Source organism: Dendropsophus ebraccatus, chromosome 11 (genome assembly GCF_027789765.1).
Source record: "Dendropsophus ebraccatus isolate aDenEbr1 chromosome 11, aDenEbr1.pat, whole genome shotgun sequence".
NCBI classification, from domain to species: Eukaryota; Metazoa; Chordata; class Amphibia; order Anura; family Hylidae; genus Dendropsophus; species Dendropsophus ebraccatus.
Window position 1 is genome coordinate 42132553 of NC_091464.1, and position 111411 is coordinate 42243963.

General features: G+C 44.8%; 2 protein-coding genes across 2 annotated transcripts; one reads left to right on the plus strand and one right to left on the minus strand.

The window, feature by feature from the left end:
* Positions 1 to 27106: 27106 nt before the first annotated feature.
* On the plus strand, positions 27107 to 51020 carry LOC138767803 (myeloperoxidase-like). Its single transcript, XM_069945580.1, has 13 exons — positions 27107 to 27192; positions 30649 to 30739; positions 32573 to 32748; positions 33059 to 33179; positions 34817 to 34946; positions 35366 to 35572; positions 37661 to 37976; positions 40537 to 40697; positions 41072 to 41324; positions 41775 to 41945; positions 43512 to 43749; positions 47747 to 47955; positions 50158 to 51020. Exons 1-13 carry the CDS (start codon positions 27117 to 27119, stop codon positions 50187 to 50189), a joined length of 2181 nt encoding a protein of 726 aa, XP_069801681.1. The 5' UTR covers positions 27107 to 27116; the 3' UTR covers positions 50190 to 51020.
* A 7007-nt stretch (positions 51021 to 58027) lies between these two features.
* Positions 58028 to 60050, minus strand: LOC138767386 (uncharacterized). The gene is made up of 5 exons (XM_069944887.1): positions 59909 to 60050; positions 59775 to 59822; positions 59591 to 59651; positions 58998 to 59077; positions 58028 to 58434 (listed from the first exon to the last, which is right to left on the minus strand). Exons 1-5 carry the CDS (start codon positions 59988 to 59990, stop codon positions 58028 to 58030), a joined length of 678 nt encoding a protein of 225 aa, XP_069800988.1. The 5' UTR covers positions 59991 to 60050.
* Between the last annotated feature and the right edge of the window lie 51361 nt (positions 60051 to 111411).

Here is a 111411-nt window from a genome sequence, read left to right on the forward strand (position 1 = left end):
GATGCCAAAAAGGGTGGTGGTGGTGGTGGGGGGGTGATTCTTTGTACGGACAAAATTTCCTTATAATTTCTATTTCATTTTGTGGTTCATTATTTCTGGAGAGGCATTCATTTTAAAATTTACTGTACTGGGGATAAAAAAACACCCAGAAGGTTGGGAGGGAGGGCTTCTTTCAGGGAGTCAATTTCTTTATAATTTCTGTTTTATTTAGTGGTTTATAATTTATGGAGAGGTATTATATTTTTATTGCGAATTGTAAAAAAAAAAATCTATCCACTTCTACTAGACTACAAGTGCTGTCCACACAATCCTTGTACTTTAATCAGTAATCTGATCCCACACTTTTTTTTTCTTTTTTAATGTACTTTAGTAATAGCTCATAGGGACCCCCAAAAAGTGACCCTGGCTATGATTGCCTACATAAATGAAACCATTGATCACGCTCTTAAATTCCTTAATTCTTACACCCCTAATGTCAGTGCACCTTTTTCATGGCCCAGCCAATTGTGCATATTTTATTTTTAAAATTAAAGGCAACATTACTTTTGAAAAAGTAGCATTTGTGATCATTTGATCATCTTTCAACTGTTCTTATGACTATGTCCACCCACAGAAGTCTGTTATTTCCATTTATAATACTGTATTCTCATGAGGGCATATTTTTTTTTTCTTTTTTTGAAGGATATCTAATAATAAAGCTGTTCAATATCAATACACTATAGGCTTAAATATAAATTCTTCACTATGGGGACTAGTGATACTTTACTGTTCAGACGAATGGTAATGGACACGGTCTCTATATATTTTGAAGGTGATTGGTTGTTTTGTGCGCCTAACGGTTCCTACTTTCCCGGGCAGGGACCTGTTATGGTGTACCGCATCGCTTACCACATTCGTTCCTCATATAGGGATTGAAGTGGCTACAGAGGTGTTGTATGACCAGTCGCTATAAAATAATAAACTTGTCTTCATAGCCGTACAAGTGTTCTTTCATATTTAAAAAAAAGTCCAGTTTTCCACACAGTTGGATCTTCCTCAATTTTTTTTTAATATTGCCCTTCACTACAGAACTTTTTTTTCCTGCTACATTTCAGACCAGAATGTTGTTCTTGATGTCATCAAAGTGACACAAATGCGAGATATCTGCTTCAGTGGCAAGACATAGTCATATTTACAGGTAGTTACTGTTTTAGGAACATGCCCCCTTAGGGGTACTCTGCTTTAATTCTCTACTTTTTGTTGCCAATAGGGATTTCACAATTTTTACACCTGTTGATTTTTAAAATTTGTTTGTTAATTTGCCTGCTGTGCATTGATTTTGTCCAAAATATATTGTTTATGTATATGTTTTTTTTTCCAAAATGGGTGATTTTTGGAGATTTCCTATTGTTCTGACAGCTCTATACCCCTCCAAGTGAACAATAGGGGCCTAATGGGGCCTAATAGATTTTTTTGAAGAAAATGGGTGCTCTAAAATCATTGGATCCCGCTGTGTGTCCATACATTGAGTTAGGGCCACAATAGTTATATTTTTGAACTCAGAAGAAATGGGATGATAAATTAGGGGGTGCCTTTTCTCATTGTTATGTGTGAAAGACGGATAACATGTCTTTAAAATGACACGTTGAAAAAAAGAAGAGAACATTTTGCCACTTTCATCTGCTTTGAATTAATTCTGTCCAAACACTGTGGGGGTAAAATACTCACTCTACCCCTAGATGAATTCCTTAGGGGATCTAGTTTCCAAAATGTGGTGATTTGTGGGGGTTTTCTATTGTTTTGGCAGTTCTTAACCCCTCCAAGTGAACAGTGGGGCCTAATAGATTTTTTAAAGCAAAATGGGTGCTCTAAAATCATTGGATCCCGCTGTGTGTCCAAACATTAAGTTAGGGGCACAATAGTCATATTTCTGAACTCAGAAGAAATGGGGCAATAAATTAGGGGGTGCATTTTCTCCTTATCATGCATATAGAAAGGATAACATGTTTTTAAAATGACACGAAGAAAAAAAAAAAGAACATTTTGTCACTTTCACCTGCTTTGTGTTCATTTTTTTCAATACACTGTGGGGTTAAAATACTCACTGTACCCCTAGATGAATTCCTTATGGGGTCTAGTTTCCAAAATGGGGTCATTTGTGGGGGTTTTCTATTGCTCTGGCAGCTCTATACCCCTCCAAGTGAACAGTGAGGCCTAATAGATTTTCAAGAAATTTTGACACTTTCACCTGCTTTGAAATAATTCTGTCCAAACACTGTGGGGTTAAAATACTCACTGTACCCCTAGATGAATTCCTTAGGGGGTCAAGTTTCCAAAATGGGGTCATTTGTGGGGGTTTTCTATTGCTCTGGCAGCTCTATACCCCTCCAAGTGAACAGTGAGGCCTAATAGATTTTCAAGAAATTTTGACACTTTCACCTGCTTTGAAATAATTCTGTCCAAACACTGTGGGGTTAAAATACTCACTGTACCCCTAGATGAATTCCTTAGGGGGTCAAGTTTCCAAAATGGGGTCATTTGTGGGGGTTTTCTATTGTTCTGGCAGCTGAATACCTCTCCATAAGGACAATGGGGCCTAATAGATTTTCAAGCTAATTTGGTGCTCTGAAAACCACTAGGTGCTCCCTTCATTTGGAGCCCTGCTGTTTGCCTAGACATTGAGTAAGGGGCAGAATGGTCATATGTCTGAACTCAGAAGAAATGGGGCAATAAATTAGGGGGTGCCTTTTCTCCTTATCATGTATTTAGAAAGGATACAATTTTTTTAAAATGACATGAAGAAAAAAAAAATTGACACTTTCACCTGCTTTGAAATAATTCTGTCCAAACACTGTGGGGTTAAAATACTCACTGTACACCTAGATGAATTCCTTAGCGGGTCTAGTTTCCAAAATGGGGTCATTTGTGGGTTTTTTTTTTTATTGTTCTGGCAGCTGAATACCCTTCCAAGTGAACAGTGGGGCCTAATAGATTTTCAAGCTAAATTGGTGCTCTGAAAACCACTAGGTGCTTCCTTCATTTGGAGCCCTACCATGTGCCTAGACATTGAGTTAGGGGCACAATGGTCATATGTCTGAACTCAGAAGAAATGGGGCAATAAATTAGGGGGTGCATTTTCTCCTTATCATGCATTTAGAAAGGATAACATGTCTTTAAAATGACACAAAGAAAAAAAAAGAAACTTTTGTCACTTTCACCTGCTTTGTGTTCATTTTTTTCAATACACTGTGGGGTTAAAATACTTACTCTACCCCTACATGAATTCCTTATGGGGTCTAGTTTCCAAAATGGGGTCATTTGTGGGGGTTTTCTATTGTTCTGAAACGTATGAGCCTCTGAAACTTGGCTTGATGCAGGGAATAAAATGCAATTCACAATTTTTAAAAAGTATGGTTAATTTGTATGTTCTCAAATTTGAGTATTTTTTATTTTTTTCCCCAAAACTAATGCCAAAACAAGGGAAACAGATGGAAATATATGTATGATAAAAAAATTCTACAGAAATTACATATATAAGTGGAATATTATAGTTAAAAGTGGAAAAAAAAAATAATTCTAAATTTCTCAAATTTTTTGCTTTTTTAATCTATTTAAGAAAATTATATCAAAGTTTTTTTTACTGCTGGGATAAAGTACAAGATGTGACAAAAAAAACAATCTTAAAACCGCTTTGATATATGAAACCGTTATAGAGTTATAAGCAGATTAAGTGAACCATACCAGGTTTCCAAAATTTGGTCTGGTCATTAAGGCCCAAATAGGCTTGGTCCCTAAGGGGTTAAGGATCGTGCACTTTCCATAACATTAAAGTGCAAGGTGAAGCTGCTAGTGATGATGAGAAAGGAGAAAGCAGCAAGAAATTTTCCTAAAGCACTGGCTCAGATAATTGCGGAGGGGGATAACTGTGCTCAACAAGTGTTCAATGTGGATGAGACAGGCTTGTTCTGGAAACGTTTGCCTAACCGCACCAGGTCATAAAGTTAGCAAGGAGAGACTGACTTTGCTTCTTGGGGGCAATGCTGCTGGTGACTACAAACTGAAGTCCATGCTGGTGTATCAGACTGAGAAGGGCATTTCTAAGGCTCAACTACCAGTCATCTGGAAGTCTAACAGGAAGGCATGGGTGACACTTGCAGTGTTTGAGGACTGGTTCAACAACCATTTTGTGCAGGTGTGAAGCGGTACTGTACCTCAAAGGATATCCCCTTTAAGGTGTTGCTAATTCTGGACAATGCCCCTGGACACCCTGCCCATATGGATGACTTTCACTAATGTCAAGGTGGTTTACCTTCCACCTAATACCACTGCTCTAATACAGCCTATGGACCAAGAAGTCATTGCTACATTCAAAGGCCTACTATCCCCAAAGGGTCATTCGCAATGCTTTACAAGCAACTGAAAAGAATAAGGACTTGACCCTAAAGGACTTTTGGAAAAAATACAACATCCTTGATGCTGTGAAGAACATTGCTGATTCCTGGGATGAGGTTAAGCAGACCAGTATGAATGGTGTGTGGAAAAAAATGTGTCCCCAGTTTGTGACTGATGTCACAGGGGTTCAAGAGTCAGTGACTAGTGTCATACAGAACGTTGTTGCTATGAGTAAGACAATGAATCTGGAGGTGGAGGAGGAGGAGGATGTCACAGAGCTACTGGCATCTCATGGAGATAAGTTATCTGCTGAGGACCTTATACAGCTGGAGAAGCAAATCATAGAGGAAGAGGAAGACATACCAAACCCAGAACCCAAGAGATTCACAAGGCAGGGCTTGGCAAGAGGTTTTGTCCTGATAGAAGAAGGGTTGTCAAGGGTTGTGGCCAGAGGAGTGGTCATGGATTCCCTTAGATGTTACAAGGAGATTAGAGGAAAAGAGGATGGTCTCCTTCCAGACTAACCTGCAGCAGTACTTCAAGACGGTCGGGAGGCCTGCAACAGATCCTGTACCTGTACCCTCTACCTCAGCTGCCCCTCCTGACTTACCTGTCCCAGTATTTCCAGCACCTTCTGCAGCTTCCACCCAATAAGCCTCTTCTCTCTTTGGACATTTTTTTTTTATTACAGTACAGTACATGGTTTATTACACTGCACTGTTTATTACAGTACTGTTAAAGTACAGTACATTTACCTACAGTACTGTTCTCTTTGTTACAGTACAGTCACAGTTTTCTTTCTCATTACAGTACAGTACACTGCACTGTTTATTACTGTTAAAGTACAGTACATGTACTTACAGTACTGTTCTCTTTGTTACAGTACAGTCACAGTTTTTTTTCTCATTACAGTACAGTACACTGCACTGTTTATTACTGTTAAAGTACAGTACATACATACTGTTTTTTTATTGCTGTACTGTACACTATTACTGGTACAGTACTGTATTTCATTATTAAACATACTGCACAATATTTTACTGTATCTATGTGTTTATTGATAATTATGTAGGGTACTGTGTTAGCATAGGTGTTAGGATAGGCTAAGTGTTTACAGTACAGTACTGTTATTATGGTACAGTACTGTATAAATGTATAATCCGACTTACGTCGAAATTCAACTGGGCTGATTGGTTCCCTTTTAATAGTAATAATGAGGGGGTCTGGCACAGAGAAACCTCCCTCACCCTCAAACTGTAACCATATTTCATACTTTATTATAACTTTCTTTCTTCCCCATATCAAAAAATTAAACAACACAATTATTCTCTTAAACCAGCTGTTAGTAATCTAGATTGGGGAGGCACACAAAAATAAATGACTTGTGAAAGTCATTTTAATAAGACCCATTCTTAGTCCACATTTCAATTTTCACTTGAACTCTTTTTAATAAAGGGAGCAAATTAGTTTTCATATATTTATCTACTGATGGGGAAATTTGTACCCCTAAGTATTCAAGAGTCTCCCCCAATTTCAATACCCTAACCAGCGGATAAACCATCTCACCGGGTTATTCAACTAAAGATACTGTATGGTTTTTATTTTTCTCATGTAAGGCTATGTAACATGTGACCTTGCTTGTTTGACTATCCTCAGTGGCGGCCTTTGGCACCAAGCACCCCAAGCGATCGCTTGGGGCCCCCAACATCCAGGGGGGCCCCCACGCCCTGCTCTTGTGCTCAAGACCGCTGGACAGGGCTGCTGCCCCCTCACTGCTGCCATCTGAACTGTAACTATGAGCACTCGTAATGAGCGCTCATAGTTACATGCAGCAGCACTGACAGGGCGGGAGACATTGGCTCCCTTCCTGTCAGTCACTCTTGTGGCCGCAGAAAGGGTTTTCTCTGTGGTCACAAGTGGCAGCTTTGTCCTTGTGGTGTCGGCGCTCCAGTGACATCACTTGAGCTCTGGGCCAGGACAAGGGGATTGCGGCCTCTTGTGATTGCAGGGAAAACCCTTCCTGCGGCCACAAGAGTGAAGAGAAGAGGAGACACCCGGACCCAGGTGAGTATAAGTGTTTGTTTTATTGTGTTATATACTATATGGGAGGGGGAGCACACAGGGGTCTGTTTAACTGGGGGAGCGCACATCGGGGGTCTATATAAATGGAGGGAGCACACAGGGGGGCTATATAACAGGGGGAGCACACAGGGGGGCTATAGACTACTGGAGCTTCACAAGAGGGGTCTATATACTACTGGGGGCAGCACACAGGGGGTCTATATACTACTTGGGGCAGCAGAATGGGGTCTATATACAACTTGGAGAGCACACAGGAGGTCTATATCCAAGTGGGAGAGCACACAGGGGGGCTATATACTACTGGGGGACACACAGGGGTCTATATACTACTGGTGGGGCACACAGGGGGTCTATATACTACTGGGGAAACATACAGGGGGTCTATATATTACTTGTGAGGCACACAGGTGGCCTATATATAACTGGGGGAGCACACAGGGGGGCTATATAACAGGGGGAGCACACAGGGGGGCTATAGACTACTGGAGCTTCACAAAAGGGGTCTATATACTACTGGGGGCAGTACACATGGGGTCTATATACTACTTGGGGCAGCAGAATGGGGTCTATATACAACTTGGAGAGCACACAGGAGGTCTATATCTAAGTGGGAGAGCACACAGGGGGGCTATATACTACTGGGGGAGCACACAGGGGTCTATATACTACTCGTGGGGCACACAGGGGGTCTATATACTACTGGGGAAACATACAGGGGGTCTATATATTACTTGTGAGGCACACAGGTGGCCTATATATAACTGGGGGAGCACACAGGGGTCTGTATACAACTGGGGCAGCACACAAGGGGTCTATATAATACTGGTAGGGCACACAGGGGGTCTATATACTACTGGGGGAACCACACAGGGGGTTTATTTACTACTGGAGGAGCAAACAGGGGTCTATATCCAAGTGGGAGAGCACACAGGAGGTCTATATCCAAGTGGGGGAGCACACAGGGGGGCTAAATACCCCTGAGAGAGCACACAGGGGGCCTATATACAGTGGGGGAGCACACAGGGGGTATATACAACTGGGGCAGCACACAGGGGGTCTATATACAACTGGGGGCAGCACACAGGGGGTCTATATACAACTGGGGCAGCACACAGGAGGTCTATATACTTCTGGGGGAGCAAATGGGGGGGGCTATATATAACTGGGGGAACACACAAGCAAACAAGGGGTATATACTACTGGGGGCAGGACACAAGGGGTATATACTATTGGGGGCAGCACACAAGGAGTATATATTACCGGCAGTAGCACACAAGGGGTATATACTACTGGGGGGCAAAACACAGCGGTCTACTGTTTTGGAACGCGTGTCGAGGGGGGGGGCCCAGACATAACTTCGCTTGGGGCCCCAGAAATGCCAAGACCGCCCCTGACTATCCTATATTGTGTTTGTTTATCTTTCTTGTATGTATCCAGTACAGGGAACGTCTTTGTGGCTGCCTAGGGCCATTTGAGGCAAGTAGGTAGGGACAGTTGGTGGGTTCATTATTAGGGCTCACTGTCGTGTCTTGTCCCTACCTCCCCGTCCTGACAAGTTGATTATGCCACCTGATATCAAGAAGCTATAGTACTGTCTTTCTTACAAGCAGATAAGGTTGCAGATGCACTGCTGAATGTATTTTCATGTATTAAGTTTCCCCAAGGGATGTTGACTGATCAAGGAACCCAATTCATGTCCAACCTAATGGACAACCTCTGCCAGAAAACACAGGTGCAGCATCTCGTATCTAGCCCCTATCTTCCGCAGACTAATGGGATATGTAAGCGTTTTCTGTGTCCATTATGCCCTATGGAGAGGGGAGGGGCTGAGAGGAGTGATTGAGCATGGAGCAAGCCTGCACAGCAAAACACCCTGTAATCTTCTCTCAGCATGTTCCTAGATAAGCACTGACCTTTCAGACCCCTGAATCCAGCTTTTTAGGTGCCCAAACAGTCTCCAAACAGCTGACCTTCATGTCTCCTCTTCCTGCTCATTCATCTCCCTCGGCCCCTCCCCCCTCTATAGGATATAACGGACACAGCAAAACCCGTCTTCACTGGCTTCTCTGTAATGAAGACGGATTTGCCTGATAATGAACAGATAAGAAGTGAGGGGGGAGGCTGGGAGATTGCTTTTTGAGTACAGAGACTTTTTTGCCTGATAAAACCGATTATAGAGTTTATTAAAATCGCTTATACTACTGATTTCTGCAAAAAATAAAAAATAAACAAATAGGACAGTTACACTTTAAAGCCTGTCACAAAAGGGAGCCGTGTGTCCTGCCTGTCTGCAGTATGACTGAGCAGGGGGAGAGGGATGTCTTGGTAGAGTTAGTGGCTTAAGCACAGGAAAAAGATACACTTAAAGGTGCAGAAATTAACCCTCAGCTAACCTACAACCAGAGGTCTGAGCTACTCAAAGTGTTAATGGCCTCCAAAGATACGTTAACAGGAAGGCCTGGGAGAACTCAAGTTAGCTATCCACAATGCTGACACTGGCACCCATCATCCTATTAGGCAGACTGCTTATCGGGTCTCTGCAGAAGTGAAAGGGAATATGATGGGACAAATAGAAGAAATGTTAGTCTTGGGCTTAATACAGAAATCTCAGAGTGCAGGGGCCTCACCTTTGGTGCAGGTTCTGTGTGGACTATAGAAAGTTAAAATCTATCACAACCTTTGAGGCCTATCCCATACCAAGGATAGATGAGCTACTAGATCAGTTGGCTAGCACATCCTACCTAACCATTATGGACCTAAGCAGGGTATATTAGCATATTACCTTAAAAAAAAGGCCCAGGAAAGATCTGCCTTTATAACTGTATGAGTTCCTAGCTCTGCCATAAAGAAAATTCCCCTGCCACTTTTTTACCACCTGGTCAATCAACTACTAAAGGGGCTTAATGGGTTTGCAATCGCATATGTTAAGGTCCCTTTACACGGAGTGATTATCATTCAAATTTTCGCGATAACGATCCCATTTGAGCGATAATCGGCTAGTGTAAACACTGCATACGATCAAGCAATGAGCGATAAATCTTTCAACATGTTCTAATGTTCTAATGTAATGTCTTTTCTAGGTACAGTTGGCTACTACCGCAAGTTACAGTGCCCTGGCAAAGCCCCTTACAGACTTTACCTAAAAAAAAAGTCTTCTCTTAACTGTCACTTAGACCCCGCAATGTGAGGAATCCTTTGCACCACTGACTGATGCCAGCACTTAGGTGCTAGGTGCCGTTCTCAGTTTGGTAAATCAGAAAGGAAAACACCCAGTTCTTTATTTAAGCAGGAAATTTCTGCCAAGAGAAGTTTCCTATGCAACTATTGAAAAAGAGTGTTTGGCGATTGTGTGGTCCCTACAGAAACTACAACCCTATCTTCATGGGCGAAACTTCACAGTGGTCACTGACCACAACCTGCTTAGCTGACCTAACAGAGTAGCTGCACACAATGGAAAACTTCTCTGATGGAGCTTGGTGTTACAGCCGTATGACTTTACAATATAACATAAGAAGGGCAGTGAACATGGTGCAGATGGTTTATCTCGCCGTGGGGAGAGTTGTAGGTGGGCTTGGGAGATGGCAGGTAAGCCAGTCCCCCATGCCCATTCCTAAAGGGGGGGGGGGGGGGGGGGGGGGTAAGAAAGTGTATTGTGTATACTGTATGTCAATAACTGCAGACTGTTATGGGTATTCCACTCACTACACATTGGCTTATGCACTCATCATAAACTCAGGAAGCCTGGCTTATTGAGGGTCTCTGGTCAGGAAACACTAGGCCTGATTTATTAAGGGTGCGGGTACCAGGTTATCTCTGAGTGTGATTTATGACATGGTGCCTGGAGTTTTGTCCACTTCAAAGTAGGGATAGATGAGAGTCTGTCCATCCAACCACAATATCTCCCAATGAAAGAACAATGATTCAATCAAGGAACATATACAATGTCCCTGCCCCATTATCACCTAATCGGCCAATCACGGACAACTATTTCCCCTAGTGAACTGATGGGCAACTTGGAAATCTGAAGTTTTTGAGACTATAAAATTTAGATTCTTTAAAATATGGCTGTAAGAGAAAAAACTTGTCACAGTGCAGGGGGTCTGAGTGAGCTGCAATCCATGATTTCTCCCACCCCCATGGAGAGCTTTAATTTTTGTAAGCACTGTACCTTTTGTATATTAAGGCTATGTTCACACTGCGTATGAGTCCGGCTGCATTTCATACGCCGCCGTACATGTGCGGCTGAAACTACGGGCGTGGGAAAAATCGACATGCGGCCGGATGCATATGAACCGCGAACATACGCCTGTAGTAGAGTAATGCTTCCCTAGCTTGTTTTGAAGCGATCTGAAACAGGTCATTTACTTGGAAATCTTCGCCCAGCCCAATAAAACACACGGAACCTTTTGGATCGAAAAATCTAGTTAAATTTGGGTGAAATAAGTATTCCGTACGGGACCGCATGGAAATCAAGGGCCGTGAGTTTCAACATTTCCGTCCTCAAACAATGGTCGTGTTCATTTTTCACGGCGCCGTATACAATCCGACCGTAAGCTCATACGTAGTGTGCATTGTGCGGGCGTATATCGTATACTTTCAAGCGAACGCATCAACCTCAAAACTATGTGCGTATATTCGCGGTTCGCACTACGGCCGGAATCATACGCAGTGTGAACATAGCCTAAAGCTTAAAACTTTAATAAGTTTGGTCCTTGTATGCTTCAAGAATCCATAGCCTTTGGATGTAGTGTTTTAACCCTGTGAGTGCTGGTGATCCGTGTTTGGGGGTGACAGTGACCTCTCTATTTGAAAGGTGGTTGCAGCGTGTGTGTTGAGGTGCCTAGACTGTGTTGGGGTGTGATTTTTTTCTCAATTTGCCACCTGAGTGGAAGGTGAGTGCAAGATTAACCCTAGAGATGAGCGAACCTCGAGCATGCTCGAGTCCATCCGAACCCGAACTTTCAGCATTTGATTAGCGGGGGCTGCTGAACTTGGATAAAGCCCTAAGGCTATGTGGAAAACATGGATATGGTCATTGGCTATATTCATGTTTTTCAGACATCCTTAGAGCTTTATCCAAGTTCAGCAGCCGCCACTAATCAAATGCCGATCAATCGGGTTCGGATGGACTCGAACCCGAACCTGGTTCGCTCATCTCTAATTAACCCCTTTCAGTGGCATTCACGTCACATGCTGGGAAATGTGTACGTGACAGTAATTACGCCACTGCCTGTTGCCCTTGGTTATGACCTCCCTTTGGGCATCCACTAAGTTGGGACACTCATGCTCAGTTCAAATGCAGTCTTCTTATCTGTCCCATTTGTACTTGCAGTTGATTTTAACTTTGCATGAAAGCAAGGGAGAGTGTGCGCTTTTTTGCACGGCAACAGTAGGATTAGAGTTCAGAAAGGAAACCAGGTAGTGATTTGATAACATTGGGGAGAAAAAGAGCACAGGGATGAAAGTTATTGTTTTTAGAAGTTGAAGGGGAGAAACACTGAATGATAGACAAAACCAGAGACACAATGTAAACAATCTATTTCCTTATTTCAGTAAATATTGATAGGCTTCTCTTTCCAATATCCTTCCATAGACATGAATCATTTCATATCACACAGTTTCTAACCTGTTAGAGCCAGAATATTATGAATGATAGCTGTGTACACAAAAAATGGACCAGGGGTTTGTATAAACAGATCACATTGCAAGTTTATATCCTATGATGTTATAAATGATAGTAATCTTTGACAAGCCTGTGAAAATTTCCAGGAAATAAATATCACAAGATTTAAGTTAACATTGAATTTGTTTAGTTGGCACGATACAAAGACTCAGTGTTTATAGAGCTCTTTACTGATTATAACTTGGCCTTTGTCACACTTTATATTGTATTTAATATTGTTTCACTGATGTAATCCTTGGTGAGTAATCATGGGAAGTTTATACGAAATTATGTAACAGCGGGAAATGTGATGAAATGAGAAACAACCATAGGTCCTTTGTTAAATCCCCTTCTGCTCTAGCATTAGCCCACTAGTGATCTCTACCAGGTCTCTCCCGGCCGCTGCAGCCAGTGCAGCAGCTTCAACAGTGATGCTTGGGTCTATTGTACAAGACTACTGAGGCCAATCACTGGATACTTTGGTCATATGGATGTACGTAATGTCATCAAAATAAGGCAAAAGGCACAAAGACTGGTAGGATGAGCGCAGCATTTGTACTGGCAATTATGTGTTTTGAAATGAGTTTTTTTTTCCTTCACATTTTCTGCTCTTGTAGAAATTAAAACTTTTCTTGTAATGTTGGTCATACGCCTAATGATAACTTACAGAGTACCTGTCATTTGACAAAACTTTTTTTTTTTTTACATGCCATAGAGAAATGTCAAAAGTTTTTATCGTGTCTGATTGTTCACTAAGCGTGGTCCTCTCCTGGCTCTGTGTCACTACAGTCAGTCTCCTAATGTAAGTCTGTGGAGCCAGATAAAACAAACTCACCAACTCAATTTTTTAAACAACATATTCTGTATTGCTGGGAGGAGAATTGTCCGAACTATTAATTATTTACATTCCTGATCCCATGTAATTTACGGTGTAAATGCAAATGCAAAATAATTTCTTTTCACATCACATTGCAGAAAAAAAGAAGAATAAAAAGTGATCAAAAACAAAAAACTACAGATCACAGGGCAAACAAAATTAGCCCTCATACAGCTCCATAGATGAAAAATTGTTAAAAAAGTTATGGAAGTTAGAATAGAGTCATTTTACGGCTATGTTTCCATACTGTATTTTTGCTCAGTATTTTAGTCAGTATTTTGCAACCAAAACCAGGAGTAGATTGAAAACATAGAAATGCTATGTTCGCACACTGTTGAAATTGAGTGGATGGCCGTCATTTAATGGCAAATAATTTCCATTATTTTAAAACCACAGCCGTTCAAGATTAGAAAAAGCACAGCTACTTTCTTGCAAAAACAGCACCACACCTGTCCACAGGTTGTGCATGGTATTGCAGTTGAACTCCAATTCACTTCAACTTAACTGAGCTACCAAACCACACCCAAAGTAGAGTAAAGAGTGGTGCTGTTTCTGGAAGTTCCCATGTTTTTCTTAAGTTGGATTACCCCTTTAAGTGAATTATTCTTTCAAAAAAAGAAGTCAAAGAAAAGAATTATTGTAGTCTTACTGACCTATGGAATACAGACAACACAAAAAAGGGAAAACTGATTTGTTAATTACTACTAGGAATAAGGGAGATCTCAATGCCCCGAAGGAGATGGCACGCTGCTTATATGCACATTAAATTGTTACATTCTATTATATTATCTGGTCTTGCCAACTAATGTCAGTATAAATTCTGATAATGAAAAACATCCAAACTGGCAGTCACATTCTGTACATGTCACAACCAATTAAGATCTAGTAGTTCATCACTTGTTCAAAACTTGTTAAACCAGTGTGGAAACAATGGCAGCCTGTGACGATCTATGGAAGAAAACCTTGCATTGCTTACAATACTCTAACATGACCTATATTACTCATGTTAATGTAAACATTTAATTAGTACATTTCCTTATATTGAGCCAACTGCTTTACTTGGATTCCCGATCTCCCCTGGGTCTAAACCTTAAAAATGATTTGGCTTTTATATATACATTGATGAACTATATTAATCACTAGCTTTTGTATGGTAATGTAACTTTTTTCTATTTTTTGTAGAATTTTTGTTATTTTTCTTGTATCTTTATGCATTAATAATGTAAGAACATGTATATTGTAGGTTTTTCCAAGGGAACGTGATCCGCCAGACATGGGCAGGGGGCATGCAGGCATGTTCACACATGTGGCTGCATTTTGCTATTATTGTACTATTACTATGTATGTATATATGGAACACACTGTGGTTCATGTCTTATGTCATGATTAACGAGTTATGCTCTGAAACTAATTGGCGTCTGGACAGGTTGATGTATTATTTTTAATGGTTTGAATAAAGCAAGAAGTTTTAATATATTGGAGCTGGAGACATCTCTATTTACCGCTGTAAACTGCTATGAAAACCTATCTCTGACACATTACTAAGGATTATTTTTTAGATTGTAGTTTACACTTGATCAATCGCTAGTAAATTAAATTTTTTCATCTATGCAGAAATTAGTTAAACTAGATAGGGAACAGAATCAAGTAAGTTGTTAAGATTTATCTCTTCAGTGTTTCCAATCCTTTTCCACCTCAGGATACCCCTTGGGAAAAAAAAAGAACCTCAGGGCACCCCTAACAAATGACGTCCTATAAAATACAAAAACATCATTCGGTGACTCTCAGGTCACGTCTTCTTTAATTTGTCTTCAGTTTCTTGTTTCTTCTCTATCTCACCCAGACCACCATGATGAGCTCTTCCAGCTTTAGAACCTGTCAGGCAAAAATCTTAGACTCTGGACTTTTGCAGCAACTTTCTTTTCTTTATTTCCACATATAGGGTCCCACACAGTAGTAATTCCACTGTTAGGTGTCATGTGGGATAAAGTGAGTAGGAATGTGGGTTGCTCCCCCTGTATGTAGGATATCCTGCTGAGCCCCCATACAGTAATACTGCGCCCTGCTGTGCCTCTATATAGTAATAATGCCCTTTGTTATGCCCTCCATATAAGTATGCTTCCTCTCCACATTTGTCTTTTGTCAGTAGTGGTCTCTCCTCCTTCGGGACAGCACCATCACTCCACTGCCTTCCTGGATTCTGAGTAACCAGACAACTTCATCAACGCCTCCCTTGTTCAAAAGTGGCAACTCCTCATGGTCCTACTTGCAAGAACTGTGACCATCACCTCCATCACAGGTGAATCCCTGAGGGAAGTTGCCCAGTCCTGTAATGAACCATTGACCCTTCAGGTGGGTGCACTACATAAAGAGGAGATCGCAGACCAGCAGAAAGGCTTCATTTTTAAGACTTACTCTTCAGCTGGCGGCAGGTTTTTCTTTGTCCAGATGAAGGATGGGTTTCTCCGTCCGTGTATCGACTCCTGGGTCTTAACAAATTTACTGTGAAGAACCATTATCCCCTGCCCTTAATCTCATAACTCTTCGGCTGTCTTTTTGGCACCCAGATCTTTACATAGCTAGACCTTTGGGGTGCATACACCCTGATTCAACACCAGATATGGGCACTTCGAGTACCTGGTGATGCCCTTTAGCTTATGCAACGTTCCGGCCATCAACCAAGGATCAGTCAGTGACATCTTCTGAGACATCCTCTACTCTTGCATCATTTGTACCTTGATTATATTGTGATTTATTCACCAGATCTGCAGACCTATGTGGGTCATGTATGTCAAGTGCTGAGATGCTTAAGAGCCAATGGCCTCTATACCAGATTCAAGCGGTGTATGTTCCATCAGTCCAGCCTTCCTTTACTTGAGTACTGTACATTTCTCTTCACTATGTTCTGCAGATGGGTCCAGCTAAGTTGTCAGCAGTTCCTCAGTGGTTCCTGGGTTTCGTCAAGTCAGTCTATCTAGAGTGGGTAGAGCTGTATTTTTCCTCAGTTATACCCAGTAATCAATCGTGCATAGGATTAGTATACTGTAATCTATCCAGAGTAAGTAGAGCTGTATTTTTCTTCAGTTAAAAAAATTTGATCACATCTTTTATACCCAGTAATTAATCATGCATAGTATTTCTGAACTATTATTTATTTAGAGTGGATAGAGCTGTATTTTTCTTCAGTTAAAAAAATTGTTTGTACCTGTTATACCCAGTAATCAATCGTACATAGGTTTTGTGTACTGTAATCTATCCAGAGTGGGTAGAGCTGTATTTTTTGTTATATGTTATATCATAGCTATCTTATTTAGCCTTTTGAACATGGTAAGAACTAGAGGTGGTAAGCGAGCAATGACAGGCGTAGGAAGGGGAGAAAGAGGTACAAGACAAGGCAGTACAGCTCCCACAGTAGACAGTGCTCCAGCCAACATACAACCGAGAAAATCGCTAGTCACAGGACCGTCAGACCTGTCATCTCTTGCTCGGTTCTGTGCGCCTTATTACTGGACAGCGTCACCAATCTGTTCTTAAGTGGTTATCACACCCTGAATCAAGCGCTTTCATCTCCTCTTCCTCTCAGTCACGGCCTTAAATATCATCATCATCATCGTCGTCAGTCCAACTGTAAGCAAACATGGGTAGAATGTCCCTTCCCAATATACAGGCCACTTGAAATAATCCAGATTCTGAAGAGCTCTTTGACCACACAATGCAGTTCGGGTCAGAAGGCGGTTTAAAAGATCAAGAGGCCAAAGAGGATGATTTAATCTGCTCTTTGGCCCAATTGCTGATGCCCTCAGAGGATGATCAGGAAGCTGGTCTGTGGTCAGAGATACCGAGCGGTAAGCCATGCCTGAAAGTGCCTGTGGCTTCTAGCCCGCAGCTTGATTATGTACACTGCCAAGTAGAGGACTTCACCTATGATGATGATGACATTGCGGATCCAACGTGGTCTTTGGAGCAACAGCTGGCAAGGGCATCATCTTTGGAGGATGAGGAGGATGGGGTAGTTACAGTGCGGGTCCGAACTAAGAAAGGGAGAAGTCCACTGATATTACTGTGCCAGCTGTGGTCAGTGGTGACAGCGGGGAGACTGGTACTAAATTTTTACCATCTAAGAGATCCCGAACCTGTAAAGCCTGGGCCTTTTTTGATCAAGTCTCTGATTCTCCGACTGCATCTGTGTCCTTGGCTGCATCTGTGTCCTCCAAAGTCCATCTGACTAAAGACACATGGACCAGTAAGCACAGTCAAGGTTGTTATATATCCCTGACTGCTCACTGGGTGACTATGGTGGCTGACACTGCCTCTGGTGCCTCTTGGTTTCCGTCATCAGTCTTCAAAACTGCTGGGATGGTGCACAGCGAGGATCTCCAACCTCAACAGGTAGCATCACATGCTAAAAGAAACCAGGCGTTCTTAAATTAAATTGTCTTGGAGACTGTCAACACACAGGTCGAGAACAGTAGAGGGCTATGCGCACTCAGACCGACCACAGGCTGGGTGCTAATAACCTGGCACCAGGTAACGTGGTGTGCGACAATGGGAGCAATCTCCTTGCTTCCCTTAAGATCGGCAGATGTACGCACTTGCCTTGTCTGGCACACGTTATGATACTAGTTGTGCAGAAATTTCTTAACTGCTACCTGGGTGTTGACGGCTTGAGGTCTTAGCTCCCACTTCCGGTATTTGCACCCTGCTTCAGCGTGACTGGCATAATTGCAATGGGATCTGGGCCTTCCCATCAACCATCTCATCTGGGATCTGGCAACATGCTGGAATTCCACGCTCCACATTCTGCAGCGATTGTGGCAGCAGCGTAATGCCATTATGCAGTACGAAATGTCACATGGCCTGACTAGCAGTGGTGCGGACCTCGGGGTATTCACTCATAAGATCTGTGCACCATCCTTGTCAGTTTTGAAGAGGCCACCAAAATGGTCAGTCAAGACGATGCCCTTGTCAGCATCACTGTTCTGGTGATATTTTTACTGGACCAAGCTTTAGGCACTCTGCAGCAGCAGTTTTCAGCAGATGGAGGAGGGGGAGGAGGGGGAAGAGGAGGAATAGGAGAAGGCAGACACGGAACCTTACTCACCAGGGGATGTAGAGGACCCAACTGTTTCACAGTTGCATAGGTCTCTTTTAGGCACTGGTTCTAGGTCGAGGATGGCAGTACAGCTCCCATGGTAGAGCACATGAGGCTAGCCAGGCCTCTGGTGACGGTCAGGAGGAAGAAGTGGAGGAGGATGAGGAGGCCGTGGACACCACCGGTACTGATTACCCTTTACTGGTAAGAGGTTGGCACAGATTACAGGGAAAAGAGGAGGAGGAGGAGGAAGATCCTGTTAGTGCCCCTCGGTGATAACTGACAAACCTATCCGTCTATGCACTGACAATGTGGATCGTTTGACATTTATAAAAAAGAATCAAGCGTGGATCTCTGACCATTTTGTTGCTCCGGTTGCCGATGTCACTGACTAGTAAACTGTAGCATGTCTTTTTAAAAATGTGAAATACACATTTCCACTACAATACATCTCACGTCTGTAGTTCCTATGCCTGCTGCTTCTAAAAATTGGATTCTACTGCTGCCCACAGATAACGTTCAAAGTGTTACAGATTATTTTATTTTTGAAAAATACACCTGTATGAATTTGATGCACACTGCATACACCTCTTTCTCCTCATCCTCTTTGTAGGCTTCCAAATGGTTATTTTTTAAATGCCTAGACTTCCTGCTGTGATCGCGCCTGCTGTTCTTCCTACATGTCTCCAGCTGCACCTCACCTGTCACTGCTAACAAGCCAAGCCAGGGGTAAGCTACCTGAGGGTCGCCTGCCACATCAAATCCATCCCGCTGGGATGCGGTAGGCTTTGGTGTAGACTAGCGGCCCCTTAGACTCCACTCCCTAATGCGCCATGGCTAGTGGAGGTTCAGTGGACCACGCCTCCAGTCATTACAGTAATAATGTCCCCCAATGTGTTCTCCATATATTAATAATGCCCCCTGCTGTACCCTTCCTATAGTAATAATGCCCCCAGTGGTGTCTCAGAAGTTATAATGTCCCCTGTTGTGCCCTCTGTATAGTAATAATGCCCCCTGCTTGGCCTCCATATAGTAATAATGCCCCCTGCTTTGCCTCCATATAGTAATAATGCCCCCTATTGTGCCCTCCATGTAGTAATAATGTCCCCTGCTTGGCCTCTGTATAGTAATAATGCCCCCTATTGTGCCCTCCATATAGTATTAATGCCCCCGTAGTGCACTCCATATAGTAATAATGTCCCCTGCTGTGCCCTCCATATAGTAATAATGCCCCTGCTGTGCACCCATATAGTAATAATTCCCTGTTTTGCCTCCATATAGTAATAATGTCTCCTGCTGTGCCCCCATATAGTAATAATGCCCCCTGCTGTGCCCTCCATTTAGTAACAATGCCCCCATTGTGCCCTCCATATAGTAATAATGCATTTTGCTCTGCTATCCATATATTTAAAATGCCCCTGCTGTGCCCACATATTAAAAATGCCTCCTGCTGTTCCCTCCCACATAGTAAAAATCCCCCCCCTGCTGTGCTACCATATAGTAATAATGTCCCCAATGTGCCCCTTATAGTAATAATAGCCCCTGCTATACACCCCACATAGTAAAATTCCCCTTGCTGTGCCCCCATAGTAATAATGCTTTTTGCTATGCACCCCCACAGTAAAATGCCCCCTGCATTGCCCTAATAGCAATAATGCCTCATGCTGTTCACACATAGTAATATTGCCCTCTGCTAAGTATGAGTGGCCCAACCTATTGGATGCCTGGTGGGCCTTAAAGGGGTTATCCAGTGCTACAGAAACATTGCCACTTCCTTCCAAAGACAGCATCACTCTTGTCTCCAGTTCAAGTGTGGTTTGCAATTAAGCTCCATTGACTTCAATAGAACTGAGTTACAAAACCTGCACCCAAACTGGAGACGAGAGAGGTGCTGTCTCTGGAAGAAAGTGGCCATGTTTCTGTAGCACTGGATAAGCCCTTTAACTAAGGGAAACAGGTTATCAAATACACATGGGGGATTAGTTAATCTATATTTCTAAAACTATACATTTTTAGAATTGCTTGTAAATTTGAAATAGGTTTCGTTTAACATAATGCTAAAGTATAGATCTAGTTTTCTTCCCGATACCACCCCTTTAAGTATCTGAAGCAAGCTTTTGGGAATGCCAGGTGCACAAATGCTACTCCAGACTCTGCAGCAGGTTAATTCAAATGTACAGAAGGTTGTCCAGCACACTGTTAAAACCAATACTTTATTGATTTAAAAGATTAAAAATCATGATGCGGTCATAGTATCCTAACGGGTGTGCTTCTCCTCTCCTAGGCGCTTAGTCATAGTTTGGAAAAATAGTAAAATAAAAAACTATTTGTAACAAAAAAATTACAAATATAATAGTTTTCAACTCAAGAATCCAACTGTAATGGAGATATACATTTATTGTTGTGAAGCTGTCCTCTTTGCAAGCTCTCATCTTCCTATAGTCTATAGCATGAACCTACTCCCCAAGCAGGGGCGTAGCTAATGTCTCCTGGGCCCTGGTGCGAGAGGCCAACTTGGGCCCCCCCCCCTCCTTTCACGACCAAGTGATGCTATTGTTGTGTGTGTGTGTGTGTATATATATATATATATATATATATATATATATACCAAAAGAAAGAGCAAAGGACAGCATCTCCTCATAAGGTGCTTATAATTTTATTGTGCCAGTTTGCAAAAAGAAAGTGCAACGTTTCAGCTCTATGAGCCTTTGTCAAGCATATAACATGATGATACTCATCGCCATTTTATATTACACATGCCCAATCACCCAAGGGTTACAATTAAAAAACGACCAATCAACACAGAGTAGGCGGTACTTGAAAGTATACAAACAGTGTCATAAGTCCATATCCACGGGAAATACTTCTAAAAGTTACTGTCATCTACCGTAATTCATAACATTAATATGACTCACTATTGCGCCTTTCATATATCGCCCGATCCATCCGGCTACAGGACTGCACATCATCATGATGTCTCACGCTGTCTCCGGCACCCGGTTTGTAAACAACTTCACTGCGGTTGCGCACACTCAGCCACATCACTGGGGGATTCCCGACGTCATCAAGATCACATGGGGCTTCACTACCAATGTCAGCTTCGTCAGTATGGAACTCCCCCTCGTTGTCATGGTTTTCGTAAACATTCCTCGGTCTCCATATAATAGCTCACGGGCTCTGCATCCATCATCGCGGCAGCGTATTACATTCAATGTCCATTGATTGATATTAAAGGAATGTAAAACAGTGTATTCGCCCATAACACGCAGTAAACATTGCGGGGCGTATTCTCCACAAGTTCTCACTCCATCCGGAGTTAAAAGAGCGCCCCGCTGTATTCAGCTTTATATTTAGTAGTGCCGTACACCAACCCTTAAAAAAGGAAAAAAACGCAACGATGCCGCAAGTAAATGCCGCAAGGATATAGTGGTGAACATCTCCTCATGTGAACTGACACCTCTACAACTAAAGGTATTAAGGAAAGGACTATCTTTTAGTCCTACAATGGACATTGATTGGTTTAATTTTGATGTGGATATGAATTTATTTTTTAGGCGCATCAGGTTAAAAGGATTTTTTTGTGATATGGTTAAAAATGTTAATCAATGTGATGAGGGCACACATAGTCTGTTTCAGTTTGATGCATTAAATTTAACAGCAAAGAGTACGTTCCAACCCCCTAGAACTAATAACGTAATTGAGGGATATATAGAGGTGGTTACAAAGAAAATAGAGGATCTAAAAAAACAAAGAGTAATGGGACATAATAATTTAACTAAGGAGGAGAGGGACTGTCTAATAGAATTGAGTAAGAGGAAGGATATCACCTTTAAACCCGCGGACAAGGGGGGAGCCCTTGTAGTTATGAACACTAGCGATTATAAAGGTGAGATCCTTCGGCAATTACAAGATACTAATGTATATATGAAAATTGACCATGACCCTAAACTAAAATTAATTAAGATGTTGGACAACATTGTGCGACAGGCTAAGGAAGAACAGCTTATTGATGACAGGTTAGCATCATATTTAGTGGTCGATCACCCAAGGACACCTGTGATATATGTGTTGCCGAAGATTCACAAATGTTTGCAGTCCCCCCCTGGAAGGCCTATAATTTCTGGATGTGGTTCCCTTTTTAATAATGTCTCTATTTTTCTGGACAGGGTACTGACTGATATTGTAACTAACATGCGCTCATATATCAAAGATACGACGAATTTTTTGATGAAACTGGAGGGATTGTCGGGTTTGGATTTGAAGGACGTTACATTGGTATCATTTGACGTTTGTTCTTTGTATACATCTATAGAACATGACAGAGGATTACGGGCCATAAAGTGTGCCCTCACCAACATCGGATGTGACCCTGGCGGGATCCATTTTGTGCTCCAGCTGCTGGAGTTCGTTCTCTATAACAATTATTTTTTGTTTGGGGACGAATTCTATGTACAGCGCCGAGGGACGGCCATGGGGTCCAATGTGGCCCCTGCGTATGCAAATCTATACATGGCCGCCCTCGAGGAGGAGCACATATATGGCTCCCAGCACATGGTACACATCCGATGTTGGTGGCGGTATATAGACGACATATTTGTAATTTGGGAGGGCTCGGACGAGTCATTGACTTCCTTTCTGACGTACATTAACCAGTTACATGATAGCCTAAAATTTACTATGGTCAAATCTAAAAGCGAATTGCAATTTTTGGATACATTAGTTTATGTTTCAGACAATAAATTGCAGACAAACCTTTTTGTAAAGGAAACAGACCGGAATAACCTTCTGCACTATACTAGTAATCATCCACAATCAATGGTAAAATCCCTTCCATGGAGTCAGTTATTAAGAGTACGAAGGATAACTAGTGAAGTTGCTTGTCTGTCGGATAATGTTGACTCAATGTGTCTTAAATTTGAGGAGAGGGGATATCCCAGTAGGGTGTTGGATGGACATAAAAAACGATTGGAGGTTACTACAAGAGCCCAGACGTTGTTGCCCAGGGATAAATCCAGAGTTGCTAAGAGGATTCCTTTTGTGTCCGTCTATAGTGCATATAGTGGTAGAATATCACAGATATTGCGCTCTAACTGGTCTGTCCTAAGGGATGGTCTAGGGGATAGAATAGCAGAGTTTAAGCAACCACCTATCATGGCATACAAGAAGAGTAAAAACATTAGAGATTATCTGGTACATTCAGATATTGGCACTAACAAGAGGGACACACAGCAAGTATTGGCCAGAGTCCGTGATGGCAATTACCCTTGTCTACATTGCAGCAATTGTGCAAATTTAGTAAAGGGTAATAGCTTCCAGCATCCACATACAGGCAAAACAATGATGATCAGAGGTCGGTATACTTGTAATTCTAAATATGTTGTCTACATGATACAGTGCCCATGTGGCCTGTGCTATGTGGGCGAGACCATAACTGAGGTGAAAACTAGAATGAATAACCATAAGAGTACCATTCGGTTGAGAAAGACAGAACATCCCGTGGCTAAGCATTTTATTGAGGCAGGGCACTCTGTGAGCCAATTCAGGTTTCGGGTCATTGATAGTGTCCCTCCGTTGCGAAGGGGAGGAGATAGAGAAAGATTATTGAAACAAAAGGAGGCGAGATGGATAAGCACATTGAACTGTATGTGGCCTAGGGGTATGAATCTAGAATTAAACCTAAATGTGTTCGAATAAGTACATACCCAATTTGTTCCCTTGTATATATGTCCTATCATCTTTTATGATTTTAATTACATGTCATTTTATGTATTTTTTACAGAGGTTATTCACGTATATCATCTGATTTTCAGACCTGCCAGGCTGCATATTCTGAAGTGACAAGAAACGCTGTATCTCCGTTATGCACTCGAATTTGGCACTCACAGGGTTGCTGAAGACCATGTTAATGGACCACAATCGGTGTTACTTTCTCCATCTTGCTCCCTCACTGACTGTTGCATAGAAGAAGAGGTTTTACGGGTCTCGAGTGATATTACCATTTACTTGCGGCATCGTTGCGTTTTTTTCCTTTTTTAAGGGTTGGTGTACGGCACTACTAAATATAAAGCTGAATACAGCGGGGCGCTCTTTTAACTCCGGATGGAGTGAGAACTTGTGGAGAATACGCCCCGCAATGTTTACTGCGTGTTATGGGCGAATACACTGTTTTACATTCCTTTAATATCAATCAATGGACATTGAATGTAATACGCTGCCGCGATGATGGATGCAGAGCCCGTGAGCTATTATATGGAGACCGAGGAATGTTTACGAAAACCATGACAACGAGGGGGAGTTCCATACTGACGAAGCTGACATTGGTAGTGAAGCCCCATGTGATCTTGATGACGTCGGGAATCCCCCAGTGATGTGGCTGAGTGTGCGCAACCGCAGTGAAGTTGTTTACAAACCGGGTGCCGGAGACAGCGTGAGACATCATGATGATGTGCAGTCCTGTAGCCGGATGGATCGGGCGATATATGAAAGGCGCAATAGTGAGTCATATTAATGTTATGAATTACGGTAGATGACAGTAACTTTTAGAAGTATTTCCCGTGGATATGGACTTATGACACTGTTTGTATACTTTCAAGTACCGCCTACTCTGTGTTGATTGGTCGTTTTTTAATTGTAACCCTTGGGTGATTGGGCATGTGTAATATAAAATGGCGATGAGTATCATCATGTTATATGCTTGACAAAGGCTCATAGAGCTGAAACGTTGCACTTTCTTTTTGCAAACTGGCACAATAAAATTATAAGCACCTTATGAGGAGATGCTGTCCTTTGCTCTTTCTTTTGGAATACGATTGGGGTGAGGGTCGAACCCCGTGAGGACTGTGCATCCCGCACTGCGTTACCGCGGATCCAACTTGTACTATATATATATATATATATATATATATATATATACACAGTGGTGCCTTGGATTATGAGCATAATTCATTCCAGGACCGTGCTTGTAATCCAAATCCATTCTTAAACCAAAGCAAATTTTCCTATAAGAAATCATGTAAATGCAGACAATTGGTTCCACACCCCAAATATATTTATTATTCTGTACTGTACAGTAATGAAGAGGATGGGAAACACAAGGGCTGACAGAGACTGCAGGGAGCATGAAGGAATGAGCAGTACAGATGTGGGCACATACATGCAGCACTCTCTGTCCGGGGAGAGAGGGGTTACAGCTATGGAGAGATTATCCCCACAGTCCTGTCCCCTGATGTAAGCCCCACCCTGAAGGGGATCTGCTATGATTTGGAAGGTGTTTAGAGTACAGTGCTGTAGACCCCGCTATGCAGGCCATGCCCCTTCTCCACTCGCGCTCCCACCCAATACAGGAAGTTCTTAAACCAAAGCAATGCTCTTAAACCAAGTCACAATTTTGAAAAACTGTGAGCTCTTAAACCAAAACGCTCTTAAACGAAGTTACTCTTAAACCAAGGTACCACTGTATGTGTATATATATATATATATATATATATATATATATATATATATATATATATATACACACACACACACACACACCAAGACAGATATTACCTATTACCGCCATACTGTTACCGACCAAATCCTGTATACTGAGACCAATATTACCAGTAATACCAGTATATAGGGAGGAAACATTACCGCCACACCACAACCACTACCATCACCACCATATTGTTACTGACCAAATCCAGTATACTAAATCACCTCATCCAGTCATATAGAGGTGGTCCCAGCTCTACACAGGCTCTATACACCATATACATTACAGTGCAGTTATATCAGGTGACTCACAGGGGACGTCTTCTCTGATCGGAGTTCTTTCCTTTTCATCATCTTCTCCATCCGTCCTGGGCCATTATGAGAACTTCTCCGAGCCACGAATCCACAGAATCTGCCAGACAGACATATTAGGCTCCTCACTCTGGCATCATCTCCATCTCTCTACACACTGCACATCTGTACTGTCCCCTTTACACCCTCATTTAGTGGGTAGCCCTGACTCTATGTGACCTCCTAATAATATATGCCCCCCTCTGTGTATTCCCTCTCCCCTCATAGATGCCCCCCTCCTTTCCCCCCACCCTCATAAATGCCCCCCTCCTTCCCCCCCACCCTCATAAATGCCCCCCTCCTTCCCCCCCACCCTCATAGATGCCCCCCTCCTTTCCCCCCACCCTCATAGATGGCCCCCTCCTTTCCCCCCACCCGCACAGGCTGATAAAAAAACAAAACTTAACTCACCTGACATCGCGCTCCCACGTTGATCCTCACTCCTTCGATCTGTCCTCGGCTGCTGCGCGGCTGCCGCGTCTTATCCCCGGCAGCGCGCGCATCCCAGAACCCCCTGCGCGCCGGAAACCGGAAGTCAGGGCCCAAGGCGCGCAGGGAGTTCTGGGATGCGCGCGCTGCCGGGGGTAAGACGCGACACCCCCGGCAGCCGCGCAGCAGCCGTGAGAAAGACGGAGCCAGACTCTTGTGACCGCAAGCAAAACAATGCTTGCGGTCACAAGAGTGACTGATCGGGGGGCCCCGCGGGCCCCCCTTGTGGCGGGCCCGGTCGCGGCGGTGACCCCCGTGACCACGGTGGCTACGCCACTGTCCCCAAGTGCATCTCGGAAGGAAGAAAACAGAATGCACTTAGATGTGGTAAGCTATTTGAACAGACTCCTGTGACACAACTCCTGTTTTTCCCTCTGACATTTTAATTATCAAATCTATTCTGAGGGATATGGGTATTTGTTCTCTCTTCTTCCTCTATTTTTTTTTATTCTGATGTTGACATAGGAGTCTGTCATCACATAATATTAACCAAGAGCTGCCAGATCAGTGTGTATGGCTGGCACAGTTCTGCATGTAAGTACCTGCCCCTGGGGTGTATCACTATCTACTCCTGTATCTATAAATCACAATGGGAATGGAGTATTTGTTACAATAGAACTAGGGAGGTGAGTGATAATCAGTAGCTGCTATACTGATCGGCAATGATTGATAATTGTATCTATACTTATATTTTGTATCTTTCCAGGTGTCTCACAATGGGGTTTCTGCATGTTTGTGTTGTGTTATCGCTAGCAAGTGTATTGATACAGATAAATGCTACTGCCTACCAAGGTAATCTTTTTCTTCTTATTATTGTTAGAATAACAATAGTTTTACAATTGTGTTGCTCACATAGGGCTATTGTATAATACTACAAGTCAAGGTCTGCAGGCTGGTTGTAAAATGTATTATTCTTACAGCCTGGTGTTGTGATAAAGTAAAAACAAAAATCTATACTACCTGTTTTATCCTTTTTTAAACAATGTTTAGATAATTCAGACACTCCCTGTTGTGGGTGAAGAGATGCTATTAAAGGGGAACTACGGCAGTTTTTTTTTCTTCCAAATTAACTGGTTTCAGAAATTTATTCAGATTTGGAATTTACTTCTATTTAAAAATCTCAACTCTTCCAGCACTTATGAGCTGCTGTATGTCCTGCAGGATGGAGTGTTTGGTTTCCAGTCTGACACAGTGCTCCCTGCTGCCACCTCTTTCCCTGATAGGAACTGTCTAAAGTAGTAGCAAAATTTACTTGTTTGGCCAGTTCCCGTCATGGACAGGGATTGCAGCAGGGAGCATTGTGTTAGGGTATGTGCAGACTACAGAAATTATGCAGATAACTTGCAGCAGATTCCACTCGTTTCCTAAGCTCCATTCTATGCTTAGGCAGATTTCACTGTCCACCCGAAGAATTGACATTGCAATTCTATGTGCGGATGACGAAATCTGCCTGTGCATAGAATGGAGCCTATGGGACCAGCGGAACTTCTAGTGGGAGTGCTGTTGGGGGGGGGGGGGGGGGGGATTCATGCGTTGGAATCTGCTGGAAGTTATCCATCTGATTTCTGTAGCGTGCACATACCCTTAGACTGGAAAGAATACACGACTTCCTGTAGGACATAAAGCAGTTGATAAGTACTGGAAGTCTTTTTTTTTTTAATAATTTTTTTAAAGAGCTGTACTACATTTGGTGTACTGTTTATATCTTTTTATAGCTTTCACATTGTATAATCATTCTTGGGAACATATAAGAGATGTGTTGGCCAAAGGCTGCCCCCTGCAGTCCTTGGGGAGCACTGCCTGAGGCAAGAGGGCTAACTCTCCACATGGACAATGCACCCCTCCATATATTTAAATGTACAAATGAGTAGTGGCTTTTACAGCAGTAAAGATACAGATTGTTTGTATTAACATCTGTAGTAGTGAAAATGATGGAAACTCTTCTAAAAAAGAAGATAATGGATCACCTAAGAATCAACAATTTGATGGATCCAAACCAGCATGGCTTTACTGAGAGCCGATCATGTCAGATTAATCTCATTGATTTCTTTGATTATGCCACAAAAGTGCTGGATGAAGGTGGTGCTGTGGATATCGCCTATCTGGACTTCAGCAAAGCCGCAGATACAGTTCCCCATAAAGAGCTGGTACAGAAGTTGGAGAAAATTGGACTTAATCCCTGGATAGTTCAGTGGATTTGTGGTTGGCTGAAGGAAAGATATCAGAGGGTTGTCATTAATGGTGTATATTCTGAGCAGAGACTGGTTACAAGTGGTGTGCCACAAGGGTCTGTTCTGGGTCCTATTCTTTTTAATATGTTTGTAAGTGACATAGGAGAAGGGTTGGTAGGTAAAGTTTGTCTGTTTGCTGACGACACAAAAGTGTGCAATAGGGTTGATATTCCTGGAGGTGTCAGTAATATGGAAAACGATTTAGCTTTGCTAGATAAGTGGTCCAAACAGTGGAAATTGAAGTTCAATGTTTCCAAATGTAAAATAATGCACTTGGGGAGGAGGAATCCTCTATCCGAGTATCACATCGGCAGTACTGTGTTGAAGAAAAAGACTTCAGAAGAGAAGGATTTAGGGGTAGTGATATCTGACAGCCTTAAAATGAGTCACCAGTGCAACCAGGCGGTGGGGAAAGCAAATCATTTGCTGGGCTGTATAGCTAGAGGTATAACCAGTAGGAAGAGAGAGATTGTGATCCCGCTGTATAGAGCTCTGGTGAGGCCACATCTGGAATACTGTGTCCAGGTCTGGAGACCTCACCTAAAAAAAGGACATTGATAAAATAGAACGGGTCCAAAGACGGGCCACAAAAATGGTGGAGGGTGTGAGGCATAAACCATATCAGGAAAGACTTAAGGATTTGAATCTGTATAGTCTGGAGGAAAGAAGGGAAAGGGGGGACATGATTGAAACCTTTAAGTATGTTAAGGGACTAAATAAGGTTCAAGAGGGGAGTGTTTTTAGTAAAAAACTGAGCTCAAGAACAAGAGGACACAGTGAGAGGTTAGTTGGGGGAAAGATCAGAAGCAACGTGAGAAAATATTATTTTACTGAAAGAGTAGTAGATACCTGGAACAAACTTCCAGCAGAGGTGGTTGGTAAATCTACAATAACAGAATTTAAACACGCCTGGGATAAACATATATCTATCCTTAGATAATAAGAAAGAAAATACTAAAAGGGCAGACTAGATGGACCTAGTGGTCTTTTTCTGCCGACAATCTTCTATGTTTCTGTGTTTCTATTAACGCGAATATTGTAAATCTATAAATATCACACCTTTTTTGTATCAGATTAATAAATCTGGGGCTATGCCTTTATTTAGGTTTATGTCAACCAATCTAGGAATGAATGATTGTGTGGTCAACAGTCCACCATGTCTACACTTAAAGTAAATGTACCATCAGGCCTGGGCATTGGGTTTCCTCCCACTGTGGGTGGGTTGGCCTGCCTCCAGTGCTTCAGCCCGGGCCTGATGGTACATTCACTTTAAAAGGCTCTTAAAAATAACCAAATGTAATTTCAAATTAAAGTGAAGGTACCACTAGTACAATTTTTTTTTTTACATCAAAAGACAGGCGCTGGTGCAGTCCTTTTTTTTTTAAACCATCGCCCGATACCCGCACATTTTGCCGGTGTATTACCAAGCACTGGCCAGGCATGATGCACTGGAGGCAGGTGCACTGGCCCCCAATGTGACGATCTCCACTCTGTGATGGCTTCACTGATTCTAATAGAGCCGCGTCACAGAGGGTAGGGGTCTTGTCACACTGAGGGTGGCAGGCCCAGCTCCAGTGCTTTATGCCCAGCAGGTGCTTGGTAATAGACCGGTGCCATGCAGGGGAAATGGGCAGCGGTTCAAAAGAAGGACTGTGGCACCGGCATCTCTGCAGCGGTCTGTTCATGTAAAAAAAACAAAAAAACGATATACCAGTGGTAAATTAGTTTTAAGCCAAATACTCCTGTCCAAGTAAATACAAATAGTAACACAGACTTATGACTAGTCCTATAGCTCTAGCCTTTATAACTTTAGTCATACTGTACAGTAGTCCTCTTACTGAGGATCCCCAATATATACAGTTTTTGTACTGTTGGATATCTCTTGACCATTGCTGTGAATTGTATACTTTGCTGCATATTGCATAGTACAATTAAATAAATTATATTGTACACTTTGCATTGTATATTTGAGTGTTGTAAATTGTATGGGACTGACATTTTTTTTGTTGTTGTTCAGATGAGGAAATTGTACAGAATGATGTTATTCTGGATTCTGTGAATGAAGCCAGGAAGCTGGTGGACACGGCATATGTGAAGACCAGGACTAGGTAAGATCAACAGAGAAATAAATTACTAATGGCACCGAAGCATAGGCCATCAATACCTTCAATATAAAAGTCTTGCAAAACACATTTAATAGACTAGTAATATAGTGCATATAGGTGTGAAAACCAATTAAAGTAAACGCCAGTCAATAATGCAGTCAATAATTAATCTCACTTTCATGGGAAAATTATAAAAAAAACACACACACGGGAAAGGGTGTATGTGTGTGTATGTGTGTGTCTCTGTGTGTAGGGGGCCACAACAACAGTAAAGCCTCAATATTGTTTGTAATAAACAGAAAAGAGGATCCTGTACATTTGCTCAACATAAAAATAGCTTTCAATGGGATAGTAATTTTTTTTTTTAACCTAGCCTTAAAGGAAAAGTCCAGTGTAGGCCATTTTTTTTCCAAAAGAAGCGGGGAGGAGGTGGCTGTTCCGTGGCCCAGGGTCGCTGCAAAGTGGTGTTGCAGTTAGGTGGGATGGGGAAAAGTTGGCGATCGCAGGGGGGGGGGGGGGGGGGGATGGGGGGTTGTCTGAGCCCTGAACTCCCTGGCGATCTCCATATTAGACCCCCGCCGGCTATGTTATGAATAGAGCCCTGAATTGCGGCGATCTCCATATTAGACCCCCGCCGGCTATGTTATGAATAGAGCCCCGACCTGCGGCTTTATTCAGTCTAATGGAGCAACGGAAAGAGCCGAGTACACCGTACTGTGCATAGACTTTGAATTTACTGTGAATACAGAACATCACAGGCTCTAGTGACACCTAGTGGTAGAAAAGTAGTAGTGCAGACTTTGGTTCCCAACATCAAAATACATACAAATATAACTGACAGAGGTATTTTATCCAGATGGTATAAAGCTTAGTAGACTACCCGTCACAGGACACTACAGCTGAACATAACAACATGAACTGGGGTCCGCAATGGCCGCTGACTGGCTGAGTAGGGCTGATATGTCATGCCCCGGGGCCCTGCTCTGACCAGGAAGTGTCTGGGGGGCTAGGAACCAGTGCAGGGGACAGTGGACCCCAGCGCTGGAGCAGGGGAGGTAGGTGTATATTGTCATGTTCACCCACCTCTATCCCGGCTCTTTTGAAAAAAATGGCCAACGCTGGACTTCCTCTTTAAAGTGGTATCCTGAATAATAATCTTTATACATTTCGTTTGTAAAGTTATATAATTTTGTAATATAACTTGATTTTAGAACAATGTTTTTGTGTTATATACTTTTAAAGCTTGTCTGACAGTAGTAAAAGCTGACATAGGAATCTCTGTTGCCACCAACATTTGTCTGGAACTGCAGGACTGTTCCTGCCCTGGTCCCCACTCATTTACTCACTTTATAAAAAAAAAAAAAAAAAAACTATAAAAAAAGAGACAAACTTTATTTTTTTAAAAAATCTTTGTTTTTGAGTCAATGGGGGACATTTATCAGGTATGGCGTTTTCTGCGCTGGGCTAAAAATTTTCCCAGCAGCGCAGACAGTACTCTGATTTATGTAGAGCTGCACTGCCTCTTCATAAATCCCATGCGCACCAGTGTGCGCGCCGAGGAAACCTATGCCAGTTCAGAGATGGCGTAGGTTTCCTTATGATTTTTCGACGAGAAAAATAATAAATTAAGCAGACCCAGAGTGTGCGCCCCCCTGTTGCACCCCCTACACACCCACTCCCCGCCCCCTTGCGCAGGGGGGCTGAAAATGGCCAGATGCAAATATTTATTAAACGGCCATTTGTGAATATATTTTGTGAATCTGGCCATTTTCCACCGAAAAATACCCCTTTTTGGGATGATAAATGTCCCTCTTAATGTTTTCAACATAATTTTAGTTTGAAGGCACGAGTGAGAACGGAAACGGCAAGATTTCAAGACAAGATGGCAATCACCAGGCAGCCTAAAGGAACAACTAGAAACTGCGTCCGAGCTGCTGATTATATGGATGTTACCCTCCAGGTCTTAACCAAGAGGGTGAAAATGATCCATGACGAACCCTTCAATGTCTCAGGTACCAGGTTATTCTTTTAATTTTTATGTTAAGTACTACAAAAATTATTATTATTATTATTATTATTATTATTATTATTATTATTATTATTATGTTCACTTAGCAACCAATGCATATAAAATAAAAAAGCAAATAGTCATAATAAAAATATAAAAATATTATGTAAGAGACATGTGGATAGGACTTGGACTACCTGCATACACTATTGTTTATCTGCGTTAGTGATGAGCGAATTTACAGTAACAACAAAGTGAAAAATGTATTTATAGAAATAAGAAGCAATTGTCAATGTACCCATTTTACTCCATAGATGTACTAACAGCGGAACAAACTGGTATTATTTATCAACTGAGTGGATGTGCCTTCCAGAACCTGCCAAAAAAGTGTGATTATTCACCCTACCGCACCATCACCGGAGAGTGTAATAATAGGTAATGAAGTGTGAAGTGGCTGTCAATATAATTCATAATGTAAATACACATATACCAGTCTACAACACCTCAATAGCCACAACAAGAGCCCCATTCACAACAGGCTTCTGATCTTTGCCATCAGAATACCTCAGAATACAGTAATTAGTCATGTTACATTTGTCTATTAGTACATTTTGTTTAAGGGGCCTATGGAAGGGTTGTCCTCACGAGACAACCCCTGTAATATATGAAAAAGTCATACAAATCATGAAGTCCAGATTTAGGCATGGGCACAAAGGGTAATTGCCACAGGGACTCCCTTACACTACACCCAACATGGTTAAAATAAATTAGTATTTAGTAAGGACAACCAACTCAAGAGGTCGGAACCCAAGCATGCAGCATTTGATTAGGGATGGCTGAAGTTGGATGCAGCCATAGACTAAGGGCCCTATTCCACAGTAACGATAATCGGCTGGATCAGCCCCATTTGGCCCGATTCGGCCGATTATCGTTTGGTGAAATAGAGAGAACGATTAGCCGATGATCGTGTCATCAGCTGATCGTTCATTTAGGGCCAGACCTAAAATCATCGTTCCCCCACCGCGCATCTCTACAGTTGAATAGCGGTGCGCGGCGGGCGACCGACGATTTGACAAGCAGCAGTATCATACATTACCTGTCAGCTCTTCTCCACGCTGTCTTTATCCTCGGGTCCTGTGCGCTCTATCTTCAGAATGGTTAGTCAGCTGACGGAGTGTGGCCTGTCAGCTGACCGGCCATTCTGAAGATAGAGCGCGGGACCCGGGGATGAAGACAGCGCGGAGAAGAGCTGACAGGTAATGTATGATGCTGCAAGGGCTGCAAGGACATCGGTAACGATGTCCTTGCAGCCCTCGCTCAACGATCATCGGGCCGTGGAATAGGCCCAGTAAACGAGCGGCGATCTAGCAGATCGCCGCTCATTTACATCGTTGATCGGGCCCTCCTCGGCCCGTGGAATAGGACCCTTAGCCTTAGGGCTGCATCCAACTTCTTCAGCCCCCAGTATTCAAATTCCACACGTTTAGGTCTCTAGTATTTAGGAATTTCCCTCATTCCATGTGTCTTGTCCAACAGATTTTTGTCCTAACATCACTTACTTGCATTATAACATTGATAAATTATAGTTGCGTTTAGAACTGTTTTATGATACAATTTCCATTACATATAACTGATTCCCTTTTATAGGCAATCTAATGTTTAAAGATAACAGAAGACAGAAATACTCTGTATTCATAGACTGCCGTAAAGAATATAAAATGTACGTGTCGGTGTAGTGAATCGTCTTCTTAGGTGCCCAGAGTGCTGTGTATTGAGAGTGTTCATGACTTTCTTCTCAGGCTGATAGCTCAAACTGTTTCCCGATTGGATGTGCAAGCTATCAGTCATAGCTGACAGAAGTTTTTGGCACCTAATATGACCCTGCCCCTTTGGCACTTGTGGCAGTAGCAACAATTATTTATATCGTCATGAAAGTTTTATAGAGGTATTTAGGAACACCCCTCCATGATCTCTGTATGGGCCTACCAGTAAGTGTTTGCTAACAGGTCTACTTTTAGACTATATTGCAGTTCTGTACTAGAATGAAGGTTTTTTTTTTTTTCATTTTCCAGGAAGAACCCTATTCTTGGCGCATCCAACACTGGTTTTAAACGTCATCTCAAGCCTGAATATGAGGATGGACTAACACTACCACGAGGCTGGACTCCTAGCCGTCCCATCAATGGGCATACTCTACCCTTGGTAAAAACAACATAACAAGTAGCAGTAGGTTTATGGTGCCCTATCTGAAGAGTAGCATAAACTAGTCACTGAGAAGCTGAACAGAATGATGGATCAGATTCTGGAATATCAGTGTTTAATTATTGCAGCCGACACTGGGAGTTGCTGCTTTAAGTGGGAGTCCTGATACCGGCCACAATTATTGGGAAATATTGAGTACTAAAGTCTGTTCCCTGATCATTGTGGCTGGCACCTACCGGCAACTCCTGGTGTCAGCAGCGATGAGTGAATATGGGCAGCAGCTGCAGGAAAGGTACTGCCACGTGTAAGGCTGTGTTCACACATTGCAGTTTTATTGAGTTACTGCATCATTTAATTACATAATGACTTGAGCTGACAGATTCCCATGATTTACCCTGAACTGAAACGTTTTTCAACAGGCTCGTAACGTGTCAAATTATATTGTGAAATTCCCCACCGAATCACTCATCTTGGATGATAATAGATCGCTGATGTTCATGCAGTGGGGTCAGTGGCTGGATCACGATACCAGCCTCTCTCCTGACGTTCCCTCAAGAACAACATTCTTTGAAGGGGTTGATTGCGAAACCAGCTGCGTGCAGGCACACCCCTGTTTCCCATTAATGGTATGAACCTTTTTAATATCACATATGAATTTATCAAATAGGATTGTGAATGTTTGAAATTGCCATATGGGTGTACACTTAGATTTGAATCAAAAGCAGACAAAAGTTGATAATTATTTTTCTTTTCCTTTAAACAAATGTTTTTCCTTTTAGCTGTGGTGATCCCGTGACCAAATTGGTTACTGATACTGCCTCAGATACACACTGATCATTTTTTAAGATGCAAATTTAAAGGCGCTGTCCAGTGTTTTTGTCCACAAAAAAATTGCTCAACTGCCCAATTTCCCTCAGCTGCCACATACTTGCTGACCACCACTTCATGGTCCCATGTCAACACAGAGGACATGGCTGGAAGAGCTGATCACCCACTGCAGCCAATGATTGCCAGAGTGGGCATTCCCTCTGTATCGATATGGGGATCAAGTATTGGAATGGTCAGGGAATTGGCACCTGTGAATCCCCATAGAAACCTCTCCTGCTCTGGAAAGTTCCTGTCTCGGCCGGAGATGTCAGCAGAGAGCACTGTGTCAGACCGAAAATAAAACATTTCCTGCATGACATACAGCAGCTGATAAGTATGGAAAAACTTGAGATTTTTTAATAGAAGTAAATTACAAATCTATATAACTTTCTGACACCAGTTGATTTGAAAGAAAATGATTTTCGCTGGACAACCCCTTTAAACATGTCCCTCCTATTGTACACTGCCTTTATTTTAGTCAAGTTGCTGAAAGAATGCCCGCTTTAAGAATTGTTAATAATAAGATATAGCTACTGATTGTTACTAAAAGAACACACTATTAGGGTGCGTTCACACGTACAGGATCCGCCGCAGATTTGATGGCGCAGATTTGAACATGCAGATTTGCTTTGAATCTGCAACTTCAAATCTGCTGTGTGAACAAACCCCAATACAGTATGAGGCTGGGTTCACACTATTTCAGTCAGTATTGTGGTCCTCATATTGCAACCAAAACAAGGAGTGGATTAAAAACACAGAAAGGCTCTGTTCACACAATGTTGAAATTGAGTGGATGGCCGCCATATAACAGTAAATAACGGCCATTATTTCAATATAACAGCCGTTGTTTTAAAATAACAGCAAATATTTGCCATTAAATGGCGGCCATCCACTCAATTTCAACATTGTGTGAACAGATCCTTTCAGTGTTTTTAATCCACTCCTGGTTTTGGTTGCAATATGAGGACCACAATACTGACTGAAATATACGTAGTGTGAACCCAGCCTAACGGTGGTATTACACGAAGCGATTATCGTTCGAATAATCGTTCAATCGGTCGTATTTGAACGATTATCTTTAAGTGTAATAGTAGACAACGATTAAACGACGAACGATTGGTCGTTGGTCGTTTAATAGGTTTTGAATCTATTTTTATCGTTTGTCTTTTACACATCGTTCGCACATCGTTCGTTTGAATAAGATGTCGTTAGCCGTTCCCTGTTCATTCGCAAATTGAAAGGGGAGTGTTCTTGAATTTTGTTGCTCCAATATAACCGATAATCTTTCCGTGTAGTAAAACGAACGATTATTAGGCAACCGCTATTGCGATCGTTGGAGATCGTTTATCGTTAATCGTTAATTGAAAAAAATCGCTTCGTGTAATACCACCCTTAGGCTATGTTCACAAAACGTAAGTTGTGATGAAGGCTGAGGGAATCCCGGCCAGAGTGTATACACATGGTATACACTCTGTCCGGGATCCCAACTGGCGCAGCAAGAAAAATGTCAGTTCAGAAAACCCTGTCAGTGCTCACAATGGAGCGTGCGGCTCCGGCCACACGCTCCACTGTGAGCAGCGGGGAATTCGGATGCATGCACGCATGGATGCGCCCGCATCCGAATTCAGCGGTGCTAAAGATCATCAGGCCGGTTCTGCAGTACCTGCCAGGATGATCTTTTCATACAAAGTGTAAAAATAGGCTAACATTGCATCTCATGATTAAATTACTTATACTATTATATCAACTGGTTTTCATCATTGTTATAATATTGTATTATACACAATGGCAGCATACACATTATTACATGGGGCTTAACAATGATAATGATTTTTGTTGTGTTTTAGATTCCACCAAATGATCCTCGATATGTTAATGGCTCTGAGTGTATCCCAATGTTTCGTCATGCCCCTGCCTGCAGTTTAGTAAATCCAGTTCGTGAACAGATCAATGTTGTGACGGCATATACTGATGCAAGCCAGGTCTATGGTAGTGACATCAAAGTGGCCACATTGCTTCGTAACAACACAAATGATCTTGGTCTGTTGGCCGTAAATCAGCAGTTCACCGACAATGATTTCTCCTACCTGCCGTTTAGTGGAGATCCAAACGACCTGTGTACCACCACAAACAAAACATTAAAACTTCAATGCTTTTTTGGAGGTGAGGTTTAGCTATATGGAATTCGGTATGTAACCATGTCAATAGGCAGAAAGGGTGTGAAGGTTTAGGATAATGTTTAGGGATTGCTGCTGCATTTTGTTGCATGGCTTCTTTACTTCCTCTTGTAGGCTGGTGGGCAGACCAATTGTCTTAAATAAGTTTAAAGGGAACCTGTCACCCCCCGTGCCGGGGTGACAGGCTCCCGACCCCCCGTTAGAGCCCCCTATACTCACCTAATCCCGCCGGGTCCCGCTTCTGGAGGTGGTCGGGTGATGAAGATCTCAGCCGCTGCAGCCCGGCGCGCGCGCTGAGAGATGAGTCCAACACCCATAGAGAATGACGGAGCGCTGGACTCTCCTGTCATTCTCTATGAGCGTTGGACTCATCTCTCAGCGCACGCGCCGGGCTGCAGCGGCTGAGATCTCCGTCACCCGACCACCTCCAGAAGCGGGACCCGGCGGGATTAGGTGAGTATAGGGGGCTCTAACGGGGGGTGACAGGTTCCCTTTAAAGGGAACCTGTCACCCCCGGTGCCGGGGTGACAGGCTCCCGACCCCCCGTTAGAGCCCCATATACTTACCTAATCCCGCCGGGTCCCGCTTCTGGAGATGGTCGGGTGACGGAGATCTCAGCCGCTGCAGCCCGGCGCGCGCGCTGAGAGATGAGTCCAACGCTCATAGAGAATGACGGAGCGCTGGACTCTCCTGTCATTCTCTATGGGTGTTGGACTCATCTCTCAGCGCACGGGGGGTGACAGGTTCCCTTTAAGGTTACAATGTGTAGTACACATTCACATATCACAAGTGGGCCCAATTTCACTAGGGCTTTATGGGAAATCCTGGTAACACGGTCAGGAACCACCATGTTGCGTTGCCTGGTTCCATAACTCTGACACAGTAAATAGCTGTGGCCCACAAGTGGTCTTAAAGGAAAGCTCCAGCCACAATATATATTTTTTATATTTTATTACATAAGTGTTGGTTCCTGGTTGTAACTATGAATCTCTGTGTAGCTTGAGGTTTCTGTCAGACACAAATTTTGCATGGAGTTTTTAAAACACCACAAAAAAAAAACACCCAAACCCTACCAGCTGTTTTTCTGCCTTTTAGCTGATCTTCCTGCATTGTAGAAACATCATCAGCAAAAAAGCCCACTTGGTCCATCTAGTCTGCCCTTTTAGTATTTCCTGTTCTCATTGTGTTGTAAATTAGTATAAGTGAGTTTTTATATCTGTCATTTTCTTTCTAGGCTTCCTCTTCAGCTTGTTCTGATTGCCATTACTCTTCTTGCTGCCATTTTTTTGTTTCTAAGTGAATGGCAGAGATTTATTAATCAAAATGTGTCTGATTTTCGTCTATGGCAGATAGCAACCAATCACAGCTCAGCTTTTGTTTCTCAAAATGAGTTTGAATTAGTTGCAATTTGTCAGGCACATTGATTGTTAATTCCAGGCCGATGTCTCTATTTTTTTTTTCCAGCCTCTAGAGTTTTTTTAAATCTCTTTTTACAGTTGATGTACCATCTCTCTTACTTCTGCTTTTCTTAGGCTGGCTTCACACTGCCTTAACATTTGGGGAAAATGCTAACAAAAGCACAATGGCATTTTTTTTCTTTTTGTAAAAAAAAAAATTGTGGCCAAATGTTGGCTGGAAGTCAATGGAAGTTTATGATATGCCCTTACACACATAGCGTTTTTTGGTGTGACATTTTTCTCCCCTCTTTGGAGTATTGAGGCTCTGTGGCATTTTTCTCTCATAGATTTAAATGGTAATGTTCTGGTCATCTTAAAAAACGCCATTGCTGTGTGTTTGGTGTTTTTGTACCTTTTTGGTCCAGCAACTATGTCATGTGATGGCAGAGCAAATGAAAGTTCAGCCATCTTGGTGCATACAAAAACGCCTAAACCACAAAAAAAAATATTCACACATAAAGTCAAAAACGATATACACAAATGTTATTAGAGAGTTGTGTAAATTTAGTAGATCTAAATGATTACTAACTAGAGATGAGCGAACCGGGTTTGGGTTCGAGTTCATCCGAACCTGATAGTTCGGCATTTGATCAGCGGGGGCTGCAGAACTTGGATAAAGCTCTAAGGTTGTCTGGAAAACATGGATATAGCCAATGACTATATCCATGATTTCCACATAGCCTTATGGCTTTATCCAAGTTCAGCAGCCACCGCTAATCAAATGCCGAAAGTTCGGGTTCGGATGGACTCGAGCATGATCCAGGTTCGCTCATCTCTATTACTAAATGATCCTGATGTTTTCAGGTAAACTGGGTAAAAATTTGATGGAGATCTTATTGAATGTCATCTTAAAGGGGTTATCCAGCGCTACAAAAACATGGCCACTTTTGCCCCGCTCTTGTCTCCAGATTGGGTTGGGTGTGTAACTCAGTTGCATTGAAGTAAATGGAGCTTAACTGTAAACCGCACCTGAACCAGAGACAAGAGTGAGGCAAAAGTGGCCATGTTTTTGTAGTGCTCGATAATCCCTTTAATGTTTTTGAGACTACAATCTTGATGCAGCTTGATGATGGCTTAAATTTGTTGCAGGTGACGTCCGAGCTAGTGAACAACCTGGGTTGACATCGTTCCATACTGTCTTCTTGCGAGAACACAACCGTATCGCTACAGAGCTGCATAAAATAAATCCGCATTGGTCAGGGGAGGAAATATATCAACAAACCCGCTTGATAATAGGAAGTTTTATACAGGTGCAGTATATATGATACTAGTAAATATGAGACATTGCTACTGCTTTGTTGCTCTTGTGGGGCACTAGAGTCTATAGGCCTTAAAGGGATTATGCTGTGCTACAAAAACATGGCCACTTTCCCTCTACTGTTGTCTCCTGTTTGGGTGGGGTTTTGAAACTCAGTTCCATTGAAGTAAATGGAGCTTAATTGCAAACTGCACCTGAACTGGAGACAACAGTAGGTCGAAAAGTGGCCATGTTTTTGTAGCGCTGGATAACCCCTTTAAGGAATGGAGGTCCAGTTATCACGGCAACCTATGGTCTTACTACAGCTATTTAACTGTTCATACTATTTGTCTAGATAAGTAGCTAACGTTTCATTTTGGTTCACAGCACATAACACACAAACATTGGCTGCCACTGCTGTTGGGTGATGTGTTGGAAAAATATCGTCCTGATTATACATCTTACAATGAAAGTGAGGACCCAAGAGTTGCAAATATCTTCACGATTGCCCTGAGAATGGGTCACGGCCTAATACAACCATTTATATACAAACTGGCAGAACTTTACACTCCCTATGAACCAGAATCAGCAATCCCAATCCATCAGATGTTCTTTGCCCCATGGAGGATTTTGACAGGAGGTAACTTTTTTTAAGTTTTCTTCTTAGTAGACATAGTTAGGCCTTATTCACACATCCTGTAATCTACAGATCCATATTCCTGTACTCGAGTTAGTGGATATTGAGGTCTACTGGGCAATTCACACAATCAGTATATTAGAAGGACACAAACCAATCCTGAAAAAAGGACATGTGCAGACCAAGATTTTTTTGAGAATTTTTCTCATAGAAATCAATGGGATCCGCTATGGATTGTAACCTTTTGGCATCCATATTTCTGTAAACAAATAAGGATGAATCATTAGTCACATATTAAAAAAAACGGATTCACAGAAATATGAATGCACTACAGATGCCCAATTCGTAATTTTTAGCGGATTGTATGGGTGGATAGCGGGAGGAATCTACGGACATGAAAAAAAAAAAAAATCACCCTATTCTGCTATAACGTGTATTATATCTTTCATGCAGGTGGCATTGATCCTTTTATCCGTGGAATGATAGCCAATAATGCTAAACTAATTCTCCAGAAGCAGATAATGGTTGAGGAACTGAGGGATCGTCTCTTCAAGCAGATCATTCCCATTGGTCTGGATCTAGCTGCTATTAATATACAGAGAGGTCGAGAACATGGATTACCAGGTACTGGAAGAATTTTAGAGCTGCAATGCAATATTTTTATATTGAAAAATCTAGGTTACAAAAAGGAAAAATACAGAGGAGGTTGTAGAAAGTTGAATTTTAATGTGAGAAACCCCAAACTTACCCTAACTTCAAACCAAAATCCAATGAACCTTAACCCAAGTATCATCCATCCTTGTATACAGTACATACATTCTTAAGAGGCTGAAACTAGTGTTGAGCAGAAATGCCGAACTGTTCGGGTTTAACAAAGTTCTCATAAGAATGTGTGTATACAAGGATACATACATTTTTTTTCGGTATGACCTACATCCTTTTCTATGGTTACATTACTGTACACCAGAAACCTACACTAACTACTTTCTTTAACCCCCTCCCGCCGCTGCAGAGTAAATTAATGACGCTGCAACCTATGCCCAAAGCTGTAGCGACATTAATTTACAATGGCATGACCACAGCATCTATAGGGCTTCAGACAGAGAATTCTCCCTCTACAGAGGGAGAATTCTCTGTCCGTTAACTATCGGGGCTCTGTGATTTGCTAGCAGAGCCCTGATGGTAGGCACGGAAACCGGAAGCCTCAGGCTTCTGGTTTCCTGGCTACGGATCCCAGGGAGGAAGGGAAGGAGGTAAGGCCGGCACGCTGCTGCAAGCTCTGCCCTCTCCCCTCTTTCCCCTGCCACTGTTACAACCTTCTAACAGCGGCAGGGGGCAGAGCTATGGACTTCAGATTATGGGATCATTATGATCCCATAAGCTCAACTCCCAAAACGACCTGGGCATTGAGGCATCAATGCCCATCGGTTGTAAAAGGGTTAAAAAAAAGTGTACGTGCCTTAAGCACAAGGTCAGGACATGGTCCCCTGTAGATAAGTGGGTTTATTATATTTTTGGCTGTGTTTACATGTGACGCTTTTGTTGCTTTTCCAATGCATTTTTACTGGGATTTTGCAGATATTTTACTGCAAATGCACAATTTTCAACAAAATGGCAGGAAATGTGCAGCAACAAACGCAACAAAAATGCCATGTGAAAACACAACCTAACACCACAATTTGTCATAAATTAATGAATTATAGCTGAAATGTACTCCAACTCCTGACTGATGTAGATTAAATTTGCCCACCTTGGACAAAAAAGATTAAAAAAAAAAATTAAATAATTTAAATAAATTCATACAAATTAGTAAATTACTTATTTTTTATAAAAATCTCCAGTCTTCCATCACTTGTATGTCCTGTGGGAAGTGGTAGAGCTCTCTGCTGCCACCTCTGTCCATGTCAGGAACTGTCCAGAGCAGTAGTATATCCCCATAAAGAACAAATATTTTCTGCTCTGTAACTTCCTGACACGGACAGAGGTAGCAGCAGATTACAGATTATGGCTTGCTTAATGAAATGAATGGGTCCTTGCAAATTTGGATAGCTATGGATACACATCCGTAATACTGCCTGTAGTTACTTTTGTGTGATTTCGGGCCTAAGTCCTCTCTATTAATAATATAGAGAACCTTTCTGTATTTTGCCATTTCCGGTGTATTTGAGCACTGATCATTTTCTTTACAAGGATACAATAAATGGAGAAGATTCTGTAATCTTTCTGCACCACAGAATGTAGATGAACTGGCCGTCGTACTGAATAATACAGAGCTTGCTGAGAAGCTAATAGATTTGTATGGGACGTGTGAAAACATAGATTTCTGGATTGGTGGAATCTGTGAACCTTTAGTCCCTGGGGGAAGAATTGGAGAGTTGTTTTCTTGTATAATTGGAAATCAGTTCCGTAGAACTAGAGATGGAGATTGGTAAGTATCACGTTTCTGTACCATAATAGAACATAGTAATAGTAAGTATACTTTTACACATAAATCATGGCCAGTGGCAGATAGCCACTGGCAAATAAAGTTTGGAAATATCCATATTAAAGTTCCTGAGCATCAGATTATTTCTAACATCTAGTTTTATTTGGGCCTGCAAGTGTCCTGGAGATATGTATGGGCTGCTCACATGGTCCTACTGTACTAGCTTGCTTGGCTCCCACCCTTCCCTTTTATCCTTAGTGAGTGTTTGAAATCCTGCAGCTGCATTTTGAGTTATGATCTGCATTTTGAGTTATGATCTCATTTAAAATGAAAGGGAGGGGTGCGCAGCCCAGAGCCGTTTTAATACATTGGTGGGCCCAGTGCACAGCCCTCAAGAGTGGGCCCCCCCTTACCTTTCTGCACATTGTATAATGTACTGAATTTGCCCCCACACTGTATCAAGAGCCCCAATACATACAGTAGTTACCTTATAACACTCCTACCACCATACAGTGATTACATATTACATAAAAACTGCACTAAACAAAACAGAAAGATATCACCAATTATACCATTACATAATACCGCCACACCATGACCCCTAACAGTACAACCCTATAACAGAGTGCAGTTACATCCAGTGACTCACCGGGGGCGTCTTCTCCGATCAGAGTCTGTCACCTTTTCTTTTTCTCTCCATCCAGCCTGGGCCACCTTGAAGTCTTCTCCTGGCTGTGAATCTTCTCTCCAGAATCTGCCAGACAAATATTTTAGGCTCCAACACATACAGTAGTTAGGTCCCTTGTACCCCTATACAGTAGTTACACCCCTCTGTACCCCTACATAGTTACACCCCTCTGTGCCTCCATAGTTTTAAGGTGTCCCTGTAGTATATAGCCCCTCATGTGCTCCTCCAGTTATATACAGCCCTCCTGTGCGCTCCCCCATTAGTATATAGCCCCCCTGTGCACTCTCCCCAGTAGTATATAGCCCCCTGTGCTCTCCCACAATAGTATATAGCCCCCCTGTGCTCTCCCACAATAGTACATAGCCCCCCTGTGCTCTCCCCCAATAGTATATAGCCCCCCTGTGCTCTCCAACAGTATATAGACCCCTATGCTCTCCCACAACAGTATATAGCCCCCCTGTGCTCTCCCCCAACAGTATATAGCCCCCCTGTGCTCTCCCCCAATAGTATATAGCCCCCCTGTGCTCCCCCCAATAGTATATAGCTCCCTGTGCTCTCCCCAATAGTATATAGCCCCCCTGTGCTCTCCATAATATATAGCCCCCCTGTGCTCTCCCCCATAGTATATAGACCCCTGTGCTCTCCCACAATAGTATATAGCCCCCCTGTGCTCTCCCACAATAGTATATAGCCCCCCTGTGCTCTCCCCCAATAGTATATAGCCCCCCTGTGCTCTCCAATAGTAGACCCCTATGCTCTCCCACAATAGTATATAGCCCCCTGTGCTCTCCCCCAATAGTATATAGCCCCCCTGTGCTCCCCCCCAATAGTATATAGCCCCCTGTGCTCTCCCCAATAGTATATAGCCCCCCCTGTGCTCTCCCACAATAGTATATAGCCCCCCTGTGCTCCCCCACAATAGTATATAGCCCCCTGTGCTCTCCCCAATAGTATATAGCCCCCCTGTGCTCTCCATAATATATAGCCCCCCTGTGCTCTCCACCATAGTATATAGACCCCTGTGCTCCTCAACAGTATATAGCTCCCTGTGCTCCCCAATAGTATATAGCTCCCCTGTGCTCCCCAATAGTATATAGCCCCCTGTGCTCCCCAATAGTTTATAGCTCCCCAGTGCTCCCCCATAGTATATAGCCCCCCTGTGCTCTTCCCCATAGTATATAGCCCCCTGTGCTCCCCCATAGTATATAGCCCCCTGTGCTCCCCATAGTATATAGCCCCCTGTGCTCCCCAGTAGTATATAGCCCCCTGTGCTCCCCAGTAGTATATAGCCCCTTGTGCTCCCCCATAGTATGTAGCTCCCCTGTGCTCCCCCATAGTATATAGCTCCCCTGTGCTCCCCCATAGTATATAGCTCCCCTGTGCTCCCCATAGTATATAGCTCCCCTGTGCTCCCCATAGTATATAGCCCCCTGTGCTCCCCATAGTATATAGCCCCCTGTGCTCCCCATAGTATATAGCCCCCTGTGCTCCCCAGTAGTATATAGCCCCCTGTGCTCCCCAGTAGTATATAGCCCCCTGTGCTCCCCAATAGTATACAGCTCCCATGTGCTCCCCAATAGTATATAGCTCCCCCATAGTATATAGCCCCCTGTGCTCCCCCATAGTATATAGCCCCCTGTGCTCCCCCATAGTATATAGCCCCCTGTGCTCCCCAGTAGTATATAGCCCCCTGTCCTCCCCTATAGTATATAGCCCCCTGTCCTCCCCCATAGTATATAGCCCCCTGTGCCCCCCCATAGTATATAGCCCTCTGTCCTCCCCCATAGTATATAGCCCCCGTTCTCCCCCATAGTATATAGCCCCCCTGTGCTCCCCCATAGTATATAGCTCCCCTGTGCTCCCCCATAGTATATAGCCCCCTGTGCTCCCCCATAGTATATAGCCCCCTGTGCTCCCCCATAGTATATAGCCCACCTGTGCTCCCCAATAGTATATAGCCCCCGTTCTCCCCCATAGTATATAGCCCCCCTGTGCTCCCCAATAGTATATAGCCCCCGTTCTCCCCCATAGTATATAGCCCTCTGTCCTCCCCCATAGTATATAGCCCCCTGTGCCCCCCCCCCATAGTATATAGCTCCCCCTCCCATATAACATTGAAAAAAACAAACACTGTTACTCACCTAGGTCCATGTGTTCCTCTTCTCTTCCCTCTTGAGGCCGCACTTCCTGCGGTCACAAGAGGCTGCACTCCCCTCACCCTCGCGCCGACGCTCCAGTGACGTCGGGTGCTAGAGGGAGAGCGCGGCCTCTTGTGACCGCAGGAAGTGCGGCCAAAGAGTGACTGACAGGGAGGGAGCCAATGGCTCTCTCTCTGTCAGTGTCGCTGCTGCTGCAGCGCTGAAGCGCCGCAGCAGCAGCGGGCGGGGGCAGCGGCGAACGCCGGGGGGGCCCTGCAGGGGGCGCCATGGAGGGGTAAGTAGATTACCCATCCATGGCGCTCCCCCCTGACAGGCTGGTGGCCGGAGCCCTGTGCGACCGCATTGGTCGCACATAGCAACGGCCGGCCTGCTCGGGGGGGGCCCCTTTAACCAGTGGGCCCGGTGCACGTGCACCATGTGCCCTCTGGTTAAAGCGGCCCTGGCGCAGCCTAGGTGACTACCAAATCGGTGGCACTTGAGAAGCTCAGCCATACCTCTAGGACACCCCTACAGCCATATTTTAAATATAATAAAATTCATATAATACCGGCTGTTATTTGTAATGAAATAATTTCCTATTAGATAGGAAAAAGAGCCATTTTATTATTTATTATTATTTATTTGACTTATATTTTACTGTGGGTGAACCGAACCTTTCAACTGATGGGTTAAAAATATGTCTTTTTTCAGTGTTTTGCGGTTGCAAAAAAAAATCCATGAGTGAACAGGTGACAAAACGTTTTCAATCGTAGCAGATTGGCATATTATTGGATAAGAAAAGTCACATGTTGTTGTATGTGAACCTACCTTGAGGCTACGTTCACACAACGTTTATTTTTTGCCCATATTTTTTAGACAGCCATCATTTTGCGGTAAAAATGGCCGTTCAAAAATAGCCTGAAACTGATATCCAGGGCTATGTGCACACGTAGTAGCTTGAGACTGAGCTTTGCAAATCAGATGTTTTTGGGATTTAAAAATATGCCAATAATATGCCCCCAAAAATACCACAAAATAGACTGACATTTTCATCAGTGTAACAATGTACGTACAATGTATGTAGTCTAAATATGCTGTAGAACAAAATGGCATCTTTTAATTGTTGTTTTAAGGAGCTAAAAACAAACTATATGACTGTTCATTCTTGCTTTAGGTTTTTCTATCAAAATCCTTCAGTATTCAGTCCAGCGCAAAGAAGATCAATAGAGAACATTACTATGTCACATATCATATGTGCTAACACCAACATAAATGAAGTCCCACGAGATGTCTTTCTAAGTAACACCTACCCACAAGATTTCCTTGACTGTTCTAATTTCCCACCAATAGACCTGCAACCCTGGGAGGATAAGGACACAGGTAGTAAGTACACATGTGTGCTGACCATGCTATTATCAGTATCTGTCTACTCTCCTTGACAGCCGTCATGATAATTATAAGTGGCTGTCTACATTACAAGACAGCCGTCTTTGCCCTATATTCGTAGTAAAACATCTCTTAGTTTACATTTTTACATCTGTTAGGTCCATACCAGACACAGAGCTGCAGAGTCAGGTAGATAGGTGAGCTAAACAAATGATGCCTTTGTTTTTGCTGATGGCCATTTTGAAGCTGAATTGCTACAGAAGTGATGCTGAGCCACAGCATGCATGACTCTTCCTGTCCACACCCTTCTGGTCTTGTCTGATTGACGTACAGGTCAAAGCCTTCTAGACAGAGAGAGTTGGGAGAGGAGGTGTGCACGCCCACCTATCTGCCGGTGTCTGCAGCTCTGTGCCTGGTACAGGCCTGATAGATTGTCATGGGGCATGAGAGTGGAACCTGGAACTTTAATACTTATCTTACTCTGACCATAGATATTATTTGTAAAGTCAATCTATATAAAAATGATTTATTTAAAACTTTTGTTGGTAAACAGCATTGCCCAAAGTAAAACCTCCATATACTGCTGGGCCTTGTAGCTGAATTTTAGGAGGTGAGGAATAAGTAGTAAACTTTAACGTGGGGAGAGGTTGTCCTTGAGCCCAACTGATTTATGAGCCCAGTTGTACCTGTGATCGCTGTGGCCAGTGGCATAGCTACACTGGTCCCGCACACCAGGGTGGTAGACCTTGCTCACCACTTGTTGTCATTCTACAATTCTCCCAAATCGGCTGTGAAAATGACACCTGGTTTGGGAGAACTGCAATACTGCACAATACTGCAGGTTGCTCAATTAAATAGTCGATTTCTGGTAGAAGCCAGGGGACCTTGTGCTCCCTGTCCTGACACTCAGTACCTCCTCTTGTGTAATGTAGTAATGTGTAATGTAATGAGTCCAGGCCTGACCAGAAGAGGTCAGAGCATAGACCAGAGCAGGAACCAGGAGATGTGAGCTTTACCCCACCCTCAAAAACTACAGCCCTCATCATATTTTGCTGGTAGCTTGTGATTGTTTTTAATTTTGTGGGACTTCCTCTTTAATAAATAGGTCATTTTTTATTTTCCCATTTACCTTGTTTCCTCTTTGCCTTCAAACAGCCATTGCACTTTTATTTTCCACCTACAGGGTTGGTTGAGGCATCATTTTTTTGTGCCACAATCTCTAGTTTATATTATTATCAAATTTGTTAATTTTTAAAAAATATTTTTCTTTTTATTAATTTTTTTTTTGATAATTATTGTGACAAAAAATCCAAAATTCTAGCGCTTTTTTCCTCTTTTCATTTACGCTGTTAACCATTAAGAACACTATTGTTATGTCCTAATAGATCAGACAATTGCCCAGGCTACAATATAAATGTTTATTTATTTATATTTTCATTTGTATAATGAGAAAGGGGGCAGTTTAAAGATTAATTGGGGGAGGGGCTGTATCATATTTAAAAAAAATAATAATAATAAAAAAAAAAAAAAATATATATATATATATATATATATATATATATATACACATATTTTTTTTTACACTTTAATGTCCACCTAGGGGACTATTACATTCATTCATTACATTGATTACACCGGTCAATTCTATGCAATTGTAGAGCATTGATCATTGTAATATGCAATCAGGCAGACTCTATGAGAAGATCACCGAGATGCCTGCACGGAGGTTAAGTATTAGACCTCTGGCAGACAGAGAAAACAACCAGGACCCCTGCAGCTCCTGTCAGTGACACTTAAATGCAGCATTTAAGGGCTTAATGGTGGGGGACAGCACAATCACGGTGACCTGCCATTAACGGTGAGGACCCGGCTTCTGAAAGCAGCTGTCCCTCATTCTCTATGAAGCGAGCTCAGTTCCTGACATGATGTACTGGAATTTACTGCTTTTCAAGAAGTCCAGAGACGTCATTTTGCAGCAAGGGGTTATACCTTGTGCAATGGAGCAGTGGAGAAGTTGTCTGTGGCGATTAACCAGAATCCAGCTTTTAATTTTGAAAAGGTTTCTTAAACATAAAAAAGCTGAAAACTGGTTACAACTGGTTGGTCTGATAAATCTTCTTTATTTCTTTATTCTTCTTTATTTTTCTGTATAAGTCACTATACAGGATATTTTAATATATTCCTTTTTTTTCTTTCAAGCTACAGCTGGTACTACGAAAGGCTCTCCATGAAAGCTCCCTTATGAAGAAGACATAGAATTTCCTGCCATTCAAGTTACCTGTGGATTTTATATAAGACTATGTTTATTTTTGTTTTTAGAGTCAGTTACAGTTTTTGCATTTTTGGTGTAACATAAATCTTGGTATTTGCTACAAAATCAAATGCCCATCTGGTTTATTCCCATAATTCTTCAGTAAAGCTATTCTTCCAGCAAGGTATACTGTACCTGCCTAGCAAGATATTCAAGTGTATTTAATCAATGTACATAACAAAAAAGGTGTCCTTACATACTCTTGAGAGGCCATCAATGTAAAAAGCTTAGAAACCACCTAGCAGACAAAGTATTTTAATTTTTTTTGCAGAGGTTGTGTAAAACCAACAGAACAAACATCAAATGAAGTATGCTAGAGTAAGCACTGTTTAGTCAAGGATGATTCTGTAACATAGCACTTTATGGATTTTGTATACAGGTTTTGGCACCTGCAGAAGGTATTATAGTATTTAAAAAATAGAACAAACATTTGCAATTTACATTCATTATTTTTTTGTTTTGTTTTGTTATCATGCTGTAAAACAAAGCTATACTTATATCCTGAAAGCCGCTTTTTAAGTTTGTGCTGGTTGAAAAAAAACAGAGACTTAACACAGGAAGTCCTGCCCAGTACATAATATTGATTGTAATAATAACGACAATGACACTTTAATCTTAGTTTAGAGGCTATAGACACCTTTACAATGACTTTTTAAAAATTATTTATTTGTTTCTTAAATGAAGAAATTAAGCAAAACTGTTTACAAGTAAATAAAGACTTGATGGTGAAACCAAAGAGCAGTTATATTGACTTGAGTTACTGTATATTTCTCCTGTTTATTCACTTTGCATTTTGTTAAATTTTTAAAAATAAACACTTCTATTTTTTAAAGCATACTTGCTCTGCAGTATTTTTCCACAGATACCCAAAACTTTTGCAGTTAGGCTGGGTAAACAGCAATCCGTTTTTTTTTTTCATCCGTTTTGCAAAAAACAGATTCATTTGTGTGCATTTTGATCCGTTTTTTCCATTTATTTCAATTATAAATAAAAACTGATCAAAACGGATCAGTTTTTTAATAGACACAAAAATTAGATTGACTTAATTTTTGTGTATGTAAAAAAAAAACGGATCCGTTTTGATCCGTTTCTTTTATAATGTAAGTCAATGGAAAAATGGATCCAAACAGACGCATACAAATGCACCCGTTTTTTTCATCCTTTTTTTTTTTTTTTGCCAAAAACAGATAAAAACAATGTATTACAAAAACGTAGTGTGAACCCATCAGGGCACTGGCAAGATAGGCAAACAAGACAAGAACAGTGAGCCCTAAGCTGAACCTGCCCACAGTCCCTGCCTACTTGCCACAAGACAGCCCTAGGTGACTGCGCCCACAGTGCCGCTCCCTGCACTGAAATAGTTAGATAACACGTAACAGGACAGAAAAACAAACACAATTCAATCAAAGTCTACAGTCTAGGTCGGCAACAGGGGGCAGCGTAGTACAAAGCTACAGGCAAGAGAAAGGTCCAGATACAGGTACAAGGTTCAGGGCAGGCAGCAAACAAGGATAGTCAAAGCAGAGAATGCCAAGGGTCAAACACAGAAAGAGAATAAATACTAAGCAGAACAGGAGTATAAAACTACAATAACCAGCAAGGAGTGCTGGAGCTGAATACTATATATTGAGGATCAGTTACTCAGTCCAGCAGCTGATTGGACCGGCCCCTGATCCTCCACACTGCTCACCTGCACAGCAGCAGGGCTAACCCTGAAGCTGCCAAGGCAAAGCAAGCAAGATGGGTGGGGCTGAACAAACTTAATATACACCTGTGTTCAGACAGGGTTCAGGAAACTGCACAGAAACATAAAATTCAGCGCCTTCTCGGCCACACAACCCAAGCCGAGGAGCGTCAAGGCACAGTCGTTACACCAGCCTTATTTATGAAAAAATATTTACCATATTTTCCGGCATATAAGACGACTGGGCATATAAGACGACCCCCAAGTTTTCCAGTTAAAATATAGAGTTTGGAATATACTTGCCTTATCAGACAACACCAAATAATAATAAATAAAAAACATCAGACATCAGCGAGATCTGAGAGGCAGAGAAGGAGGTAAAGTCATACTGCTAGGATACAAGGACGGGCCAGATAGGTGAAAGAGATGTGTTTTTCTGGGCACAGCACCACTCTACTATATAAGATGACAAGTGGCGTATAGGAAGACCCCTGACTTTTGAGAAGATTTTCCTGGGTTAAAAAGTAGTCTTATACGCAGGAAAATACTGTATTTGTATTTCAGAGGTCTAAAGTCTTGAAGGTTCATGAGCTTAATGGGAACCTGTCGACACTCCTGACCTGTCTATTTTAGTAATATTTATTAGAAGGGGAAGTCTAAGGTGGATTGGTCCACTGAGGGTGCTAGTCAAGCCCCCAGTTTACCAAACCGCCCCATTTACATAAGTAATAAACTACACATTTTCCGAAACCAGCGCCAAGGGTGAAAATTACCTTTATCCTCAGCTCCGCGTGAGCTACAGGGACATATCAGCAGGTAAGAGGCTTCTAACCTGCTGATAGTTTCCCTTTAAAGTAAATCAATTTAAGGTTAGTGCATTGTAACCTGCTGTTAGACCCTTACACAGAAACATATGCTGCCTTTATTATGTCGAGTTCGTCATATAATATTCGGTTTATTATTAATGCTAATGCTAACCTATTTTAATAACCTTTTGCCCACCATCTGACCAACCCAAAAAATTGGCCAGTACATCTAATACAACTATTTTTACTGTGCAGGTGCATGATGCATTGGCTGAAATACAAGCACAAGTCAAGGTGGCCTCAAATGAACAGACCCTACATTGTCCAGTGTATGCAATAGCATAGCACTGAACAGTATATATAATCTGATGATTGCTTTAAATAGTCCCCTAGAGCTTCGTTTCTCAACCTTTTCAAGCCAAGTACCCCCATGCAACAAGATGCTCCAGCCGAGTACCCCCAAGGATGCGATCCATTATAAACATTGCCTTAGGGTTGATTCACACGTACGTTTCACAACTAAATCCACTGCAATACTGTGTACTGTTATGACCTATGGCTCTACATTCCCCCTGTGGATTTTCATTCCGCTGCAAGAATGTAGCCACAGCCTATTTAACTACTTAGCTGCCGGGTCCTAAACAGATCATACTTACCTGCCGGGCTCTGGACAGATCATACTTACCTTCCCGCACTCCCACCTGCTTCTCTTGCTCCCGGCTCACTAAGGCCCAGCAGCCAATTAGGTAAATAGGCAGTGGCTACATTCTTGCAGCGGAATGAAAATCCGCAGGGAGAATGCAGAGCCATAGGCCATAACGGTACAGAGTATTGCAGTGGATTTTGCTATGAACTCTGTATGTATGACTCTACCCTTACTTAGGACAAGATCACACTGCTGCCATGGGCTCTGGATAAAATCTCTGTCAGAAATTCATTCACAGATCAGATCCCCCCCATAACAATGTGACTGATCTGTAGGACCCAGTAATAATGCTCAAGTAATGTCATATAATAATGCCCCCCTAAGTCAATAATAATGCCCCCTGTGAACAGTAATAACATAGTAACATAGTTTATTAGGTTGAAAGAAGACAAGAGTCCATCAGGTTAAACCTAGGGAAACCCTACTGTCTTGTTCCTTCCCGACTCCAATGGTAATCAGAATAATCCCTGGATCAATGCCCCTGTGGCCAGTATTAATGCCCACCCTGTATGCAATGCCTCCTGTAACCTGATATGCCCCCTGCAGCTAGGTATGACCAGTACAACTAAGTATACCCACTGAACCCAGATATACCACTTGCAGTTAGACATGCCCCTTTCAGCTACTGTAGGTATGCCCCCCTGCAGCCAAATACACCCCTTGCACCCACATATGCCCCTTTCAGCTAGGTATGTCCCATGTAGCAAGATGTGCTCCTAGCCACGTATGTCCCCTGAATATGCTGTCTGTAGCTAGGTATGCCCCTGCAGTCACATATGTCAGGTATGTCCCCTGCACCTGGATTTGTTAATTCCAGATGGATTTGTCCCCTGAAGTTGAAGATGCCTCTTGTTGCCAGATCTGTCCCACAGAGCTGTATATGTCCCCAACAGATACGTCCCCATGTAGCCAGATACCTCCCCATGTAGCCAGATACCTCCCCCATGTAGCCAGATACCTCCCCCATGTAGCCAGATACCTACCTCATGTAGCCAGATACCTATCCATGTAGCCAGATACCTCCCCCATCAGTCAGATATCTCCCCCATGTAGTCAGATACTTCCCCCATGTAGCCAGATACCTCCCCATGTAGCCAGATACCTCCCCCATCAGTCAGATACCTCCCCCATGTAGCCAGATACCTACCCATGTAGCCAGATACCTCTCCGTGTAGCCAGATACCTCCCTCATCAGTAAGATATCTCCCCCATGTAGTCAGATACCTCCCCCATGTAACCAGATACCTCCCCATGTAGTCAGATACCTCCCCCATCAGTCAGATATCTCCCCCATGTAGTCAGATACCTCCCCCATGTAGCCAGATACCTCCCCATGTAGCCAGATACCTCCCCCATCAGTCAGATACCTCCCCCATGTAGCCAGATACCTCCCCCATGTAGCCAGATACCTACCCATGTAGCCAGATACCTCTCCATGTAGCCAGATACCTCCCCCATCAGTCAGATATCTCCCCCATGTAGCCAGATACCTCCCCCATGTAGTCAGATACATCCCCATGTAGCCAGATACCTTCCCCTATGTAGCCAGATATCTCCCCATGTAGTCAGATACCTCCCCCATGTATCCAGATACCTCCCCCATGTAGTCAGACACCTCCCCATTTAGTCAGATACCTCCCCCTATGTAGCCAAATACCTCCCCATGTAGTCAGATATTTGCCCCATGTAGTCAGATACCTCCCCATGTAGTCAGATACTTCCCCATGTAGTCAGATACTTCCCCTTTGTAGCCAGATACCTCCCCATGTAGTCAGATACCTCCCCACGTAGTCAAATACCTACCCATGTAGTCAGATACCTCTCCATGTAGCCAGATACCCTCCCATGTAGTCAGATACCTCTCCATGTAACCAAATACCTCCCCATGTAGTCAGATACCTCCCCATGTAGTCAGATACTTCCCCACGTAGTCAAATACCTACCCATGTAGCCAGATACCTCCCCCATCATAGACAGATACCTCCCCCATGTAGTCAGATACATCCCCATGTAGCCAGATACCTTCCCCTATGTAGCCAGATACCTCCCCATGTAGCCAGATACCTCCTCCCCATGTAGTCACATACCTCCCCCATGTAGTCAGATACCTCCCCATCATAGACAGATACCTCCCCCATGTATCCAGATACCTCCCCCATGTAGTCAGACACCTCCCCATGTAGTCAGATACCTCCCCCTATGTAGCCAAATACCTCCCCATGTAGTCAGATACCTCCCCATGTAGTCAGATATTTGCCCCATGTAGTCAGATACCTCCCCATGTAGTCAAATACCTACCCATGTAGTCAGATACCTACCCATGTAGTCAGATACCTCTCCATGTAGCCAGATACCCTCCCATGTAGTCAGATACCTCTCCATGTAACCAAATACCTCCCCATGTAGTCAGATACTTCCCCACGTAGTCAAATACCTACCCATGTAGTCAGATACCTCCCCCATGTAGCCAGATACCTCCCCCATCATAGACAGATACCTCCCCCATGTAGTCAGATACATCCCCATGTAGCCAGATACCTTCCCCTATGTAGCCAGATACCTCCCCATGTAGCCAGATACCTCCTCCCCATGTAGTCACATACCTCCCCCATGTAGTCAGATACCTCCCCATCATAGACAGATACCTCCCCCATGTATCCAGATACCTCCCCCATGTAGTCAGACACCTCCCCATGTAGTCAAATACCTCCTACTATGTAGCCAAATACCTCCCCATGTAGTCAGATACCTCCCCATGTAGTCAGATATTTGCCCCATGTAGTCAGATACCTCCCCATCATAGACAGATACCTCCCCCATGTAGTCAGATACATCCCCATGTAGCCAGATACCTTCCCCTATGTAGCCAGATACCTCCCCATGAAGCCAGATACCTCCTCCCCATGTAGTAACATACCACTACCATGTAGTCAGATACCTCTCCATCATAGACAGATACCTCCCTCATGTGTCCAGATACCTCCACCATGTAGTCAAACACCTCCCCATGTAGTCAGATACCTCCCCCTATGTAGCCAAATACCTCCCCATGTAGTCAGATACCTCCCCATGTAGTCAGATACCTCCCCATGTAGTCAGATACCTCCCCATGTAGTCAGATACCTCCCCATGTAGCCAGATACCTCCCCCATGTAGCCAGATACCTACCCATGTAGTCAGATACTTCCCCTTATGTAGCCAGATACCTCCCCATGTAGTCAGATACCTCCCCACATAGTCAAATACCTACCCATGTAGTCAGATACCTCTCCATGTAGTCAGATACCTCTCCATGTAGTCAGATACCCTCCCATGTAGTCAGATACCTCTCCATGTAACCAAATACCTCCCCATGTAGTCAGATACCTCCCTCCATGTAGTCAGATACTTCCCCACGTAGTCAAATACCTACCCATGTAGTCAGATACTTCCCACATGTAGTCAGATACCTCCCCTATGTAGTCAGATACCTCCCCCATGTAGTCAGATACCCTCCCATGTAGTCAGATACCTCTCCATGTAACCAAATACCTCCCCATGTAGTCAGATACCTCCCCATGTAGCCAGATACCTCTCCATGTAACCAAATACCTCCCCATGTAGCCAGATACCTCTCTATGTAGCCTGATACCCCCATGTAGTAATGTCCCCCCGTACCCCAACACAAAAACAAAAAAAACTTCATACTCACCTAATTCAGGCGTGGGTCTTCATGTCTTCTGTCTCTGAGCCGTGGAGTCAGCTCTGCATCGAGGTCTGAGGGGGAGATAGGAGGTGAAGAGGTGAATGGAGGAGAGAGGGAGAGGGAAGGTGAAGGGGGGGGGGTGGAGAGTGGGGTCCTTCCATAGCTACCAGAAGAACCTGTAGCCGTGGGTCTTGGGGGGGGTGGATCCGTATCTGCTGGCGCGGGTCCCAGGGGGCGGATGCCAGGGTTGCTGGAGGTCTGTAGAGGCCAGCACAGATTTGGGGGTTGTTATGGGGGGCCGATGCTGTTGGTGCAGGTTCCAGGAGAGCGGGGGAGATAGCTGACTGCGCCCCCTGTCGGTGCCTCTTGTTACTAACTGCCCTGAGTGTCTGTCCTTCCCCCAGCAGCATCTCCTTTCCCACACAAAGAACGCTGCTGAGCTGCTGCTGGGGGAAGGAGGAGAGAGCATCTCAGGTGAGCGGCATTGCTGAGTGATAGCAGTGTCCTGGCACCAAAAGTAAAACTTTATTTTTTCCCCCCTCTGGCGAAACCCCTCAACCTGTAGCACGTACCCCTTGGGGTACACGTACCGCAGATTGAGAAACACTGATCTAGACCCTGTTATGCCCTTCTGGTTGAGTGGTGAGATTGTCCTGAAAAAGAACGTCCCCTGCTGGTACCTGCCCCTACCTCCCTACGTGTTTCACCAGCTATACTGATGGTTTCCTAATAACTGCAGGAATCATAGCGATCTAATCCATAGAGTGTGATTGGAGAAGGAACGGCCATAAGTCATCAGAACTTCAATAGATGGTATTTATTATGGGTCAGAAATATGACTGGTGAGGGAGCTGAAGTCCATGACCAGAATGGAACCTTACCCACAGCATAAACAGGACGATCTCCTCATCTTTTTGGGATTTTTTCCCTCTATTTTAATTTTTTTCCCTCGTCTTCGTTCCAGCCAGAGGCCGACCTGTCTGGATTTCTCCTCACGCTCTCTTCTTATTTGGCTTCTGGTCAACGATTTTTTCCTCTGGAATTTGAAGAAGGAGCGGAGGCTTTTAAAACGTCTCTTCCTTTTAATTTCTTGAGTCTTTTCAATAAGTGTCATTGCTACCGATGCATGTTTCTTCAGCTTTGGTTTACAATCAGCCATATTGTCTGATGTATTGACATGTACATGTACTGGCCAATGACTGATGGTTTCGGCCTCCTCCACGGTACTGGCTTGATCCCCTCCATCAGTTGGCTCCTCTGGAATCCCATTCACCTCTGGCACATCTGCAATGTAAAAGGGAAGACATCAGAATCATCCTGTGTTATGAGCCTCTACCTGCTGCTCTATAGACAGAATACAGGCCGCCATAGACGACAACCAGTATAACACTAACAGGGTAAGTGAGGGGGATCTGGATCTAAATCTTAATGGGGTACTCCGGAGAAAATTGTTTTCTTTCAAATCAACTGGTTTTAGAAAGTTATATAGATTTGTAATTGATTTCTTTTTTAAAAATCTCCAGTCATCCAGTACTTATCAGCTGCTGTATGCCCTGCAGGAAGTGGTGCATTCTTTCCAGTCTGACACAGTGCAAATCCCCACAGAAAAGCTCTCCTGCTCTGGACAGTTCCTGACAAGGACAAAGGTGGCCGCAGAGAGCACGGTGTCAGACTAGAAAGAATACACCACTTCCTTCAGGACATGCAGCAGATGATAAGTACTGGAAGACTGGAGATTTTTAATTAGAAGTAGAAAACAATTTTATCTAGCTTTCTGACATCAGTTGATTTGAAAGAAGAAAAAAATGCCAGAGTTCCCCTATAAGACATTTATGATATAGTATTACCTTGTTTATGTACAATGACCTCTCTTAACTCAGTCTCTTCTGGATTTTGGTGACGCCGGCGTCGAATCCAATATATTGCGCTGTGAAACAAAGCAAAGTCCTTAGATAAACTTCTATAGATGACAATATTCATTTACCTGTTCATTTAGCAGCCATCCCCTTATCTGCATATAATGTGGCTGCAATAGTAACTGCGCCCTCTAGAGGTCTGATAGAAAGCTACATGTCAGCTCTGTTTCCTAGAAAATGAAGCAAGATAATAACACCGCCTCTATATTAAAGGGGGACTCTGGCGTGTTTTTTTTTTCTTTTAAATCAACTGGTGTCAGAAATTTAGAGATTTATAATTTACTTTTATTTGAAAATCAGCACCATGTCAGACAGGAAAGAATACAACACTTCCTGCAGGATATACAGCAGCTGATAAGTACCGAAAGACTGGACATTATTATATAGAAGTAAATTACAAATCTATTGAACATTTTGACACCAGTTGATCTGAAAAACAAACAAACAAAAAAAAAAAGACAGTTCACAGGAGTTCCCCTTTAAGCTTAAGGCTTAGTCAGAAAATATAAAAAGCAGAAACTTACCAGAAGATGAGGGTAACAACAGCAAGGACCACAGCGACAATCAGGCTGATAAGGCCTCCGCCTAGTAATAAACACAGACAGTTATTATTATTATTATTATTATTATTATTATTATTATTAGAGATTATATATATATATATATATATATATATATATATATATATATATGGAAGTGACTACTCACTGTTATGTCCGCTGTCCTGTCCGCTGGCACTCACTAACCCTGAGGTCACTGTCCAGAAAGGAAAATACAGACATTAAATACAGAAATGTAATTTCCATGTAGAAAAGTAAATTTCCCCAGTATGAAGCCATTACCTGATGTCTCAGTCACCTCTTCTATCCCAAAGCCTGAAGCTAATAGCATAAATAGCACAAGCCCACTCTGTGCCTCCATCATCTACAAGTGCAGAATCAGGAGTGAGGCCAGTGCAGCCCGGACACATAGAACACTGCCCATCCGTAGTGATGTCATCACTCATCAGAGCTGTACTGTGAGGCTGTGTCACTGATGATGTCACAGTCACATAGGGGGAAATTTATCAAACATGATGTAAAGTGAGACTGGCTCAGTTGCCCCTAGCAACCAATCAGATTTCACTTTTCATTTCTCACGGCGCATTTTGTTGCCTTCGTTAGGGGGTGATGATGTCCTATCCGATTAGGGTTTATATGAGCCCATTCCACCAATCGCTCCTTTGCTGTTATTAATAATCACGCATGTCCCGTCCACTATCTACACTCTCTGGATGTGTCACAGTAAGGCCGGAAGCTTAATTGTACATTGTAGCTTCTTTGTAATATTGGGAGGATTCATCTGAGTTCAAGTTGCTAATGAACTCACAGTGATCAGTCCTCCTGGTAAATGCACTGAAAAGAAGTGAGGGGGTGCCCGTTTGCATATGTTGTAGTTATGTCCCTAAATGAAAGCTTCTGCTGTCTTCAGAAAATAGAGAAGCCAAACTCACCCGGACCAGGTGAGTAGAAAAGAACGTTCCTCAACGTTCCAGCAAGCCCAGGTGACCAGTAAGCACCCAAGGGGAATAGCTTAACCCAGGGGAGGATTAACTTCACCATAGGCCCTGGGCTGTTCACCAAGCCCGGGCCACCCCCTTCCCCAACTGTAATCATGGCAGCACTAGCGTGGTGTTCATAGTACAGGATAGATCATGTCATAATGATCTAATTTGTTCAAAATTGCTAGAAAAAGCAGCAATTTTTTGCAAATTATGGCAGAACTGTAGCCAGGAGACAATACACCACTGAAAGTATGTCTTTTTGGGTAGCCATGGGCCCCCCAGGAGTTTAGGGCCCCAGGCTACCGCCCGAAAAGAACCTATTAGAATCCACTACTTGCTGTATCCATGTAAAACTAAGTCAATGAGACACAGACCCATCCTCCCCCCCCCCAAAAAAAAATACTATACTGTGATCTATACAGATGCCCGCTTACTGTAGGTGAGTAGGCGACTTAGCACAGACCCCTCCTCACTCCTGGCTGTGTGGCGCAGCATCCTCCTCTGTTGTGCACGTAATGGTCACAAGAGGCTGCAGTGCAGAGGAAGATGCCAGGCCCTAGAGACAGGAGAGGGTAGGGCTCAGTGTTATCAGGTTGTGTTTGTGTTAATAACGCAATGTGAGAACCCAGCACTTTCTCTGCTTTCTTACCTACTGAGTTAGTAGCGCCGTTCTGCTAGATAGGCGCTCGTTTATAGTGCCTATTATAAGGCTCGATCAGCCATCCGTTGCACATTACTTTTAAACGCAGCGATGCACGGCCGGTGGCCAATGATTTTTGAACATGTAGAAAGACATTGATCAGTTAATGGGGGGATTTCGCTAGGGAGAAGCAGTGTGAGTATTATGGCTAACCTTTTATTTTACCCCGGGGCACCCCTACTGAATAATGTTCTACAAAATACAAAAGAAACATCATTCAGTGACTCAAAGGTGACGTCTTCTTTGATCTGAGATGTTTTCTTTCCCTTTTCCTCTCAATCTGGCCCAGACCACCATGATGATTTCTTGCAGCTACAATTCATCTCTTCTGAACCTGCGAGACAAACATCTTAGACTCGTCAATTTACCAGCAACTTCCTTCCCTTATTCCAACCCATAAGGTTCCAAATAATAGTAATTCCACTTTTTGGTATGATTTCCAGTAAAGTGAGTAGGTATGTGGGTTCCCCCCGTATGTAGGATCCCCTACTGTGCCCCCAAACAGTTATCAAATCCCCTGCTGCTGTGCCCTTTATATAGTAATACTGCCCCCTGCTGTGCCCTCCATATACTAATAATGTCTTCTGCTGGGCCCACACTTAATGTTATACTGTGCGCAAAAGTGCTGTGTGTGGGTTAGCAGCACCTGAAGCAAGGAAAAGTACTGTGCCCCCCAATGCCCCTAGCATTGTAGTCAGTCCCCAGTGGTGTCCTGGTAGCTGTAGTTAAACCTCCTCCCCCAAATCCCCAGTGGTGTCCTGGTAGCTGTTGTTATCCCCCCTATCTACAGTGATGTACTGGTAGCTGTAGTTCTCCCCCCCCCAGTGGTGTCCCGGCAGCTGTAGTTCTCCCCCCTCCCCCAGTGGTGTCCTGGTAGCTGTAGTTCTCCCCCCCCCATTGTTGTCCTGGTAGCTGTAGTTCTCCCCCCCAGTGGTGTCCTGTAGTTGTAGTTCTCCCCCCCACAGTGGTGTCCTGTAGTTCTAGTTCCCCCCCCCCCCAGTGGTGTCCTGGTGGCTGTAGTCCTCCCCCCCAGTGGTGTCCTGTAGTTGTAGTTCTCCCCCCCCCCCCCCCCCCGGTGTCCTGGTAGCTCTAGTTCTGTGCACTGATGTCTTGGTAGCACTAGTTCCCCCCCCTCCCTCCCCGGTGTCCTGGTAGCACTACTTCTCCCCCCTGGTGTCCTGTAAGCTCTAGTTCTCTCAACCACCCCCCCCCCCCTGGCGTCCTGATAGCTCTCGTTCTCCCTCCTGGTGTCCTTATAGCTCTAGTTGTTGCCCCTGGTGTCCTGGTAGCAGTAGTTCTCCCCCCCAGTGGTGTCCTGTAGCTGTAGTTCTCCCCCCAGTGGTGTCCTGTAGCTGCAGTTCTTCCCCCTTCCCCAGTGGTGTCCTGGTAGCTGTAGTCCCCCCCCCCCCCCCCCCGGGTGTCTTGGTAGCTCTAGTTCTCCCCCCTGGTGTCTTTATAGCTCTAGTTCTCCCCCGCCCCCAGTGGTGTCCTGGTAGTTGTAGTTCCCCCCCCCCCCCAGTGGTGTCCTGTAGCTGTAGTTCTCCCCTGCCCTGGTGTCCTGGTAGCTCTACTTCTCCCTCCTGGTGTCCTGTAAGATCTAGTTCTCTCAACCACCCCCCCCCCCCCCCCCCCGGCGGCGTCCTGATAGCTCTCGTTCTCCCTCCTGGTGTCCTTATAGCTCTAGTTGTTGCCCCTGGTGTCCTGGTAGCAGTAGTTCTCCCCACTGGTGTACTGGTAGCTGTAGTTCTCACCCGCCCTGGTGTCCTGGTAGCTCTAGTTCTCCCCCCTGGTGTCCTGGTAGCTGTAGTTCTCCCCCCCATGGTGTCCTGCAGCTGTAGTTCTCCCCCCAGTGGTGTCCTGTAGCTGCAGTTCTTCCCCCTTCCCCAGTGGTGTCCTGGTAGCTGTAGTCCCCCCCCCTGGTGTCTTGGTAGCTCTAGTTCTCCCCCCTGGTGTCTTTATAGCTCTAGTTCTCCCCCGCCCCCAGTGGTGTCCTGGTAATTGTAGTCCCCCCCCCAGTGGTGTCCTGTAGCTGTAGTTCTCCCCCGCCCTGGTGTCCTGGTAGCTCTAGTTCTCCCTCCTGGTGTCCTGGTAGCCGTAGTTTTCCCCCCATGGTGTCCTGGTAGTTGTAGTTCTCCCCCCCAGTGGTGTCCTGTAGCTGTAGTTCTCCCCCCAGTGGTGTCCTGTAGCTGTAGTTCTCCCCCCAGTGGTGTCCTGTAGCTGCAGTTCTTCCCCCTTCCCCAGTGGTGTCCTGGTAGCTGAAATCCCCCCCCCCCCCCAGTGGTGCCCTGGTAGCTGTAGTTCCCCCCCCCCCCCTGGTGTCCTGGTAGCTCTAGTTCTCCCCCCTGGTGTCTTTATAGCTCTAGTTCCCCCCCCTCCCCCCAGTGGTGTCCTGGTAGCTGTAGTTCCCCCCCCCCCCAGTGGTGTCCTGGTAGCTGTAGTTCTCCCCCCCAGTGGTGTCCTCTAGCTGTAGTTCTTCCCCCCATTGGTGTCCTGGTAGCTGAAGTTCTCCCCCCCAGTGGTGTCCTGGTAGCTGTAGTCCCCCACCCCCACTGGTGTCCTGGTAGCTGTAGTTCTCCCCACCCCCCGGTGTCCTGGTAGCTCTAGTTCTCCCCCCTGGTGTCCTGGTAGCTCTAGTTCTCCCCCCTGGTGTCCTGGTAGCTCTAGTTCTCCCCCCTGGTGCAGGGGCGGCTGTTGGTACATTATACTAGTTCAGGTGGACGATATGGCCTTTGTGTGTGTCTTTAATTGAAAAGTCCATTGAAATTAAGGCTGGCTTCCCACTGAGGAATAGGTGAAGGAATTAGGCGAGGAATTGAAGAAGAATCCGCTCTTATTTCAGCTTGAAATTCCTCCCGTAAAATATGTAGAGAGCAATGTCCCATTGTGTTCAATGGGATTTCTGCTCTGTTGTTCACACTGCAGAATTTCCGAGCAGAATTTTCTGCCGCTGATACTGTCATCTCTTTGGACTGAACCTATTCTGCCCCTATTCTGTCAGAGCTAAATAGGCAAGGAATTTCGAGCAGAAAACTTTCCTCGAGAATTCCTCAGTGTGAACACAGCCTATTAGTAAAAACTGTGAAAAAAGAAAAAATGTGTGTGAACGGCTATAAAATGAAGTCTGCTGATTGCAATAGGTGTCCGAAAATAATTGAGATGATCATTATTTTGACTTCTGTGCACACAACATCCGTTATTTTATATATTGTGTGCATTGGACATCCTTCATCCCATTGATTTAATTCATTGCATTGAATTACATTGTGGCAGAAAACTGACATCTTTTTAAATAGAAAATGGGGGCACCTCTTCTCTTTTCTTGACGTTGAGTGAAAGTAGTTTAATCATTGTCTGTAGCCCCTTACGGTTATTGTTTCCACGTTTGTGTTTAAGAACTGCAGAGAAATTGCATTAAGAAAAAACGAATGTGGTTTTCAAATAACGTATTTGTTTTTTAGATTAAGCTTGGTAAGTAGCAGCAGGCAAAACCTACTTTAGCAGTCTTGTTTTATTACAAACAATCTGACAATCCTGGTGATGCTGATCACATTGCACAGCCCAGACAGACAGTTTAGGTTCTAGATATGAACATAAAGTACATAACTTGGCAAAAAACACAAATGTGGAAAAACAACCTAAATCATCCCTTGGGGGCTATTCACATATTCAGGTTTTCAATTGCAACTGATGATTACAAAGCCAGGAGAGGATCATAAATATGTACAGTAAAAATCCATTTTGAAATTCATTCCTGGCTTTGTATTCAATAACTGCAATTAAAAACCTGAATGTGTGAACACACTCTCATAGTTGTTAGAACTTACTTTCTCTTTGCTGAACAATGTTTGTTCATTGTATGCAAATGTGGGAAATGTTTGTAAACCTCAGGCATCCTGGCACCCTACTTCTTTCTATGTAATAAATCAAGGTATTGGAATCCTAACAGACTTTCAGTTGTTTTATTTGTCCCAATTAAACAATGTTTCCTTCAAACAATGCTCCTTTTGGAGAAATAAGGCCATGTTAACACATAGCGTTAAATTAGCCATATTTTGCAGCGCTAATGAAACGCTGTGTTTGAACATAGCTTGAAAGCTTTTAAATTATGTATTTTTACTGAATACATTTACATTTACATAATTGTTATGTTATAATGATGAAGACCAGGGATGAGCGAACATGCAAGTAAATGTTCGTATCTTCATACGAACATGACGCTAATTGTTCGTGTCAATTTGTTCGATGATCGGAATGGTTATAATGATCATTTTCAAACTTGCGAACATACTCAACTGCGTAATTTACGCTTTGTGGCTGATAATCTGTATGCATGTGTGTAAATCTAGACCAAAACGTACATAATCTTTGAGCAACTGTGTACGCAAATGCGTAATTTACACTTTGCACCTGATAATCCGTATTTATGTGCATAGACCGAAACGTATGCTTCTACTGTACGTTCGTTATTTGTTTGTGAATGTTCGGCAGACACGAACCAATCACGATCGTTTTTTTTTTTCATGTTCCAGATCTGCACCGAACATCAGGATGTTCGCTCATCACTAATGAAGACCAGTGCAGAACAGCGCACAGCAGCAACTGACACTAGAAGATTGCAGTTCCCTGGATAGAGCGTCACTCCATCGCTACGATGCATGAGCGACGTCATTCCTGCGTTTACGGAGTGTAAAGTGGAGGTGCTTGGGGACTGCAGCACTGCTTTATTTTTTAACATGGAGATTTGAAATTGTTATCTACTTGGGGAGGGGGGGGGATCAGCATGTTCTATGTGGTGACCATAAATCATAATGTCTGCTACACACCACTGACTTCATTGACCCCAATTGCAAATGATAGCTGGACACAGATGCAGAATGCAAGGCAGGACCGGAAACAATTTGCAGGTATTGTTATATGCTCCAGGTAGAAAAAGTGATTACTACCCTTTTAAATGGAACACAAGGTGTAAGGGTAGTATGACCATGAATAAGACCACCTTGAGTCGCATTGACTGTAAATTGGAAACTTTGAAACTTTTTCTATCTTGTCCTTACTAAGGATAGAAGGTAATGCTTGAACAGGATTATTTATGGTTGAACTGGATTGTGTGTATGCACCTTTTGTTAAATGCCGCAGATTTTCTGTACACATACATTCCTTACCTCTGATTTTGGAGCGCGCTGGGGGGTACTAGTGGTAGCTACATGGGGATACCAGCGTGTATGTGGGGGGGACCCACAGGAGGATTTTGGGAATATTATTTACTGCGGGGCCAACTATGAAAGGGACTACCTACTGAGGGGGTTCCAACTTGAAGGGGAGGTACTTACAGGGGGATTAGCTACATGGTGCATATGCTTTACTGGGGGGCTAACTACCAGGGGGATACTTAACTACTATATGGAGGCACAGAAGGGACCTAACTACTATATGGGAAGCGACTCTGTACCCCCAATCTGACCCCCCCAGACCACTTGTACCTTCGTATAGCTGCTTTTAATCCAAGATCTGTCCTGCGGTCCGTTTGGCAGGTGATGCAGTTATTGTCATAAAAATTTACTTTTAAAATTGCAGCTCCGTGCCCTACAGGCGTATTTGTGTCCTAATTTTGCACCACCCCTCCATCCCTCCTCCCCGCCCTCCTCATCATTAGGAATGCTCCAGACAGATTTTCTCCTATTCCCCACCTGTGTTACCATGGCACATGGGCTGGATCATTAAGACACCTGTGCAATGTTCAAACAGAATTAAATGTTCCAGTGGCATTCCTAATGATGAGGAGGGTGGGGAGGAGGGACGGAGGGGGTGGTGCAAAGTTAGGGCACAGATACGCCCGTAGGGCACCTGCCAAACGGACCGCAGGAAAGATCTTGGATTAAAAGCAGCTATCCGAAGGTACAAGAGGTTTGGGGGGGGGTCAGATTGTGGGTACGGAGTCGCTTTAACCACCATGTGAAAGTACAGAGGGGACGTTATACGGTGGCACAGAGGGACTTAATTTATTTAGTGGTGTTTCTTGCTAAGACGTTTCCAGTTTTGTTTTGTTTTTGTTTTTTGTTTGTATTAATGTAGCAGGGTAGTTAAGTCCTTCTGGCTTTGGCTATTAAATCTGAATTAAAAAAAAAAAACTACCACAAAACCTCAGTGGAAACATATGTGGCAAGAACTGAATAGGGCTAATCCAGGATTAGAAAAAGCTCAGCTACTTTCTTGCAAAAACAGCACCATCCCTTTCTTCCATCTTTTGGCCATCATTTAAGTGCCAAAAGATGATTGTTTATTGGTAATGACGGATGCAAATAATGTTCATGATTAGGGATGAGCGAATCACTCAGAAATTCACTTTGCTTATCCCTATTCACGATCATATATGAATCAAAGCTGTCTATGCTGCAAGGTAGAGGTAGAAAACATACTGCTTTGATTCATTTGGAAATCATAGTGGTGGAGAAGAAACTTCAGCTACTTACCAAAGACTGGATCATAATTAGAGATGAGCGAACTTTTCAAAAGTTCGTTCCAACCGGACTTCCGGATTTTTTTGAAAAGTTTGATTCGACTGAATTTCGGATTTCTTTGGATTTCATAGTTTAAAGCATCTATATGATACGGGGTTAGTGTATTTGGTTGAATTTAGGGCTCTACATGTCAGTAACATTATTATCTTTTCAATATCTCAAAGTCAATTTTTTGTTTTAGATTTCAATATTCACCATTACAGGGTCCAAGCAGGAAAAAGGTCACAAATGCAGTGAAGGAGCAGTCTCTCCACTACACTCTTGCAAGGGTCCAACTATAGTACTTGGATATCTGTATAGCACGTTTTTGTTCTGTGCACCCTTTGCTCTCCTATGCCTAATCTATCTACCTATCTATCTTTCGCCCTCTCTATTTTTCTCTCTCAATCACAATATGTTTCTCCTCTCTGCTTTCCTAAGAATGTTTTTGTCTTTGCTTTTGTACAATATCTTCTCAGTGCAGCAGCGTGCAGCAGCAGCGTTTTGTCACTGACGAGCTCTGTGCACTGTTAACAGTCTCCTTCCTCTCTGTGTGCTGACTGCCTCATGCGGTCATGTGACCGCTCCTTTTAAAGCAATACCGACGTCACACAGGGGGTGGACTAGTGCAACATCCCTGCTGATTGGATGTGTTCCGGGCATCATGTGAAAGCGCTTTTCCCGCCCAGAACACTTCCTGCTTTCTAAAATGGCGGCTGCCATTTTAGAAAGCAAGAAAAAAGAAATTCGGAGCGGACTTCCAAAAATCTGAATCCAACCGGACTCGGACTTTTGGAAAAATCAGAACCGGATCCCATACCGGCCGAACCGGTTCGCTCACCTCTAATCATAATATCAGAGGGTGAGATGTTTTTTGAGTGAGATAAAGGAACATGTCAGACTAGGTTTCAGAGTCTGTATGCAGGGTCTTGGGATTTGTTAGGTTGGGTAATAGGGGTGAGTGGTACAGGTGTTGAACAGCAGTTGATGTGAGCAAGGAAGGTCGTTTTGCAGCGAAAGCTCTGGAGCCTCAAATTCAGAGTTAACATTTTGGAGATGAGAGATACAAGAAGACGTAGGTTGTCAACAATGACTGCTACTAGGGGAGAATGTTTGCCCATTGGAAAGCCTCGTATAAGGTCAGCTATCAAGAGGTGCTCCTGCAGAGAGGTTTCCATAAACAAGATGAAAAAAGTCGTTGAAAGTCAGAAGCCCCACTGAAAACCATTATTTATTGTAAAGGTTAAAGCGAAACCAAGGCTTAATTTTTACATGAATGAACCGATGCCGGCCCAGAAATGCTGGTGGTGTGGCTCTATTAGAATTAATGGAGCCGTGACACAAAGAGGAGGGTCACACTGGGGGCTGACGGGCCCACCTCTAGTGCTTCATCCCAAGCGAGAGCTTTGTAATAGATCGCTGCTGTGCACGGGAAACCGGGCTGCGGTTCAAAAATGGACCGAGGTACTGGCATCCCTGCGCCGGTCTATTCATGTTAAAAACAAAAAAGTGATATATCAATGGTACATTCGCTTTAAAATGGCATTCTCTTTGATTCTGGTGCAGGGGGTGGAGTACAGGGTGAAGATAGAATAGATGAGATAAGGGAGAAAATTAAACATCTTGAGGGAGAAAAGACATATAATTTCATGCAAGCCTACTAAAGGCCTATGTGAGCTATGAACCTGCTGAATCACCTGAAGAACCCTAAGTACTTTTTGTCTGCCTTCCCTCCCTTTTACTTTGCCAACAAAAGGGCCCAAATTGTGAGGTCTAAAATGAAGCTATATGGGTTTAGTCGTGGCATCCTTACCTTACTTTCGGTAGGACAACTTTATGATTTTCCAGCAATCAAGGGGGCAGTCCATGACCTGACATACTAAAAAGCTGAAAAGAACATAATGGGCTTCATAAATAAAATTTGTGTAAGTGAAAATTGACCAATGGCTCATAAAAACAGATAATGGCCCATAAAAACAGGTAATGGTACAGATAGGTTGTTGTTATTAAAGGGAACCTATCACCCTCCGTGCCGGGGTGACGCCTGCCCGACCCCCGGTGGAGCCTCATATACTTACTCCTTCCCCAAAGACGGGTGTCACCCCGGGGTGGGGGTGACAGGTTTCCTTTAATAATAATGATGATCGAAGCAAATCTTACTAATTCCGATTCGCAGCGAATCGGGCATTTAATTTGCCTGATTGAGATTCAGATTCGCTTCGCAAATTCGCTAATGATGGCGGCCACAATAGCGACCGCACATGTTAGCTTATACTTACACAGTTCCATACATTACGCAGTGGCGAACATTATGCAGTTGAGAATATTAAGCAGCTGCGAATTTTACACAGTTATATCATACATCACAAGATAAACGTTAACATGTTCGAAAATGATTGTTATAACCATTCCGATTATCCGGCAAATTGTTTGTATCGGTGAAATGAACAATTAGCGGCATGTTCCTATGAACATACGCACATTTACAAACATGTTTGCTAGCCACTATTTTTAATGAAATTCATTTGTATGCAGTTCGCAAATATTCAAAAATTCGTGCAAATATTCACAAACTTCATGAAACAAATTTTTTAAGTGATTCGCTCATCTCTAATAATCATATTAATAATAATAATAATAATAATGATATTGTTATGAAATAAAGGTATAGCCTGAGAAATTTACAAGGAAATAAAGTTTATAAAAACCCCTAACATAACATTCCTAATTAATATTGAATAGATTTCTTTGTTTAGTTGGTATGACAAGAAGACTAGTGTTTACAGAGATTTACATAAAGCTACTATGCCAAACTTATTATATTATGCTCTGTGTCACATTGCATATTGTATTTTTTTTTTTTTTTTATTGATCTTATTCTAGGTGATTAATTACCAGGAGGTAAAAAAAATTGCCTAACAGCAGGAAGTGTGATAAAATATCTCTAACAAAAAGAAGGACTATGGGGATGGTCAGGAAAGCCCTATATACATAATGTGAATCTGTGACCCCTGACTGCCCACTAAGTTGATGACACTGCTGGATAGATATAAATGAGAGCATTCAGAATATATCTTTATTGAGTCTGTGTTTTTATCTTAATTAAAAAAAAAAACACCTTTATTTGGGCTGTGAATAGGGTCAAAGAGGCAGAGCTTATTTTTCTCTGTGTTTTTTGAGAAAAGTAAAAACACAGACACAGGCAACAAAGATGTGTTTTCAATGCATTCATTGATATCTATCTGTATTTTCCTACCACAGGTGTTACAGTTATATACACCCCTCGTAAAAGTCTGTACTTATTGTACATGTGTGGTGATAAAAGTCGTACTAAAGTTTCACCACCAGATGTCACTGTATTATATATGTGTATTTGGAAGCCGCACAGCTGAATCATGTAAAGTGTTATTGTTTCTTTATGTGTCACCTGAATCTGCAGACCAGTAGGAATCTGTTTTCTTCTCTCCTATCAGCTCTCTCCCTATTTCTTCTGCTGCACTCTTCACCCGCTCACAGCGCACATTATTTATGCTAGGGAAGTAAGTCACATGGGTGGAGGAGGTGCAAGGTCTTTTGTGTTAGGCATTGTGGAGGAAGCACACAAGCTAGATAGCTCTCCACAGTGGTCCTATCTGGGCCCTGGACCTCTGCCAGGTCCCCATACCCTCAAGTCAGTCTTAGCTAACACCTCGGATGGGTAGGAAGCAAGACAGCACTTAGTCCACAATATTTCTTTACTAGTAATGCTACACCACACTATGCAATGCTAAACCCCTCTTAGGAGAGGACAAGCCAGAGAAAACCTCAACCCATGCCGTGGACAAGGAGAAATAACAGAGCAGGACAGTATCCACAAAAGCCAAAGAGCTAGGAACTGATCTAGATAGAGCAAAGTTGCATTAAGCCTATGAACTCTATCTCGCAGCGCAGGTGTCAGCAGGAAATCCCTAGCATTCCGTTAATCCCAGGTAACAAGGTCTGGGGCCTGAGTCACCCTCTAGGAAGGTTCAGTCGAGTCTAGTGGGCATAAGGTGGTGTGAAGACTAATTCAAGGTCAATACATGAGCACAGGTGTTCTTCTTCTTCTTCTAAGTATTCTACCTCATCCTCCCACATCCCGGCAAAGCACATTACTACCTGGTTTTAGACTCTTATGGCATTCTACTTCTACTACAGATCAGGTTGCCGTATTGTCAAGTATTTGTCTGGAACTATTTTTAAAGTGTGTTATCTGGTGCTTTATCAAGAGAAACATCATAATCTTGTACCCTACTGCAAGCAGACACTTTTCTAGTAAACCCAATTTATTTAAGGTAAAGAGACTCTGTGATTCTTTCCATTTTCCACTGACACAGCACACACCGTAACCTTGGAATACTTCCCCTTTCTGTGGGTTGCGGTTCCGATAGTCTGGGAGGGTATTACACCACTCTGGCCATCCATGATCTCATTAACCCAAGGTACCCCGTAGCAACCTAACAGGACACTGACCAGAGGGGAAACAGGCCTTGTAAATTAAAACCAGGTGTGCCATCACACCTGTGTGCCCAACCGGCACTGGCGTCGCAAAGTAACACTCCAAGGTCCGACTGTATCTCGGCCAACCACCACAGAAGTGGCGTCACACCTCACCAACTAGCAAGTGACTAGCCACTCCTCCGACAGCGCACCTGGGGCTCACCACATATCCAGCGGTGCCATCAGCTTTGAAAGCATTCAGTGGGTTACAGATTTGCTTTAAAAGGGTTGTCCAGCGAAAATCTTTTTCTTTCAAATCAACTGGTGTCAGAAAGTTATAAAGATTTATAATTTACTTCTATTAAAAAATATCAAGCCTTCCTATTCTTATTAGATGCTGGATGCCCTACAGGAAATTTATTTTTAGTCTGATACAGTGACATCTCTGGCCGAGACAAGAACTGTCCAGAGCAATAGATGTTTTCTATGGGGACTCATAGAAAACTACAACAAAGTTCCTGTCTCACCAGAGAAGTCAGCAGAGAGCAGTGTGTCAGGCTGAAAATAAAACAACATTTCCTGTATGACTTACAGCAGCTAATAAGTATGGGAAGACTTGAGATGTTTTAACCCTGCTGTTCTGTTCTACACACATATAATGTTCCAGTCATTTTTGACCGGGCCTATTAAATTCTGGATTTTTAAATAATTTAAGTGTTTTATTTAAATTTTTTTTGCATTTTAGGGCTATGTTCACACTACGTAACAGACCGGCCATTCCGTGATCGCTTAAGTACCGGCCGGATAATCTTTCCGGCCGCAGAGCTCTGATGCGGGTGCATCAGCATGCGCCCGCATCAGAGGTTTCCATGGCACACAGTGAAGCAAGTGGCCGGAACTGCTCGCTTCACTGTGTGAACTGACAGGGCTTTCTGCGGCCGGAATTCACTGAATTCCGGCCTCAGAAAACTGACATGTCAGTTATTTGCGGCCCCGTATGGGATCCCGGCCGGAGCGTATACGATGTGTATACACTCCGGCCGGGATCCCATACCAGATGAGGTTATGTTGCGCTCCGCAAAAAGTACGGCCGTTGTTGCCAGTGGCAATAACGGCCGTACTTTTACGTAGTGTGAACATAGCCTTATACTGTGTGTGAACATGGTTGTTCATAAACAAATTAAAAATGAAATCAAAAACTTAATTTTTATTTTTTGTGTCAAAAAATGTTACATGGCCTTATTGCATTATTCATGCATATTGCACATTTGCAAAAAAAAAAATGGATCTATTTAACGCCATAACACAAATGCATTGTACACATCAAGAATGTTATAAAAAAGCAACCATTAGCCACCGATTAGTTTTGCCTTTACAGGTGTAAGTGCCTATAAGTTGATCTAGAGTATCAACTGCCCCTTTTGTGGCATTGTAATGTAACATCCTGTCTGGCTTTCTGTCGTCTCGGTTTCTGATTGCATTATCATGGTGCATTGTGCTCATCAGAATGACATTGGGAACATAAGAAGCTAAAATTATTATGTTAATTTGTTTTCCCTGAGACCCATTGGCATCACAACATATGGGGTAAATTCGCCCCTGCGAGCCCCTGGGACGAAGGAATATTTAATGAAAAAATAACAATTAAATTTTAATCCCCTCCTCCATGAGGTATAAATAGGCTCCACCTCCCCCTAGACCTCAGTCTAATTATAAAGAAACATAAAACACAGGGAGGGAGTCTTGTGATGCCAATGGGTCTCAGGGAAAACAAATAACATAATAATTTTAGCTTCCCTTACGTCCCATTGGCATCACAACATATGGGGAATTAGCAAGCATTATCCCCAATGGGCAGGTTATTTATTACGTCCGCATTAAGAACAGATCTTGCAAAGGTTGTTCTTGACAAGAAAGAAGTATCCAGCCCGAAATATCTCACAAAGGTAGTCAAAGACGACCAGGTAGCTGCCTGGCATATGTCCTCAAGTGGCACAGCGGACGCTCTGCCCAAGTGGAGGCCACAGCTCTAGTAGGGTGAGCCCTGGTAAATTCTGGTGGATCCAGATCAGCAGAGGAGTAACATAAGGCAATGGAGTCACAGATCCATCTGGATATTGAAGGTTTTGAAGCCTTCCTCCCCTTGTTCTTTCCTGCGAAAGGGATAAAGAAATTCTCGTCTTTACGAAAATCCCCTACTCTATGTAGATAGATCTTGATAGCTCTGGATACGTCCAATAAAGAAAGATCCAAGTCTTCTTTAGATGATCCAGTAGGACAAAATACAGGCAATACTATAGGCTGGTTGATGTTGGCAAATGAAGCCACCTTAGGCAGGAATCCTGGAAGGAACCTAAGGATAACCTTGTCTTGGGAAAAAATCACGTATGGAGGTGCGGAGCCAATGGCTTGAAGATCTCCAACTCTCTTAGCAGAGGTAATTCCTCAGTTTGGCATTGCTTGCTGATGCCATGAGGTCTCTCTGAGGAAGTCCCACCTCTGGGTTAACTGAATAAACACTCTCCTTGAGAGAGACCATTCCCCCGGTAATGTCAGGCCTCGACTCAGTCGATCCGCCAATGTATTGTCGACACCCCTGATATGAATCGCAGAGAGTCTGGTTATTCTGGTTTCTGCCCAACAGAAAAATCTTCTCTACTTCCCTGAGGAGAGAAGGGGATCTGGTACCTCCCTGTTTAGGTACGCCACACAGGTCATGTCGTTCATCCGGATTCTGACTGCTCTCTGTAAAATAGGAGGAGAAAAATGAAGAAGAGCTAGGTAAATCGCTCTAAGCTCCCTCACGTTGGAGGGCAGAGTGGATTCCTGTTGACTCCAAGATCCTGCAGTCATGATGACTGTCAGATGAGCTCCCCAACCTGTTCCTGAAGCATCTGTCGTGATGGTTATCCAGTGTGGTTCTGAAATTAAAACTCCATGTTTGACTTGTCTCCACCACATTAGAGAATGTCTTGTTTGAGTCGATAGAACATGCATCGCATCCAAGTCCTTCAGTCCTCTGTTCCATACTGTTAGTGCTTCTCTCTGAAGAAATCTCATGTGCCATAACGCCCATGGCACCGCATCCGCAGCTGAGGCAAGGAGCCCTAGAAAGCGCATTTATGTTCTTATGGATACCTGACGAGGAGGAATTAGGAATTAAGTCTGATTTCTCTATGTTGATAAGCCAACCTAATTGTTGAAGTATGTCCTGGACATACTTGAGTCATAGTTGAGTCATAATCAACCAATCGTCCAGGTAAGGGATAACTTTATCCCCTGTAGACGGAAGCGAACCATCATGGTGACACTACCTTTGTGAAAACAAAGGGTGTGGAGGTATTCCGGATGGAAGGACTTTGAATTGTAAGTGACTTACCTTCCCCTGGATTTGGATGGCGAAGGCTCTCCTGTGAGCCTTCAGAATGGGTACATGAAGATATGCATCCTGTAGATCTATGGTGACCATAAAATCTCCCTCCTGGAGAATAGATTTTACCGATCTTATGTTCTCCATGTGGAACGTCTTCTTTACGATGCACCTGTTGAGATATCGCAAATCTATAATAAGCCTCCAATTTCCGGATGGCTTCAGCACAAGAAACACTGGGGAGTAAACTCCCTGACCGATCTCGGATAGAGGAACATCCTCTAGAGCCTCAATGGAAAGGAGGTGAAGAATTTCTGTCTCTAGGACTAAGTGTCTTTCTGGCTGAAGATTTCTTGACAGGAGAAATCTTAGAGGAGGAAGAGATGATAAATGAAGGACATAACCATTTTGAATAATATTTAACACCCAGTGATCTTTTCTTAATTCTTCCCAGGCAGGGAGAAACAAACTCAGACGTCCCCCCACTGGACAGCTTCTGGCGTCAGAAGTCTGGTTTCTTGTTGGTGTCCTTATTCTGCTGCTTCCCGGAACTTCTTCTGGAATAGTTTCTTCCTCGACCTCTGTACTGGTATCTCCCTTTGCCTCGCTGAGGAGATTTTGCTCTGCGAAAGGAATCACGGCTCTTATAGGACAATGGTAGGGACTTCCCCTCCTTGTCAGACAATTCCTCCATTAATTTATCCAGCTCAGAGCCAAACAGCCTACCTGGCTGGAACTCCGTATTACAGAGCTGAATTTTGGAGTTAGCATCTCCAACCCAGGGTTTTAACCATAGCGCCCTTCGGCAGCAGTCGGGAGCGTACTAGTTTTTTTACGCTAACCTGGTTCCCTGAGATGCATCATCGCAGAGGAAGTCAATGGCCATAATGACCTTTTTTAAGGAGCGAAGGACCTTGTCCCTGCTAGCTCTACCTTCCAAATTTTCCTGGACCTTGGCCAGCCATCTTCTTAGGCTTCTAGAAACCTCAAAGAAGAAATGGAGACTGCCCCTTGGGCTGCCGCTGCCGTATGTGATCTCTTGAGGGCTACCTCCACCCTTCTATCCATCGGATCCTTAAGATTGGATCCGTCCTCCACAGGCAGCACAGTACATTTCGACAGTTTGGCTATGGCCGGGTCCACCTTTGGAGGCTCAATCCAGTCCTTACATTGTTCTTCCTTGAGAACATATAAGGTCTTAAACCTCTTGCTCAAACCCGGAGCCTTTTCTGGTTCCTTCCATTCGGCCTGTAACATAGACAATGAAGTCTTACCCACAGAAAAAGCCCTAGGCTTTTTTGAGGAGGACCAATCCTATCCTCTTCTATTTCCTCAGGGTGTATTTCAGCTTGCACAGCTTAGCAGAGCTTGTGAATTCTATCAGCTGTGAAATACCCCTTGAATAATTCTTTCTCATCTTCAGAAGTAGAAGAGGTTTAGAAGAAGATGATGACTTAACTTCATCAATCACAGTAAAACTGAAAATGACCATAATCCTACAGCCATAAAGTAATATACTCACAGGCTGGGAGTAGAGAGAGAAATACTCCATTGGTCTTTATCTTAGGACATCGGCGGCGATTCTCATTAGCCGCTAAAGTCTTTTGCACATAGTCCTTGACCCATACAACTACATCCTGAACATCAGGCTCCTCATAGGTTTAGGTCTGCCTGAAGGACAGCGTACTTAGGCCATTATAAATATTTTTAGGCATTCATAAATATTTTTATGAAAGAAAGGATGAATCTTATCTGGAAAAAATGATCCTCCTACGGTATCCATAGCCGTCAGGTAGAGGAGTCTCACACTTGGCACATGAAGTGCTTCCTTAGAAGGTCTTTTGCCAGCAGCAGGACTGGTCTCCATTTCAGACATCTGCAAATATTCAATGTATTACAATACATATAAACCACTAGCCTGGCTAGAGTGATATCGGAAAGAGACACTAGGTGGCAGCAACACTTACTTTTAAGTATATAAAAGAGAGATCACAGCACTTTGCACTCAGATGTTTTCTATTAGATCCAAATGAGCCACAGAAAATCCTTCCAGAGGAAGACAGCCAGACCTAGAGGTAGCAACAGCTTACCTTCTGCCTTGAACACACAGCTAATCCGGCGTGCAGAGAGCGTGCGCCGCTGCCGGCCCCCGGAAGTGACATCACGCCGACGCCGCAGTGCTGAGACGCACGCAGCGCCGATGCGTTCCACAGTCGAACGCGACTGGAAGAAAAGCCAGCGGCTCGGGTGACACGCAGAGTGCGTTCCAAGACGCACTAGGTAATAAAAACTTAAAAGCTAAGACCTGCAGAAGCAAATATCAGGATACTACCTGGACACCAGCTCCAGCGGCATCCCAGCAATCATTACCTGGAGAGAAAACCTGAATGCAACAGGTTAACAAAGCATAAAAACGGAGGAGGGACAAAGTCCCCTAGGGCTAACAGCAATGAAGTAAAAAAAGACTGAGGTCTAGGGGGAGGTGGAGCAATTTTATACCTCATGGAGGAGGGGATTAAAATTAATTGTTATTTTTTCATTAAATATTCCTTCGTCCCAGGGGCTCGCAGGGGCGAATTTACCCCATATGTTGTGATGCCAATGGGACGTAAGGGAAACTACTGTTGTAAAATAAAACGTAGAACTATAAAGGTCTCTCTTACTGAGGATACCTTGCATCAGTTCTGGCTTATTTTTTCTAACAGTACCCAGCATGGTCATTGTTCTTTTCAGCAACATCTGCCCCAGTTGGTGTGATGTGAAAAAATTGTCACATGTAACATTTTGTCCTTTGATCCCATATGTCAAATCCAAAACTACTTGCATACCTTGATTTTTTTCAGCTCTTTCTCCAGGGTTTTGTCCTATATATACCCTAGCATTTACATTGTATGAACTTGTGTCATGTCTCTTTTAACTTGATAAAGGGGTCCCTGCACCCCAAAACGCGTTGATTTGAGACATTAAATGTACTTTAGTTAAAGTACAAGTATCCGCTTTTATTTCACTGCCGGACAGCGCCAAGAGGGGGTAAACCTCCTTCTTTCACAGTGCTACGGTGATTGGACACCTCCATATTATCCAGATTATCCCTGTTGTAACCCAGTGGCTCCGCATCCCTCTAACAACATCTGCCCCGGCAGCTCCAGCTCTTCACTGATAGCCCTTGTAGATTTTGTGCTCTTAGTACAACATCCCAAGGTGAGCGTATATTGTTTCCCACCATTACACCTCTGTCTCCCAGGTTTCACCCTATGGCGCCTTGCAAATTTGTTTTCAGCCATTTATGATTTCAAATATACACTTGACAAAGTTCTGATAAAGACTTGAACATAGGACGACCATATCTGTAGGCTAAGTGCTGAGGAGAAGATAGTCGTGTCAGTAGAGTTGTGCTGAGGTAGAGTAGCAGAAAGGAGGATGCCGTGAGAGTCTTAACCCATGTAGTAATGTGCTCTGCCCGGATGTTGGAGGATATAGTAGAACACTTCTAGAAGAATAAGAAGAACACCTGTGCCTGTGTATTGCCCTTTGCTTTCAGTCTTCACACCACCTTATGCCCACTAACGTTGGCCGAACCATACTAATGGGTGACACAGGGCCCAGACCTTGTTACCTAGGTTGAGAGGAATGCTGAGGGTTCCCTGCTGACACCCACGCTGCGAGATGGAGTTCATAGGCTTACTGCAACTTTGCTCCACCTGGATCAGTTCCTAGCTCTTTGGCTCTATAGTGGATACTGTCCTGCTCTATGACTTCCCCTTGTCCACAGCGTGGGTTGAGGTTATCCTTTGGCTAGTCCTCTCCTGAGAGGTTTAACACTGCATAGTGCTTGGTGTAAGTACCTGTAAGAAGAGTGGTAACAGTGTGCTGTTTTGCGTCCTACCCATGCGGGGTACTGGCTAAGACTGACTAATTGGGGACCTGGCAGAGGGCCAGGGCCCAGATAAGACTGCAGTTGAGAGCTAGCTAGTCTGTGTCCTTCCTCTACACAGAATTTTGCTCCTCCCCCACCCATGGGACTAACTTCCTCTACAGCGTTTATGATGCACTGTGATTGGGTGAAAAGAGTGCAATAGAAGAACAGACAGGAGAGGTGATAGGAAAGAACAAAGCAGAAATCCTACTGGTCTACAGATTTTGGTAATACATAAACACAATAACCCTTTGCAATCCTTTAGCTGTGCAGCTTCCATATACTAATACACAATACAGCGACATCTAGTGGCCAACTCTTAATACTACTTTCATCAAAATAAGACCACAAAAAGTACAGACTTTTGTGAAGGGTGCATGCAACAGTAACACCCCTAGTGGGACACCATAACCTAAGGGTAAGTATATGATGTCCATAGCTTTGAGGACATGTAAAATAAAGACTGGTAAAAGTGCATCCTTAGCTATGGAATATTATAAAAGAATTTTGCAAAGCAAGATGGGTACTGTAGAAAACCTTAAAGGAGAAGTTCGGCGAAAATTTTTATTAAAATATTGTATTGCCCCCCCAAAAGTTATATAAATGAAGTGCTTTTTCCCCTGCACTTACTACTGCATCAAGGCTTCACTTCCCAGATAAAATGGTGATGTCAGGACCCGACTCCCAGAGCTGTGCGGGCTGTGACTGCTGGAGAGGATGATGGCAGGGGGACACTGAGGGACACAGGGCACTGGAGGGACACTGAGCATCCCTCTGCCATCATCCTCTCCAGCAGCCACAGCCCACACAGCTCTGGGAGTCGAGTCGTGACATCACCATTTTATCCAGGAAGTGAAGCCTTGGTGCAGTAGTAAGTGCAGGGGAAAAAGCACTTTATAAGCTTTCCTGTAATAAGTGTATATAGGTGATTTCTGATTTGTATAACTTTAGGGGGGCAATACAATATTTTGCTGAACTTCTCCTTTATGTCCAAAGTATGTCCAGTGCTAAAGTTGAAGAAGATTTGTATGTGGGAGCCTGGGCCATATTGCCAAGTAGTGCAAGTCTCACAGTAACAAAACTCAAGGCTCAATGCAGTGTTTCACATGGTCATACTGGCCATGTTTCTAGAAGTTTATTTTGTGCAGATAATGTAAACCACAGAAATGGAGGTTAGTCTCTGTTCTGCTGAAGAAGGAAAGAAACAGTCTTACTCAAGGAATGATAACATTACCAGACATGCATTCTTCCCACAGGTTCAGCAGAACATAAAAGAAGTACTCCCAAATACAGAAAGACAGGTGTACAGTCTGTATCTACGGGGGAAACCCTAAAGTCCTCTGTAGGAGGAAGTATTGCGATGCCCTGACCCGTGAGGGCCACTCCGCAGTACAGGTGTTACTAGCAGGCAGGAACCGGGGCAGCTGCAGGGTATAGAGTTGTCACGGTACTGGCACGAGGGTGGCACAGCTGTAGGCCGGTCTGCGGTACTATGCGGGACACTGGGCATGCGATTCTTCGCTGTACCTAGTCGGGGCACCAGATAATGGACACCAATGCCAGGGTTCAGTAACAGCGGTGGTTACACGTTTATTGTAACTGAGGTAACTGGTAGCAACAGTCTCTTCCGGATGCAACCGGGTATATAGCAGACTAATATAGACAGAGCAAAGGTGGTGCTGCATAGGCTGAGGTGAAGTGATAGAGGAATAGAGAGGCTGGGTGGATTAGAGTACTTGCGGTGAATATCTTGAGTTGATGAGGAGATGGAGCAGGAACGACACCCAGATGAGAAGATACTCCAGGCACTTGAGCAGGCGGACAGCCAGGAACTGTTACAGCACAGCACCGGGTCCACTCTTCTGAAGGTGAAGAGAGACACACACCGACCTCCTTGCTTGGGAGCAGGGGCCGAAACTGCGCAGCAAGGGGAAGTCACATGGTACCCCTGGCCAAAGCAAGATGGCCATTGGAGGAACCATGGTTACGGGGCACGGTCACGTGATCACCAGCCTTTGCATACCACTGCACATAGTTATGCACACAAGATACACATAAACCCGAGAGTAATAAGGACCACACAGTAAACAGTTGCAGTGCATATAGTTTCCAGGACAGGCATGGTTATAGTAATAAAAGTAGATCCAAAGTGAGAAGCAGACAGCCTGTTCTGGGACACTGCAGTATCATAGCCAAAATACCCTGCAGGCCTGGGCCCTGGTATGCAAATAAACAACCCTGCTAGGTACTGAAGGTAATAGGGTCACATAGACGACCAACAGTCTCACAATAGAACAGTTTTTCATCCACAGCTCTCCTTGGAAATTTTAACTTACTAGGGCGGCCATCAGTGTCGGACTGGGGTACTTTGGGCCCACCAGAGAAATTTATTCTTGGGGCCCACCCTACATACACAGACATACAGTAATTAGCGCCAAACCTTTCACGTTACTACAGCGACTTTGCATAGAGCTGTGTATGTGACCAGCAATGCTAGTGCACTGCCAGTCACTTATACAGTTGTTACTGGTTTATGCAGTTGTGGTAAAACTGCACCATTTATGAAGAAACGTCAATGAAATTCCAACAATATTGCTGTAAAAACACATAAAAAATGTCACGTGTGAACACAGCCTTAGAAACATAGAAGATGAAGGAGAAAATGATCTAGTCTGCTTTTCTATTACAATCTCCAGCAGAGGAGACCCATTTTTTTTTTAAATCTGTTTATAGAAGTCACAGATCAGTAAATTACTTCTGATTAAAAATCTTCAGTCTTCCAGTACTTATCAGCAGCTGTATGTCCTGCAGGAAGTGGTATATTCTCTCCAGTCTGACACTCTCTGCTGCCACCTCTGTCCGTGTCAGGAAGTGTCCAGAGCAGCAGCAAATCCCCATAGAAAACCTCTCCTGGACAGTTTCTGACATGGACAGAGGTGGCAGCAGAGAGCACTGTGCCAGTCTAGAGAGAATACACCACTTCCTGCAGAACATACAGCAGCTGGTAAGTATTGGAAGACTGAAGATTTTTAATTAGAAGTAATATGCCAATTCGTATAACTTCCTCACACCAGTTAATTTGAAAAAAATATTTTTCACCAGAGTACCCCTTTAATGTCAATACAAAATGTTAGACAGACATGATTAAAAGTTTGGTGTCAGGGCTGATGGTGCGTTTACACAGAGAGATTTATCTGACAGATCTTTGAAGCCAAAGGCAGGAAAAGACTCTAAACAGGGAAAGGGTCATAAAGGAAAGACTGGAATCTCTCCTCTTTTCAAATCAATTTCTTGCTTTGTCTTCAAAAATCTGTCAGATAAATCTCTCTGTGTAAACGCACCATGAGACACCCAACACCCAAATCTAATGCTAAGTTTACACGGAGCGATTATCGGGCGAATTTTCGCGATAACAATCGAATTTGAACGATAATAGTACGTGTAAACGCCGCGAACGATCGATAAATCGTTCATTTTGATCTTTTAACATGTTCATAAATCGTCGTTCGGAAAAAATTCGCCAATCGTTCCGTGTAAACAGTCGTCGCGCGATAGTCCAGACCGCCCGCCGTCCGCAGCTCCGCCCGCCGCCCGGACCCCCGCTCGCAGCCCCGCCACCACGGCCAAGAGCATACGTTACCTGCTCCGCGTAGCAGGTCTTCGAGATCCCCGGCTCCCCTCTTCAGCGCAATGATTGGCTGAAGAGATGAGCCGGTAATTTCAAACGGCTCCTCTTCAGCCAATCAGTGCTCCTCTTCAGCACTGATTGGCTGAAGGGGAGCCGTTTGAAATTCCCGGCTCCCCTCTTCAGCCAATCAATGCAAGGCAGCACTGATTGGCTGAAGGGGAGCAGTTTGAAATTCCCGGCTCCCCTCTTCAGCCAATCAATGCACGGCAACACTGATTGGCTGAAGAGGGGAGCCGGGAATTTCAAACGGCTCCCCTTCAGCCAATCAGTGCTGCCTTACATTGATTGGCTGAAGAGGGGAGCCGGGGATTTGAAGACCTGCTACGTGGAGCAGGTAACGTATGCTCGTGGCCGAGGTGACGGGGGCGATCGGAGCGGCAATCGGAGAGGAGGGGGGAGATCGGAGCGACGGCGGGGGGGGGGGATCGGAGCGGCGGGGGTGGCGATCGGGGCGGCGCAGGGAGCTGCGGTTGAGCGGGGGGGGGGCGGGCTGCGGGTGGGCCGGGCTGCAGGCGCGCGATCGCAAAACAATCACAAAACGATCGCAAAACGATTTTTCTGTACGATATATCATACAGTCTAAACGCTGATCGTTATAAAAAAAAAAATCGCTACTTTGCAATCGTTAATCGTGCGATCAGGCCAATTATCGCTCCGTGTAAACTTAGCATAAGGGTCCATTTACACAGAAAGATTATCTGACAGATTATCTGCCAAAGATCTGAAGCCAAAGCCAGGAATGGATTTGAAAAGAGGAGAAATCTGTGTTTCCTATATGACCTGATCCCTGTTTATAGTCTGTTCCTGGCTTTGGCTTCAAATATTTGGCAGATAATCTGTCAGATAATCTTTCTGTGTAAATGGACCCTAAAGCTGGGTTTACACGGAACGATTATCGTTCGAATTTTCACGATAACGATCAAATTCGAACGATAATCGTACGTGTAAACGCAGCAAACTATTGAACGACGTGCGAGAAATCGTTCATTTAGATCTTTTATCTTGTTCTTAAATCGTCGTTCGCAAAAAATTCACTGATCGTTCCGTGTAAACAGCAGTCTCGCGAAAGTCCGGCCGCCCGCAGCCCGGCCCCCCCCCCCCCGCTCGCAGCCTGGCCCCCCGCTCATCCGCAGCCCCTGCGCCGGCTCGCCAGCCACCCCCGCCGCCCCGATTGGCACCCCCGCCGCCGCTCCGATCGCCACCCCCGCCGCCCCGATTGCCACCCCCCTCCGCCCCAAATCGCCGCTCCGAATGCCACCCCCGCCGCTCCGATTGCCACCCCCGCCGCCGCTCCGATCGCCCCTGCCGCCCCGGCCACGAGCATACGTTACCTGCTCCGCGTAGCAGGTCTTCGAAATCCCGACTCCCCTCTTCAGTGCATTGATTGGCTGAAGAGGGGAGCCGGGAATTTCAAACGGCTCCTCTTCAGCCAATCAGTGCTCCTCTTCAGCACTGATTGGCTGAGGAGGAGCCGTTTGAAATTCCCGGCTCCCCTCTTCAGCCAATCAATGCACGGCAGCACTGATTGGCTGAAGAGGAGCCGTTTGAAATTCCCAGCTCACCTCTTCAGCCAATCAATGCACTGAAGAGGGGAGTCGGGGATTTCGAAGACCTGCTACGCGGAGCAGGTAATGTATGCACGTGGCAGGGGCGATCGGAGCGGCGGCGGGGGGCGATCGGAGCAGCGGCCGCGGGGCGATCGGAGCGGCGGTGGGGGTGGTGATCGGAGCGGCGGAGGTGGCGACAACAGCTGTGATTTATGCAAAACATAATGTACGTTGTGTGAACATGGCTTTAAGATGTGGTCTTTAATTAAGCAGCGGAGACAGCACTAAAGTAGTAAAAAATCTTGTGACTTTATTAACTCCCTCTGGTGCGACATTTTGGCTTTACTCTAGGCTTTCTCAGGGCTAAAACCGAAACATTGCGCTAGAGCAGGGATGGGGAACCTTCGGCACTCCAGCTGTTGCAAAACTACAATTCCCATCATGCCTGGACAGCCATGTCCTGGCATGATGGGAATTGCAACAGCATGAGTTTTGCAACAGCTGGAGGGCTAAAGGTTCCCCTATCCCTGCGCTAGAGGGTGTGAATAAAGTCACAAGATTTTTTACTACTTTAATGCTGCCTCTGCTGCTGCTCCGGAGGGGGGGCAGGGGGTATTATCTTACCTATCACTGATACTGCTGCTCAGGAGGGGGTGCAGTCTGGTGAGGGGGTATTATCCTACCTATCACTGATACTGCTGCTTCGGAGGGGGTGCAGTCTGGTGAGGGGGTATTATCTTACCTATCACTGATACTGCTGCTCCGGAGGGGGTGCAGTCTGGTGAGGGGGTATTATCCTACCTATCACTGATACTGCTGCTCCGGAGGGGGTGCAGTCTGGTGAGGGGGTATTATACTACTTGTGTCTGATACTGCAGCTTGAGTCAGTACAATGGTTGGGAAGAAGTTTGCACTATGGAGACGCAGTTGTGCAGGAGATCCGTGAGGCGTAGGCGCTTATCAGCTGATTCAGGATTCTCACATCAAAGATGATAGGAGTTGTAGTAAACGTAGCAGTAAGACTTAAATCAATGGATAATGTATTTCTAAGGGAATCCTCAATAGATCTGATGATCTCATCTGATGAAACGCATCATCCATTGATTAAAGTATTACTGTTATATCAACTACAACTCCTATCATCTTTGATGTGAGAATCCTCAATCAGCTGATCAGAGCCGGAGCCTTAGCCTCACAGATCTCCTGCACAACTGGGCCTCCTGAGTGTGAACTTCTTCTCATCACATACACACTGTATACATATATACACAAATAGACATACTGCAGACATACACACTGTATACATATATACACAAATAGACATACTGCAGACATACACAAACGTGCAGACACAACACATCTTACATATATACATCTAATTATACTAACACACAAACAGACTCATGACAGACACACAAACATAGATACACAGATACAAAAGCATATATAAAACTACATTACATAATATACACTATATACATGGTAGATACACACACGCATAGGCACATTACATAGATACATATATAACACTCACATGCATACACACATGACATAGATGTACAGACACACACAGATGACAAAGATGGACAAATATAAACCCACACACTTACATGCTCAGCAGGGCAGGAGGCTTCAGTCTTCTTGTCTCCATCTTCTCTTCCTCTTCTCCCAAGCCAGGCCGGGCAGCCTGCAGCCTCTCCCCTTCTCCTGTGCACCGACTGCACACACAGCAACAGGAGAGCAGAGGGGAGGGGGAAAAGAGGGGCCTGCTGCTGCTGCTCTCAGCATCTTGTGACAGGCAGGAAGAGGGCAGCGCTGAGGCCCGGAGCTGATGTAAGAGAGCCAGGTGAGCAGGGGGAGGGGAGGGCCCATGATTACAGAAAGAACGGGCCCTGATGCCGTTCTTTATTTACCCCAGCAGTGTGGGAGCCAGCAATGAGCCCCTTGAGCTGCATCCAAATGGGAGGCCCCCCTCTGGGTCAGGGGCAGGGCCCAGCAAGAGGGAGGAGGGGTGGGGCCACCAGGGGATCCCCACGGCTCCCCGGTGGCCCAGTCTGAGGCTGGTGGCCATCCGTATATCTGTTTTATATAGAGGGATTTTGGAGGTAAGAGGATGCTTTCCTCTGCCAACGTAGTAACAATGTTAGGATACCAATGGGTCCTGTGAGATGAAAAACAACTCAATATTGTGTTTAGGGATATTGGTGTTGGTATACACCAACTGTCTTCACTAGTAATTGCTCTAAAAGAGAAAAACTCCTCCCAGGAGCGTATTGTATCTTTATGTTATTATAGAACTAAATGTAGCAGATCTGGAAGAACTCCAGAGAAGAGACTTAATATTTTCCCAGAGGTTCCTGTTAAATTCAAGAAGATCCCTTATGGATTTAATGTCTTCTCATGGACAACATTAGAGAACAGTAGGAGATTGGGGTGGCATCTAAAAGAGTTGGAGAGTCTAGATCAGGGGCAGTGGCGTAGCTACCATGAAGGCAGGGAAGGCGACTGCTATGGGGCCCCTGCAGGAAGGGGGTCCGAGGAAGCCTGCTCTGCATTCATGGTAGGTACTGTATGCCACTGACAGCCAATTACTGTACTTCTCCCCCAGGGGTCTAGAGAGGAAGAGGGACCCGCCACTGCACTGGTCAGCCCCCTCACTTTAGTGCAGAGTGAGCGGGCTGCACATCAAAAGGAGAGGAACAGAGGAGCAGGACCTGCCAGGTCCTGCACTGCACAGAAAGAGAGGGATGAAGGACCTTATGATCACATGACCCTAAGGTCCTGAATACTTCTATGTGAAGATCAGCCCGGACTACAGGAGGAGGAGGGGGGAAGCCTAGGAGCTGTAAGTGCTGTGTATGTGTCTCAGTGTGTTTATATATGTATAAACATGTGTATATATGTTTATGTCAGTATGTGTATGTATCTGTGGCTATATGTATATGTGTGTGTGTGTGTGTGTGTGTGTGTATGTCAGTAGTGTCTGTAACACTGGTGTATATGTGTGTGTTTGTGTATGTCAGTAGTGTCTCAAGTGATTGACAGGTTTGCTCCCAAAGATGTTCTGCAGCAGCTTCTATTAATTCTGAGCTCTAATAAAAGAGCCTACCACTAATATCTGCTGCATTTTCTTTGATTTCTGGTTCAGTATTTCTTATTACACTAAGATGATTTCCCTGTGTACAGTCTACTCATGGTGTATACATCTGTACTAGTGTAATCACATTACAGCATATATAAGTGTGTATGTGAGTGGCGTATCTGTATCAGGGCCGATTCTAGCTCTTCTGCTGCCTGAGGCGAGAACTGAAATAGCGCCCCCCCCCCCCCCCTCAACTGAGATCAACATCATATAAACACCAAATAATTCCACCACATGATGACTGCATATCAGCACTCCATAGTGACTAAATACTATTACCAATATTGCCACTACAAGGGAAAAATTCCACCACTGACTGATCAATACCACCAGTAGTGCTACTGAATAAAAAACACTGTATAGAGTCCAGCATTACCCCCACACAGTGACAGTATAGTGATCAGGGTACAGTTACATCCAGTGACTCACAAGTGACGTCTTCTCTCATCAGAGTTGTTCACTTTCTCTTTTCTTCTACATTCAGATCCGACTCCATCATGAAGACTTCTGTTAGCCATGACTTGTTCCCGCAGCATCTATTGGACAGACATTTTAGGCTCCACAATTTAGAAGATCCCTTCTGCATCTCCACACTATTATAATCCCCATTCTCCTCATGTAGTCATAATCCCCCTTAGGCAGTTATAATCCCCCCCATCTCTTCCTGTAGTCATAATCCCCCGTGTCCCCCATCTCCTCATAATCCTCCAATCTCATCATAATCCCCCCCACCTGTGTCTCACCATCTCCTCATATTCCTCCTGTGCCCCCCATAATCCTCCCATCTCCTCATATTCCTCCTGTGGCCCCCATATTAACCCCCTGTATCATCCATCTCCTCATATTCCTCCTGTGTCCCCCACAATTACCCCCTGTATCATCCATCTCCTGTGTCCCCCCAACAATTACCCCCTGTATCATCCATCTCCTGTGTCCCCCCACAATCACCCCCTGTATCATCCATCTCCTGTGTCCCCCCATCTCCTGTGTCCCCCCATCTCCCCACAATCACCCCCTGTATCATCAATCCCCTGTGTCTCCCCATCTCCCCACAATCACCCCCTGTATCATCCATCTCCTGTGTCCCCCCCATCTCCCCACAATCACCCCCTGTATCATCCATCTCCTGTGTCCCTCCATCTCCTGTGTCCCCCCATCTCCCCACAATCACCACCTGTATCATCCATCTCCTGTGTCTCCCCATCTCCCCACAATCACCCCCTGTATCATCCATCTCCTGTGTCCCCCCAAGTCCCCACAATCACCCCCTGTATCATCCATCTCCTGTGTCCCCCCATCTCCCCACAATCACCCCCTGAATCATCCATCTCCTGTGTCTCCCCACAATCACCCCCTGTATCATCCATCTCCTGTGTCCCCCCCATCTCCCCACAATCACCCCCTGAATCATCCATCTCCTGTGTCTCCCCACAATCACCCCCTGTATCATACATCTCCTGTGTCTCCCCACAATCACCCCCTGTATCATCCATCTCCTGTGTCTCCCCACAATCACCCCCTGTATCATCCATCTCCTGTGTCCCCCCCATCTCCCCACAATCACCCCCTGTATCATCCATCTCCTGTGTCCCCCCATCTCCCCATAATCACCCCCTGTATCATCCATCTCCTGTGTCCCCCCATCTCCTGTATCTCCCCATAATCACCCCCTGTATCATCCATCTCCTGTGTCCCCCCATCTCCCCACAATCACCCCCTGTATCATCCATCTCCTGTGTCCCTCCATCTCCTGTGTCCCCCCATCTCCCCACAATCACCCCCTGTATCATCCATCTCCTGTGTCCCTCCATCTCCTGTGTCCCCCCCATCTCCCCACAATCACCCCCTGTATCATCCATCTCCTGTGTCCCCCCACAATCACCCCCTGTATCATCCATCTCCTGTGTCCCTCCATCTCCTGTGTCCCCCCATCTCCCCACAATCACCCCCTGTATCATCCATCTCCTGTGTCCCTCCATCTCCTGTGTCCCCCATCTCCCCACAATCACCCCCTGTATCATCCATCTCCTGTGTCCCTCCATCTCCTGTGTCCCCCCCATCTCCCCACAATCACCCCCTGAATCATCCATCTCCTGTGTCTCCCCACAATCACCCCCTGTATCATCCATCTCCTGTGTCCCCCCCATCTCCCCACAATCACCCCCTGTATCATCCATCTCCTGTGTCCCCCCATCTCCCCATAATCACCCCCTGTATCATCCATCTCCTGTGTCCCCCCATCTCCTGTATCTCCCCATAATCACCCCCTGTATCATCCATCTCCTGTGTCCCCCCATCTCCTGTATCTCCCCATAATCACCCCCTGTATCAACCATCTCCTGTGTCCCCCCACAATCACCCCCTGTATCATCCATCTCCTGTGTCCCTCCATCTCCTGTGTCCCCACAATCACCCCCTGTATCATCCATCTCCTGTGTCCCTCCATCTCCTGTGTCCCCCCATCTCCCCACAATCACCCCCTGTATCATCCATCTCCTGTGTCCCCCCCATCTCCCCACAATCACCCCCTGTATCATCCATCTCCTGTGTCCCCCCCATCTCCCCACAATCACCCCCTGTATCATCCATCTCCTGTGTCCCCCCATCTCCCCACAATCACCCCCTGTATCATCCATCTCCTGTGTCCCCCCACAATCACCCCCTGTATCATCCATCTCCTGTGTCCCTCCATCTCCTGTGTCCCCACAATCACCCCCTGTATCATCCATCTCCTGTGTCCCCCCACAATCACCCCCTGTATCATCCATCTCCTGTGTCCCTCCATCTCCTGTGTCCCCCCCATCTCCCCACAATCACCCCCTGTATCATCCATCTCCTGTGTCCCCCCCATCTCCCCACAATCACCCCCTGTATCATCCATCTCCTGTGTCCCCCCCATCTACCCACAATCACCCCCTGTATCATCCATCTCCTGTGTCCCCCCACAATCACCCCCTGTATCATCCATCTCCTGTGTCCCCCCACAATCACCCCCTGTATCATCCATCTCCTGTGTCCCTCCATCTCCTGTGTCCCCCCCATCTCCCCACAATCATCCCCTGTATCATCCATCTCCTGTGTCCCCCCCATCTCCCCACAATCACCCCCTGTATCATCCATCTCCTGTGTCCCTCCATCTCCTGTGTCCCCCCCATCTCCCCACAATCACCCCCTGTATCATCCATCTCCTGTGTCCCTCCATCTCCTGTGTCCCCCCACAATCACCCCCTGTATCATCCATCTCCTGTGTCCCTCCATCTCCTGTGTCCCCCCACAATCACCCCCTGTATCATCCATCTCCTGTGTCCCCCCCCATCTCCCCACAATCACCCCCTGTATCATCCATCTCCTGTGTCCCCCCACAATCACCCCCTGTATCATCCATCTCCTGTGTCCCTCCATCTCCTGTGTCCCCCCACAATCACCCCCTGTATCATCCATCTCCTGTGTCCCCCCCCATCTCCCCACAATCACCCCCTGTATCATCCATCTCCTGTGTCCCCCCACAATCACCCCCTGTATCATCCATCTCCTGTGTCCCCCCCCCCCCCATCTCAGCAAAGTAAAACAAAAAACAGGCCAACAGCTCCTCACCTCACCAATCGTTCCCACGCAGTCCCTGTGGCCTCCTGGATGCTGTCGCTTCCTGCTCAGGCTGATCACAGATCTCATAGAGCAGCCTGACCAGGAAGACATCACTGGCTGCTCCAGATCACTTCTAGATCGCAGCACTAACACAGCCTGCGATCAAGAAGTGAATGGCACAGAGCAGAGAACTCTTAGTTCCCTGCTCTGAGCCTCCTGTCAGCTGTGTGTGCCTCCTAATAAGGACACAGACACAGCTGACAGCAGGGGGCGCTCCTATACTGCAGAAGCAGGGAGTCCGGCATCACACTGGAGTCCCTGCTTCTGCACGTATATTCCGTGGGCGGTACGCTATTAGCGTAGCACGCCCCGGAATACGCATACAGGAGCAGAGACATCAGTCTATGGCTGATCTCTCTGCTCCTGTAGTCAGTGAGCGGTCATGCATATAATATATGCATGAAAGCTCACTGTGCAGGGGCGGCCAGTGCCGCCCCCTGCAGGGCCGTGGGAGCTGCCGCCTGAGGCGAAGACTTCACTTCGCCTCATGGCAGATGCGGGCCTGATCTGTATATATGTTAATGGTGCCTCTGTGTGTATATATGTACGTCATTGTCTGTGTTTGAGATTGGGGGGGGGGGGGGCTAGGGGAGCGTACAGGATTCATGGGGCCCCGTACAATTTTTTGCTATGGGGACCCATGGATTCTAGCTATGCCCCTGATCATGGAGCGCTCGTAACGTGTGGCGGTGGCAGCACTGACAGAGAGAGAGCCATCGGCTCCCCCTCTGTCAGTCACCCCTCACTGGTCGCCACAGTGGTCACAAGAGGCCGCACTCTGCCCCTGGTGTCGGGGCTTGAGTGACGTCACTACGCCGACGCCAGGACACAAGGACGCTGCAGTGCGGTCACAAGAGGGAAGAGAAGAAGAGAGTCGGAGTTGGAGTCGGAAAAAAATGTACAGACCCCGACTCCAGCTTTAAAAATAGAATTTTAGAATTGAATTTTGATATGAATTTTACAAGTTTTGCTCATGAATATAGATTATGAGCAACATTCTAATAGGACACTGGCCCTATTACATAAGGGTGGTCGGGGAATATATCAGTAATAGGACACTTGCCCTATTACATAAGGGTGGTCAGGGAATATATCAGTAATAGGATACTGGCCCTATTACATAAGGGTGGTCGGGGAATATATCAGTAATAGGACACTGGCTCTAATACATAAGGGTGGTCAGGGAAAAGTTGTTGGTCACTATTTGGCAGTTTGTTTCTGAGCTGGAAGAGTCCATTGTGTAGGGGGAGATCTGTGCTGTTCTCTTCCTGGATGCTGGATGACTGTATATGAGCAGCAGTGTAATATGAAGATATCCTGTGTAATATAGAGGAGGAGGAGAAGACATAAGTAGTGTAGCAGTAACCTCTGTCCTCAGTGTGGTGTTTTCTCTCTGGGAGAAGATTGTCTGTTTTTCTTCAGTGTTCTATGGCTGCAGCAGGCTGTGTGTGGTGTGCACTATGGCTGCAGTAGGCTGTGTGTGTGCTATGGCTTCAGCAGGCTGTGTGTATGTGTGCTATGGCTGCAGCAATCTGTGTGTGTGTGTGTGTGTGTGTGTGTGCACACTATGGCTGCAGCAAGCTGTGTGTATGTGTGCTATAGCCGCAGCAGCCTGTGTGTGTGTGTGTGTGGGGGGGGGGGGGGGTGCACTATGGCTGCAGCAAGCTGTGTGTGTGCTATGGCTGCAGCAGGCTGTGTGTGTGTGTGGTGCGCTATGGCTGCAGCAGGCTGTGTGTGTGTGTAATAGCTGCAGCAGGCTGTGTGGGTGTGTGCATGCTATGGCTGCAGCAGGCTGTGTGTGTGTGTGTGTGTGTGTGTGTGTGTGCTATTGCGTGCCCCCACAGTGTCCTTCTATATCACTATGTGACCTCTATATCACTATGTGTGACCCCTCTCTATATCACTATGTGTGACCCCTCTCTATATCACTATGTGTGACCCCCTGTATATCACTATGGCTGTCCTCTATATTACAGGTATCTGGCATTGTTAGCAGTGTTTCTGTGTGTATGGTGAATATTAGTTAGAAACATAGAAGATTGTCAGCAGGAAGAGACCACCTGCTCCATCTAGTCTAGTTGTGAGTAGTTCAGGACATGGAGGCTGGAGACTGGCTGCATCCACTGCACACACAGGAGAATCTGCTTTATATACTGTACAGTATATAATCCCACAGAAGTCGCTCCAGGATCATGTAGGACATTAGGGAGAAGCTGCTGAGCCAGTGTGATAAATAACTCCCCTGGTACATGACCGGCCATTTATGAAGGAGCAGGAGTCGGAGTTGGGAGTCGGAGTCGGTCCTGATAAAATTCAGGAGTCGGAGTTGGAGTTGGAGCCGGAGCTGCAGCTTACCGACTCCACAGCCCTGGTGCTCAGGGGGGCTATATACTACTGGGGGAGAGCACAGGGGGGCTTTATACCACAGGGGCAGAGCACACAGGGGGGCTATATTCCAAAGGGGGAGAGCGCCGTGGGGGGCGATATACTACAGGGGGGCTATATACTACTTGGGGAGAGCACACAGGGGGGCTATACACTACTGGGGGAGAGCGCACAGGGGGCTGTATACTACAGAGGGAGAGAGCACAGGGGGGCTATATACTACAGGGTGAGAGAGCACAAAGGGGCTATATACTACAGGGGGAGAGAGCACAGGGGAGCTATATACTACTGGGGGAGCAACAGGGGGGCTATATACTACAGCGGGAGAGCGCACAGGGGGACTATATACTACTGAGGGAGAGCGCACAGGGGGGCTGTATACTACAGGGGGAGAGAGCACAGGGGGGCTATATATTACAGGGGGAGATAGCACAGGGCGGCTATATACTACAGGGGGAGATAGCACAGGGCGGCTATATACTACAGGGGGAGATAGCACAGGGCAGCTATATACTACAGGGGGAGATAGCACAGGGCGGCTATATACTACAGGGGGAGAGCGCACAGGGGGGCTATATACTACAGGGGGAGAGTGCACAGGGGGGCTATATACTACTGGGGGAGAGTGCACAGGGGCATCAATTCTGTATAAAAATAGTTTAACAACCTTTGTGAAAAGTTAACAAAACACGTTTCCTACTGATGTTCAACTCGGACCTTCTCCTGACAATAGACCCCGGTAAGTGGTCCCACTTCTTCCAATATGTGCCACCTCAACCTTACAACTGTAAGGTTTGTAAGGCATGGATTGAATGTCGGTTAGAATTAGACAGTGTTAATTCCTGCAGTCGACTATACCGAAAGAAGGGCATTCCACCAGTGATCACCAGAGTCTAACCAGAAAAAGACAACGTTTGGATAGGTGAACCCCTAAAGATCGGCACTGATTGCCAGACACGCCAAAGACCTTCATCCAAGAACAGTCTAAAAGACAGTCCCAAGAAGAGTTCCCAAGAACAATCCAAAGACAGTTTTAAGACAGTTCCAAAGAAGAAGACAACAATGTATTCAGTGGATTGTATTGTGGATGTATTATATGATTATCATGACTGGCAGGACAGGTGATGGTTGCAATGAGTGATGTCTAGATACCTAAGGGAAAGAGTTATACTTCATCCCATCCTGAATGGTTATAATTTATTTGAAGGGTTGAGTATGCAAATATATACAAACACAATACTTCCAGAAAATTGCATTGTCACGTTCTTAACAACAGGGGAAATGTAAAGGGAAGTGTTCCCAGCAATATGAGTATATGGATACACATGTATGAGTGCCCATATATTCATCTCAGAGCAGTAAAACGAGGGCACTCAACAGTTCCTCTGGATCAACACTTCATTTCATAACAGACTAACCCCCCTCTGTAAGGGCCTGACACTGGCCCCAGCTTTCCTGCCTGAGATTCCTGCCTGTGATCGCTGCCTGTAACGACAGGAGTAGTGGATCCGCTGAACCACTGCTAGCAATGGCAAAAGCCCCACCAGGCAGCGGAGTCTAAGGGGCCACTGTTTTTCACCAGAGCCCACCATAAAGTGAGTAGGACTTGCTGCGGCAGGCAACACGCAGGCAGGCAGGCGGGATCACAGCTGGACTCACTGCTGGAACCAGGGCAATAATATCAGACAGCAGGAACCACAGGCAGGAAAGATCGGACCACCAGCTAGTGGTTAGCCTGTAGAGGCTTCAGCAAGGAAGCCTGGACAGGTGAAGGAATTTTTAGTGGAGGTTGCAATGAATCAACCAATTAAGGGTGCGTTGGCCCTTTAAATCTGCAGTTGCTGGCATATGCACACCCTAGGACATGGGGACGCATGCTCCGGCCGTAGAGAGAAGACACAGGAGTAAGGACATGTAAGATGCTGAGAGGGGCCGAAGTAACAATGGTGCCAAGCCCCAGCACAAGGGCTCCGAAGTCCGCTGAAGAGTCACAGGAGAGGGAGTAGGTGCGGCCAGCATCAGTTACACTGCCTGTTATTCCTACCCATAGTTACTGCCCCGTGAGTTCTGTCCATGCTACCTGCTGTGTTCCTGCCTGCTGTCCAGCCTATGACATCTCCAGCTTCACCTCACCCGCCACCACTTGCAAGCCTAGCTGGGGGAAGTGACCTGGAAGTCACCTGCCGCACCAAGTCCATCTTGTTTACGATCAACAAGCAACTTCATCGACTACTCCCTGTTTCAAAAGTGGCAACTCTCAGTGGTCCAACATGCCAAACTTCTGACCATTTCCTCTGTCAGGGTAGGTGCACACTACGGAATGCAGACGGAACACCTGTCACGGATTCCGCAGCTTGCACCTGCTGGCGGCTGCTGGCAACCGCACGCATCTCCGCTGCTCCCATACACTTCATTCTATGGTTTGTAACTTCCACCATCCGCCCGAAGAATGGACCTGTTCATTCTTCGGGCGGACGGCGGAATATGGCAAACTACAGAATGAAGCCTATAGTAGCAGCGGAGATGGCCGCGAGCGGGGCAAGCTGCGGAATCCGTGGCGTGTGTTCCGTCGGGATTCTGCAGTGTGTACATACCCTTCTGGGTGAATCCCTGCGTGAAGTTGTCCAGTTCCATACAGAACCAGTGACCCTTTAAGTGAATGCACTGCATAAAGAGGATAAAGTGATTTGTTTGAAAATGGAGAAATTAAAACATGGCCGGAACTGCAAAAAGAAAAAAAGGTCCAGGATAAGGGACAGTTGGAATATTTTGGTTTGTACCATGCCTATGTGACATCTAAAATAAAGAAATGTTCACAATGCAAGTTTCTACAGAAATAATAAAAATGCTATTCTCAGAACTTAAGAAAAAAAGGCTGTCAAGATTATATAGACTTAAGAGATGGGTAATATGCAGGTATGCAAATAAAGAGTGGTAAAAAATGGGAGGAAGAGTTGTCCGAAGATCAGTGGTCCGCAGTTTTAAAAAAGTTTTAAATTCTAATCACAGAATGATACAATTTAATCTAGTCAACAGATTATTACCCCTGCATTTTGGATAAAATAAGGAAGAAAAAATCAGCTCAATGTGTGAGATGTGGTAGGGAAACTGCGGGATGGCTACATATGATATGGTCCTGCTCTAAACTGCAGGGTTATTGGGAGAGTGTGGTTAGGGATATCCAAATACACTGAAGATGACCATTCTGTTGGATCCAAAAGTAACGATTTTAGGGGAAGATACTAGAATAGAACAGAATAAAAGTCAGAAAAGCAAGTTAAGCAAATTTCTCTTTATCTTCATTCTGGCTATGAAGACAATTAGGAGGAGATGGTTATTTTTGATCGATTGGAAAATTTCTGGTCCTGAAGAGAGGTCCTGGGCGCATGAATAAAACCAGTGTCTGGCCTCCAGCTGCTGATTGGCTGAGCGGTAATAATGAAGAAAGATAGAAGACCGTACTGGAAAATACAGCGGAATCCCACCGTGCTCAGTGTCCTATAGTGTCTGAATGGGAGGGTGCGTGCGTCCACCCATTCAGACATTGCAGGACACTGAGCACATTTTTGCTCAATGTGAACTGGCCCTCAGGGAGAGACTGAGGAGCTGCTGACAGGTCTGTTTAAAGGCTAGAACATAATGGGCTTCATAAACAAAAGCTGTGTAGATGAACGGACCAATGACTATTAAAACAGATCACATTGCACACTGCAAGTTTAAACCCTAGGCTGTTGTTGTTGTTATTAATAATAATAATACCGTTGTGTAATAAAGGTATAGCTTGAGAAAATGACAAGGAAATAAAGTTTATAAAAACCCCTAACCTAATATCTGACTTAATATTGAATAGATTTTTTGGTTTAGTTGGCATGACACAAAGACTCAGTGTTTATAGAGTTTTTTTTATTGTTTTATTGATATTATTCTAGGCCATTAATTACCAGGAGTTAAACTAAATTTGCCTAACAACAGGAAATGTGATGAAATAACAAAATTAGTCTTCTGTTAAATGGTTTTTTTGATTTAACCTAGCTTGTCCCCTATCCACAGGATGAAATTGCAGCATGTGACCTGCAGCTCCATTAATCCTCTATGGAGTAGCCAGATAGAGCCAAGTCCTGTACTCAGCTATCTCCGGCAGCTACGTAGAGAATCAATAGAGCTGTGGCTCCAACCATAACAAAGGAGCTGGGCCCCAATCTAGAGATCCCCGGGGAGCACGGAGGTCCGACTTCCCAATCTCACACTTGTCCCCTATCCTGTGGATAGGGAACAAGTAGGTTTAAAGGAAAAGTCAGGCAAAAACTTTTATTAAAGCATTGTATTGCTGCCCAAAAGTTATACAAATCACCAATATACACTTTTTACGGGAAATGCAACCATAAAGTGCTTTTTTCCCTGCACTTAATACTGCATCAAGGCTTCATTTCCTGGATAAAATCGTGATGTCACTTCCTGGATAAAATGGTGATTTCCCAACCCGACTCCCAGAGCTGTGCGGGCTGTGGCTGCTGGAGAGGATGATGGCAGAGGGATGCTCAGTGTTCCTCCAGTGCCCTGTGTCCCTCAGTGTCCCCCTGCCATCATCCTCTCCAGCAGCCACCGCCCGCACAGCTCTGGGAGTCGGGTTGTGACATCACCATTTTATCCAGGAAGTGAAGGCTTGATGCAGCAGTAAGTGCAGGGAAAAAATGTTTCTCATAATAAGTCTATATTGGTGATTTGTCTAACTTTTGGGGGGGCAATACAATACTTTAATAAAAAAAATTGCTGGACTTCTCCTTTAAATCTGAAAACCTCTTTAATAAATCCTCTGCAGCTCATGCAGTAATGTGCTGATGATCCCCAGCAGCCCTAGTTTACTTTCCTGCAGCAATGACATAACATATATGTACAGGACCCCTTGAGCAAATTATTGAACTCAGCAGTGATGCTTGCATATACTGCACAATACCATTAAGGCAAGTGATTGGCTGATGCAGTCACATGGATATACAAGACTTCATTAAAGTAAAGCACAGGGCACAAAGACTGATGGGATCCGTGAAGGATTGGTACTAAAATAGTAAGGGATTTACAAAAGAATAAAGATATTTTTTTTATTTTATGAAATTTCCAGGTTATTCCTTAAAGAAAGATAAGCTCCTTTAGTGTCTCACACCCTGTAAATACCGCCAAACGCCATGCTTCCTAAATATAATAGTGCCACATACTGCACCCTCTGAATATAACACTGCTACAGATAGAGATTAAATATAAAATACACTATATCCCCCTCAACGTATATTTGCACTGTGCTTCCTGCCAGGGAGGGATAATGAATTGTGCCTCTTTAATGTTTGTTGACCCCCCTTAATGATAAGTAATATACTATACTCCCCTCCTTAATGAACTATAATACACTATTCCCCCACTTCCATCAATGAGACATATTAAGAATGGGCATAGTGTATTATCTCTCCATAAGAGGAGGTTCATTAGAAAAGCAGGTTCACATCCACTGCCCATTTCAGTGGACTTCACAATGGATTATTGCCGTGAAAAGGCAGAAAATGTTATTGTTAGACATAACAATAAGAGTCATATAAGAATGAATGAATGAATTTAAACTGCACACACACTTTCCTGGTCATTTCCAGCAGCTTCTACTAGCCATGATACTGTGGTGTCCCACTAGAGGTGTTACTGTTGTTTACACCCTTCGCAAAAGTCTGTACTTTTTGTGGTCTTATTGCAGCCAATGTAGTGTTAAGAAATGACTAGAGATGGGCAAACCTCGAGCATGCTCAAGTCCATCCAAACCCGATCGTTCGGCATTTGATTAGCGGTGGCTGCTGAAGTTGGATAAAGCTCTAAGGTTGTCTGGAAAACATGGATACAACCAATGACTATATCCATGTTTTCTACATAGCCTTAGGGCTTTATCCAACTTCAGCAGCCACCGCTAATCAAATGCGGAACGATCGGGTTCGGATGGACTCGAGCATGCTCAAGGTTCGCTCATCTCTAGAAATGACCACTAGATATTGCTATATTATGGATTGAAGTGTGGAAGCTGCATGGCTGAAGTGTCTCAAAGGGTTATTGTGTTTGTGTGTACCAGAATCTGTGGACCAGTAGGATCTTCACTTTCTCTTGTCCTATCACCTCTTCTCTCTGTTCTTCTGTTGCACTTTTTTCACCCAACGACAGCATGCCTTACACGCTGAATAGGAAGTTAGTCCCTTAGGTGAAGGAGATGTCTTAGGATTCTGTGAAAGAAGGACGCAGACCGGATTGCTCTCCACAGTGGTCCTACCTGGGCCCTGGCCCTCTACCAGGTCAACCCCGTAAGGAAGAGGAGTAGTCTTAGTCAGTGCCCTGCATGGGTAGGACGCAGAACAGTGCTCTGTTACAAACTTCTCTCTCAGTGCCTATACCCCGTATGATGCAGTGTTAAACCTCTCAGGAGAGGATTAGCCAACAGATCACCTCAAAAAACAACAGTGCAGGACAGTATCCACTGGAGAGCCAAAGAGCTAGGAACTGTTCTAGATGGAGCAAAGTTACTGTAAAAGTCTAGGAACTCCATCTCCCAGCGCGAGTGCCAGCAGGAAACCCTCAGCACTCTGCTCATCCCAGGTAACAAGGTCTGGGGTCCGTGTCACCTATTAGTACGGTTCAGCCAACGCTAGTGGGAATAAGGTCGTGTGAAGACTCTAGAAAGGTCAATACACGGGCAAAGGTTTTCTCATTCTACTTTTTCTTCTAAAAGTATTTTTCTATATACTCCAACATCCTGGCAGAGTACATTACTACATGGGTTGAGACTCTTATCACACAGATCTGGTGATTCTATGTTCAAGTATTTTTTGGAATTTTATCAAGTGTATGTCCAAGCTCATCTGTATTACCTGTTGCACATTTGCTAGTAGTAAATCAAGTCAATGTTATCCACGGAGTCTGTGATTATTCACTACCACCTACACAGCATATACACCGCAACCTTAGGACATCTCCCGTTTCTGTGGGTGGCGGGTCCTACTATCCTGGAGGGTCATTACACCGCTCTGGCCACCTGTGACTACATTATCCGTGACTACACTATCCCAAGGGACCCAGTAGCAACCCGACAGGACACCGACTACAGGGGAAAAGGGTACAGCTGGCCTTACACCTTAAAAGCAGGCGTGCCATCACTCCTGTGTGCCCACCTGGCACTGGCGTCACGTGACAACACCTTAAGGTCCGGCTTTATCTCAGCCATTCACCACAGGAGTATCGTCACACTTCCATCTAGCAAGTGACCGGCCGTCCCACCCCTATAACACCATCCAGGGGCTCACCACAATACATTAAAAGAATAAATGTACTATCAAAATTAAGACTTGTGCCATGCCAAAGCAAATTTTCCCATAAGAAATTATTGAAATGCACACAATTGGTTCCAAAACCCAAAATAATGATTTATTATTCTGAATAACATGTAAAATAAATGAAACAAACATCTAGTAAAAGCTGAATATGTGATATTATCAGTTACTGTACAGTATAGCTAACAGCATGTGAAGCATAATGTGTAGATATGACTTGGTCCCATCCCTTTAAGAGCAACTTGGCTCCCGTCCCTTTAAGAGCGACATGGGTCCCTTTAGTAGCGACCTGGGTTCAGGTCGCTCTTAAAGGGACCCAGGTCGCACATAAAGGGATCCATTTCACTCTTAAAGGGACCCATTTCAACCTTACAGGGACCCAGATCGCTCTTAACCCCTTAAGGACAGAGCCAATTTCGATTTTTGCGTTTTAGTTTTTTCCTCCTTGTGCTTAAAAGGCCATAGCACTTGCATTTTTCCACCTAGAAACCCACATGAGCCCTTATTTTTTGCGTCACTAATTGTACTTTGCAATGACAGGCTGAATTTTTGCATAAAGTACACTGCGAAACCAGAAAAAAATTCAAAGTGTGGTGAAATTGAAAAAAAAAAAGCATTTTGTTTATTTGGGGGAACTGTGTTTTTACGCCATTCGCCCTGGGGTAAAACTGACTTGTTATATATGTTCCTCAAGTCGTTACGATTAAAACGATATATAACATGTATAACTTATATTGTATCGGATGGCCTGTAAAAAATTTAAACCATTGTCAACAAATATATGTCATTTAAAACCACTCCATTCCCAGGCTTATAGCGCTTTAATCCTTTGGTCTATGGGGCTGTGTGAGGTGTCATTTTTTGCGCCATGATGTGTTCTTTCTATCGGTATCTTGATTGCGCATATACGACTTTTTGATCGCTTTTTATTACAATTTTTCTGGATTTGATGCGACCAAAAATGCGCAATTTTGCATTTTGGGATTTTTTTGCGCTGACGCCGTTTACCGTGCGAGATCAGAAATGTGATTAATTAATAGTTCAGGCGATTACGCACGCGGCGATAGCAAACATGTTTGTTTATTTATTTATTTACTTTTATTTATAACCTGGGAAAAGGGGGGTGATTCAGACTTTTATTAGGGGAGGGGGCTTTTTACTATTAGGTTACAAACCCACTTGCCGGATCTGCAGCGAGTCTCCTTGCTGCGTTTTTGCAGCGAGACTCGCTGCAGATCCTGGGCCTATACTTTCAATAGCAGAGAAACTCGCAGCAGGGATGTACATCCCTGCTGCGATTTTGTCTGCAGCCCGCCCCATTAACCCCCCCGGCCGCCGGACATTATACATTACCCGATCCCCGTTCCTGCTTGCTTCGGGGCTCCCGGGGTCTTCACGGCCCGCCCGGCCAATCAGTGCGCTGCGGCGGGGCAGCGCACTGATTGGCCGGGCGGAACGTGCCGGGAGCCGCCGAAGCAAGCGATTACCAGGGACCTGGTAATGTATATCCTGCCCGCCCCCCTGCAGCCCCGATCGCCCCGCAGCCCCCGGCCGCACGATCGCCCACAGCCCCGCAGCCCCCGGCCGCACGATCGCCTGCAGCCCCCCAGCCCCCGGCCGCACGATCGCCCGCAGCTCCGCAGCCCCCGGCCGCATGATCGCCCGCAGCGATCGTGCGGCCGGGGGCTGCGATGCTGGGGGCGATCGTGAGGTCGGGGGCTGCAGGGCTGGGGGCGATCGTGCGGCCGGGGACTGCGGGCGATGATGCGGTCGGGGGCTGCGGGGCTAGGGGCGATCGTGCGGCCGGGGGCTGGGGGCGATATACATTACCTGATCCCGGCTCCTGCTTGCTTCAGTGGCTCCCGGCACGTTCCGCCCGGCCAATCAGTGCGCTGCCCCGCTGCAGCGCACTGATTGGCCGGGCGGGCCGTGAAGACACCGGGAGCCCCGAAGCAAGCAGGAACGGGGACCGGGTAATGTATAATGTCCGGCGGCCGGGGGGTTAATGGGGCGGGCTACAGACAAAATCGCAGCAGGGATGTACATCCCTGCTGCGAGTTTCTCTGCTATTGAAAGTATAGGGCCAGGATCTGCAGCGAGTCTCGCTGCAAAAACGCAGCAAGGTGACTCGCTGCAGATCCGGCAAGTGGGTTTGTAACCTTAACAACACTTTTTTTTTTACTTTAACACTTATACTAGAAGCCCCCCTGGGGGACTTCTAGTATAACTGCTTTGATCTCTCATAGAGATCTCTGCAGCATAGATATGCTGCAGAGATCCATGAGATAGGCACTCGTTTACTTCCGGCTGCTGCAGCCGGAAGTAAACGAGTGCCGAGCCGGGGACGGCGCCATCTTGGAGCGGTCCCCGGCCGGCTTCAGAAACGGAGATCGCTCCTCCGGGATAACATCCCGGAGGAGCGATCTCCTCCACTAGACACCACGGAAGTGCTGCGTCCGGTAATCGGATGCAGCTGTCATGTTTGACAGCTGCATCTGATTACTGTATTAGCGGGCACGGCGATCGGACCGTTCCCGGTAATACCTACGGTCCCGGGCTAGAAGCGGCACCCGAGACAGCCGCGGTTCAGAGCGGGGTCGCCGCGCGGCCCCGCTCTGAACGTCCTTACCGGCATCAGGGCGTAAGGGGTTCAAGGGACCCAGGTTGCTTCTAAAGGGACCCATTTTGCTCTTAAAGGGACCCAGGTCGCTATTAAAGAGACCAATTTCACTCTTAAAGGGACCTATTTCGCTCTTAAGGGGACCCAGGTTGCTCTTAAAGGGACCCAGGTCGCTCTTAAAAGGACCCATTTTGCTCTTAAAGGGACCAATTTCACGCTCTTAAAGGGACCCAGGTCGCTCTTAAAGGGACCAATTTCACTCTTAAAGGGACCCATTTCGCTCTTAAAGGGACCCAGGTCGCTCTTAAAGGGACCCAGGTCGCTCTTAAAGGGTCCCAGGTTGCTCTTAAAGGGACCCAGGTTGCTCTTAAAGGGACCCAGGTTGCTCTTAAAGGGACATATTTTGCTCTTAAATGGACCCAGGTCGCTCTTAAAGGGACCCAGGTCGCTCCTGAAGGGACCCAGGTCGCTTTTAAGGGGACCCAGGTAGCTCTTAAAGGGACCCAGATCGCACTTAAAGGGACCCAGATCGTTTTTTAAAGGACCAATTTCGCTCTTAAAGGGACCAATTTTGCTCTTAAAGGGACATATTTCGCTCTTAAAGGGACCCTGGTCGCTCTTAAAGGGACCCATTTTGCTCTTAAAGGGACATATTTTGCTCTTAAAGGGACCCAGGTTGCTCTTAAAGGGACCCATTTCGCTCTTAAAGGGACATATTTAGCTCTTAAAGGGACCCAGGTTGCTCTTAAAGGGACCCACTTTGCTCTTAAAGGGACCCATTTCGCTCTTAAAGGGACCTAGGTCGCTCTTAAAGGGACCAATTTCACTCTTAATTGGACCAATTTCACGCTTAAAGGGACCCATTTCGCTCTTAACCTCTTAAGGACATATGATGTACCGGTACGTCATATGTCCTCATTACCACTTCAAAGCGGGGCCGCGCGGCAGCCCCGCTTTGAAGCGCCGCGGTCCCGGGTGCCGCGTGTAGCCCGGGACCACCGCTATTAGCGGGCACGGTCTGATCGCCGTGCCCGCTAATTAGCTAATCGGAGGCAGCTGTCAAAGTTGACAGCTGCCTCCGATTACCGGAGGCAACGTTACCCTGGTGTCTAGTGGGGGAGATCGCTCCTCCGGGAATGCCGGCCGGGGACTCGTCCAAGATGGCGCCGTCCCCGGCTCGGCACTCGTTTACTTCCGGCTGCAGCAGCCGGAAGTAAACGAGTGCCTATCTCATTGATCTCTGCAGCATATCTATGCTGCAGAGATCTCAATGAGAGATCAAAGTATATATACTAGAAGTCCCCAGGGGGGCTTCTAGTATATGTGTAAAAAAAAAAAAAAAAAGTGTTGTTTATAGTAAAAAGCCCCCTCCCCCAATAAAAGTCTGAATCACCCCCCTTTTCCCAGGTTTTAAATAAAAGTAAACACATTAATAAATAAATAAACATGTTTGGTATCGCCGCGTGCGTAATCGCCCGAACTATTAATTAATCACATTCCTGATCTCGCACGGTAAACGGCGTCAGCGCAAAAAAATCCCAAAGTGCAAGATTGCGCATTTTTGGTCGCATCAAATCCCAAAAAAATGTAATAAAAAGCAATTAAAAAGTCGTATATGCACAATCAAGGTACCGATAGAAAGAACACATCATGGTGCAAAAAAATGAGACCTGACACAGCCCCATAGATAAAAGCGCTATAAGCCTGGGAATGGAGCGATTTTAAGGAACGTATATTTGTTAACAATGGTTTGAATTTTTTATAGGCCATCAGATACAATATAAGTTATACATGTTAGATATCGTTTTAATCGTAACGACTTGAGGAACATGCATAACAAGTCAGTTTTACCCCAGGGCGAATGGCGTCATTGCGAAGTAAAATTAGTGACGCAAAAAATAAGGGCTCATGTGGGTCTCTAGGTGTAAAATGCAAGTGCTATGGCCTTTAAAGCACATGGAGGAAAAAACGAAAACGCAAAAACGAAAGTTAGCACGGTCCTTAAAGGGTTAAAGGGACCCAGGTCGCTCTTAAAGGGACCTAGGTCCCTCTTAAAGGGACCCATTTCACTCTTAAAGGGACCCAGGTCGCTCTTAAAGGGACCCAGGTCGCTCTTAAAGGGACCAATTTCACGCTTAAAGGGACCCATTTTGCTCTTAAAGGGACCCAGGTTGCTCTTAAAGGGACCCAGGTCGCTTATAAAGGGACCCAGGTTGCTCTTAAAGGGACCCAGGTCGCTCTTAACCCTTTAAGGACAGAGCAAATTTCGATTTTTGCGTTTTCGGTTTTTCCTCCTTGTGCATAAAAGGCCATAGCACTTGCATTTTTCCACCTAGAGACCCACATGAGCCCTTATTTTTTGCGTCACTAATTGTACTTTGCAATGACAGGCTGAATTTTTGCATAAAGTACACTGCAAAACCAGAAAAAAATTCAAAGTGTGGTGAAATTGAAAAAAAAAAACGCATTTTGTTTATTTGGGGGAAATGTGTTTTTACGCCATTCGCCCTGGGGTAAAACTGACTTGTTATATATGTTCCTCAAGTCGTTACGATTAAAACGATATGTAACATGTATAACTTATATTGTATCTGATGGCCTGTAAAAAATTCAAACCATTGTCAACAAATATACGTCACTTAAAACCGCTCCATTCCCAGGCTTATAGCGCTTTTATCCTTTGGTCTATGGGGCTGTGTCAGTTGTCATTTTTTGCGCCATGATATGTTCTTTCTATCGGTACCTTGATTGCGTATATACGACTTTTTGATCGCTTTTTATTACAATTTTTCTGGATTTGATGCGACCAAAAATGCGCAATTTTGCACTTTGGGATTTTTTTGCGCTTACGCCGTTTACCGTGTGAGATCAGGAATGTGATTAATTAATAGTTAGGGCGATTACGCGCGCGGCGATAGCAAACATGTTTGTTTATTTATTTATTTATTTACTTTTATTTATAACCTGGGAAAAGGGGGGTGATTCAGACTTTTATTAGGGGAGGGGGATTTTTACTAATAATGACGTTTTTTTTTTACTTTTACACTTATACTAGAAGCCCCCCTGGGGGACTTCTAGTATAAGTGCTTTGATCTCTCATACAGATCTCTGCAGCATAGATATGCTGCAGAGATCCATGAGATAGGCACTCGTTTACTTCCGGCTGCTGCAGCCGGAAGTAAACGAGTGCCGAGCCGGGGACGGCGCCATCTTGGAGCGGTCCCCGGCCGGCTTCATTTACGGAGATCGCTCCTCCGGGATAACATCCCCGAGGAGCGATCTCCCCACTAGACACCAGGGATGACGCTGCGTCCGGTAATCGGATGCAGCTGTCATGTTTGACAGCTGCATCTGATTACTGTATTAGCGGGCACGGCGATCGGACCGTGCCCGCTAATACCTACGGTCCCGGGCTACACGCGGCACCCGGGAACGGCGCGGTTCAGAGCGTAAATTTACGCCCGATGTCGTTAAGGGGTTAAAGGGACCAATTTCACTCTTAAAGGGACCAATTTCACGCTTAAAGAAACCCATTTCGCTCTTAAAGGGACCCATTTCGCTCTTAATGGGACCCAGATTGCTCTTAAAGGGACCCAGGTCGCTCTTAAAGGGACCCAGGTCGCTCTTAAAGGGTCCAATTTCGCTCTTAAAGGGACCCAGGTTGCTCTTAAAGGGACCCATTTCGCTCTTAAAGTGACCCAATTCGCTCTTAAAGGGACCCAGGTCGCTCTTAAAGGGACCAATTTCACTCTTAAAGGGACCAATTTCATGCTTAAATGGACCCATTTCGCTCTTAAAGGGACTCAGATCGCTCTTAAAGGGACCCAGATTGCTCTTAAAGGGACCCAGGTCGCTCTTAAAGGGACCTAGGTCGCTCAACCTCTTAAGGAGATAGGACGTACCGGTACGTCCTATGTCCTCACTTGCACTTCAAAGCGGGGCCGCGCGGCGGCCCCGCTTTGAAGTGCCGCGATCCCGGGTGCCGCGTGTAGCCCGGGACCGCCGCTATTAGCGGGCACGGTCTGATCGCCGTGCCCGCTAATTAGCTAATCGGAGGCAGCTGTCAAAGTTGACAGCTGCCTCCGATTACCGGAGGCAACGTTTCCCTGGTGTCTAGTGGGGGAGATCGCTCCTCCGGGACCTTGTCCCGGAGGAGCGATCTCTGTTACTGATGCCGGCCGGGGACGCGTCCAAGATGGCGCCGTCCTCGGCTCGGCACTCGTTTACTTCCGGCTGCAGCAGCCGAAAGCAAACGAGTGCCGATCTCATGGATCTCTGCAGCATATCTATGCTGCAGAGATCTCAATGAGAGATCCAAGTGTATATACTAGAAGTCCCCCATGGGGGCTTCTAGTATATGTGTAAAAAAAAAAAAAAAAGTGTTGTTAATAGTAAAAAGCCCCCTCCCCTAATAAAAGTCTGAATCACCCCCCTTTTCCCAGGTTTTAAATAAAAGTAAACAAATAAATAAATAAATAAACATGTTTGCTATCGCCGCGTGCGTAATCGCCCGAACTATTAATTAATCACATTCCTGATCTCGTACGGTAAACGGCGTCAGCGCAAAAAAATCCCAAAGTGCAAAATTGCGCATTTTTGGTCGCATCAAATCCAGAAAAAATGTAATAAAAAGCGATCAAAAAGACGTATATGGGCAATCAAGGTACCGATAGAAAGATCACATCATGGCGCAAAAAATGACACCTCGCACAGCCCCATAGACCAAAGGATAAAAGCGCTATAAGCCTGGGAATGGAGCGATTTTAAGGAACGTATATTGGTTAACAACGGTTTGAATTTTTTACAGGCCATCAGATACAATATAAGTTATACATGTTATATATCGTTGTAATCGTAACGACTTGAGGAACATATAACATATAACATATAACAAGTCAGTTTTACCCCAGGGCGAATGGCGTAAAAACACATTTCCCCCAAATAAAAGAAATGCGTTTTTTTTTTCAATTTCACCACACTTCGAATTTTTTTCTGGTTTCGCAGTGTACTTTATGCAAAAATTCAGCCTGTAATTGCAAAGTACAATTAGTGACGCAAAAAATAAGGGGTCATGTGGGTTTCTAGGTGGAAAAATGCAAGTGCTATGACCTTTTAAACACAAGGAGGAAAAACCGAAAACGTAAAAACGAAAATGGGCCATGTCCTTAAAGGGTTAAAGGGACCCATTTTGCTCTTAAAGGGACCCATTTCACTCTTAAAGGGACCCAGGTCGCTCTTAAAGGGACCAATTTTGCTCTTAAAGGGACCCAGGTCGCTCTTAAAGGGACCCATTTCGCTCTTAAAGGGACCCAGGTCACTCTTAAAGGGACCCAGGTCGCTCTTAAAGGGACCAATTTCACTCTTAAAGGGACCAATTTCACGCTTAAAGGGACCCATTTCGCTCTTAAAGGGACCCATTTCGCTCTTAAAGGGACCCAGATCGCTCTTAAAGGGACCCAGGTCGCTCTTAAAGGGACCCAGGTCGCTGTTAAAGGGTCCAATTTCGCTCTTAAAGGGACCCAGGTTGCTCTTAAAGGGACCCCTTTCGCTCTTAAAGGGACCCAATTCGCTCTTAAAGGGACCCATTTCGCTCTTAAAGGGACCCAGGTCGCTCTTAAAGGGACCAATTTCACTCTTAAAGGGACCAATTTCATGCTTAAATGGACCCATTTCGCTCTTAAAGGGACCCAGGTCGCTCTTAAAGGGACCTAGGTCGCTCTTAAAGGGACCCATTTCGCTCTTAAAGGGACCCATTTCACTCTTAAAGGGACCCATTTCACTCTTAAAGGGACCCAGGTCGCTCTTAAAAGGACCCATTTTGTTCTTAAACTGACATATTTCGCTCTTAAAGGGACCCAGGTCGCTCTGAAAAGGGACCTAGGTCGCTCGTAAATGGACCGATTTCGCTCTTAAAGGGACCCAGGTCGCTCTTAAAGAGACCCAGGTCGCTCTTAAAGGGTCCAATTTCGCTCTTAAAGGGACCCAGGTTGCTCTTAAAGGGATCCATTTCACCCTTAAAGGGACCCATTTCGCTCTTAAAGGGACCCATTTCGCTCTTAAAGGGACCAAGGTCGCTCTTAAAGGGACCCAGGTCGCTCTTAAAGGGACCCAGGTTGCTCTTAAAGGGACCCATTTCGCTCTTAAAGTGACCCAGGTCGCTCTTAAAGGGACCCAGGTCGCTCTTAAAGGGACCAATTTCACTCTTAAAGGGACCAATTTCACTCTTAAAGGGACCAATTTCATGCTTAAATGGACCCATTTCGCTCTTAAAGGGACTCAGATCGCTCTTAAAGGCACCCAGATCGCTCTTAAAGGGACCCAGGTTGCTCTTAAAGGGACCCAGGTCGCTCTTAAAGGGTCCAATTTCGCTCTTAAAGTGACCCAGGTTGCTCTTAAAGGGACCCATTTTGCTCTTAAAGGGACCCAATTCGCTCTTAAAGGGACCCATTTCGCTCTTAAAGGGACCCAGGTCGCTCTTAAAGGGACTAATTTCACTCTTAAAGGGACCAATTTCATGCTTAAATGGACCCATTTCGCTCTTAAAGGGACCCAGATCGCTCTTAAAGGGACCCAGGTCGCTCTTAAAGGGACCTAGGTCGCTCTTAAAGGGACCCATTTCGCTCTTAAAGGGACCCATTTCACTCCTAAAGGGACCCATTTCACTCTTAAAGGGACCCAGGTCGCTCTTAAAAGGACCCATTTTGCTCTTAAACTGACATATTTCGCTCTTAAAGGGACCCAGGTCGCTCTGAAAAGGGACCTAGGTCGCTCTTAAAGGGACCCATTTTGCTCTTAAAGGGACCCAGGTCGCTCTTAAAGGGACCCAGGTCGCTCTTAAAGGGTCCAATTTCGCTCTTAAAGGGACCCAGGTTGCTCTTAAAGGGATCCATTTCGCTCTTAAAGGAACCCATTTCGCTCTTAAAGGGACCCATTTCGCTCTTAAAGGGACCCAGGTCGCTCTTAAAGGGACCCAGGTCGCTCTTAAAGGGACCAATTTCACTCTTAAAGGGACCAATTTCATGCTTAAATGGACCCATTTCGCTCTTAAAGGGACCCAGATTGCTCTTAAAGGGACCCAGGTTGCTCTTAAAGGGACCCAGGTCACTCTTAAAGGGACCTAGGTCGCTCTTAAAGGGACCCATTTCGCTCTTAAAGGGACCCATTTCACTCTAAAAGGGACCCTTCTCACTCTTAAAGGGACCCAGGTCGCTCTTAAAAGGACCCATTTTGCTCTTAAACTGACATATTTCGCTCTTAAAGGGACCCAGGTTGCTCTGAAAAGGGACCTAGGTCGCTCTTAAAGGGACCCATTTTGCTCTTAAAGGGACCCAGGTCGCTCTTAAAGGGACATATTTCGCTCTTGAAGGGACATATTTAGCTCTTAAGAGGACCCAGGTCGCTCTTAAAGGGACCTAGGTCGCTCATAAAGGGACCCAGGTCGCTCTTAAAAGGACCCGGGTCGCTCTTAAAAGGACCCAGGTC

Coding starts and splice junctions, on each gene's coding strand:
- LOC138767803 (XM_069945580.1), top strand. CDS start 27,117: ATGGGGTTTCTGCATGTTTGTGTTGTGTTATCGCTAGCAAGTGTATTG. Junction 43,750..47,746: donor AGAACTAGAGATGGAGATTG/GTAAGTATCACG, acceptor TTCTTGCTTTAG/GTTTTTCTATCAAAATCCTT. Junction 47,956..50,157: donor GGAGGATAAGGACACAGGTA/GTAAGTACACAT, acceptor TTTTCTTTCAAG/CTACAGCTGGTACTACGAAA.
- LOC138767386 (XM_069944887.1), bottom strand. CDS start 59,990: ATGATGGAGGCACAGAGTGGGCTTGTGCTATTTATGCTATTAGCTTCA. Junction 59,652..59,774: donor ACAGGACAGCGGACATAACA/GTGAGTAGTCAC, acceptor GTTTATTACTAG/GCGGAGGCCTTATCAGCCTG. Junction 59,078..59,590: donor GTTGTTACCCTCATCTTCTG/GTAAGTTTCTGC, acceptor TTTGTTTCACAG/CGCAATATATTGGATTCGAC.